The 121,896-nt window shown below is 39.8% G+C and overlaps 1 protein-coding gene across 1 annotated transcript; it reads right to left on the bottom strand.

Moving 5' to 3' along the window:
- Positions 1 to 10,962: 10,962 nt before the first annotated feature.
- Keap1 (kelch like ECH associated protein 1) lies at positions 10,963 to 77,680 on the bottom strand. Its single transcript, XM_067136633.2, has 10 exons — positions 77,076 to 77,680; positions 59,369 to 59,482; positions 52,622 to 52,786; positions 48,679 to 48,828; positions 45,370 to 45,648; positions 42,027 to 42,218; positions 35,989 to 36,200; positions 24,174 to 24,379; positions 13,556 to 13,732; positions 10,963 to 11,448 (listed from the first exon to the last, which is right to left on the bottom strand). Exons 1-10 carry the CDS (start codon positions 77,247 to 77,249, stop codon positions 11,231 to 11,233), a joined length of 1,887 nt encoding a protein of 628 aa, XP_066992734.1. The 5' UTR covers positions 77,250 to 77,680; the 3' UTR covers positions 10,963 to 11,230.
- Positions 77,681 to 121,896: the final 44,216 nt, after the last annotated feature.

Here is a 121,896-nt window from a genome sequence, read left to right as displayed (position 1 = left end):
TAATAATAATAATAATAATAACAATAATAATAATAACAATAATAATAATAACAACATTATCATATTAATGATTACACATATAATGTATTATCTATATATTAAAAGGCTTTACTAAAAACAGCTTTGGCAAATCAGTCCATCCGTTCTACTGGATCGATTTGCATAATTTTTATTTTATTCTGTCCGGAATTACCCGTGGGTGAATCGTGAGACACTGGTAGGTTTCTAAGTTCAGCCAACTTTGAGTAATCATAAAATCAAATCATTAAATGACCACTTCAATAATTGCAGATGAAGGCTTACACTAACCCGCAATACATTCTGTACTTAGCAGGCTGCTAAGCGACAAACACTTTCATTAATATTCTGATATGTGTGATTTTCATCCTTAGTAATGTCGTCGCATGCAGCCATGTTTGATTACTGCCTGTCAAGCCAGAGAGTATACACTTCCTCTGATCACGGAAGAATACTACTCCCTACTAGATAATCTTTGATTCTCTAACCTTTCCCCTCTTCCAAATATATTCAATACATGGCAGAGCGTTCCTACATGATAACCTAGCTACATTAGAAAGAGTGAAGGCCATGTATTTTAAAAAAGTTCTCTGCCTATTAATAACGCTCTTTCGAGACTAACCTATGAGCTCACAAGACAACTGTTCTATATAGGAGAACTGCGACTAAAAATGCCATTGCCTTCTACGACACAATACCAAGCTTTACATCAAGAACTGTAGGATAAAAAAGCGAATATATGGATGGAATTTTACCAAACAGACGGCATGATATCAGAATGGATGAATTCTGACTACGAACTGTGGCATACCATAACGCGCTTCTTGTTAAATGTTCATAAAACCATTGAAAAGGACAGGTAAAACAATATGCCTACGACAGGCATATCAAAATGAGTTATGACTTATTTATAACGAATACTGCGGAGAACTATTCATGTACCAATTAAAGCACTGGAAAGAGGTGATGGAATAACGTGGAGAGAGGAAGACATTAGGGAAGAGATGAGAAGGTATTTTTCTTCCTTGTATAATAGAACAGATCCAGCAGAAATCAGTTAAGAAGATTTGGAATTGGATACTGGGAACAAGGATGGAAAAAGTAAATCCCCATTGACTTGGATTGAGATTGAAAATGCTCTGAACAGTATGAGCAAAGGCAGATCACCTGACCTTGATGAGGTGAGCTCAGCCATGAATAAAGCTGCTAGAACTCATGGACTTCAGTGACTATTTAGAGTGATGAATGCTGTGTGGAATGAAGAAAAAATCCCAGCTGACTGGACTAAGGGTTGTACAGTCTCCCTCTTCAAGAAAGGAAATAGATGGATATGTGGCAATTATAGAGGAATCACACTCCTGTCTCATGGACTTAAGTTGATGGAGAAAGTGATAAAAAGAAAGATAGAAAGTGATTACGAAAGGTCATTGAAACACAGCTTGAGAAAGAACAATACGGGTTTCGAAGTAACAGATCAACAACAGATCTCATTTTTGCTGTTAGGATGATAATGGAAAAACATTGGGAAAAAAGGACAAGATGTCATCTTTGTCTTTCTGGACCTGGAAAAAGCCAATGACAGCATACTAAGGTATAAACTTTGGGATTTCTTGAGAAGAAGAAACGTTCCAGAATCTCTCATCAGTAAAGTAAAAATGCTGTACAAACACTGCCAGAGCTGTGTAAGGATAGGAAATGGCTATTCCAACTTGTTTGTAATAAATAAAGGAGTGCAACAAGGCAGCAACCTTGTTAATGCAATTTGAACATGATGTAGGAACTCGTATGTTAATGAAGAGTTCAAACCAGAAAGATTTCCTTGAATTGTTAAACTGAAGACAGATTTTGGAATACTGTACTCTTACAAGTCACTTCATCCTGCATCTGTCATGCCGACAAGTGGACCGAGCTCGATAGCTGCAGGAGAGGAGGAGACTAATGCTAAAGAAGTATTAAAATTTACATATAACAATGACATTTACAATAAGATACAAAAGTTGAAAACTAGAAAAGCGGCTGGAATTGATAAAATTTCTGGCAATATACTAAAGACATTGGGTTTGGATATAGTACCATATCTGAAGTACTAATTTGATTATTGTTTGGTTGAAGGAGCTATATCAAATGAATGGAGAGTTGCTATAGTAGCCCCTGTGTATAAAGGAAAGGGTGATAGTCATAAAGCTGAAAATCACAGCCAGTAAGTTTGACATGCGTTGCATGTAAGCTTTGGGAAGGCATTCTTTCTGATTTTATTAGACATGTTTGCAAAATGAATAACTGGTTTGATAGAAGGCAGTTCGGTTTTAGGAAAGGTTATTCCACTGAAGTTCAACTTGTAGGATTCCAGCAAGATATAGCAGATATCTTGGATTCAGGAGGTCAAATGGACTGTATCACAATTGACCTGTCTAAAGCATTTGAAAGGGTGGATCATGAGAAACTCCTGGCAAAAATGAGTGCAAATGGACTAGACAAAAGAGTGACTGAATGGGTTGCTATATTTCTAGAAAATAGATCTCGGAGAATTAGAGTAAGTGAAGCTTTATCTGACCCTGTAGTAGTTAAGAGGGGAATTCCTCACGGCAGTATTATCGGACCTTTATGTTTTCTTATACATATAAATGATATGAGTAAAGGAGTGGAATCGGAGGTAAGGCTTTTTGCGGATGATGTTATTCTCTATAGAGTGATAAATAAGTTACAAGATTGTGAGCAACTGCAACGTGACCTCGATAAAGTTGTGAGATGGACAGCAAGCAATGGTATGTTCATAAACGGGGTTAAAAGTCAGGTTGTGAGTTTCACAAATAGGAAAAGTCCTCTCAGTTTTAATTACTGTGTTGATGGGGTGAAAGTTCCTTTTGGGGATCATTGTAAGTATCTAGGTGTTAATGTAAGGAAAGATCTTCATTGGGGTAATCACATAAATGGGATTGTAAATAAAGGGTACAGATCTCTCCACATGGTTATGAGGGTGTTTAGGGGTTGTAGTAAGGATGTAAAGGAGAGGGCATATAAGTCTCTGGTAAGACCCCAACTAGAGTGTGGTTCCAGTGTATGGGATTCTCACCAGGATTACCTGATTCAAGAACTGGAAAATATCCAAAGAAAAGCAGCTTGATTTGTTCTGGGTGATTTCCGACAAAAGAGTAGCGTTACAAAAATGTTGCAAAGTTTGGGCTGGAAAGAATTGGGAGAAAGAAAACAAGCAGCTCGACTAAGTAGTATGTTCCGAGCTGTCAGCGGAGAGATGGCGTGGAATGACATTAGTAGACAAATAAGTTTGAGTGGTGTCTTTAAAAGTAGGAAAGATCACAATATGAAGATAAAGTTGGAATTCAAGAGGACAAATTGTGGCAAATATTCATTTATAGGAAGGGGAGTTAGGGTTTGGAGTAACTTACCAAGGGAGATGTTCAATAAATTTCCATTCTTCAAAATCATTTTTAAAAAAGGCTAGAAAAACAACAGATAGGGAATCTGCCACCTGGCAGACTGCCCTAAATGCAGATCAGTATTGATTGATTGACTGATTGATTGACTGTCACTTAATTGCGGCCAGTATCCAGTATTCGGGAGATAGCGGGTTCAAACCCCACTGTCGGCAGCCCTGAAGGTGGTTTTCCGTGGTTTCCCATTTTCACACCAGGCAAATGCTGGGGCTGTATCTAATTAAGGGCACGGCTGCTTCCTTCCTACTCCTAGCTCCTTCCTGTCCCATCATCGCAATAAGACCTGTCTGCGTCGGTGCGACGTAAAGCAACTTGCAAAAAGTAAAAAAATTGCTGACAAGTGGACTTGATTGTTGCAGAAGACAATTTCCACAATTGTAAAGTTATCAAAAGGAAACTCAGAAATGAAAAATTTGAGAAGTGGTGTGCTCAACTCAAGAAGAGCAATACCCAAAAGGTGATAAGTGATTTACTAAAGAATCTGGCCTTTCAACATCAGAGTAGATTGAAAGCATAAAAAATGATGGTGGACATAGCTAATGCCAAGCAGACACAATGCATTAATTTTTTACTCAACAATACGACTAGAATTAAGCAAACAAAATTCACGAGAAGTCAACCTTGAAAAACAGTAGGCCAGTGCCAGCGTCCTCATACATTAAGGAAAAAAATTAGGTAAAATCTGTCACAATTTATGGTTTATTAGGGGATGTGAGAGGAACTCTACCAATATTGATGTTTGATATCAGAAGTATGCACAGTTAATACTTCAACTACACTGCGTCTCATAGCAAACGCATTGAGAGTCACTTAAAAGAATTATATACATGTTGTGCAAATGGATCATTCATACAACACATACTGTAATCAAAATAAATGGAGGGTGAATGAACAGGAAATCCCTAACAAAATACAAAAGACATGAACGAGAGCTGTATCTTACAAGGCCTATCATTTATAATTTCTACCATACATGATTATAAGTATAAGGAGAATGCAACCAGAGCTGCTGCTGACTCACGTGTTGCCATGTAAGCTTGCTTGGGGCTGAATGATTGCACTAGTCATATGCTTACATGTGAAATGGTATTTTATTACCACAACTATATAAATTTCATTCCAGTAGAGTTTTCTAATTGTAATGTTCTCAATCTATTATAAGCAATGTACTTTTTAGAATAGTGTTGTTTCTAAAATAGAGGCCTAGATGTGAACATCGTCATGTTCCTAAAATAATATCTAGGAATATTTATAGCAATGTATACTTCAGAACAGCATGGTTTCATGACAGAATGTTTTGGCAAGTATTCTCCTACTAGAAAATGACACTTATAGTTATATTTGTAAATTTTCCAATACCTGCACTCTAACTGGATATAAGATTACTGTATATATCAACATTTCACAGTACAATGTCTGTTCCAACAGGAAGAAAAACACACACAAACTTATTTAATGGTAGAAATGCAGAAAGATAAACAAATTAACATTCAGATGTTAACCCGATAATATTCATAGCTTCCTGCACACCATTACACTGGAATAAAAATATTCCATTTTAATCAAATTTTAAAAAATGTTTAAGATATATTTTTGGAATATTTGTATTCCACTGCATGGTATAGGCTACAAGAAGCAACTATATATTATGAATTTAAGTTATACACAGTAATATTAGGTTAGCAGGATAAAGAGAAAGGTATGTTTTATGATCAGTTAATTCCCGGCTAGAATGATGGATTTTGGGCTCAGGGACTGTGACCGTGCATTTGTGTTGTCCCCAAAATTCCTGCAACTCACAAACTACACACAACACTAACACACAGTTACTGACACATGGCAGATGCAGCCCATCCTCATTATTAATTATTATTATTATTATTATTATTATTAATCACAGGTAAATTAAATCTTTCCAGGCCTTAGAAGCAGCCTATATATCTTCTTAAAACAGACATGATTTTGTAGTGGATACTTTTATCCTGAATAAGTTTGTTTAAGAACGTATAGAACCAGGCGAGTTGGCTGTGTAGTTAGGGGCGCACGGCTGTAAGCTTGCATCCGGGAGATTATGGGTTTGAACCCCACTGTCGGCAGCCCTGAAGATGGTTTTCCATGGTTTCCCATTTTCACACTAGGCAAATGCTGGGGCTGTACCTTAATTAAGGCCATGGTCGCTTCCTTCCCAGTCCTAGCCCTTTCCTATCCCATCGTCGCAATAAGACCTATCTGTGTCGGTTTGACATAAAGCAGCCAAAAAAAAAAAAAAGTATAGAGGAGTTACAATACTTAATTTATTTATCAAAGAACCTCAGCTAAAGCTCCCTATGGTGCAGTATAGAGCCAATATTATAACAGGTTTCAACATATGAAGCCATTTAAATTGCATTTAACTGACAATATCTGAATCTGTTAGTCAGGCTTAAGAGAAATAAGCAAACAAACAAAATTGTAGTTTTATACGACTGTTTATAATATGATCCTAGACATGGGATCTCCAGTTTTATCTGAAATTCAAACTGCAGGGACATAACTACTAGTTTCAAAATTCCCACATGTATAGACCAGGATTAGAACCGTGACCTACCGAGCTCGATAGCTGCAATCGCTTAAGTGCGGCCAGTATCCAGTATTCGGGAGATAGTAGGTTCGAACCCCACTGTCGGCAGCCCTGAAAATGGTTTTCCGTGGTTTCCCATTTTCACACCAGGCAAACCTTAATTAAGGCCACGGCCGCTTCCTTCCCACTCCCAACCCTTCCCTGTCCCATTGTCGCCATAAGATCTATCTGTGTCGGTGCGACGTAAAGCAACTACAAAAAAAAAAAAAAAAAAAAAAAAAGTGACTGCTTTGGTGAGAAGCTAGTGATAATGTCACTGTCACCACACCTCTTTTGAGAGAAAATAAATAAAAAGAAATAATAACAAGGCCTCAGCTACCATGTGCAGGCCTTTTGATATGACACATGTAGACTAAGTGCATGTCAATTTCAATAATCCATTTCCAGGGGACAGAGAAACAGATCTCTTGTTGGGCAATATATATGGCAAAGTTTTAGTTAATTTTGTTGGGTATACTCCAAATGTGGAGTGCCGAATGGACTTTTTCCCGCCCTGCAAAAGTTCTACTGTTTCTTCTAGGTTTGAATCCAAAGGCCAACACTACCACTAAATGACAGAGGGAACTATTAATTCAAATATGACCTATCTGTGTCCATGCAACGTAAAGCAAAGTGTAGTATATATATGTATGCACATCCTTAATGAGTATTTTGTGCCAGATAGAGTTGAAGACTTGACAGCAAAATAATAATTTTCACAGAAAAAATATCAAGAAATAATGCTAAAGCATTCATATTTCTGTAGTATAAATTATTACAGAGAGACACTTAAGTTGATCACAAGTATGATAAAAGCCAACAATATACTGAAATGGCTAAGAACATTTGGAGCAATTGTGTAATTCTATACATACACACATCCACACATACAGCATTTTATAAAAATAGTTATCACTGTATTCTCTTCATTGAAGAGAAGAAACAGGGCCTTATATAATAAAGAGCACATATTGTCTTACAGGAAGTATCGTGATCGCTTTGGCTATGTTGACTGAAATGTTTGGGGAATGTAGCATCAGCAACAGTAAATTATCAGTCAAGCTGAACAATGGATACACATTCTCAAATTGTCTGTACACAAAGAGTTATTCACATTTTGCTGCTCTTAAAATAGAGTTCACAGGAACAATTCTTTTTCAATAATATTCTCACTTTGATTCATAACTCTCACTTAACTTGAAATCCAAACAGATCTGAATATTAAACAGGATCACATCATAATGAACTGTGGGCATCACTCTTCTTGGAAACTATTTTCATTTAAAATATAAATACAGTAATTTGAACATTCATAAAAGTCTGCTAGATAATATTACAAATAATGAGAACATTCATAAAAGTTTGCTAGATAATATTACAAACTCGTGTGAGTTCAAGAGATACCGAGATGACTATGAAAGAAAATATAAAACAAAAGTGTGTAGTCCAGGCTCAACCAACTCTGTAACTTCTGACATCAGAGCACCTTTACTGCTCGGGAGAAACAAAACAAACCAAGCAACTGAGCAGCTGGAGGTAAGGCTGGAAAGAGGCAGGGAGTGAAGTAATTATCTGCCGCTTGCACTGTCATGTTAATCGCGAACAGTGCTGTATTAAATACATGGAAAAATCATGTACCGGTACCTTACAGTGTGAGAGCCATCTATGGCTAATAACTTTATCTATATGTATGTATTTATTTTTTGAAAAACTGGTACAGGGAAAATACTTCCAAATCACAAAGAACTAACGCGAGCAACAATTGAAGTGCAAGAATAATGGTTTACTGGATTACTTTTTTTAAATATTAAATATCTTCCTTTATTTATTTATTTGTTTATTTTACGGCCTCCATTGGACCACTCCACTTTAGTCAACTATACAATGGATTTTTCGATGTTCTCTCAGTCCAGTGTACTTCTTCATTTCTGGGATCTTGATTTTCTCTCCTCGTCTGAAATCACTCTTCCCATGGTTTGTCTGTTGACCTTGGACTGTAATTTGGTGTCTATGTTTTTGAGTGTCTTGATTCTGTGGGTCTTGTTTTTTAAGTCTTCATTTATATTATATTTTGTGTGATTTACAATAGACAAATTATTAATTAATTTTCTTACAGAATGTAAAGTTTATTAAAAATTGACATTTACTGCACAACAAACAAGTTATATAAAGTCAGTGGTGGCTTCAATGGCATTGCTGTCATGCTTTAACTTAAGCTTTATGAAAATTGTCAAACTTCTCCTTCAAACAATCATCACATCATCATCATCATCATTTCCCTTTATCCAGCTGTAGCCGGGTAGGAGCAAATATGGTTCCTCTCCACTTTCTTCGGTCTTTGCACCACTCCTCCTCCAACATTATGTCCCAGTCCAGGTTTCTTTCTATATTACTGCGTTGGATTGTGTCCTTCCATCTCAATTGTGGTCATTCATGTCCTCTCCTTCCTTGCATTTGCATTTCCATCATCTTTTTTGGCATATTTTCATCACTCATTCGCTTTATGTGCCCAAACCATCTTAGTTGGCTCTTCTCTATTCCATCATTCATTTTTTCCACTCCAATTTCTTCCTGGATTTTCTCATTCCTTATTTTGTCTCTTCTTCTCTTCTGTATCATACTACTCAAGAACTTCATTTCGGCTGCCTGTATTTGACTCTCATCCTTCTTTGTCATTGTCCAAGTTTCTGCTCCGTAAGTTGTTATGGGTACGTAATACATCTTGTACATAGTTTCCTTTGCTTCCATTGGCACATCTTTGTCCCATAATATGTTTCTTAGATTATGATAGAAACAGCTTCCAGCTAATTTTTTTTTTTTTTTTTTTTTGCTAGGGGTTTTACGTCGCACCGACACAGATAGGTCTTATGGCGACGCCAGCTAATTTCAGCATCCAGTAGAGCATTCTCCATTAATTCACTCCTCAGGTATATGAACGTTTCCACTACTTCCAGGGGCTTGTCTGCAAGTCTAATCTGACCTTCCCCTGACAAGCATATAAAATTTAAAAAAACCTGCCAAACACATATATTCATTTAAGTAATCTCTATGGTTTCAGCCTTACTCCAACAGAAACTCTTCAGTTCTAGGAGTTCTATGAACTGTGCCAAGTCCTTTGTACGGTGGAGCCTGCCTTGGGCCAATAGAATATCAAGGGAAGAAAGCCTTATATGACAATAAGATGGTCATTCATGGCATTTTTCGGCTGGCATAGGCTGTCAAGCCAGGTATAGGCCACCCACTGGGCTTTCAACCCTTGCAGGGTTAAAGTTGTAGGAATTGCCTGTAGATGGTCGTGTTAGTCCTACTAGTACAAAATTAACTGTAAAAAGTTTCAGAGAATCTTTCCTCATAGCCCTATTCTTTGCTTTAGTTTGCTATTACCAGTTGATCGTGTATAACGAGTTCTTTGGGATGCAGTGAATAGTGTTAGTGGATTATTATGTAAACCTTTATCAATTCTGTCATAGGAAGATGTTATTGGTTGAGTGTATCATTTTTGTTTGATATTTAGAGGGTCTAGTATCAAAATCTGCCAAATATTATACTGGTTTTAGGTAACATTTGGTTCTGGAATTTTCATCATATGCTTGTCGAGTAAATGAGATAGTTGTTTTACTTTGTTTGAAACTGTGCTAATCATGTAAATGAGTTTATCTAAGGTTTTTCTGGTGCATGTTTATGGTGTTTCACTTTATATCATCCTGGTCCTACCCTATGAAATAGCTTAGATACACCACTGTATTTAGTTCAAATAAAAAATTATGTTGTGCATTTACTCATATGTTGTCATAACACAATAAAGCAGTTTGCACTACAAAAATGTTTCTAGATATGTACAAATGCACAACATATCACTGAATAATTTTCCTCCCCTCTGCTCACCTCTTAACTACTCCATGGCTTCAGCATCGAGTGCTAAGAGTATGGGCGACGTATTGTATTATATCGCACTGGTACTAGTCAGTTGAGCCTGGTGTAGTGTAATGATAATATGGGACAAGTCCAAATAAATTTTCCCTGTTTATTTCTAAGAGAAGAGGGGCACATACCGCAGATTAAGTCAGCCAGACTGCTTTAATAGAATTCCTTACTAAATTAATGGAGTCATCCAGAATGTTGCAAAATAAGATATTTCATGCTCTGTTTCTGGACACTTATAATAATTTCTGAAAATCTTTGACAACTACCAGACAGGCATTATCTACCCAAGAGATTTACTTCCAGTTACAAACTGTAGAAGTTTTAAGTGCATAAAAACAGAGCTGTATGGTGGATGAAGAACACATCCCCAATATCATCTGACCAGTATGACACACAGAAAGAAAAGCACCCAAGGATATCTACTTGATTGTAAAACTGATAGAAATGTCACCAAATATGTGATTTGCCAGCTGACTATGATGAAGTTAATTATCAGTTCACAGCAGGATACCTCTTATTGTTGCCAGAGTATTACGCAAGATTAACTTCAAGAAATTGGGTAACTAATTAGATCATTACAGTAATTATGCCCAAACAAAATAGTAAGCTATAAGCAGTCTTGTATGTCCCTAATCTCTTCTAATAAATTTCAAAGAAGTATAGCACAGTAATAGTACGAGTCATAAACAAATCAGGTCTATCATATTATCTAATGCTTCTTCTGATGTGGACTGTGCAGATTTATTTACACTGTCAGAAAGAATGTTTCATCCATGCTATCATGATGCAGTCTACATCAAAAGAAGCATTAGATAACAATGACAATGGCTGCGCAAGCCTACGAATGTAGATGCTCCATCATATTGCCATATCATTTTCTATTACTGTGAAAGACTTCCATAAATTTATTTTAACACTGTTCATCTGCAAGGAACTACACTCACAAATTTGGAATCCTTTTAAAAACTGATCATACAGTAATTGCCTTTGAAGTGACTATATGTGTTCATATTTTATCATTCTTGAGTATATGTTTTACTATATTCAGCCATTTGAATACAAAAATGGGAGCTCTTGGTTTCTGCTTCAACAGTTAAATATGGTAAGTTTTTGTTTTCCAAGGACACTTTTCAAACACACAAGACACAACTTACACATTCCTTAAACGGAGTGTGAGGACACATCAGCTTCTCGTTTGAACTTGTTCACATGTCGTAGGAGCAGCAGAGGAAGGTCATGAATGTGGAGACACGCTCTCTCCACTAGGGCCTGGTTCAGGGGTGTCCGAAAGTGTATGGTCATGGTGTTCACAATGAATTTTGCACTGGTGATAGGATACTGCCAGAGCATGACCGGATCGTCCACTGGTCAGAGGGGTTCCCTCTTCCCACACGTCACGACCTGGGTCGTATACTTCAACTGTAGCAACAAAGGTGCGACCATCATAACCACCTGAAAAATAATTAAAGAAGAATGAATAAGTCACTCTTCAAACATACGGTATTAGGAATGTTAAATTACATTAATTTATGACAAACAAATATTTTAATGATAACAGAGACAAATTAACATGACCAAATGAGACACTAATTGTTTGTCAAGGGTTATGAACTTCATGTTGTTAGAAAACTCTCCTGTTTATAATTTTATATACTAATTGTTTGTACAGGGTATTTTGATCATATTACTGAACAATGCCACAAAGATAATCGCTATTTCTTATGTCACTTATCCCAAACTCAGCTGGTTTTATGGCTGGATGCCCTTCCTGATCCCAACCCTATGTGGAAGGATGTATTCACTATTATGTGTTTCTGTGGTGGTTGGTAGTACGATGTACTGTGTTTGTGTACAGTATATAAAATGAGGGTATAATGGGGCAGACACAAATACCCAGTCTCTGAGTCAAAGGAATTAACCAGATGAGGTTAAAATCTCTGACTCAGTTCAGAATCAAACCTGGGATCATGGCCACGGTGCTGATCATTCAGTCAAGGAGCCAGACCTAGATAATTAGCATTTATGACTTTAATTCTGCTTCTTATTACCATATTATTCTTCCTCCCTTAAATACAATTACTCTTTCTCAAAGCTTCTCACAGAGTCAATGACCTTCATGTTAAGTACTTTAAAATCCCTCCATCCATAAACAAGAGTTTGGAATAATGCCTAAAAATAGATTCTGAGATTTTATATGACCCATTTACCATGACACCAATTCGCAGTACAAACGAATCTCACACACACAAAAAGACAATTTTAACAATAGACAGGCTTTGCACCTGTATCCTATTCCCTTTAACCTACCTCTCTTGCAGTGGCACAGAGATAGAAGTTTGTTAATCCACAGACCCATCTATCAACATAAGTAATGGAGACAAACATCAGATTCAGTATCTTCAAACTGGTGCTCCTACACAACCAGTGGTGGTGGTGGTGATGATTTTAAGAGGAAGTACAACAAGGCAACCATCGTCTGTATAATACTAATCAGAGAGAAAAAATAGAAGGGATCCAACACTTCGAAAAATGAAGGTACTGGCCAAAGAAACACAAGGGCCATGAAATGCATGAAAATGAAAGACTCCCTAGCCCTCGAATGCTCTAATAGTTTTGGGCTCGGAAAAGAACAAGAGCTGACCAAGGTATGTTGGAAAGGATAGATGAAAGTGAGGAGCATGGCACAAGTAAGTGAAAGGAACGCCAAGACTCAGCTAATGGCCTGGTGGTTGCCAATTCATGCTCAAAAGTTAAGAGAGGTTACTGTGGATGTTATTCTACTGCCACACCTCTTAGATCTGACTTGTGAATTACAGGAGTTCATATTTCAGATTAACTGTATATTGAAAACTGCATGCAGTTGGTCATCTACCAAGAAGGTATATCAGATGCTTTGCACTGCATCAAGAAAACCAAACTCATTAAAGGAAATGGACCCATGTTCATTGAAACATGAAGAGTGTGTGAAACTTGAAGAGTATGATGTTCAGCGATGAGATCAGGACTGGTCTGATGTCTAACACCAGATGTATAACATTACGGAGGACCTCCAGAAAAAGAAAAATCAAATATGTCCACATTCAGGATGCCCATCTATTTGCTCACAGAAGGTTCATATTCAGGGCTGGAATAATAATTGGACTGCAGAGTCCTTTCATCCCCATTTATGGTACTCTTTGGAGAAATTCTAACTGCCCTTGTAAGGCCCTACAGATTTTATGTTGGAGACTATTTCCTGTTACTATCTTGGCATCATACACTGTCATTTCGTATGAACACTGCAGAGAGGTTTGGAATTGAATCCAGGCTTTTGGCATGCAATCTAGTGATTAGAAATTGTATACCACCACCTCCCCCACCCTGCTGGCCAACATTCCGATGGTGAAATATTTTCAACCAATGGACACGAACCGGCTAACCATGGTGTTAGACCGTACAAACTTCAACGCCTTAATGATCATGGCCACCAGGTGGGCTATAAATGATTCCAGGGAAATAAGTTATAAAATGTTCAGGTTAACCCTTGGCATAAACACACAGTATTTTACAGAATACTTACCCATGGCATATAATTTTCCATCTAGAACTGTAACACTGAGAGCACTGCGGGCTACTTTAATACTGGCTACAGGCTGCCACACGTTCTTCTCTGTGTCATATCGCTCCACAGAGCTAAGCTGTCGCTGCCCATCATAACCTCCAACCACGTAAATATATTGATTAATAGCTGCAACACCTGAAGTACAAAGATAGGCACTTTCACTTTATATCAACATGGTCTGTGACACTGACAATGTCTTTGAATAAAGAATAAACTCCTCAGCAAGTTCCACTCTCTCTCGAAAGAGAACTAACAAACTGAAACTGTAGAGCATGTGAATGTACAAATGAAAACAAAACCAGCTTCAGAGTTTCATTTCTGCAGAACTGCCAACCAAAGAGAGCAAAACAAATAGGGAAAAGTAATAAACCATGCTCAGTCTAAAGAATATTTACTTTATATGTGGATGTTGACTGTAAAACTAAGAGAAAAAGAGGCAGATGTACAGACATTTGGTGATGCTGTACGTACACATATTTTTGCCTGTCTTGTAAACACTTTGTAGTCCTGACAAACATTTGAAATAATGTATGTATGTATGTATGTATGTATGTATGTATGTATGTATGTATGTATGGAATCATATTTATGTGTTATTTTATTTTTCACATCATATATAAAGTACCTAAAAATAACAAAATAACAAATGAATATATTAGACACAAGCAAGGCAAATTAATTATGACAAAACTTCTGCTATATGATGTCACACTGGATCCTGTATTTACAAAGACGAACAGTTTATACCAACATCTTCATCTCCGTGCCATTTAGATGACATCTGTGGTGTTCGTAGAATGTTCAACATTTCGAAGCATAAGTCAAAGCAGGCTTCACAACTGTCACATAAAGCTTTTCTTTAAGTTTTAGAGGTATACTCTTATCTACAAGATGCTGAAATCATTCTCTGAATTTACCTGTCTTTGCCACTCGAGACGATCTTTTAGATTATCAATTATCAGTAAAAATAACATCTTACAAGAACTCTTGAATTAATTTTTTTTAAATAATAAAGTTACCAGTATAATAGGCAGACCATTAAAAGCTCATTAAGACCATTTCATAGATAATAATAATAATAATAATAATAATAATAATAATAATAATAATAATAATAATAATAATAATAATAATAATAATAATAATAATAATAATAATAATAATAATAATAATAATAATAATAATAATAATAATAATAATAATAATAATAATAATAATAATAATAATAATAATAATAATAATAATAATAATAATAATAATAATAATAATAATAATAATAATAATAATAATAATAATAATAATAATAATAATACAAAGGGAACACTAGGAGTAAAGCACCTGCAGCATGTAACTGACTTGACCAGGGTGGGGAGCATGACATAATGGAGTTAGTGAACTGGCAGCCGGTTTGGATACTAGTCATTGAAAGAGTAACATTTTTTTAAATGCCTCGCATTGTATGTGGAGTGGAGACAAAGCAGGATTTCATTAAGATAAGTTCCAAATTTCAAATTGTTTAGACAGAAATGAACATAAATATTTCCAAGTATTGACTGTGATTTGATAGAATCTGATCATGTTTTTTAAGATCAAAGCATGTTGTTCTTTGTTTAATAGTTTGTTTACAGGTATGTGATAGTGTAATATTTATAATGAACTTGTGTGTTCTGACAGACTAAAAAGCTTTTAAGTGACATTTAACTGAGTCGACAGTGGAAAGTATGGCTTCCTTCTTTACATATAAAATAGCTAATATTTTCAAAACAAGGTCTAAAAGCAGTCTTTAAATTGAACAACAAACATACCTTTTCTCCAAATCAAAAGTTTATGAACTCAAATGTCAAGAACCGATCTGCAGTGCCACATATATAGGAAAAACAAAACTTAATTTCTATACGAGATACAAAGAACACAAAAATGGAATTCGATACAATCGGCATTCAGCCTTTGGAGAGCACATGTATGATAACTCACACCATTTCACACAACAATGCAGATCTAGAAAGTTTACAGAATGAAAAGAAAATCTTTGAAAATTAAAGAACCAATAGAAACTGACATTGAAAGAGGAAAAAACAGCCAACCAAACCAACCTCAATGATATATATCACACACACACACACACACACACACACACACACACACACACACACACACACACACACACACACACACACACACACACACACACACACACACACACACACACACACACACACACACACACACACACACACACACACACACACACACACACACACACACACACACACACACACACACACACACACACACACACACACACACACACACACACACACACACACACCCCCCCTACCTCTCCTCTTCGAGCTACTTAATTTTCAGAACAACAATTCACACTTTTTACATTAGCGCGTAACCGTTATTCCTAGTCTGTTGTGTAAGGCCTGACATGACATTTTATCGCACACCGCTCGTCTGCCATCTCTTAGCTGACAAAATACACGATGCTATACTGCACTGCCATCTTTTGGTTCAGCGTGGAACTTTGTAAAATCCAGCACGGCCGACTGGATCCCTCGCTGCGCTCCTTATACCGGCCTTGACAATCGCTTGTGAAGCCCAGCATAAAGCTGTAATTGGAAAGTTTCACCATAATGCGCTGGAGCGCTGGCCTCCTACTCACTGACAGGAAGCTGTATACCGCAAATTGTCACATTTCCAGTTTTATTTACATTGTTTTGCTGTCATAAATGTTGGCAATGTGTTTGCAATAAGGTGCCTGTTGGCTTGATAATTTGAGCTGATGGTTATGCACTAGTGAGTTTAATTTTTTATTGTGTAGTGTGGTGATTATATTTTTTATATTGTGTTTACAACTTTAGGAATTTGTGATATTATTGTGCGCCTTTTTTGCACTTCGAGCAGAAATTTTCTGCAAATAAGAACAAATGTAATGAGTGGCTTAAAGTGTTTTCTCGCTGTAACTTCGTCCTAAGCAAGAATTTTAATTTATGTGCTAATTCTTTTTTTAATGGTGCAGTGATTTGTTTTTCTTTAACTGTGTTCGGAAATATGTATTGCTGTGTGCCTTTTTGTATTTCGAACAGGAATAAAAGAGCAAAGGGACACTATCATTTCACGAATTCTCTGTAGACCAGGACAAAACTACGGAGTGGCTCAAAGCAGTTAGCACTTTCATCTTAGTTTTCCGTTTCTATTTCGGGTATTTATCTTCTTTCTTTCTTAATATGTTTACCCCTCCATGGTTGGCTTTTCCCTCGGACTCAGCGAGGGATCCCACCTCTACCACCTCAAGGGTAGTGTCCTGGAGCGTGAGACTTCCGGTCGTAGGATACAACTGGGAAGGATGACCAGTACCTCACCCAGGCGGCTGCAACTGCTATGCTGAACAGGGGCCTTGTGTTGGGGATGGGGAGATTGGAAGGGATAGACAAGGAGGGGGGAAGGAAGCGGCTGTGGCCTTAAGTTAGGTACCATCCCCACATTTGCCTGGAGGAGAAGTGGGAAACTATGGAAAACTACTTTGAGGATGGCTGAGGTGGGAATCGATCCCCTCTTCTACTCAGTTGACCTCCCAAGGCTGGGTGGATCCCGTTCCAGCCCTCATACCACTTTTGAAATTTCGTAGCAGTGCCAGGAATCGAACCCGGGCCTCCGGGGCCTCCTGCTAATCGGGTATTTTTTACCCCTAAAATTTTTTCATTGAATAATCCTTTAGGTGGAGTTGTTTTTGCCATATGACAGCAACACAACACATTTTTATCCAAGATAATCTGAACTTTAACATTTAAACACTGACAAGTAAGAACCATTACTGTTATGACGGTAAAGCCAACGTATTAAGTGTTGTTACCTGAGCAATGAACAGTTTACAATGTATTTACTCAAAATACTTTTCTCACTGAATTTTTATTTAAAAATCTTCTTCTTCTTCTTTCTCTTGCTATTTGTTTTACGTCGCACCGACGCAGATAGGTCTTCTGGCGACGGTGGGATAGGATATGGCTAGGAGTACGAAGGAATCGGCCATGGCCTTAATTAACGTACAGCCTGATGTGAAAATGGGAAACCACGGAAAATCATCTTCAGCACTGCAGACAGTGGGGTTCGAACCCACTATCTCCCGGATGAAAGCTCACAGCTGCATGCCCCTAACCACACGGCCAACTTGCCCGGTATTTAAAACTCTAGTGAAAGATATGAATGAAATGTAATCTGAAACTATATATTTATTGAAATTAAAATTTAAACATGTTTGAGTCAAAATACTTATATTATCCAAACAACGAATATAGAAAAAAGCAGGATTTTTATGTTTTGTCCAGCTCTTTTCCTGAGAGCAGCACTTGAAGAATTTTAAAACTCTAATTGAACAATGACTCTTAATCTCAAGGTATTGTGGGAAGTTCTGCTGCTATGTATCTAAATGCCATGATAATAAAAGTGAGTACTATTATTCCTCACAGCTAAGGAACGTCAGTTGGACTACTCCATCTCTCTGCAGTTTTCATTCACGACGTTATTTTGGCACACATCAATGAAAGTAGCCTTTAGGGTTAATCATTTTAACAGTATTAGTCAATGTAACGTACTCCTTTATTCCCTAAATTAGATAAATCGGCAATCAGAGTCAATATCAGAACGTCAGCTGGACTATTCCATCTCTCCGCAGTTTCATTTCACGACAGTATTTTCGCACATATCAACGAAAGTAACCTTTAAGATTAATCATTTTAACAGTATTAACCTATGTAACATTCTCCATAACTCTAAATTACGATAAATCGGCAATCAAAGTCAATATCTTTTCCAGAAAGAAGTATGCATTTCTACCGCAAATAGATAGGCTGCCAGCGCCACGTGTCGAGCTGTGTAACTACTTCGATTACAGTGCGCGGACCCGATTGTCAAGGCCGGTAAGGAGCTAGCTAGAGCGACGCATCAAGTCGGCCGTGAATCCAGATACTATTTGACAGTCAGTCAAAAATCTATTATTTAGATGGCGGTGTAGCTGTCAGCAGGGGCTGTCTGGCCGAGGCGGTAAAGGTGTGCTCGGCTCGCCCGGAAGGACGTGGGTTCGAATCCCCGTCAGGAAGTCGTAAAATTTAAGAAACGAGATTTCCACTTCCGGAGGTGCATATGGCCCTGAGGTTCACTCAGCCTACACCAAAAATGAGTACCAGGTTAATTCCTGGGGGCAAAGGCGGCCGGGCGTAGAGCTAACCACTCTACCTCATCACGTGCCGAGGTTAACAATAGTGGAAGCCTTTACCTTCCACTCCTCCAAGGGCCTTCATGGTCTGTACGGAGGTGACTTTGCTTTATGCCGGCCCCGCGGTGTAGGAGTAGCGTGCCTGCCTCTTACCCGGAGGCCCCGGGTTCGATTCCCGGCCAGGTCAGGGATTTTTACCTGGACCTGAGGGCTGGTTCGAGGTCCACTCAGCCTATGTGATTAGAATTGAGGAGCTATCTGACGGTGAGATAGCGGCCCCGGTCTAGAAAGCCAAGAATAACGGCCGAGAGGATTCGTCGTGCTGACCACACGACACCTCGTAACCTGCAGGCCTTCGGGCTGAGCAGCGGTCGCTTGGTAGGCCAAGGCCCTTCAAGGGCTGTAGTGCCATGGGGTTTGGTTTGGTTTGGTAGCTGTCAGCTGTTCACTCACGTACGCGAAAGCTCGAGCGATAGTAAACAAACATGGTCACATGTGCTCATCTAGTCATAATTATATAGTGTACTGTTCAATATTGTATCTGTCAAGTAACACACAAAACCACAGTATTTTCGCACCTCTACTCCTTCATTGTACCCTAATAAATATATCTAATAACATTTGATGATGCCTAAAAGTGAACTTGTGATGGTCGGCTTGTGTACCATGACAGATGCTACCTATGATAACAGATGCTGACAGCTGGCACAATTATAAACCAACAGATCCTGATTTACAGGGGTTTCAGCCTACAAACTACCGCTTTTTACCAATAATCTGTTCAGTGAAATTATTAATGGAACCAATCGGTATGCGATGACGATGATGATAATAATAATAATAATAATAATAATAATAATAATAATAATAATAACAACAACTTGCTCCAGTATAGCTTGCTGTAAACATTTAGACTTAATTACATCATTTAAAAGCAAGTGCTATCTCTAAAATCATGAAAGATGAATACAGGTCATATAAGATAGAAATTCACATTTAAAATATGAGTAGTGACAACACAGAGAACTTTAATTCGAGGAGTAAGTGTTAATGAATCCCACAGAAGGCTATTCTGACACTAAACATCTGGAATGTGAGTTAGGATATTCTTATTATCTGTATAATTAGGCAGCGCTCTCACCACTCGAGATGTTTTAGTAGATTATTATTGAAAATGAAAACCACAGCCTGTTTCCAGTCATTCGACCAGGTCAGGAATGGAATGAATGAAGCCCCCATCTAGCAGCAAGGATAGGAATTGTGCTGGCTGCTGAAGCCTGTCGCACTCCTCTGGGGCAATGATTAATGAATGACAGATGAAATGATATTGGAGAGTGTTGCTGGAATGAAATATGACGGGGAAAACTGGAGTACCCAGAGAAAAACCTGTCCCACCTCTGCTTTGTCCAGCACAAATCTCACATGGAGTGACTGGGATTTGAACCACGGAACCCAGCGGTGAGAGGCCGGCGTGCCACTGCCTGAGCCACAGAGGCTTCTTAGGTTATTATTAATAACTAAAAATAATGTATTACAAGATACTCCTTAATTCAATTCTGCACTTTTATTTCATCAAAATCAAAGCATCACTTCCCTGCCTCTCTCCACTGAACAGAGTTATTATTAGAGACCGGAAAGTTTTGAATTTTGTGATAGCCGCAAATTTTAATGGGACTTTCGACTAAAAATGTCAATATGCAAAATTTGCAAATACTTGTGATTATGTAGGTAATTAATTATAAATGCATTACTTTTTAGCAAAAACCATGTTTATCGACAGAGAAATGTCCAAAACTCTATTTTCAACCATTACTATTGATTAGTATTAATTGACTTGTAGGATGCTAATTAATTTCTTATTTAACCACCGATTCAATACATTAAAATTTTTATACAATTAGGAGTTTATCATTGTTACCTTAAGAATGTGAGACATGTTTCACCTTTCATAGAAGGCATCATCAGTCACTGTACCTCCTCAAGATTAAATCAGGCACCTGATTTAAAATTAAAGTATAATTACTAAGATCTAATATTAACATTTTTACAATAGGAGCAGTCTAAGGAAAATAATACAATATTCAGTATTAATGTGTATAACAACAATATCAGCTGTTGGCTGTTGATTACGAGTTGTGTAAGGAACATATACAGTGCTTAGTAGCAGTGGTCTGATTTGAAAATTTAAATATTACATTATTTGGAATGTTAAGAAAAATATACCACCAATTTGAGAGAATGTTAAATGAGACTTTACTCAGAAATAAAGTCGTAATATTGGAAAAAACTATATTGTTGAAGTCTTAGGTTCGAGAATTATGGCTTGCAATAAGTAATTGGTGATTTAACTTGGCGTAAAAGGAAAAAGAATACATATTGGGTATTAATGTGCTAACAACACTACAATGTTACTAGTTGCGACAAAGGTACATATACAGTGCTTGGTAGCAGTGGTCTGATTTGAAAACTTATATATTACATTATTTGGAATGTTAGGAATAATATTCCAGTAACTTGAGAGAATGTTAAATGAGACCTTATTTAGAGGTAAAGTCATAAAAATGAGAGAATAATAAATGAGACCCTGTTCAGAAGTAAAGTCGTGATGATTGGAAAAAGTATCTGGTTGAAGTCTTATGTTCGAGAATTTTGGTTTGCAATAGGTAATTGGTGATTTAACTTTGGTGTAACTTGATTAGAGTGTCTTAATTAATACTGAATATTGTCTTAAAAGAAGGACAGTATTGTAAAACATATTAACAGTGAAAAGCACATTAAAAAAATGAGAAAATTATATCACTTTCGCTGGTCCATCTCAATCCCAAACAAACGCACACATCTTTCACGGAGTGATTGGACAGCTGCAAATGCTGGAAAACTTCCAAAGATCACTTGTTAAAAAGAACAGTTGAAGTGTTTACAAAAGCAAATATCCCACTGGCAAAGCTCTAAAACCAAGAGTTACGAGAATAGATTACCAAGTTTTCAAATGAAGAGCTGGCATGTGTGAAAACTCTATATGAGAAATATTTACCAGGTAACTAAAATGTACTCAACTGGACCACCCAATTGCTATTACTTTGTATCCAGGACGCATTAATACAACATTGCGGCGAGCGGACACACTGAACAGAACTGTCGTAAGTAAATGATAGCGATCTGGAAGTTTGTGACCTGAAGAAACCAAACGGTAGTGGCAGGTTAGGTTTTGATCTGGTAAAACCAAATGGAAGTGACAGGTTAGATTAGGTGCATCAGTAAAAGTGGCCCATATGCCGCCACCTTTGCAATCTCCCTATGAGACATCAAGTTTTGGCCCAGGGACTATTCCTTCTTCCAATGTATCCTGGTTACCAAAGCAAAACCACTACTGAAAGAATGGGGTGTTGTGTTCTTGTTGTTATTGCTAGATTCTTTTGTTGTAATGTTATGTCTATGAAATTCTAAAAAAAATTCTTGATGCATGTTGTTTAAAGGGGCCTAACATCGAAGGTCATCGGACCTGAAACTTTTTCTAGAAGTGCTTCTGATCACTATAGACTGACAACAGAAGCTGTAGCTGGGAAGAAAATAAACATCCTGTGTGATGAAACTATTGACAGAATGGGGTGTTGTGCTTTTTGTAATTATTTTCCAAGTTCCAGCTGAATCCTAAAGGAAGCTGTTTGTTGCTGCAGTGAATTATCTCAAAGCAGGAAATGCTATGAACTGCTCCCCTGCTGTACTGGATGGACTGTGAACCCGGACCTTGCCATGAAAGTCTTTGTCGGTGATAGTGTTCCATGTACGAGCCTCTCTTTCGAAACATTATGAGTGGTTATAGGGGATCATCTAAATCATGTGCAGTATTGGGCACATAAGCTTAGTTGGTAATTGTTGGGTCACAGTGATGTTTGATTTGAATCATGTGGTAACAATGGTGAGGTCTGTATTTTTTAATAAAAGAAAGTTAAAATCTCAGTATGAGTATTCAAAGGAGGCAAAGCATTTTCCTTCACTTGTCCATACTCGGTGGAACAGCTGGTTTGATGCTGTCTTCTATTCAAATGGGTACTTTCAACACATTGTCACATTTTTCAAGTCGTCTGATATGAAAGATATCAACAACTGCAGCATTAACTACCTAACGGATCTGACTGACCAAGAAGTGAATAGACTTCATTCACATATGGTCTTTGTCAGCAATAAAGCAGGTGAGATGGTTGAGCTTCTTACTGAACTTGAGAGATCTCTGCATCCAAACTTTCATTTGCTGTACCTTGAGGTAACTTTCTGCAATTTGTGACTAGACTTTTCTTCAGCAACTAACAATGCCTTTGTCAAGCCCACTCCTTTAGAGAAAGCTGCTTGCAAATATATTTTCATTAAAGCAGCTTATTCTTAAAAGTGCAAGCTACTTTGAAAGTCAAAGAACCTAACTGCAATAATTTTTTTGCAATTTCTCAAGCTCTGTATCCTAAAAATATCATCCTGAATAATGGGAAAAGCAGCTAAGCTTGAGAAACTATTTGGTGCATCAATTCTTTCACAAAAGGAAATCTGGTTGTGTTACATTTCCCTCAGAGATGCAATTCAAAATCAACTGAAGGAATGTGCAAGATGTGATATCATGCAGTCAGAGTCTCTGCATTTGCTAAATTTTGTTTTGATTTATTGTGGACCCCAACAAACAGTGACAGTGAGCATGCTTCATCCCATTATAATGCGGTGGTTACAGACAAAGTGCAACTAGAAGGAAGGCAATGCTGAACTTATTACAATGCTTTCCTTTGAACAGTGATTTTTCTCATGTATTTGAGCATTTTGATTTGTTGTGTACCCTAAAAAACAATGTCCATTGTGGGCATGTTATATCTCATTTTTTTAAACCTAACTTTTAAGAAAATATATGCCGATTATTTTTTAAAAGATGCTAATTTTGGTACAAATAGATGCTAATTTTTCCAGTCCCTAGTTATTATATACAACAATCCCTTCACCCCACTACATAGCCAACCAAACCAACCTCAACTATTAAACACACTTATAAAATTCTCCCACTTCCCGCTTCAAACAACATTTCATACTTTTTGCACTAGCATTTAATGAATTCCACAGGAGGCTATTCTAAAGCTAGAATCTCTGGTTGGGAGAATGGTAAAGGTGAGACTGCTCGCCTACTGACTAGAAGAGGAGGAGGAGGAGAGTCAAGGAATTGGTTGCTGTATGGCAAGCAAATCCTGGCCCTTAGAGTGAACATATTCCTATATGGTGTAACACCTCTTTTCACTAGACTTCCTGCTCTAGTACTTATGGTAAAGAGCAGAAGTTTATATACTCGTATAATGTTACCACAAAATTTTCTTGATTTGAACATACCTGCCCCACTCCGTTGTGTAGACATGGGCTCAACCATAGTCCAAGCATTGTTTTCTGGATGATAGCACTCAATAGAATTAAGTCTGGTTGTTCCATCATATCCACCAACAGCATACAGCAGCCGATTGACTACTGCAACTCCTACACCAAGACGACGAGTATGCATGGGTTTTACTCCCTGCCACCTGTCTTCCTCTGGGTCATACCTATATAAATTAGAATACCAAACTGATATTAAGATTCTGGTTTAAAAAAAAAAAGAATTTTAAGAAACCATGACACATACAGCTCAATAAGGGCTTTGGTCAACCAAGATGAACTCAGCTCAAGTAGATGGTCGTCAGATACTGGAAAGTCATGCCCTCAGCCATACTGCCTGGCTTTCTCAACTGGGTCTGCTGTCTCTCATATCAGAAAACCTCCTCAGCTAAATTCATGAAGCTGAGTGAATCCTGTTCTAGTTTTACAGATCATGATTAAAATCTCTGGATTGGCCAGATAGTAAACCCAGGTTAAACAAGTGACAAATCAAGTCACAGAAAGATAGGAACAAGAACAGTAACACAACATAGGATAAGTACGACGGGACAATGTGGGAAAAGGAATCAGCAGAAAGAGGCAAGAAAGACAAACATGAAAACACAAAAGGATAAGGACAATCTCTGCATCTTGCCATCGTCAAACAGATGAGCTCTCTCCTCATCAATCCCAGTTCTTTTACATCCATAATATCGTCTGTGATGGAAATTTCCAGTACAGTATTAGATGTTCGTATTCCAGAAATTCATTGCAATTCCGTCCACATCTTTGATGAAGGAGTATGCATAGTCACAGAAGACATACTTTTCTCATGAAGCTTTCTTACCCTGTCACATAAGAACTCGTACCTTAACAATAAGTTTCTTAAATGTTAGCAAATTGGCCACAATGGATGGTCCGCACTAGCTCTTGTGAGCATACAGTAACAGCAATCCTTTATAGCTACCATTAAGTCTTCATTTCACCATGAAAAGAGTTTACAAACAAGGAGTTACAGTAAATGAAGGAACAGACTCATCGGCAGTAGGGAGAATTACTTCAGTGATATATATTTCATGTCACTGCCTATAATGGAGTTGTTAAAACCAGCTAAAGATGCTTATTTTGTCTAATTACCAAATCTCAGAATCCAACGAGGAGGAATCTCAATGAATGTCCAAGTCAAAAAAGGAAGAATACTGTACACAGTGGAATCCCATTAGTAAGTTCCTCAGTAACTCGTTTTCTCATAATATGTGATGTTCAATTGTAAAAGTCCTGGCCCCAAATGCACTAATATATATAATATATTGCCTTAGCATGTTACTATACTGCTTACTACGTTCAAATTTTGACATCCCTCATTCAATATTTTGGCTCATCGTTGCACATTTGTCCTAGAGAAGGCTTCATTACCCCTACATACAGCCGGCGTCCTGTGTTTTATTTCATAAACATTGAAGCGTGCCCAGGAGCAACGACATCAAATGTTCGGTTTTCTCCACTAGCATTTGGCAATTTGAGTTCAGAGAATGGCCACTGTCTGTTTACCTTCATATCGCTTTGTATTGTACGGTATTTGAGCAAATGGCATTCAGTTGCTGACAAATGCTGTTTAAAGCATTGTCCCATTAAATTCTCTTGGTAGTCTTCATTTCTAATATCATACAGACATCAGTGTTGCTCATAAAGTTCTACGAGTTTTAAAACTTAATTTCTATTCCTTATAAAATACGACGTAATCTTCTTCGAATATACAACAGCTAAGAAGAAGCCAGCATTCAACCTACTCTTCTTCTTTATTACATCATTTAGTGCACAGTGGTCTTTTATAATATACGGCGCACCGAACTTTACATAATTTCCGTTCAGTGCTTCGACAATTGGAAGAGTTATTATTTTTAATATATCTCTACTCAAATTCCCACATGGTATGTACCTTTAAAAAGACTGTACTTGTGTTTACATTGTTTATGTTTTTCTTCGATATTTACGCTTTAATTTACTTCAGGCTGATGATGACCTATTACTAGGTCGAAACTAGTCCCTATGTAATTTTCATTTTGTATTGAAAAGGTGGACCAATAATAATATATTATTTTACTCTATTGTAATAAAAATCTTCCTATAACTGCAAACAACCACCACAAGCGAGAAATGTGCTGTATACACATTGTGTCAACGAAGATTCCAGACGTAATAGGAGGAAAAATAAAAAGCTTGCCTTGAACGTCCACACAGCAAACACTGAACATTTCACAGACAAATGCTCAAGTTCTCAGAAACCAAAAACAGGAAATGTGAATACCGGTATGTAACTGAAAAGAGTTTGGATGTATGGTTAAAAATGAAATGTGTCAATAGCAACAACAAGAGAGATAAAAATTAAGGGGTTGTAAGGCTAACCGTGGATGGCTTACACAGGTTTTTGAACGAAATCAGTTGTCATAGGAAAACTAGCACTGTGCAATATTTCTCAGTCAATTACGAAGAAAGGATTGTGAATTTCCACAGATTTGTAATCGGTTTACACAAGAAAAATTTGTATTTACTCGCACAAACTGGTAATGCACACTAGATGTAATTATTGTACTGCAGTCTTTTCAGTTTCCAATATATATGTTTAACAAAGCTCTACGGTTACAAAATGCAGTAAATTTTTTTCCCTTCCTAAAATTACGGTGAAGGGATTATTCATGTATATACGATAACATGGAAATGGTTACTATCACCGAGGTCACTGTGTACATCAAATGAAAGATGGGAACCAGGACACGGCTGCACAGATTCATGTCTATGCTCAAGTAGGTTCCCCTTTATTCAGTAGACATCCACCTCTCGTATTGGCTTCTCTACTTGCCTCCGCTGGTACAAATACTGGGCGAGCCCAATAAGGTATGGCAGGCATTAAAATCATCCAGAAGTATGAAAGGCCTGGGGAGCTCATCTATTAAATACCGTATTTATTCGTGTATTAGACCCCTTTTTCCACTTTTACAGCCAAAAAAAAGTAAGGGTGGTGTGTGTGTGCGCGCGCGCTCATGTGCATGTGTCCCCAATATGCGATAATCTCAAACTTTGTGCAGCGAACACATGGTTTCTCATTAATTCCTTTGATTAGGTTAACGTCAGGAAAGGCATACGATCGTAAAAACTCTCTATGAAAATTCGTCTCGCTACATACTCAACCCCATAGAGAAAAGGGATAAGCGTATCGTATTATCATATTATGCAATATTGATAGAAAAGAACTTAATGGCCAGTCATTTGTCTCTGTCAGTTGAGCAGTAGGCCTACCGCACAGTAAACCTGAGTAAATCTAATCACTGCTTTAATTTGAATTATCGTCTTGTGTCGCCAACTTCCCTGCTACCAGCATGTAGTCATTCCAAATGACGTCATCTTCACTGCCACCTCGTCAGCCATGTATCGAGAGCATTCGAGGTCCTGTCTTTTTGCAACTTTTAAAAATAGTTTTGTTCCCGAATATAGAGTCCAAACAGTGCGAATCTAATCCCAAATGGTTTCTGGAGAGTTTGTGTATGTGTAGCAAAAGCCACTCCTTCCGAATAAAGATGTGCTGCAGAAAGCATGCCAAACCACCAGCTGATAACTAGCGTATGTTACGAGTTGTACTTCCGAATGTAATACCTAGTGACTGGAAGCATTCTTTGCATAACTGCGGCTATTAAAAGCCAAACCCTTATTTTAAAGTATATTTCATGCTTGTTCTCCACATTTATCACATCAGGATTTACCTAAATAGCTGTAAATGAGATAAGAGAGATCGCATTGTTTAGGTATGCTATCAAGTGCCCGCATAGTGCCAAAAGTTCCACGACGGGAAGATTAGAAATAAATAACAGGAAAGTTTACCACATTTATGGATACTGTATCTACAGATGTGGTGGTAATGCGTTTTATTTTTATAATGTTTAATTTCATATAATCATTGTCTCCATTTTTTTATTAACGCATAGTATGTTTTGTTTGGCGTCTCGAAAATCATTAAGTGGGGACGTAAAATTATTATTCTGCCAGTCCCCCAATGTAGGGGTAGTGTGCCTGCCTCTTACCCGAAGGCCCCAGGTTCGATTCAGGGATTTTTACCTGGATCTGAGGGCTGGCTCGATGTCCACTCAGCCTGCATGATTACGATTGAGGAGCTATCTGATGGTGAGATGGCAGCCCCACTCTAGAGAGCCAAGAATAACGGCCGTGAGGGTTCGTCATGCTGACCACACAACACCTCATAATCTGCAGGCCCTAGGGCTGAGCAGCGGTCACTTGGTAGGCTAAGGCCCTTTGGGGTTGTTGTGCCATAGGGGGATTATTATTATTTGTGAGGTACCGAGTAAAAAAATAGTTATGATTGGACTGTTATTATCACATTTTAAACCTACTTCTCTCAACAAAAAAAACCTATATTGGCCCGAGTTACGAGATATTAAACGATCACTTTGTTAATGATCTCGCCTGCTATATTAATAGCAACAACCGTGAATATTTCTTAACTAAAGTAAACTCTTTTCCTCATCCAGAGATGGTGCAACTCTCTTCAGACAGGCTTCCAGTAGAAGAGAATTACATGTACCATTTTTACTGCATATGAGTCTTCCTGCCATTCGTAAATCTCTGGCAATACAGTACTGGAAATCGAACTCAGGCTCCCAAGAACGGCAGCTAATTGTGCTAACCATTATGCTGGTGGACATTCTTAACTACAAAACACAGACACATATACATGAATGATGCGTGCTTGCAATGCGTGGGTCGAACACAAAACTATTCACCTATTTGTGCGATGCCAGCAAAGCTGCAGTAGGCCTATGCTACATAGGCAGACATTTCTTAAATACGAAACACAGATGTACCACATGATTTCAAAGAGTATTTTCATTGTGTGGGTTGAACGGACAAAACCATTCACAAATTTGTGCGATGTCATCAGAGCTGCGGTAAGGCTTGTACCCGCTTCAAAACAGAATCATCGTTCTTCTCTGATGAATTACATTGAAGAGTCTTGTATGCACAATTTATTTTCTTAATTTTCTTTGTCTCGAAAAGCCAGGAGTGGTCTAATACACGAGGGGATCTAATACACGAGTAAATATGGTAAATAATGATGTTTTGTTGATGTTGGTTGCTGGTTTAGTGGTAGATGAACAATACAAACTGTGGTCATAACATTACATGAATGGTGACTGTATCCAACTCCGATCTTTGAGTGACGTTTTTGCTATAAAGATCAGAGCTAATTCAAGTATAAATGCCACTGGATGCTCAATTTATGTTTATACACTCTACTGAGTAAAATTTAAAACTTCCTGAGACCATTTGGTGATCTGGTCTGAGAACTGTCTCTAGAAGAAGAGCTATACTCAGTGCAAACTGACAGATAAGCAGGTGCAACTGAAGGATATGCCTGTCCTAACCATTATAGTTCCACTGCAACAGTGTCATATGAAGTAGTCTTGTATGTACAAATTAGGGCTTCAGCAGTAGTCTGCTTACTTCCCTAACCATTATTTCATCCCCCATCTGATGACAGAGGTGACACATTGATATTGTTGGAAGACAGGTTTGGAGGCTGAATTCATTACATTAGTTTTACATAGCATAATTCTAGAGCAGAGCATCATTTGTGAGGAGTTGGTGCAGGCTTGAGTGGTTAGACCCCAGCATGCACAGACTCAAATTCGCTGAATGGTGTGGGTGCGTACCGCAGTGCAGGCAACGCAAGAGGTCATTAGGACCACATTTTTCCCTGTAAATTTTTTTTTTGAAGGGGGGTGTCCTCCCAACCTCAGTCGATGATGCTGCCTCTGCCAGCTCCTGTGCAGCCTTCACTGATCATTAGGGGAGATGGTCTTGACATTCCTCCCCTGCTGTGGCTGAAGTCATCTTCACAGCCATAGACATTTAGGCGGCCAAAGAATGGACCTTGGGCTTTGACAATTTGAGGCGTTGCTTGTAGGATACTCTTGAACATTGTTAAGTATGGGTTCTGATTTCCTAGTCTGGTTCATAAAGAACTTCAAGGTAATCTGTCTCAGTACTATACTGCCATAGTCTATTTGCTATGCAGGAATGTTCGTCTGAATAAATGCGTCTTGGTAGGTGTGCTAGTTACCAACCGATGAACCCAAATTGGCACACTGGGGCGTAACGCTGGCAACTGGAAATGAGTTGGCTGGAAAATTTATCATTTCCAATAACAGACCATTTATATTGGAACTAGCTGCAGTACCCGTCCTTGAAGGGATAATCTCTTAGCGTGTGAAAATGAAATTCCACAGCCTGTTTCCAGTCATTCGACCGGGTCAGGAATGGAACAAATGAAGCCCCTATCTAGCGGCGAGAACAGGAATTGTGCCGTCTGCCGAAGCCTGTCGCAATGATTAATGAATGACAGATGAAATAAAATTATATTGGATATTGCTGCTGGAATTAAATATGACAGGGAAAACTGGAGTACCTGGAGAAAATCCTGTTCCGCCTCCGCTTTGTCCAGCACAAATCTCACATGGAGTGACCGGGATTTGAACCACGGAACCCAGCGGTGAGAGGCTGTTGCACTGCCGCCTGAGCCACGGAGGCTCGCTTAACATGTGCACGATTATAATTTTTGTCCACCCCTCATGATGTTCCCCAGATTCTGAGGCGCATAAGTGAACATGCCTCTCCCTGTCAGTTGCTTGTTGTGACATACTTGCTTCCTTGCTCTCTATGGCCCTTTGCAGTTTAATATTGTTTTGTATTATTGCTAATGCTCTGTGGTGTAGTGGTTAGTGTGACTAGCTGCCATCCCCGGAGGCCCGGGTTCAATTCCCGGCTCTGCCACGAAATTTGAAAAGTGGTACGAGGGCTGGAACGGGGTCCACTCAGCCTCGGGAGGTCAACTAAGTAGAGGTGGGTTTGATTCCCACCTCAGCAATCCTCGAAGTTGTTTTCCGTGGTTTCCCACTTCTCCTCCAGGCAAATGCCGGGATGTTACCTCACTTAAGGCCACGGACGCTTCCTTCCCTCTTCCCTGTCTATCCCTTTCAATCTTCCCATCCCCCACCAAGGCCCCTGTTCAGCATAGAAGGTGAGGCCGCCTGGGCGAGGTACTGGTCATCCTTCCCCAGTTGTATCCCCCGAACCAATGTCTCACACTTCAGGACACTGCCCTTGAGGCGGTAGAGGTGGGATTCCTCGCTGTGTCTGAGGGAAAACCAACTCTGGAGGGTAAGCAGATTAAGAAAGAAAGAGATTATTGCTATGTTGATTTGATCTCTTCCCTCCACTATAATAAAAAGCCAAGATTGGGTTCTGGTATTGTAGGCCTTCATATCTAGTTTTGTTTTGACTGTTATATTAGGGCATCCAATGTAAATTGAGTCCTTCCTCTTTTCATTATGTTCCTTCCAGGTTTTTTTCATTTTGATAGTCATCTTTACAATTTTCCTTGCGGTAGCTAGTTGTAGTACCCATCGTTGATGGGACAATCGTATAGCATGTGCAAAGTTATCTAAATCCTCAGCTACTTTCCACCAATATTCAGGCATGTTGTTTTACTCAGGACATTGCAGTAATCCCGTCTATTGGATATGAGTGGCAGCAGAAGAGATAAAGTACATTACGAACAGTCAATGTAATGTTATTGTTGATCAGTTTTACGAACTTTCCATATTGTAGGCCTTTACATTTAGTTCTCTTCCGATTCTGTGACATTAAGGCATCTAACGTAAAGGGAGTAATTCCTTCTTTCATGCTCCCACTTGTCTTATTCTTCATGTGATTGTTCCCTTACAAATTTTTAAAATAAAATTATTTATAGATTGTAGAGCTTTATTCTCCAACTTTACATACCGATTTTAATGAAATTCTCTCCAGCCATTTTCTCATAATGTGCATACATACGTACATAAAGAGATGACAAAATTTAAAAAAATAATTTCCTTGTTACTGTGGACATGATTGATACAAAAATACCATTCTTTTCAAATTCTGAGCAATGTACAGACAAAACTCTTATCTTATATACCCGTGTACAGATTGTACAGAATGTACCCATTCAGAACAAATATCTCAGGTTCCCTATGGGAATTAATATCTACGGTATATCTTGATGGCCTAGCAGGCATCAATTTTTATAAAAGAGACTGAGTCTCATAGTGCATTGGCACTGCCTGTGGCTCCAAATAGTCTATGCAATGGCCTTCACTATATGCACTAGCTATGGATCTTGGTAGGTGTGCTAGTTACCAACTGATGAGCCAAAATTGGCACACTGGGCTGAAATGCTCGCAACCAGGAACGGGTTGGATGGAAAATTTATAATTTCCAGTAACAGATCATTTATATTGGAATTGTAAATGTTTTTGCATGCTTTCTGGTGCGATACACCGTCCAAGGTTTTTATTTCCTAGATATATATATATCTCTCTCAAAAGGTATACAGGACAGTTCCAGTCTCAAAGAGGTTAAATTCCAGGACAATAAGTGCGCTGGCCTTGTTTAAGTGTCTGGATATCATATGCGCAAACCATTGGCAATCATAACACTGCATAGGAGGTAGGATGTACAGCCTTACATCATAAGGTCGCTTGCAACTTTTACCTACTCTGGCAGCACTGGAAGATCAAAGAAGACAATGGAGGCACAAGTGGCAATGTCCTTGTTGTTCACTTTGTACATAATGCATTGGACTTTTATCATTCCAAGGTTCTTCATATCTTCCTTGAGCTCTTCATTCCAGGAAAATGTACCTTACTCTTTTTTATGTATTCTTTTTATTGGATTTTGTATATTAATTGATACACTTAAGTTAAAGTGGCAGTTAGTTACAGCCAAAGGGACCTCTGGTCCTACTTGTAATTAACGTTAAATAAATATATTTCTATTTCAGAGTTCAACACCAGATTCTGGTGGAAAATCTCACCACTTATCTGGATCAAAGATTGTGCTTTTCTATTCTGACAGGAATGTCGCTGAAGTGGTCACACTTCATCAGCATTGCAGGTCTTAAGCAGCAAGCTAAAATTATGCCTTTTCTGGACTCCCTCAAGCTATCCATAGACTCCTCCGATATGCTTGGAAAACGTACTGTTCTTCATAAGCTAGAAATTGTACCCTCAGTTCCAGTAGCAACCAGGAACTTGGGGAAATCAGTACCCATTTTACTTCTCTCTGTGTTCCCAAAGGGTTGCACCCCACAGGGCATACAAATTTGTAGACTTTGGCAGCAGACCATCCTGGACAGGCATAATACATTCGGCCATGTTCAAAGGTATACTCCCCTAATGCAACCAATTCTTATCAAGGGCTGACTCTGCAGCCACTATGCAGCATGGCAATACCAACCTGGCTTGGAAAGTATTGCTCTGTGGTTAATGTTGAAGTTGTATAGGCCCTTCCTCGTGCAGTATGCACACTGATTTTGACTCAGTCAAACCTTGAAGGGTCGACTGAAGGCTGACAAGACCTTTTTAGTCGCCTTTTTATTATAAGCAGCAATTATCTGTTGATATATTCTCACCCTTCCACTCACAAGGGGTCCAATTCACAAATACCACGTCACTAACTAAAGTCTTGCCGAGGTTGCTCCTGTATGTCGCCCCTTACAACTGACAGGGTATCTTGTGGGTGCATTCTATAACCCCGTCCATGGGGTGAGATTGAGAGAGTAACTGATTTAAGTACTCTTGTACTATCTATTCCACTGACAAGTGCACAGTGGTTAGATTAACAATAATACTTTTAGTGGAGCAGGATAGTATTTCCGACAAGTTCTTACAGTATTCTTACATTTAAGCTCTGGTCCAGCTATGGGGTGCGGTTGATTAGGCCTTCACTTTCAGTCTCCAAGTTGTGGAATGGAATACAAGGATATTCAGTTATTCAGTAGATTTACCAGCATATTAAAGAAGTCCTTTCAGGGCAAAACTCAATTATTACAGCCTTCTTTTAAGATTATTTGCCTTTGATGGTATGTAAAGCACGTAGCATTGTTCTTGTTTTATTAGCTCTACCCAACTGTCTTGCAGTAGTTCCATGTGCTTCCTCTCTTTAGTACTCAACATCTAATGTGCCTGTGATTAGTTATAAAAAGCATTGGTTCATCTTCGGACAATTCTTCTGACATAATGTTTAACTGCTACTTTAATGGAAGTGTTTGAACTAAATCTGAGGACCCTAAGCACACAGGCATTGTGTGTGTTCCTCATGGCTACTCAAAACGGTGTTAATTATATTAGAGATACCAATCTGACATTCTGACTTAATGTGTTCAGACGTGTAAATAGTTTTAAAATACTTTTATTGTTATGTGATTGTAAACCATATCATAAATAATAAATATATTGGTATTTATAACATTTCTAGTGCAGAGAACTAGAAGAAACTTAGCATTAATGACACTAAACTGTACTTTTGGAAGGAAAGAAAAAAAAAGAAGGTAGTACCGTATTTCTCCGAATCCAAGACAACATTTTTTCTCAGAATCTCATGTGAAAAATCTAGGATCGTCTTGCATTCTCGACCTAACAGAAATGAACACCACTGCCAGCTACCATGGTAACCACGCTGCTTCCCTTCACCCTCCACGCACGCATAAAACTCAACCTTCATGTTTGTGTCTTTATTAGGCCTATAGGCTACATCGCTAGCCATGGCAACCGGTTGTATAGTGCCTCTGCGTAATGTCACTGGTTCTTGGGAAATAGTGAAGAGAGAATGACATTCTACTTGGCAGGAGACAGGCTCACAGTGCGGACAACTGGGCGAGCGACAATCCCCTGAATAGATTTTTAAAAAAGTTTCTGTATTAGCCTCTATGAAAATGTTTCTCAAATCCGCAGAATGGCATCAAAACATGCAAGCATTTGAATTCTTAGAAAGGCCATGGCAGCATTATAACGCATCTGCTGTACCTGATACTTAGTAAAATTAACAGTTTTACAGACAGCAGGAATATTTTCATGATGGATTATCGTATTGTAAAGACACATGGAATAGGTATTGTCGGCAAATTTTCAATGGGCTATCATCAATATTACGATGCCAATTTTAAGTCAATGGTTATTAAACACACAGAAATTAAGAATAATTGCGCAGCCGTAAGGAAACACAGCATAACTAAAGCCATTGTTCCGAATTAGTGTGACGACGAATATAGCTTTAAAATGCGTATTGTACAAAAAAATGCATTCAGTGGCCCACTTTTAAAAAGCTGAAGATTAAACTGTGAGGTATGTGCGTGAAAAACGCAAGAGCGAAACGGCCATATCAAAGCGCAATAAACTCGACTTTTAATGTCCGCGTCTTCATTATATATCGCTAGCCGCCAAATCCAGCAAGCAAGATGTACTCTAGTGGCAGCTGGTTGTACCTGGCGCTTGGTAAAAGTAACAGTTTTATAGACAGCAGGAATATTTTCCTGATGCATTGACATATTGTAGAGGTGTGGAACAAGTACTGCCGGCAAATTTTCAACGGATTCTCTTCGATATTATGATGGCAATTTTAATTTAATGGTTATGAAACTCGTGGAAATAAAGAATAATTGTGCAGCTGCAAGAAAATATGGCATAACTAAAGCCAATATTCGGCGCTGGCGTGAAACAAAGATAGTCTAAAACATGCGCAATGTACAAGAAAGGCATTCGTATGATTACACAAAGCATCTTGCATTTAGTGTCAAATTGGATTTGGAGAAATATGGTAATTCAACCATATCTTAACAGAATTGAATTGTGAATGCACATCTAACAAGCGCTGAAAGAAACAAAGAACACTGAGAACATTAAGTGACCTTTCAACACTGCTGTGATATTCGCTGCCTGCTGCACCACCCACAGCATACAGGAGGCCATCCATGACAGCCACACCCACTCTGTTGCGAGGAACAGACATAGGACTGCAAGGACGCCACACATCTTTAGCTGGGTTGTATCGGTCCACCCAGTCAGAGTCATAACTGCTTCCAGGAGAATTATTACGTCCACCAACAGCATAAAACATTCCCTAAGAAAACATACAAACACTGAAGTAGGACGTAATGAAGCCCAAACATAAAACACTTAAAAGTCTCTTTACACTTATAAAATTAATCATTTAGCAATAACTATAATATTTGTTTTCTATTAATTTCTGTATAAGAATTCTCTTTCTTCCTCATGATTTACTAATATACTTCACATTTAAAATGAAATGAAATAGAATATACAAAAAGACATGTAAACAGCAAAATTCAATTGAATTTATCCTCTGATGGAATATTTACACAGGGTTCTTCTCACAAAAGGATGACGATGCGAGAGAAATTGCAAAATGACATTACTGAGAATTTGATTTTACAGAGTAGATAAATATTTATCATCATGTTCAAAAGTGTTTGCTCCATCAACTGGAAGAGTCCACAATGCAACTCTGCTGTCTCCATATCAGTCGGTCATAGGCCATGTCAGGTGTACATTTGTTTTTTTCATGTTGTTGCGCCGTCTAATACCCCGTTGTTGCTAACGTTGTATGTGGGTCTCTTTCCAATGACTTCTAGCATGTAGGCCATATTTACAATCTTTGCATCTACCATACTCAACTTTGGAAATTTTCTTCAGCACTGGCATTGCACAGAAGTGTTCTTCTCTTATATCTATGCTAGAAATATGATCAAATCTACAGTAGGCAAGCTGGCTTGACCACCTGAGTATTTTAAGTCTCCAATCTATCACTAAGCTCGACAGCTGCAGTCGCTTCAGTGCAGTATTTGGGAGAAAGTGTGTTCGAACCCCACTGCAGGCAGCCCTGAAGATGGTTTTCTGTGGTTTCCCGTTTTCACACCAGACAAAAAACATAATCTACCACTTCCATGGTCAGCTCAATAGTACACAGTGTGGTAGAATGGATGAGGGTGTGACAGATCTTTGATTTCAGACAGTCTTTCGTCCAGCAAATACAGGCGACACCTGCTGTTGTTCACCACTTCATCCAGGCTGTATTAATTGTTGTATTCACACTTCCATAAGCTGGCCATTATCAGTAATAGTAGACACAAGATAAACTCAAGTCACTTGGAGCAGGTCTTTGTCATTAGCATGGATTTTGGATCTGATGTAAACGTTTGCTTTCTTTTTGCATCAAATTTTGGAGAAAAAAATTAATAATAATGATTATAATAATACAGTAAAACTTGCTCAAAGCGGAATCGCATGGGTCCGAGTTTCTTTTCCGAATTAGACAAGTTTCTGGATTGAAAAAAATTATACAAAAAGATTCACAAATTACTTACGGTACCCCTGATCCATTAGTCTAGTTTTGGTGGTGCAAATCTCAATAACACAATATCTTTATGTACAGTAGGTTTTTATTACTCTTGCATAGGCCTGCACTACAACACACTCAACATATTATGTACAGTATGTACTGTATGTACCATACTCAATGAAAACTGGACAATTTCTGCCTTATTCCACATGTTTAATAGACGAACTACAGTATACACATACTATAACACACACTGTATAACACAATTTCTGCCTTATTCCACATGTTTAATAAACAAACTACAGTATACATATAACACATTACACACAATACTTTATTTGTCAAATTATTCCTTCTTCCACATGTCTAACAAAGAAACCTGTTTCACTTCCTTGATGTCATGTCTTTCTCAATGCAGTCTTTAGCGCTGTACAGTAGCTCAAGAAGTTGCGGTGAATTTGACTTGAGAGCAAATTTCATAATGTCCCTGACACACTCAATAGCTTGTTCATGAGTGCGTACTTTTTCCTGACTTTCTCTTTCCACCTCATCCTCCTCTTCCTGGTCTTCGTCCCTCGGATTATCATCTTCTTCATTCTCTGTACGGCGGATCTTCAGAAGCTGTACAGCAGACTGGAAACTGTAGTGACTAGCAAGCTGGTCATCGCTGCGAATGTATTAGTCTACATTACATGCAAAATTCTGTTGGCTCAGCGTAGATATCAAAGCAGCATTTTCAGTCACTTTCTCAGGTGTGCCGACGTCATAATTTTCTGCAAATCCCACTTTTGCAAAGCACTTTACGACTGTTTGAGGTTTGATCTGCTTCAAAGCCAAACTGATCCAGTTGACAGCATCCAGTATGGAAACTGTGTGTGCAAGGGAGTAGGTGTTGTCAGCTGTATCAACACCTGCTCAAGTCAGGCACTACGCCTGTAGTGAGATTTGAAGGTGTAAATCACTCCTTAGTCCATAGGTTGAATAACGCTGGTTGTGTTAGGTGGAAACCAGGCTAGCTTGACATTGGAAAGCAACACATGTGGGTGACAAGTGGCATTGTCGAGAAAAAGAATAACTTTGGGATTTTCCTATTTCATTCTACAGTTAAATTTGTTCAGCCATTCTTCCATTAGAGCACTGGTCATCCAGGCTTTCCCATTGCTTCTCCAAGTTACCGGAAGCTTGTGCAAGTCCAAGTTTTTAAAACACCTTGGTTTTGCTGATTTCCCGATTACTGGGGACTTTTCCATTTCCACCTCCATATTACCGCACAACAGTACTGTAAGTCTTTCTTTCGACATTTTACCCCCACCACACTTTTATCCACGAAATGCAAGTGAATTTGAAGGCAAGGCTTGAAAAAACAATCTTGTTTGATCGGCGTTGAAAATGTCTTTAGGTTCATAGCCAGAAATTAAATTTTGCAGCTTCAATTTCCACTCAGCTACTACATTTCCATCCACATCTTTGGACACGCCACGGACTTCGTTCCATACGATACTGTGTCTTGTTTTGAAACTTTCCAGCCACCCTATTCATGCTTTAAAGGCGGTGTTGCCAAGTGATTTAGCAACGGCAAGAGCCTCATTCTGTAGCACAGGTCCGCTAACCGGAAGATTTCTCGAACGGGCACTGACGAACCATTCCCACACTAAATCATTGATTTCTTCATTGCCTGTTACCTTAGATTTCCTCTTCATTTGTCCATTCCCCTCCATCCACTGCGTAGTAATGTCATCCTTATGTTTTAAAGTCTCATAAACATGAGTTTTTCCACATCTTAAACGCGACATAATTTCATGCACAGACAACTTTTCCTTTTCACTCGCTTCAATAACTTTCACTTTCTCGTTCAGTATCAGTGATGTATATTTCTTAGCCATTGTGCTGTCTTCAAAACTGACACAAATTTACTGTCGGGATACAAAGTAAGGGAACTGTTTACCTTAGAATTGAGCTCAAGTTGTACATCAAAATAAAGACCTCTACGAACCATGGCAAAAGTCAGGTAATTAGTGGAGTTTTAAATCCCATTCTATCAGGAATTTGGGAAACCCAGATCTCATTCGAGCAGAATGTTATGGTCTGTAAACACCTAACTCTTCCCCTGGTGAAATAGTTATGTACCTGCAGTACATTTCAAAGGTAAAACATAGTTTCACCAACAGTTTTGACTTCAGCGATGTTGATTTGCTCAATGGGTTCTTTGTTGACCCTGAAGTTTAGTAATGGTGGATAGGGGAATTCCTCGGTCAGGTTCTTTTCACATTAGCTTCTTCCTCTTGCTTCCTTCCAATCTACCAGCAAATTGCTTGTTTCGATGTTGATGCAGAAATATTAGATATCTTCCATTTTCTGATGTCTTCTTTTGACAAGTCAGTAGGTGCTGCATTCTCCTTTATGCAGGTTCAATTTCTCAAAGTTCTTTGTACCAAGAAGCTTTTGTCACTGTCACAATCTTCTTCGCCTTCCTACAGACTGTTCTGTATACGTTCCATTGAGACAGGGCTTGTCGAAGAGAAACTCATGATGTAACTTTTCTTCTAGTGCACCTCATTAGACATCATTGTTCCAAAATCAAATATAGTTATCAATTCATCATTGTTCTAATTTTTGTTCTTTCCAGAATGGCATATGCAGCTTCATAAGCTGCCTTCTTCCTTCAGCTTAGCTTGCTTGGTGTAATGGGTGGGTTTTAAACATGCTATGCTTTTAACAACAAAGAATTTCCACAACGAAATTTTGTTTTTTGTTGATTTGATTTTTGTTTTTTGATTCTTTGTTCTTAACATTGTGATTCAACACAGAACAGAAATGAAATTAATTTGTTGTCATGCTATGATGTCAACCTCCTTTACTTTGAAGTGCCACTTTTGATTGTCTCTGCTTTTGTCTCTGCTGTGTGTTAGTTTTTTCAGTGACTTGATATGTAATTTGTAAGCGAATGTTGGTGATGTGTCATATAACTGTTTTATATGGTATGACTTCTGCATCCAGTATATATGCAAGATTTTGACGTCCAACGATGATCTAGTCCATTTGGATTGCTTTGTGCCATTGCAGTGTGCAATTGAATGTGAATCAAGCTTTTTGAACTATACGCTGGTGATGATCCAACTGTGTGTTTTTGTGTAATCGAGAATCTTCCAACCATCATTATTCTCTTCTCCATATCCTTGTCTGCCATGAACTGCATGACTTTCCTTTCTAAATCTGACATTTCCGTTGAAATCACCAGGAACAATGAGCTAGTCTGCTGGAGGCACTTTACCAGTTTCATTGTCAAATGCTGCCTAGAAAGCACCTTTAATGACTGTGGCCTAAGTGCTAATTTAGTGGATTTTTCTTCCATCTGTGACCTAGACGAAGGAGAAAAACATTCTCCAAGTTATTACTTAAATGCAACATCAAAAGCAAAATATTTTTATTACTTGGGTCTCTATAAATAATTCTTCAGAAACTTGCTGGTACATCATGGGGAGCCAATACTCATGTTCTAAGATCAACAGCATTAGCCTTATCATATTCTGTTGTTGAATACTGCTGTCCCTCTTGGATCAATAGTGTTCACACAAAGAAAATCGATGTACAACTCAATCAGGCAATGCGCGTAATCACAGGTTGCATTCGGAGCACGAACACACTATGGCTTCCTGTTCTCAGCAATATTTCACCTCCAGCCCTAAGACGATCAGAAGCTCTCCTAAAGGTTTGGAAGAACATTCAGCAGAACCCCCAACTACCCATCCATCAAGATATTACGCACACTGAACATCAACGACTGAAATCGAGGAAGCCACCCTGGCGTACAGCAATGGATCTTGAACGAAGCTCTTTTCATGTTAACAGTTCATGGAAAGCCCAGTGGGATCAGTCTTCAGTAGTGAACAAACATCTAGTTGAGAATCCTTTGAAACGAGTACAAGGATTTGATCTTCCAAGACGACAGTGGAGAATCATCAATCGAATAAGAACTGGACAAGGCAGATGTGGTTATCTGTTGTGCAAATGGGGTTGGACTAGCTCTGCAGATTGTGATTGTGGTGTCTCTTCTCAGTCAATCCACCACATTGTTGCTGACTGCCCAATTCGTGCTTTCAAAGGAACACTAATGGACATTCACCGCACATCGGATGAAGCAGTTGATTGGGTCAAAATGCTAGACCTAGAGTTATAGTATTGTACGGACTTGTGACTACGCACATTTATCCTAAACTATATGCATGTGTGTACATAGATTCATCATACAATAAATAAATAAAAAACAGCTATGTAGTACTACAGAAGCTGTTCAGTCTTGCCAACTAAACTATTCGTCAATTCTTTTAAATATAAATAGAAATGAATACATGCACTGTCTGTCAACACTGGAAGAGAGAATTATTAAATTTATGCACAGTCCATGTGAAATATAATTATTTTACTATTTTGAATGGGAGGTTTCTGGATAACATTTTGGTTCAGAGACATGTAAAGGTCAGCACAACAACATATTAACACTGAAGTTAGTAAGTGTATTGCCACAGAAGATGGAGTTGTTATAACTACACTTCCCCCCCTTTACAAATGTCACTTACTGTTCCTCACCTTCAGGAAAGCTCCTCCCAAACCAGATCGAGGCACAGTAAGCCGAGCTAGAGTAGTCCACGTCTGATCATCAGCATTGAATGCTTCAAGTACATCCAGGGAGTGATTGAGATATCCACCAGCAATATAGATGACTCTGGGAGTGTTAGGTGTCCTTTCCTTGACATGAGGTCTCTTGTGTAGAGTCAGATCCTTTATTGAAAAATAAATGTTAAAAATTTAAAAAAAAGTTAATTCAGCTATAGTTCATTCCATGTTAAGAAAACAGTATTGCTCTTATGACAACAGGGTTGCCATATCAAACGGCTCTGCTCAACACCATTACAGGTAAATGGTGGCACATAAATTTGTGAAATTCAGTATTTAAGTTCAAGATAAAAAGCGGATGAAACTGAGATGCAAATTATTTTATGAACTAAAGGGGACGGGATTTAACAGGGGCTATTTTTGGTTTGCACAGAATCAGAGGTAAACTACGGAACATTAAAAACCGCAGCATTGAAGTGTAAGGCAAATTGGGGGAGTAAAGAGAAATACAACATTTTTTATGGGCTCAAGGGGTGAGGGATGCATTTAATTGCATTTAATAAATTTCCCCAGGCAACGCGGGCTACTACTGTGCTACTATCACTCGCAAAAACAATAGCAATAATTAAATGCGGTCGTAAAAAAAAAAGTGGTAAAATTAAAATGCTGTTAAAAAAACAGCTAAAAAACAAAACCAAGCTCATAGAAAAACACACGGAAAATTGTTTTATCAGTACAAGTTATGCCATGACGTATCGCTGCACACCACTACACCAGTATCTTCAGTAACAACTTCTGTTCAGTACAAAAATAATAGAACACATATAAATACTAGGCAATATACAACCAACTCTCACTCAACACAAGACAAGTAAGCACTGGATTTAAATCTAAGAACACACACACAACAAATAAATACTGTAGATGACTTCACTACAGAAGCGAGCTGCCGGCGGTTCACAGAGCGAGGAACTATACGAGACTTGTACCAGAGGAACACAGAAGAAGGAAAATGAAGGAAGGCAACGAAGCAATGGCTGTTCCTGTCATTATGCTTCCTCCCTACGAATATATTTATGAAAAAGAAAATGTTATGTAGTTATTTTAATAACTCACGGCAAAAATGCCTCATCCTTTTTATCTGTCTTTCACAATACATTACAAAGTACAGTATAATATCCCTTAATCATGAGGAATTATGTGTGTCTCAGAGGGGGTGTGTTCACTCCTTGTAGGTTCATAAGAGCAATACTGTTTTCTTAATGCAGAATGAGCTATAGTTAACCTCCTCCTGAATTCATACTACATATATTCAACAATTTCATATATACTGTACAGTTTCATTAGAAACTATTAGGCCTTGCAACATTCAGTATTCAAGCCTCTATTAATAACCCAAGTGCTTCCAAAGCCCTCTTTCTACAACTAGAAATGGGAATCCTTTACTTCTATGCCTGTTAATTTAAACTACTAAATAGCGAGTCTAGCTATTTCTATTTTCATAATGAAGGAGGTTACATTTAACCACTTTCATTATACAGCAGGTAATGGAAAGGAACAAACAAGTGTTAAATCAAGTCAGAGGGATGAGGGAGACATGAAAGGGAACACATAATAAGATTTGGTGATGGCCTTTACGGACACAGAAAAGGCATATGATAGTGTCCATAGAAACAAGATTTGGAAGGCTATGAGAGTAAAAGTGGTAAATGAGCAGATAGTGACAAGGGTGAAATATATGTATGATGGAAGTGAAAGCTGTGTTAAGCTGAAACCGAAAGAACTGGATGGTTTAAGTTAACAAATGGTGTAAAGCAAAGACATGCCCTGTCAACTCTACTATTTATAGTGGTTATGGATGATATAATACAGAAGGTAGCACAGACTATTGGGAAAAGAAAAATGAAAGCCGCATTGTTTGCAGATGATCTACTAAAATGAAGAAATAGTGAGAGTGAAGTGCAGGAACAGCTAAATGTACGGGAGGAAATTGTGTCATCTTATGGAATGAAGTTCTCAGCACAAACGAGTGAAGTGCTGGTAATGACACGAAACAAGAACCGAGCGTATAATGGCATTGTATTAGAAGAGGAGCAGTTGTAAAGAGCTGAAAGCTTTAAATATCAGGGAAGTGTAATTGATGAAAATGGAGGAAGCAGGATGGAAATCAATTAAAGAGGAAGGTGTGCAAATGGATTCTTTAACAATATGGGAGGACTGATGTGGAACAGGGATGTACCACAGAGATGTAAGGAATTATCTACAAGACTTATTTTGTGCCAATTCTGATATATGGATCAGAAACACGGGTGATGAAGGAGAGGGTAAAAATAGAATACAAACAGTGGAAATGAAGTTTCAGGGGTGTCGAGTAGGTTTAACAAGAATAGACAGAATAAGAAATGAGAGAGTTCGGGAAATGGTAAATGAGGTACCTCTACATGGAAAGAAAAATCAAGGCTGCAGTAGTATGGACATGTCAAAAGAATGGGAGAAGAGAGGATACCAAGAAAGATGTTAGAAATGTAGTAGAAGGAAAGCAAACCTAGAGGAAGACCGAGGGACAGATGGCTGAAAGGTGTAACGAAGAGCATCGAGGCAAGAGGGAACTGGACGACAGTGAGAGAAGAGTGGTGAATGGACATAAAACGGTGGAGAGGCTTATGTTCCAAGCAGACCCAGCCTGTGGCTGGAAACTGCTCCAGATGATGATAATGATGATTAATAAGATAAGCACAATGACAGGTCAAGCGTGAAAAGAGGGAGCAACAGTAAGAGCGGAAAAGGACAAAGATAAAATTAGAAAAGGATAATCTCCACCTCTTCATACACTGCCATCTTCAAACAGATGGACTCTCACTTTATGAATTCTAGTTCTTCAGCACCCTTTCCTTCTCTGCCCCCAACAAGCTTGTTTCTGCTTCCCAGCTTCGTCAGGAGGGCAGGCATCAACACTCACTAAAAGGCCTTCTTACCAGATCTTTGGTCTTGATGTCTGAATTGTAGGATAAGAAGGAAGCTAGATAAAGACAAGAAAAGGGAAGAGACTTAAAACAGAAGTGAAAACAGGGGTAAAAATCTTTGAACAGAGGACATACTTAAAAGGAGAAAAGTATCCCAATAGGTCAATACTAGTAACAGAAAGGAACAAGACAAGGAACAGATCAAGACACATAAGGAGAGATAGGAAACTGAAAAGAGCTTCCTAGTTTTATCACCTCTATTTATCTCTATCGTGCATCTTAAATAACAAGATTATCACAATGGTATAATTATTTTTAGTAACAAATATCAACAAAGTGCTAAGAGAAATTACCTTGAATATCTGAGCAAGATACTCTCGGCACTGAGGTAACTTCTTCAGGACATCACAGTTCTTCATTTGATCATGCAGAAAGCTAGGAGTTAGGTACTGGCATCGTACTGCATATAAAATATGTTGCATCTTGGGATAGCGATTCTCTTCGTCATACCGAACCCATTTGAGAACTGCATTGTATACCTCACGCTCCTCCTGAACGTTTAACTCATCCCGCTTAATGAGAGCTACCAACTGGATTGCTGATAGCTCCAGAAATTCTTGCTCCTGACAGATCTGTTGACATACAACATCAGATGTCAGTTTTCTAGAACCCGACACATTCTACAAACATTTGAATGAAATATTTGAGGGCAGGAGAGAGAGAGAGAGAGAGAGAGTGTGTGCACTCTCTCTCTCTCTTTGTTTGTTTGTTTATTTATTTGTTTGTTTGAGGGACTGATTTATTAGGTGCAATATATGCTTGAAAACTAGACCAAGCAGAGTGGTCGTGGAGCTAAGAGACAAATGGGTTTGAACCTCTCCAACAGCTGTCCTGAGAATGAACTTCTGTGGTTTCCCATTTTCACTTCCTGGCAAATGGCAGGACAGTTCCTATTCATAAGCCATAGGCATTTCCTTCCATCTCCTCATCAAATTTCATTCAGCATCATTAATTTCATTTTCGTTAGCTCCTCAACTGAAGTTGGCAACACAAAGTGCATCTGGCCGTAAAAATATGCCATATATTTGCATTTCACCTCATCCTTGATTCTGTATCAGAAAACGGGACTAATGGGTAGACATTCATATTTGCTTCACAGTGAAATTTAATAGCAGATGATTTGTTATTTGATAGATTGAGATATTGGACCCAAAACAGGTGAGATGCAATTGGAAATTGTTGTTTTGAGGGACAAAAATCTGGTGAAATGTATGGCAACCATGAGACACCAGTTTTACAGGTTCCTCCCAAACACTGATTCAAAATCCTTCAATAAATTAATTCTCTATTGATCTCAATATTATCAGAGTATCTGGAGATTAAGATGTTCGTTTTTTTTATTTTTTTTATGCCTGTTATCCATGGCCCATCATATATTAGGCTATACTCTCTCAATCTTCAAGGAGTTGTAACTTTTTCCTTTCTGATTTTGGGAATAATGATGAAATAATCAAATTAGTATAAATCATGTATCAGGTACAAAGTATCACGTATTTTGTTAAGTACTTTGTTATGTGGAATCATCATCATCATCATCATCATCTCCTCCTCCAAATTGTGAATATTTTTGGGTGAGAGGAGCTTTCATCATCATGGTCACAGAACATGTGGTGGGTTTGTATATTACCATCTTCAGTGTGAATTTATCAAACTTCTCCATGTAAAAAATGACAATGGCCGGACTTAAGAAGACCAAACTTAGCAGTTGATATGGATCACGAAAGCGACTGAATATTTTTGGGTTGACACATGGCGCTACAGTCCTGACTGCAATGCTTGAAATGTAACCTTACAACAGTATAAAAACTGTTGTATGTCCGGCGCTTCCTTCTCGTTCCGCAAGCCAGCTGCACGCGCGCCTGTGTATCATTCTGCTAGCTTCGACGCGCAGCCCTCAGTGCACGTGCCTGAACATCGAGTGTACTATAAATAGGAGCTCCCTGTCTGCTCAATTGCCCACTTGCCCCCGGTGTCCAGCTCCAGAATACACCCTACGTCGAGCACGGAGGCTACTCCTCTTGAAAATGTGCTTCGACCAGGTGGACTGAATTTCTGGCAGTACGAGGTTTCACCTCTGGTCACCGCTCCCTTACCTGTTTCCGCTGCCTATGTTCCGTAATTCTTTTACAAGCCATTTTCATTCCCTAATTTACGCAAGCTCCCTTAGTTTCGCTAGGTGGAATTTCTTCAATCAATTGAACTTGCTTTTTAGGAATTCAGGCACTTCAACAAACAAGGACTCTCAAATACATTTATGTTAGTGTGCCAGATAGTTTTCGACTATCAACGTGTCAATTCACAAAGACTATCTTTTCAAGATAGAAGTGTATATAAAGACTGTAAACTTGTACATATTGTATAAAGACAGACTTTTCTCAAGATTCAATATTCCTTTTTGCTTCAAAATAAATTTCAGTTATTTGTGTAAATATCATAAAGTGAAGCAATAAAAGTTGTGTTTTGTAAACTTCAACCTTGGTTACAACAAAAACACTGATATCTTCTCAGATGGTCTAAGATGAGTACAAGAAATCTATTTTCTGTTCTTGTAGCACAGTCAGATTCTTTAAATTAAGAGATCAGGAAAAGAAACAAGAATTTCAATGACTGAGTAGGAGATTACCATGAAAGTGAGAGTTTACTACTGTTGAGGTGTTTGTGATTGTTGTTTTGAAGAGAGCAACATTATCAGTCCCCTGTAAAATGAAATGGCAGAGGAAGAGATTCAAACCTTTAAGAGGAAGTACAACCTGGCAACAATCCCCTCTTAAGAAATTAACTGTAAATAAAAATAAGATTTAAAAAAAATTATATACTCAACAAATGAATCAGGAAAATGAAATAAAAACAGACAATTGAAATTTTATGTACTTGATTAATCCACTCATGCATAAATCAAATAATGAGATCAGCAGCATTCTCACCATCAGACAGTAAGAGTTCAAGTGCTGCCTACAGGCCAAGGGACGGACTTACAGCAAAGAGATTGACACACTTAGAGATGAAGTGGGCCATAGTAAAATTGTCACCATATGAACACACTGGGGGAGGGGGGGGTCATCCCCATTTAGAAGGCAACAGTGCTTAGATCTTCCATGTCCCATTTTCAACTTGCACAAAACTACAGCCTCTCCGAAAAGGCTGGAAAGAGGACACCTCCACACCAGAGTTGTCTTCTTAATTGATTTCAACTTGTTGGGAGTTCCAACAGTTAGCCACTTCTATTCTCAGGATAACAAAATGGTTCAGAGTAACTGAAAACAAATATCCCTGGCAGGTACGTTCATAGATACAGGTATCAGGAGAATGCTTCTTTCATGTATCAGCTAATGAAAGGTAAAAGCAACACAAAGTACAAAACTGAAAGACTTCCAAGAACTTGCGAACGTAATACCTCAAAATTAAAGGAGAACCAAAGTTGATTTAGGATAATCAGGTAGAGAAGAGGGGAAGGAAAAAAAAAAATCTGCCACAAATAAGCGTAAGCAATGTCAGACTCTAATAGGATCCCATAATCACAATATGCATCTCACAAAATGTAAAATTCTGGGGATATGGGACTTTATGGCAAACATGAGGATGTACTGTTTGATATACCTGACCTGAGTGAAATGCTGCATGATGAACTGGTTTGCTTTGTGATTGAGATCCTTGCACCCATGTTGTTCTGCGAAGTTAGCAATCCCTATGGCATTACTAGGATCCAGCTGTCGTTCCAGAAATACACAACATGCATCAATGACATTTGTTACCTGGAATGAGAAGCAATACTACATTCATTATAATACCCCGAGTATTGACATTAAGGAAAAGTGGGCTGAGGACCTAGATGTTAGGTCCCTTTAAACAACAAGAATCATCATCATCATCATGATAAGATAAAATTAAACAAAGAAATCCAGGACACAAACATCTACTTCTCACTCACAAGAAAGAAACTCACAACAGAAATATTTTCAACACCAGAAAGGGCACGAAGTTTGGAACATATGCAGAAGTACTGGGAGGACCGCACGACCTGAACAGTCCCTTCAAAGAGACTTGGATAATGGACCAACTAAAGTGATCCTATGCGGTCATAAAAGTGACAGAAAGAAAGAAACCTGAAATAAAAGTCATGCAATGCTGTAGAATGAAGTCATGTGATACACAATGTACCAGATTAGAAAACAAAGTCGAACGGAAAGTAGATTAATATTGTCACTTACATATTAGAATAATAAGTGATGGCAGATGTAAGGAGTAACATAAAAGTTTTTCAGTCTGTCAAATACATAAGTTCAATATAAATATTACACTACAACATACTTGTAAAAAAACACAATATTAAACAAGGAATAAAAATATGTTCTATGAAACAAAGAGTGACATTTCGTTCTTAATAGAACATCAGATTCTGTGAAGTCACACTCACTATTTGGAAATACGAGGGTTGGGAGCAAAAATCATTGCAACTACTTTTTTTTTTCCCCTTACAGATATGTCAGCAGTATCCCCCATACTATTCATCATAGTCATGGATGAAATTCATAAGACCATTAAACAGAGATTGGGAAGACAGGCAACAAAAGCCATGTTCTTTGCAGATGATATAGTGATATGGTGTGATGATGAAACGGAAATGCAAACACAAGTAGATGGATGGAATCAAGAGATAGAAAAATTTGGGATGAAAGTAAGCACAGAGAAAAGTAACACAACAGTGATCACAAGAAGGAAGGAAGGAAGGAAGGAAGGAAGGAAGGAAGGAAGGAAGGAAGGAAGGAAGGAAGGAAGAGGAAAGATAAAACTAAATGGTAAAATTCTGGAAGTGGTTAAATGTTTCATGTACTTGGGAAGTGTGATCACAGAAGTTGGAAAGATTACCGAGGAAATTGGAAAAAGAATACAACAAGCAAATAGCTTCTACCAGAGTGTAAGGGGTATTTTGTGGAACCAAAATGTCCTGAAGAAATGTAAGAAAGTATTATATTCAACCTATTATGAACCCCTACTAACCTATGCAGCTGGATCGTGGACTACAACAAAACAAGAGGAGATTAGAATACAGGCAGCGGAGATGAAATTCCTAAGAGGTATCGAGGGCAAGACCAGAAAGGATAGAATTAGAAATGAAGAGAGAAGGAAAAGGGCAGGAATCTTTAAACTTTAAGACAGGATAGAAACAACAAAGCTAAAGTGGTATGGGCATATGATGACAATGGGAGAAGAGAGAATGCCAAAAAAAGCTTTTTCAGAGAAGTTAACAGGCAAGAGACCACGAGGAAGACCCCAAAATAGGTGGACAGATTCAGTGTGTGGGAGTGCATAGAGAAGAGGGGAGGAAAACCAGAAGATTTACTTAAAAAAGAAGAGTGATGGAGAGACAGGCAGCGATGGAGGTCCTTGATTCACAACCCAACCCGGGAAGCTGGAAACGGGAAATGATGACGATGATGATGTGAGCGGATCACAAACTGCTATTTGTCATGTGGAAGCTATGCAGGCATATTAAGTATTCACAATAACAGATGGCTCTGTGATTGCTGGTAGTAACACAGAGAGCGCTGTGAAATCAGTTGTATAGCAAGCGTCATGCGAGATGGAAGCAACCCGTGTTAAGCAGTGCGCATACATCAAAATAATCGTTCTCCGGGGCAGAAATGCGGAAAACTGCCACACTGAATTGGTGGAAGCCCTTGGGAATAAATCCCTCCAATACCGTACAATAACATGGTGGGTAGGAAAGTTTCAGTAAGGACATGTGACAACCGATGATCAGAAGCGCTCAGGACAACCTGTCTGTGTGCGGACCGACGTGGCAGGTGCCGTCATCGAACAGCTCCTGGAGGAATCAGGCGATGGATGCTACTGGAGTTAGCAAGGGCAACTGGCATCGAGAAACACACCATCCACAGGATATTACGGGCAGAGCTGCAACTGCATAAAATGGCATCGTGGTGGGTACTGCATGCACTGACGGAAGTTCAAATGGTGGATGCACTATTCAATATGCTCTGACCACCTAGCAGGCTGGCAACTACTTCCTGCAGTTCCACCTCTGTTTGCAACATCCTGTGGATGGTGCGTTTCTCGATGCCACCGTAAAAGTAGTTAGTGGGGCGTAAAATAAAATACACGATTATTATTACTATTTTTTAATTAGAGAGTTCTTGTAAGACGTTATTTTTAGTGATAAATGATCATCTAAAGGATCGTCGTGAGTGGCAAAAGATGAGGCATAAATTCAGAGAATCTACTACAGATAAGAATATTCTGAACCCACATTCCAGACCTTTAAGTCACAGATTACCTCCTGTGAGATTCATTAAGTGCTAATGCAAAAAAGTGTAAAGGTAGGTAGGTAGGTAGGTAGATAGGTAGGTAGGTTGGTTTTGTTATCTTCTTTTGTGATTTAATTTTTGATTGCTTCTTTAATATTCAAAAATTTACTTTTATTCTTGATGTGCAAGATTTTTAGATCTGTGTTGATGTCTGTGAAAATGGTATGAACTGTCATATATGTGCTCTTGGTAGGCTGAATGTCGATTGTATCTGATCACATTCTTGTGTAGAAATTACATCTTGTGTGGTCAATATACGTATGTAGCATTGCAGTTATGTTGTTGGAACTTGAGTTCATAGACTCCTGACTTGGAGAATGGGTCTGTTTTGTTTAGGTTGCATTTGCTGATGTGTCTTTGTAGTGTGATGTTTGTTCTAAAGGCTGCACTTAGACCTTATTTTTGAAAAATGGTAGCTATTTTGAAGGCGTTCTTGTTAATGTAGTTGAGAACAATGTATGTTTCACTTTCCTGTGTGTTGTTTGGATGTTTTTCTTTTTTTCTTTTTTTATTTAACGTTAAATTATTGTGCCTGGAGGGTAGTAATTTTCTTTCACGATTTGTTTAATTATTTGTATCTCTTCCTTCAAATCTGTTGTGCTCGTTGGTATACAAATAGTTCTGTGTATCAGGGTATTCAGTCCTTCTACTTTGTGTGTGTAAGGGTGGTTTGATTCGTTGTCAATAGTGTGTGATGTCTGAGTGGGTTTTCTGTATATTTGTATGACAGGCTGTCATTATTCCTACTCATTGTGATATCTAAACATTTTTTGTTAGTTTCTGGTTCCATCGTGAACCTGATTGACTTGTGTAAATAATGACAACCTAAATGAGAATAAAATAACATCTTACAATAACTTTCTAATAAAAGAAGTAATAATAAAATTATGAAATGCTCATTAAGAACCCTTGCACAGTTTCTTAAAATAATTGTAATATGAGAAATAATAATAATAATAATAATAATAATAATAATAATAATAATAATAATAATAATAATAATAATAATAATAATAATAATTCTAAGGGAACACTATGGATAAAGCACCCAAAAGGGAAGTGCAGAGAGTCATTGATCTGACCAGGGTGGTGGGGGTGTGACATAATGCAGGGTCAAGAGACTGGCAGCTGGCAGATTCAGCCAATGAAAGAGCAACGGTTTTTCAAACGCCTTTCATTGTGTACAGGAGTGGAGATAAGGCCTGTTATAAAATAAATTTACCTGGAACATAGTAGCAGCAGGTAGCAGTTGACACACCGTCACTTGTGTCACTCTGATCTGCCCAGTATACATAAAATACAAGATGCGAGCCATTGCCGTAGGGCACACACCTTGCAACTTAACTCGTGACATCTCACACTCCTTCAGGCCTCCCGTAAACATAGCCTTTAAATTAAAAAACATGATATATTAGTTACAAATTTAAATTACAATCAACACATAGCAACTGTTAAATCTACAGGTATTCCAATTTCAGAATCAACCAACAACTAGATAGTTAATTAGATATGCAGTATAAGAGGGCATACTGTGATAGAAAATTACAAATAACTAAAATGTGAATGTTGGGAATAATAATAATAATAATAATAATAATAATAATAATAATAATAATAATAATAATAATAATAATCACTTCCTTCCCACTCCTAGCCATTTCCTAATGTCATCATAAGACCAATCTGTGTCGGTGCGACATAAAGCAAATTGTATTTTAAAAAATATTTAAAAAATACTAATGATTCTGTGGCCTCAGCCAGCACGTGCAAGCATAACGATTTGATGCCACTTAGACTGCCTATGTGACAATTTTAACTATCAGTTTTACTCTACCAAATGGCAGAGAAATTGATTTCTGTTAGGAGATCTATGGCAGAACACTAAATGCATTGCACAGACTTTTTTCATGCTGATACTGTACAACATGGAGGAATTTTTGCCGCCCTTCAGAAATCTGATTAACTCTAACAGGTTTGAACTTGTGATCTTGCGATCAAGAGGCCAACGCTCTACCACTGATACAGATCTAGATTAATAAGAAGATTAAGATTTTTACGGATATGTTCTGCCAACGATCTCCGTCAGATGTCAGATATTAGCATACATCAGTATAGTATAACCATACGGCAACTAATGTGCAATGTACAACACATTTATTTATACTCTGACTTTTATTTAAACATACATACATACATACATACATACATACATACATACATACATACATACATACATACATCATCATTATAGACTGTTATGCCTTTCAGCGTTCAGTCTGCAAGCCTCTGAGAATTTACTAAACGTCGCCACAATCCTCGATTTGCAACTAGTGTTGTGGCCTCATTTAGTTCTATACCTCTTATCTTTAAATCGTTAGAAACCGAGTCTAACCATCGTCGTCCTGGTCTCCCTCTACTTCTCTTACCCTCCATAACAGAGTCTATTATTCTCCTAGGTAACCTATCCTCCTCCATTCGTCTCACATGGCCCCACCACCGAAGCCGGTTTATGCGTACATCTTCATCCATTGAGTTCATTCCTAAATTAGCCTTTATCTACTCATTTCGAGTACCCTCCTGCCATTGTTCCCACCTGTTTGTACCAGCAATCATTCTTGCTACTTTCATGTCTGTTACTTCTAACTTATGAATAAGATATCCTGAGTCCACCCACTTTCGCTCCCGTAAAGCAAAGTTGGTCTGAAAACAGACCGATGTAAAGATAGTTTCGTCTGGGAGCTGACTTCCTTCTTACAGAATACTGCTGATCGCAACTGCGAGCTCACTGCATTAGCTTTACTACACCTTGATTCAATCTCACTTACTATATTACCATCCTGGGAGAACACACAACCTAAATACTTGAAATTATCGACCTGTTCTAGCTTTGTATCACCAATCTGACATTCAATTCTGTTGAATTTCTTACCTACTGACATCAATTTAGTCTTCGAGAGGCTAATTTTCATACCATACTCATTGCACCTATTTTCAAGTTCCAAGATATTAGACTGCAGGCTTTCGGCACAGTCTGCCATTAAGACCAAGTCGTCAGCACAGGCCAAACTGCTTACTACATTTCCACCTAATTGAATCCCTCCCTGCCATTTTATACCTTTCAGCAGATGATCCATGTAAACTATGAACAGCAAAGGTGAAAGATTACAGCCTTGTCTAACCCCTGTAAGTACCCTGAACCAAGAACTCATTCTACCATCAATTTTCACTGAAGACCAATTGTCAACAAAAATGCCTTTGATTGATTTTAATAATCTACCTTTAATTTCATAGTCCCCCAGTATAGTGAACATCTTTTCCCTCGGTACCTTGTCATATGCTTTCTCTAGATCTACGAAACATAAACACAACTGCCTATTCCTATCGTAGCATTTTTCAATTACCTGGTGCATACTGAAAATCTGATCCTGACAGCCTCTCTGTGGTCTGAAACCACACTGGTTTTCATCCAACTTCCTCTCAACGACTGATCACACCCTCCCTTCCAAGGTGCCAGTGAATACTTTGCCTGGTATACTAATCAATGAGATACCTCAATAGTTGTTGCAATCCTTCCTGTTCCCTTGCTTATAGATATGTGCAATTACTGCTTTTGTCCAATCTGAAGGTACCATACCAACACTCCACGCTAATTTTACTTCTCTATGAAGCCATTTCATCCCTGCCTTCCCACTATACTTCACCATTTCAGCTCTAATTTCATCTATTCCTGCTGCCTTATGACAATGGAGTTTATTTACCATCCTTTCCACTTCCTCAAGCATAATTTCACCAACATCATTTTCCTCCTCCCTATGAGCTTGGCTGTTTGCAACACCACCAGGATGATTTCCTTTTACATTGAGAAGATATTCAAAATATTCCCTCCACCTCTCCAGTGATTCCCTGGGATCTATTATGAGTTCACCTGTATTACTCAAGACACTGGTCATTTCCTTTTTCCCTAACTCCACGGCTAGCTCAGCCGGTACAATTAAATAGAAGTACGGCATGATCATGCAATTAAAAGTTATTTAGTATTTTAATACACACTAAGGAACTAACAGACAGTGAAGAGGCTGCCAGGCTGACGAATGCGTGCGTCATACGGGTGAGTTATAACTCAGTGTCCACGACCTTGGCAAAAACATTATACCCCTACTACCCTTCCCCACAGCACATGCAAAGTCTCCACTACTTGCCGTAGTGCTATACGAATCGGTTAGCCGCGATGAACGGCATTTGGTGCTTATTTCCGCCAAACATTATGTTGATAAAATTAAAGAAAATAAAGGAGAGAATTAGCAGATAAGACACAAAGGCTTGTACAGATAACATTTCTTTTAAAAGTAATTGGCTGTGAGCTTGCATCCGGGAGATCGTGGGTTCGAATCCCACTGTGGGCAGCCCTGAAGATGCTTTTCCGTGGTTTCCCATTTTCACACCACGCAAATGCCGGTGCTGTACCTTAAGGCCACGGCCGCTTTCTTCCAACTCCTAGGCCTTTCCTATCCCATCGTCGCCATAAGTCCTATCTGTGTCGGTGCGACGTAAAGCAATTAGCAAAAGAAAAATTTCCTAGTTCCAGGTGGCTAAAGTGAATATGTAATGTTTACTCCACAAAGTGGCGAGGGGCGGGGACGACGTTACCTTCTCGCCCCACCCCGTAATCGCCGCAACTGTTTGGTAACACGCCAAAGATGCAGAAAAGGAAATTTAATAACGTGTTAATTTATACACGTGTAGACATTCCACGCGATAAAAGAGTTGCTTGTATGAAACAAACACGGTCCTGTTCGGTGAAATACTTGTGTAGACGGCATATGTCTGTCTGGAGCTTCGGTTGCATTCCGACCTGGCAGTCCAGTTTAAAGTAATGTATATGTATTCATCGCTGCTGAACACACTAGCCATTGTCGATACGCAGACAGTAAATATAGTGCGGCTGTACCATACACCAGCCTAGAAGTATGCGGTCGAAAACGATGTTTACTAACGCAAGGGGTGCATTCGACCAGGAACGCTGAGTAACATGCTGCGAGTGTGACTCTGTTTCTTATCTCTTCATATTCTGACGTAACCTGCCCGCTGGCAGTCGTTCCCCTGTTAAAAGTAGGTGGTAGACACCCCACACATCACTTATGCATGCGGGACATTTATAAGTAGAAAGTACGGCGTCCGGGAGCCACCTGGTATAAAACAAGAGTTTTGTCTGTACATTGCTCAGAATCATGTCCACAGTAACAAGAAAATGCAGTTTTTTACTTTTCCGTAATTTCTGTCTGTCTCTCTGTCTGATAAATCATTTTATTCACGCTGAGTGAAATGGTAGTTTAGGGGAATGCCTAAAATTCAATTCTCAAATATTTATATTATTAGTGGTCATATCGATAAATACTACATAACTAAAGTTATATAGAATTAAATTTCTGATCATTTACGTCTTATGCATTTTTACCGTACCGGCTATGATAACAGATATTCATGAATTTGGATTTTTATTGCCAAGTCCATATCAACGCCGAGCCCTGACAAAGTGGGTAAACAGAACTTAATGAAAATCGGTACATAGAGTCAGGGAATAAGAAACTACAGTTTAAGCTATAAACAATGTTATTCATCCTGGGTGAAATGGTAGTTTAGGGGAAGGCACCTAAAATTTAATTTTTAAATACCTATGTTCTTGGTCCTATGGAAAAGTACTACATAACAAAAGTTATAGAGAATACAATTTCGGATCATTTATGTTTTATTCAGTTTTACTGTACTGACTGCGATAAGAGTGGTATTTCAGAACCGGAAGACAATTAATAATGTGAAGGCCTACAATATCGAAAGTGCGTAACATTGATTAACAATAACATTACACTGACCGTTGTTTGTTGTAATGTTCTTTGTCTCTTATGCTGACATTCAACTCTGATAGGTGGGATTACTGCTGCGTACCGAGTACCTAACTGAATATTGGCGGGAAATAGCTGAGGAGTTAGATAACTTTCTTCTTTAGCATGCCATTCCTCTGGTTCATGCATTTTCTGATACTGCTGGTACGTAACACACTGGTTCATCATAGTATGCCAGCTATTCGATACCTAGTCTGACGCGCTGTTTTGAATGAGCAGTGTGCGCACTTAAGTCAGAGGCTCAGTTAGTAGTAGTAGGAGTAGTAGGGTCTAGAATTACAATTTAGGCCTATTCCAAATTATAGTACCACAATTCACTAAATAACTCAAAATTCAACCCTGAAAAGAGCCGTTTCTTAAGAAATACTTCTTCCTCTTCACTTTTATTAAATCTACATTAATTTTATTCCAAATTAGCAGCGAAGGATGTGGTTTCTTCTCTGGCTTGGAGGAAAAATTGCCTCCACGTCAGATAGTTCTTTCCCCCGCCAGTGTAGTGAATTGAGATTTTCCGACTCATTGGGTACTCCCAGGAAACAGATAAGAAAACGGGCATAGTTTTTGCCCTGGGACTATTCACTATTCGAACCCCCCGCCGAAAAAAGGATGAAGATTGTTCACGGATCACGGATGTCTGCGTCTTGGTCATTCCAGCTCTGTAGCTTTCGACTGTTAGTTCGGCAGCATTGTACTGTTCGTTAAAAATGAGAAAATGTGTGGTTTCTCATTAGATCGAGTATTTCATATGAAAGCATTGCTTTTAATCGCGCCATTCCTACTGACGTCATTGTAATGACCCATGTCCATTTCAGTTGGGAAAACCACTAAGAGAGTCTTTCTGAGAATCTATAAAGGCAGGCGGAGAGTGAGTGTCTGCCATTATAATGAAAACTCCCCAATCTGATTGTGACTGACGGTAGGCAAGCTGGCCTACCATTACAATGAAAATTCCCTAACCCAGTCTTCACATGAGAAAAGACGTTGGTGACTTCCCCGTCGTGTTTCTAGGGCAACGTTAAGAGCTATGCAACTTAATACAATCTTGTTCACAACGTTTACACTACCTAACCTAGAATTCTGTATATAATTTAGAATTCCGTAGCGAAGCACGGGTACATCAGCTAGTTGTAAATATGTCTTTATCTCAACCCTCCCAATAAGACAGTCTATTGATAAGAATTTCATCGATAATGATACTTTATCAACGTATTTTTACGAGTTCTGTACATTCTCCATACAAATGAATTTAAACCGTTTTACAAGTCACTAAAAGACGAAACAGAATGAAAAACATATATTACGGGATGGAATGCATTTGTGGTGAAGAACAGACTTTCAACCATTTATCTTATGTATCAGTGCTCTTTGTGCCCATTTTCATGTTCAGAACAGGATTTATTGCTTACCAGTGATGATCCCATAGATGTAGCACAATGCTGGACAGAATATATGCGATGTGCAAATTTGGTCAGCGTGGTGCATTTCTTTATTTCCCAACATTTAATTGTACATATATGTACGGTATATTTCTAAGTATATAATGTAGTACGTTCTTAAGAAGAATGGATATATTTAATATTTTAATTTCTCTAATACCAATACACTAAGATGTTCTAAAAGTGTGATCTTAAACAGGATTAATTTACAGGAGTGTAGCGTGCAGTTTGAGCATTCAAAATCTGCAAGTTAAAGGTTGAAAAACATCAAAAATAAAAGAAACTTCTGAGCATTTGCCATGTCAGATACAAGGCCCAATAAACGTATTTGTGGATTGGCACAACCAAGTATTCAATTGAATGAAATAATCGTGTTTTTTGTTTTGGAAGAAATGTTTATGAATTTTTATTACACAATTACCTAAAATAAAAGCTAATTAATAAAGACAACTACGTTCTTAGGATGATACTTTAACGCCATGAATAGTATTATTTATATACTTAAGCGGGCAATTAAAGCTTTTTTTCAATCGGGAATTCCCAACGTACTGGATAACCTTTTCAGTATAAATTTTAAGGGTGAGATGAATATTAGTAGGTATTTGAAGTTCAGTCCATTTTCCACTAACTTACCTTGAAGTATGGACTAGCTGCGGCAAGCACCACCCTGTGAGCGTGGAAGAGTTCGGAGCCCACTTCAAGAATCACGTCAGTTAGCATGTGGTGACTGCGCATTAGAAACATCATCTGCAAATATATGAAATCTTCACTTTAAGCATAAACTACAACACCGGGAACAACTTATAATGGAGGAGTCTAGAAGACTTCAACACGAATCCTCCCAACATCTAGAACGGTGAGGTAACTGTTTTCTTAGGGTGACTATCACGCGAAACTCCACACTTAATGATAAAGCCAGCTGAATAGGTAGAACTTACTGGATACATCCGAAATTCTAGGACTGTTATCATAAATACTTCGCTACTGACATGTAATTGAAATGTTGACATCGTTACTACGCTACAAACTGTACTGTAAAAGAAGTTGGAGTGAATGTCAAAATTATGCTTTTTTTTTTCTTTACGTCGCACAGACACATATGTCTTATGGCGACGATGTCAAAATTATAGGTTAATGTGTACCATACTAAGAATGTCATAGCCTATATGTACTGTTTATTACCATGTATTATTATCATTTTTATTATTTGTGTATTTATGCAGTTATTATTAAAAGCTGGAAGGTCTCCATATCGGATCCTGGTAATTTATTTTGTCAGTAGTTTTAAAATATAGGGCTATTTACAGAGCTGATAATAACTAGGGAAACTTTATGAATCACGCATGTGTCAACAACGCAGCGAGGACGACAACAACAACAACAACAACAACAACAACAACAACATGGTAGCTACGGATCCGAAAATTATAGTTTAAGGTGTACCCGCGGAACGGCAACGTTGGAGATTAAGCACGGCAAATCTATATCTCCTAATTGGACGACCACTGCAAACGGGGTACGCCATGACTACTTTGTTACAGGGATAGGAGTGAGGTAATGACACTAATGACAGCCCACTCCAAGACACGGATGACATCTCCTCTGAATGACACAACTCTATGTAAAATAAATATTATATTGTACTATTATTCCTTTCTTTAAGTGGTCATGATCGTTAAGGCGTTTAAGTCTAAACGATCTGACACCGTGGTTAACCGGTTCGAGGCCCGTTGGTCGAAAAAAACAGCATCAGAATGTTGGCCGGGAGGGTACGGGAGGTGGTGGTATACAATTTCTAATCACTAGATTGCGTGCCAAAACTCCAGTTGGTGAGTAAAAACGACTCGTAATAAATATGATACTATCCGTGTCCGTTAACGTCCACATCTCCCCTACGTTGTAGGATAAAAATTTAGTACAACTAAGTACCTAGTATTGTAGTGTAGTAGTAACCTATATTAATTACCTTCTTGTAGTGTGATCTTTGTATACTATCCCAGACAATATTTATTTCCTTTCATTTTTATTTTCCACAGAATAGGTCATTTTCTTTTACATTTTCATTCTATACAGAATGGCTAAGGAGTGCAAGCGTAGGAACTATGGGTGCGGCCAGACATAAAGGAGTACGAGGGAGGAGTTGGAGAGTTTGAGGGAGATAATTAGAATTCTCTCGGAGGACAGGAAGGAAAGTAGGTCTTCCTCAAACAATGTACAGGATACAGTAGGTGTAAAAGAGGGATGGGAAGGAAAGGGGGGAATTGTAGAAGACAGATGGCCTAATGTTTTAAGGGGAAGGAAATTGCAAGCTACGGGCTCTATTAAGGATCAGAATTAAGGCAGGTGTCTATGAGAAATCGATATGAGTCACTGCAGGTAGAACAACAGAGGGAAGTGAGGAACGGGGAACTGTTGCTGAGAAGTGTGGAAGTAGGAGGAAAGGAAAAGCGAGGAAAAAAATGTAGAACAGAGGATAGGAAAAGACAGGTGGAACAGGGTCATGGGAAGGATAAAAGGGAGGAGGAAGTAGCTTCTGCAGCAGTAAGGAAAGATAGGGATGACAAGGAGGGGAGGGGATGGGATCAAATGAGGTGGGTAGGGTTGAGGCACTGGTAATGGGGGATTCCATTGTTAGACATGTAGGGAAAGTTTGTGGAGGAGAGGGAACCACAGTAGAATGCTATCCAGGAATTAGGTTAAGACAGATGTTGAGAAAACTAGAAGAGAAGGAGGGGGGGGGGGGGAGAGAAGGTGGCAGTGTTTCACGTTGGTACCAACAACGTAAGGCAAGCAGGTATAAGTACCAACATAGTTGGGGATGTGTAGGATCTGGTAAATGCAGCACGGGTGAAGTTTAAGGAAGAAGAGATTGTTATCAGTGGAAAAATGTGTAGGAGGGATACTGACTGGTATGTGATTGAGGATTTCATTAAGACCATGGAGTGGGTATGTGGGAAAATGGGAGTGAGATTTGTAGATCCTAAGGGGTGGGTAGGAGATAGGGATCTGAGCTCAGATGGCATTCGCTTAAACTGCAGTAGTACATACAAGTTAGGGAATTTGCTTAGAAGGGTTATAGGGAGGTACATTCAGGGATACGGGTCGGTCTTGGGAATGGTGATAAGGGTACAGGGATCTGTAAGTCAAGTACGGATGACATAAAAATGTTAGCGCTGAACTGTAGAAGTATTGTAAAGAAAGGAATGGAATTAAGTAATTGAATAGATATATACTTACCAGATATTGTAATAGGAGATGAATCATGACTGAGAAATGATATAATGGGTGCAGAAATATTCTCACGGAACTGGAGTGTGTATCGTAGAGATAGGATAGGAATGGTAGGAGGGGAAGTATTCATTCTAGTAAAAGAAGAACTTGTAAGCTACGAAGAAGTTAAAGATGACAAACATGAAATTCTAGGTGGAAGGCTCATCTCTAAAGATAATAGGCAACTTGATGTCTTTGGAGTGTACAGACCGGGAAAGGGTAGCGCTGACACCGATTCAGAATTATTTGATAAGATAATCAGCTATGGGAAACGATATGGGAATGAACGTGATTGTAGCGGGTGATCTCAATTTACCAAATGTCAATTGGGATGGTAATGTGAACGACAGGAAGCACGACCAACAAATGGGAAATAAGTTAATATGGGAAGGCTTTCCTGGCTTTCGAAGTGCACACCACGCAAATGCTGGGGTTGTACCTTAATTAAGGCCACGGTTGTTTCCTTCCCAGTCCCAGCCCTGTCGTATCCCATCGTCTCCATAACATCTGTCTCAGTCGGAGCGAGTAAAATTAGATATAAAGAAGACTCATAAACACACACCTTTTGCACACGTCAGATATCTCCGGGTTCTCCACAAGGATATATCTTAGCACCCTTTCTACCTAACATAACATCTAACCTCCAATCTAATATGTTTTCCAACAGGTAAATAATATTCGTGCATACAGTAGCTAATTCCCGCAACAAGGGCCAAGAACAGGTATCAGAGGAAATGCAACATTCGTATTGTAGAAATATGGCCAATAACATGAGGGTTAAAATAATAACGAAAATTATATACAAAGCTGTATAGAATGGGTCAATTTCCAAAATTAAGAAAACAGCAGCACCTCGGGAAAATATCCCTTGTAACAAAATTAATTCTGAGGAGTAACTCGTGTTCGGAATAAATATTCTAAAATACAGAAAGTGCCAGGTGAAGTCTGCAATAACTTTTTAAGATTTATTTAACCATGAGTACCTGACGTAAAGTAAATCTTAGTTACAATAAAAGAAATATTGCAAAAATTAATATCATATGACAATGAAGAATAGAATTGCAGGAAGACTCTGTAACTACGAAGTATAATCGATTTCAGGGTTCAATGCACACCATCACTGATCTGATAAAATGCTAATCAATCACAGAGAGCAAATTCAAAGATAATATTGCGAAGTCCGTAACTTGAAGATGACTCGTACGCACATTTCAAGTACTATAGAAAAAAAGCGGTTCAGCCTCTGACATATTCTGGATACATATAGGCGAAAACTAGCGAAGTTAGGGACACTCGTCGTACATTTAATCAGCGAATACTCAAGTAACATGAAAAACTGAAACAAACCAGTATATTGTGCTCTCTTTCTGTACATAATATATTCAATAGGTATACTATATCATTTTGTGTCCAACCCATGCCCCGTTTATATACGGGGTCAAGTATGATGTGAGAGTTTCGTGGCCAGTTTTACGACCAGATGCCCTCCCAGACGTCAAACTCATCAGATGAGTTAATGAGACGAAATGAATGACATGATATACACTGAGTGGCCAAAAGTCATGGGAAGACACTGAATGTGATGTTAGTAACGAGTTGCTCCTCCGCGAGCCCTCAAAACGGCAGCAATATGGGGAAGCATCGACTCTACAAGGTGTTGGAATCGTTCAGGAGGGATCTGGATCCACGCATCTTACACTACTGTACTACTCACAATTGGTCTTGTGTAGTTGATGCGAAGTTCATGGAGTGTACACCAACATCGACAGCATCCCATAGATGCTCGATTGTATTAATATCGGGGGATCTGGAGGGCCAATCCATGGTCGTAAGTTCACTGGAGTGCTCCTCCAACCACCCGCGTGCCACCATAGAGCGGTGACATGGCGCACTGTCCTGTTGAAACATGACATCTCCATCAGGGTACTCTAGGGCCACAAAGGGATGCAGATGGTCTGAAAGAATGTCCATATAAAGTGCACCTGTCAGCGCTCCCTGCACCCGGCCAATGGGCCTAATTGCGACCATAAGAACGTCGCCCAGACCAGAACTGAGCCACCTCCCGTCTGGACACAACCTTGTTCATAATAATAATAATTTCGTGTGGCTATTTCTAGCCGGGTGCAGCCCTTGTAAGGCAGACCCTTCGATGAGGGTGGGCGGCATCTGTCATGTATAGGTAACTGCGTGTTATTGTGGTGGAGGATAGTGTTATGTGTGGTGTGAGTTGCAGGAATGTTGGGGACAGCACAAACACCCAGCCCCCGAGCCATTGGATTTAACCAATGAAGGTTAAAATCCCCGACCCGGCCGGGAATCGAACCCGGGACCCTCTGAACCGAAGGCCAGTACGCTGACCGTTCAGCCAACGAGTCGGACACAACCTTGTTAACACGCAGGATCCATAACTTCATGGGGCATTCGCCACACTCTCACGGGCCCATCAGCTCAATACAACTAGAACCGGGATTCATCGAACCATACCACACGCCGCCTCTGTTCCATGGTCCATTGCCGGTGTTCGCGGGCCCATGCACGTCGCTGAGCTCCGTGTCTAGGTGTCAGCAAAGCGACACGAGTTGGTCGTCGGCTGGTGAAACCTATGCGGTGCAGTTGCCTCCTTACAGTTCTCGTAGAAATGGGTTCCCGACTTCCAAGATTCAACTGGGTAGTGATCTGACTCACAGTAGCCCGTCGAGCGTCCAGTATGGTTCTGCGGAGGCGACGTGATGCCCGTTCGCTAAACACCTGCGGTGTTCCTGTGCGGCAGTTTATGCGGGTGGTAACAATCTCTCTGCGATATTGAAGATCCACTCTCGACAATGTTGACCTCGGAAACCCGAATACGCGTGTAATCTCCGCAATGCTATGACCCATGCGCCGTGCGCCGATGAACATTCCATGTTCAAAGTCGGTTAACTCGCGACGTGTTGCCATCTTCATGGCACTGGTGTCTGTGACAGACTGTTCAGCTACGCCGCAGCTAGTCGCAACACTCAGGGGTCATGATGATGATGATGATTGTTTAAAGGGACCTAACATCGAAGGTCATCGGCCTCTAACTCAGGGGTCATCCACGGCACATTTTCTAATGGAAGACCCCTTCCCGTGACTTTTGGACACTCAGTGTATAATAGTGCCGGCACATAGCACACGCCTGTCGAATAGCATCAAGGGGTCTGATAAACACTTAACATCTCAATCCGATGGACGAATCCCCATCAACAGCGGCATATGCCCTCACTTCATATGAACAATGAGGAGAGTTTTGGAATTGAGCTTAGGATGTTGACATGCAATCTAGTGATTAGAAATTCTTTTTAACATGTGTTGTTCATAGTCGCCTGCACATACTATGTATATCCGTCCCTGCCGGCCAACATTCTGATGTTTTTTTTTTTTCCGACCATCGGGACTGAAACCGGTTAACCACGGTCTCAGGCCATATAAGCTTGACGCTTTATGGATCATAGGCACCAAGGCAGGATATTTATTTATTTATTTATTTATTTATTTATTTATTTATTTATTTATTTATTTATTTATTTATTTATTTATTGACTTTCGCCAACTGGAGATTGCCCTTGAGGACAAAGTATACAGAAAACAAGATACATTTTTAAAGCAATTATGAGAAGTTGATTACATAATAGTGGTTGGTCAGTGCATCTGACATACCGATATGTTGTTATCATTCAAAAGTTTGGGAGACATTGTTTTTACAGATTTGGATTAAATATTTCAGGGCAGTCACTGTAACTTCTCTTATTAATGCAATATACAAAATGGACATTTTGCTTCCTAAATAGGGAGTGAACAAGACCGAGATTCTGGAAGGAGGTTGGAGTAAGAAGTAACTGTCAACCTCATCCATCGACAAATATTACGTATTTTAAGAGACTGTATAATCATGCATGCCATTTAATTCTGGACACGGTCGCTCCCTCCCCACTCTTAGTCCTCTCCTGTCCCATCGTCGCCATAAGACCTATCTGTGTCGGTGCGACGTAAAGCAGAATGTATGTTTGATCGTTTCGAGTGGACTAAAAAACTACTGGACCGATTTCGCTGAAAATTTCACAATTTGTTCTTATTACTCCTGAGAGGGTTTAGGAAGTTCTTTGAACGAAATCTGACGGGTAGCTTTTTTATGATGAGGAATTTTATGTAATTAATGCAATTGCAAAGCCGCACCAAGATTGGATCGACTTGATGGACAGATTGTCGCTAGGCGATTGATAGCCCGTTAAGAAATCCTGTATATAGGAGGAGGGGAACAAGCCGCCATGTTTTTGAAGTACCTTTCCACATCTCCTCCTAAACCACTGGAGCAATTTCAACCAAACTGGGTATACTTATGACTTACTATCTTACTGTGGGGGTAAGCCACATCTCTAGCATCCTTAGGGGTGGGAGTGGGAGGGGATTATAACAATAATCGAGAATGGTATAGATTCCGTAGTTTTCGGAGTCGCTGAGATGAACAGTGACACTCAGGATTCCGTTTAAGTCGAAAGAAAATATCCACAATTATCGAGATTACGGATTAATGTGTGTATGTTCCAGCATAGATCTCAACTAAACTTAGTAAATATAATATAATATAATATAATATAATATAATATAATATAATATAATATAATATAATATAATATAATATAATGACTTACTATCTTGAAAAATTACTGTGGGGTAAGACACTCCTAGCACCCAAAGGGAAGGGGGTAAAAAATATAAAAATAATCAGAAAAGACACACCAGTGTCGAATCCATTGTTTTCGGGGCCGCTGAGATGAACTGTGACACCCTGGATGCCTTTTAAGTCATAGTTCAGGCCCAGTCGAAATGGAGGTTGAGAAGTGTAGAAAGAGAATGTCAAAAATGACCGAGATTATGGATGTATGTTTGTGTGCATGTTCCAGTATACCTCTTAACCGAACTTTGTACACCTATGACTTACTACTTACTGTCTGAAAAAAATACTGTGGGGTAACACACCCCCTAGCATCCCTTGGAGTGGGGGAGAGGAGGGGTGACATGTATAAATAATCGACAACGACCAATGTCATTGTCCAATTCATAGTTTTCCGAGTTGATGAGATGAATAATGACACTCCAAATGCATTTTAAGTCTAAGTTTAATCCCTATCGGCATTAGGGTCGAGAAAAGGTGAAAAAGTATGTCCAAAATGGCCAAGATTATGGATGTATGTGTGTAAGTTCCAACATAGCTCTCAACGAAAATTAGTACACAGACGACTCACTATCTAAAGAAAAATACTTCAGCGTTAAGACACTAGCAGCCGTAGGGCGTGGCTCAGAAGTGAAATATAAAAGTAATAGAAAACTACCCATATTAATGCATAGTCCATAGTTTTCGGGGTCGCTGAGATGAATAGTGACACACTGGATGTCGTTTAAGTCCAAGTTCATCCACCGTCGGCATGGGGATGAGAAGGGGTGAAAGAGAATATGTTCAAAATGACTGATATGTGTGTTGAGTCCACAGTTTTTGGGGTCTCTAGCCTCATTTGTGACCGTCCCAGTGACGGTTAGAATCGTGTAAAACATATCTATTGCGCGAGGCGTAAATACATACAATAACAACTTACTTCTACTATTTCTTTGAAAGGATCGGCTACTTCCCTGACTATCTGGGCTGCCACAATGGAATAATTTAACGCAAAATTATAATCTCAACTAAAATTGAAAATTAAACATATAACAATAAGTCTACATTTGCAAAAGAGTTCATAAACTATCAGTCAACGTCACAATACAGAAATATACACAAAAAACACGTCAAACAATTAATACAAATCATAAACATTTGAAGGAAGTGTCCGAACAGACCCGGGTATTACAGCTAGTAAAAAATAATATAAAGATATTTTTGGGTGATTTTAATGCTCAACTGGCAACGGGAGCACAATATAGATCAACAGTAGGAAGATATCCTGCTCACAGAATGACCAACAAAAATGGAATGACTCTTGTCGAATTGTGCCGGACTTTTGATCTTCAAGAAGTGTCAACATTCTATAACTCAAACTAATCAAACAAAAGACTTGGCCGTTAAAGGGTAACTTGAGCTGTGAAAAACAGATTGTTCACGTTGCAATCTCCAGAAGAGCAATGAAGGAGATTATGCCTGTCAAAACAGGTGTCATGTTCGAACTTGATCACGACTTTTTCCCGGGTTAAGATGAACTTCACTCCTCTGAAGAAGACTTGAAAAACTGGAAATAAAATCCACAGGTATGATGAGAAGAAACTTAAGATCAGTCAAGAAATTAAAAGAGCAGTATCACCCGAACTTGACCTTTGAATCTAAGAACTGGACTGACTACGCATCCAAGGTTCAACAAGCAGCTCATGCCACAATCCTGGCAGCTCCTAAACAAAAACATCTATGGTGGAACTAAACCTGCGAAAATGCACTAACTCGAAGAATATATGCCTAGACGAAATGGAATTCGAGCAAGGAACAAGAAGATTTTGATGCATTCCGTGATGTAAGGAAAGCCGCTACCCAAGTGTTTCAATGTACAAAGCGATCATATGGGAAACAACAGAGGAACAACGTCGATCACGACTTCCGAAAGAACAACGTCGATCACGACTTCCGAAAGAACTTCAGGGACTTTAATCAAACCTTCAAATCTAATCCGAACGGGCATCAAGCCCCCAGTCTGTGCTATAGAGATGAAATTGGAAAGCTAGGCCTCAACAGCATGGGAAATCGCTACATTTTGGCTAAGTATTTCAGTTAAGTTGCTTAACTGCGACGAGAAAACAGACAGCCTACCAATCTTCCCTCCTGTTTAAGTTCTACGTAACAGCCACCGTCTAATATCGAAATTAAACAGATAATAGACAGTTATGAAGTACAATAAGGCAGCCAGGAAGATTCTACTACGGCAAAACTACTGAAGCTGGCGAATGAGGATACTCTGGATACAATGGTCCAGGGATGGCGAACCTCTGACACGCCACTAGGTGACACGCGAACACTTCTGTGACACGCCGCACAACATACCAACATTTTTAAATGTTTTTAACACGTAATAAATAGGTCCAAAAATCTACCAACATAGCAATGAAGGAGATTATGAATGTCAACGTACAGATGCAATGAAGGAGATTATGAATGTCAACGTACAGATGGGTGTCATGTTTGACTCTGATCACTGCTTTTTCCAAGGTTACGTCGAACTTCATTCCTCTGAGTAAGACTCGAAAAACTGGAAATAAAAACCACACGTATTATGAGACGAAACTTAAGATCAGTCATAAAGACGTATGTCACAATTAATTCTATGGCCATATTTTTTTACAAACGTAATTAGGTTAAAGCCGGCCCCGAGGTGTAGGGGTAGCGTGCTTGCCTCTTACCCGGAGGCCCCGGGTTCGATTCCCGGCCAGGTCAGGGATTTTTACCTGGTCCTGAGGGCTGGTTCGAGGTCCACTCAGCCTACGTGATTAGAATTGAGGAGCAATCTGACGATGAGATAGCGGCCCCGGTCTAGAAAACCAAGAATAACGGCCGAGGGGATTCGTCGTGCTGACCACACGACACCCCGTAATCTGCAGGCCTTCGGGCTGAGCAGCGGTCACTTGATAGGCCAAGGTCCTTCAAGGGCTGCAGTGCCATGGGGTTTGTTTGTTTATTAGGTTAAAGCGAAAATTTATGTTATTAATCAAATTTACCTGTTTTTAAATTGTAATTTTCAGTGATGTTTGCAAAATCATGAAACATTTAGTGACATGGATTTACAATATATGTAATGCTATTTTTTTTTTTTTTTTGCTAGTTGCTTTACGTCGCACCGACACAGATAGGTCTTATGGCGACGATGGGACAGGAAAGGGTAGGAGTGGGAAGGAAGCGGCCGTGGCCTTAATTAAGGTACAGCCCCAGCATTTGCCTGGCGTGAAAATGGGAAACCACGGAAAACCATTTTCAGGGCTGCCGACAGTGGGGTTCGAACCTACTATCTCCCGAATACTGGATACTGGCCGCACTTACGCGACTGCAGCTATCGAGCTCGGTATATATGTAATGCAATCTAATACTTAAATGAAGTCATATGAGGGGGTTTTACGATTATTTTAAAGAAAAATAACCGGTGGCACACTAGAGAGTAAGAATAAACAAGACTTTAACTGACACGGTAGTCTGAAAAAGGTTTGCCATCCATGCACTAGTCTGTCTCTTTCAGGAGATTTGGAGAAGGGGCACAATACAATAGGCCTACTAGTTGAATGATAGTCAGCATTGATCCATCCTCTCCATAAAAGAGGAGACAAGAAGAACGTTGACAATTACACGGCTATATCGATAGTGCCTGCGTCTTACAAGATTCTTTCTAAATTACTCCAAATAGGATCGAAACTCATCTTGATAAACAGATCAGCGAGTAGCAAGCTGGTTTCAGAAAGGTCCGTTCCTGCTCGGAAAAGTCTTCAGTCTGAAGATCATCAGATACAAGGCAACTGGGAGGTTTGACTACGTAGTCGTCTTTGTTGATTTCAGAAAAGCATACGATTCGATTGACCGAGAGTCCTTATTGAATGTCCTCGAAGAGTTTGGAGTACATTACACGCCCAGGAACTTGATTACGCAGATTCTCACCACCAACAGTATCAAAAGAAAAATTCATGGATAAGATTTCAGAGCCCTTCGAGATAAAGACGGGTCAAACAAGGGGATTGACTTTCTCCCCTTCGGTCAGGCCCCAAACTCAAAGGAGTATAATTATGTAGACTGCCTGGTCTTCGCGGATGACTTAACGATTTTTGCCAACATCAGTTCGGCAATCAGGAAGATGAACAATATCTAAGTACCAGCAGAGAAAGTAGGAATGCATATCTCCTTTAAGAAGACAAAGTACATGAAGAACTTCAGTGACGGGCCGGAGTATATGAAAACTTACCACGGAAAGATTGGAAGAGTGAAGAAATTTTAAGTATCTGGGTGAAGTAATCTATGAGAATGACCTAGAACGCGACCAGTATACGGATCTGAACATTAGAGCGGGCGTACCAACTGACTAAAAACATATACAATAAGAAGATGCTGAGCATAGGAGCCAAACTAAAACATTACAGCACGGATGTTAGGCCACAATGTATGCTTGAATCGAAAACGACAAGTCGACCAGGAAGAGAATGCAGGCCACTACGAAAGATCATGAGCAACAGATGGGTTGACGGGCAGGTAAGAATAAGATCCAACAAAGAAGTTTTATATTTTTTACCATTTGATTTACGTCGCACGGACACAAATAGGTCTTTCGGCGGCGGTGGAATAGGAAAGGGCTATGAGCGGGAAGGAAGCGACCGTAGACTTAAGGTACAGCCCCAGCTTTTGCCGCGTTTGTAAATGGGAAACCACGGAAAACCATCTTCATGCCTGTCCACAATGTGGTTCGAACCTACTATCTCTCGAATGCAAGCAGACAGCTACGTGCCCCAAACCACACAGCCACTCGCTCCGTCAATAAAGAGGTACACGGCAAGATAGAACCAATTACAGCAATTAAAAAGAGTGCCGTTTTGTGGGCACGTCTTCCGTAGCCTATGAATAATGAGCGGTTCACTAAGAAAATCTGGAATTATCTGAATCCGAAGTCATCCAAATTAAGATGTTTCCAAGAATGTGAGAAAGATCTGCAAAAGATAGGCATTGCGGGGATAAAATGCATGACCGGCATAGTTTCAGGAGGATTGTGAAAAGTCAACGTGGCTTTATTGTGAAGTCAGAATCAAGAAGACGGAGAGGGCCTTTCGGGAGGGGAATGAAAATCTTCCGTAGGTCCGAAATACATGCAGTAAATATGTTAGTAGCCTAAAGAGATACTGGCAAGACATCAAAGCCGGCAAACGAACATTAACGACATTAAAAATGAATTGGTTGTTAACACGCAGTCCAGAGAGGCTAATTTGGAATGTTTTTCTTTTTGGTCTTAGGTAGGTAGGTAAGATTTATTAAACAAAGCACCCGTTCTCCAGTGAGGGTGGCCATAAAGCACCGGAATACATGCAGTAAATATGTTAGTAGCCTAAATGATAATATTTATAATAATGATACAATAAAAAACTTTTGCCAATGATTACGATCTCGGATATAAATGAAATTCTAAGGTTTTGTAGGGTAATGGCTGTGTTCTTTGATAGGGTACCTCTGGATCCAAACAGGAGGCATTTGACAACTCAGTGAATGAGAGGAACATTATACTTGGCCGACAAATATGGGAGACATGGCGTATAAATAGTTTGCTTTTCGAGATCAACATTCTGAGCCTGTCGCTTGAATAGCTGTCGATGTTAAGAGACGCGAAGGTATCGGAATTTTGTGACACACTACTACTACTACTATTACTAAAAAACTGTTTTCATTCCTTCCCTGAAGGGCAAGGCGAGCCTCATAGACGCCGTCTCTCAGGCCGGGAGAGAATTATTTTGTTCCTGTTTTGTAGACCTGGAGTACACATAAGAGAGTTTACGGAAAAAGCCGTTGACAATGCTAGAATATTGCGGCATCAAGAAGATACTAAAAATACAGGCAGAGCACACCGAGATCCGATAGTTAATAATAATAATAATAATAATAATAATAATAATAATAATAATAATAATAAACGTATGGCCCCAGCTACCGTGTGCAAGCATTTTAAGTTGACGCCACCTGGCTGCTTGCTCGTCAATTTGGACGTTCCGTTTTACTCTTGACCTACTAGATGGCAGAGAAAACCGAACATCTCCTGGACGTCTATGGCTGAGTTTTAATTAATTTCGTCGGGTGAACACCAAATGTGTCACCAGAGATCTTTCACATGCCGACATCGTAAGACATGGAGTGTTGAATGGTGAATGGACTTTTTTCCGCCCCTCAAAGATCCGACTACCTCTGCCGGATTTGAACCCGCTATCTTGGGATCCGGGGGCCGAAACTACTGAAGTATGAGTAGTCCTATGTTCCGATTTATAAGACGACTCACACAAATCTGTAATACTTATCCATTAAAGTTTAAATTGATAAAATGCATATACAAACGACATGAATCAGCTGTGTGGTAAGGTGGAAACTCGTACGTAAATTATGAGTAATATCTTGGAAAGTGAATAGAAATATGCACGCAGTAGAGTATGAATATCGGCATTTCACGATGTAGTGATGCTGAAATGACAGATTTAAGACGAATGCATGTCATATCATGTGGGCGATCCGAACATTCTCCAAGGATGACAGTGAAGTGAACTGAAGTAAGAGCAAATGGAGCGAGTTGTCAGTTTCAGTATCCTAAATTGTACGAAGAAATTTAATTTTCAATTCAAATTAACCTAACTTCGCACAGTTAGTAGCAAAGGAATAAAAGGCCACGTACCATGCAGCGATGAAAAATGTCCTTCAGATATTTACCAAAGATCTAGCTGTGTATTTTAACCTATCGAAGAAAACGCTTTGGAGTTAATATGATTTAAAAATACAGTATAAAAATAAGTAGATTTTCCGATTCCTTAAGTTTGTGAAGAATCGGAAGTATAATAGAACCTTTACAAAATAGTTGCTAGATACTACAGTCTTCAATTAAGAGTTTTGGAACTTCTTGTCTTATCTCGTTATTAGACAATCAAATATCTATGATTCGAAGCTTAGAAGCTCATTTTGTTCAATTTGCGATAAATTCAACAGGAAGCTAGTATGCTTAACAAAACTGTACCTTTGGCTTGCATGGAACGGAAATTCAACAGGGTGCATGCTTAATGTTGAAATGATGATGATCGGCAAGATTACGGGCGAAGTCTAAGTCAATGAAATTATTTATGCTTTCCATCTTCCGTAAATTAATCAAGAACAAAGTAGTTGTTTTATGCGACTGTTGACATCGTAATCATAACCACTGGACACCCTGTTTTACGTAGAATCCAAACCAACTACTGGGATGTGACATTTAATTTAAAAATCTCACATTAATTGACAGGGATTCGAACCACGACCGCTATCACGCCCCCTTCTATAAATGAAATTGCAGAGGAAACACAGGTCCTACCATAAAATCAAACATTAAAGGTACCAGTATTTAATTTGTCACTAGAGGCGAATTAAGGAAATAAGCAAATATTTATTTTCAGTTCAAAAAGGGAGTTATTTAATTTTTAGCGTCAATTCGATTAAACTGTACTTATTGACGGAAAGCTGATCGACTATTCCACATAGAGTCACTCTCACAATTGAACGTACGTCCTGTCTATTAAAATAAATATAAACAAGAGATGTTTACTCAATCGCATTATCATTACAAACTAGTGCTTTGGACATTTGTACAACAGGACAGGATTCCTTTTAATGAATACAATATTGTGTGCAATGCAAAACAAATTAAGAATCTAAATTTGTGTGTTGTAAGTATCACGAAATTGAGCATACACTGCTATATTTGTAGCAATCCATAATGTTCAGTAGCCGGTATAACCTCATTTAGCTTTTATAACAGCAGCTAGCCTCCTAGGCCTGGATCGAACATACTTTCGAGGCACTAAAAGAAGAATCTTCTGCCACTAGTTTTACAGCATTTACTTCAGTGCACCTTTGTTGGTGACTTTTGTGCATTTGCTCCTGTTTCTCGAACCCCCCCATTGCAGATTATCGATAAGTATTTAAATACAGAGACTGTGGTGAGTTTTCAGTCTTTTTGATATGTTTCGTCGCACTTTCCTAAACATTATTGTATAGTACTGATAAATAGGCATATTTGTGCATGGTAATTTCAATGAATTCTAGTTTACCTACACCGGAACTTGACATACAGCCCCTGAGCATGATAGATCCATCTCCATGTTTGACAGTAGGTCGTGGATTCTTATCTTCTATCGCTTTATTGAGTTGCCGCCATCCATATCGCAGTTCAAAGGATCCGAAGACGTTCAATTTGCTTTCCTCTGTGAAAACGACCGTATACCAAAATTCAGGAGGGCACTTAATATGTATCTTCCGTTAGCTAACGGTACTTATCCATATTTTGTTTCTGTTAACTCGTTCAACAAATGCAACATTTCGTACTCCTAGGGCTAGTTTCACAGGAAACGGATTTTCCGATCAGGGATGCAATTGTTGCGGTAAGATTTTGTATACTTTGTCATGGATTCCTTTGATTCTTTGAGTCCGTTCATTAAGAAGAGTTTTTCTATCCCTTCCTGCTTCACTGCGCACTGTCCCTCATACACTCATCAACAGTTTTTTGTAGTTCGAATGAGGTCAACCAACAATGTCCGATTTTTCGCAAAAAAATTAACCTGCAGAGCCAATTCCAAAATTGCATTGTGTTCTGCAATTGCTGTCTCTCTTCTACTTGTACAAGTTATTTTGCGTCTGACACATCACAGCAGTCGCTGAATACAGCGAAGATTGCGCTGAACTCATGGACTAGACACGTACACAAACAGTGAGGTTTTTGCTCATTTCAGTGTTTCAGTTTTAAATGTTCTATATGACGTAAATCGGGTAAATATACATCGTCCAAAGCATTGGAAGTAATTATTTTGTCACTGACAGGATGCACGATAGTCACAGTCATATCATATATTTGTCTGTTTCTCATCTTTCCTTACCTATCAATTACAAAACCTTTTAACATAAATGTCTCGTGTGCGCTCAATTGTAAGAGTGACTATGCGTACATAAAAAAAAGCATCGAAAAAAGTGCAAGTGTCGTGGGTAGTAAGGTGTATGAACATTTCAGTAAGAGTGGCCATTTCGAAGCACGACAGAAATGATAAAATACGAGACAAACGAAAAACTACCTTTCCAGTAAAAGTGCGTTCAGTGTTCAACATAGCATTTTCCTGGACTGAATTATGATGAGCATGGCGAACAACAGTCCGCGTATCAGGGACGGCGAACACTTATTATCCGGCTCGGCACCCTTCCGGTGTCAATATATGTACTCTGAATATAGGAGTCTTACTAGTCAATCGGACAGCGTACATAATCATCTTCGAATAAAAACAACATAACGACTAAGCATCTCTTCAGAGATAACCCGCATCACAATCAGAATACTTTAAAAAATGTTTTAGGCGATCACACTCCTATAGTAAAGTTATGATTGTAATCCCTCGAATATGACTAGCTTCAAGTGTTGCGTCCATATTTTGAACAAAAGGCAAATTCTCTTTCGTAAAATAATGGGAACAAGAAATCGATATTTGTCTTTCTTACGTGGAAGTACAACACCGGCGTTTTGCACTTATTTGTCCTAGGCTTAATTATACTAAGACACTATAATAATTTGCAGGCAGAGCTGGTATAGACTGGAGGGAGATATTTAATCTTATCACTATTACGGAAAATCCATCGTCCTTGATAGACGATAGTTCACCACGACGTAATATGATAGTATGCGTCTTACCACTACCATTAAGCACAATGACACGTATTTTGTAGTGATAAACATAAAAAATGGGAAGTTGTAAATAATGTCTAGGCAATAAAGGATGGACTGTTCACCTCTTGATTCCTCCTGCTGATATAAATTATACTGAGACCAACAGGTAATAAACTGTGTATTCTTCAGTCTCCATTAATAGTATTATATGCTACAGTAACTATAAAAATCTGGTCCAGTATTGGAAAAGATTCCCCTGAATTTGAAATGTGTACTTATATTTACCAAGACTGAGCGTGGAACTTCCAGTACAGTCAGATAACACTGAAGAGTGCTTGAATGAGACAGAATCTGTCATGAGGATTTACTGGCATGTTAAATGAATGCCATTATTTCAGTGCAATATTACAGCACTCCAACATCTCTTAAATCAAACAATATTCGAATAGACAAACAATTATTACCATCATCATCATCAGAACTCAGTCATCTCCAAGTAAGTTAATTTAACTGTCAGTGGAACAGAAAAATATTTTCCTATCAAAATATATTTTATCTGTTATCTACAAACGAACCCCCAAATACTGTATTGAATACTAATGTCTCTGCCCTTAACCCGTGTATTAGTTCTATAAAGTATTATAATGCAGTAAATCCCAGAATAAAATAATATAGCATACCTTCATAGCATCCTTGACATAGTTCGCCATGCAAAATGTCATGTCACCAAGATCCGCTGCTTTGTCCATAGAGGAACTAGACGTCTGACCGGGAATAGAGGTGAAGCATCTTCCCGGCGGAAAATCCGCCTCGTCAACAACCGGCACCCCGAGATAATCCTCTTCAGCGTCCATTTTCGGCGCCAAGTCACTTCACAAATTCACGTCACAATAAATGTCAATTGTCTCCCACAAACACATTTAAACTTGAGACGACTCCATACTGACGAACAGTAACTTCACATGATCAAAAAAATAAAATAAAACTGAATCACAACAAAAACCCTGAGCGCACTGGCGTTATTAAGTATCACTTTAATGATGAAAATCAATCACGAACAATATATCCTCACACGTTTCCTGTTGATAAAGTTAATGAAGAGCAAATTCAAACTCCAGTACATTAACATGCCGTGACCTAGCACTACTAAATGAAGTAACTTGCTGCTGCTCCCAGGCCGGCGGTAAATGGGTGGGGATGTCGTAGTAGTGTAACTTCTCCTCTCATGCTTTCCCCTCCGTTGAATCGACGGACCAATAATTAACTCTTCTTCCTTTGTCGCTTTTTGCAGCACCAACGTGCTCCAGCAATGACAACTGATAACTGCTTGGTTGGCCGAGAAGTGCTGACTCACGCCGTCACCCAGGGCCCCCTGCAATTATGAAGTCAACATGTAATATAACCTTCACGATTAGCAAGGCGCAGAGATAATCACTATCACAGGTAAAACATGACCTCGGTCATTCTCTCGCAGCCCGTATGGTTACATGCAACGTACAGTATAAAGGTTCAGCCACTTGTAAACAAATGGAATAGACTTGAAGAGAGCGGGTGCAGAGAATGCCTCCTTCTTCTACCATGCTCCCTAAATAGTATATTTTTTAATTTATTTTCAAAATCTTCCTCTACTCGTAGGCTGCTTAAGACACAGAATACATAAAAACAATGTCATTCAAAAATAAACAAATAAGGTAAATTATGTCTCAATCTGGCGGATATAAGTGGTGTCTGAGTATCAAAAGAGAACCCCTGAGCGCTTTCAGCTTCCATTCGATGAACTCCTTCGTGTTGATGTTGACGGTCTTCATCAGCTCTATCGTCTTCTTAGGGACTGTCCCCATGACCATAAGACAACTCACTTCACGTTTATACTCGTTATAAATCTCCCGGTGCAGAGACAGATTACAAGGAAGTGTATCATGACAGCCCGCGTATGACAGAATGGGAAGAGCCCCATCTCTACTGTAAACTATATGCTACAAAATACTCCGAAAGGAAAATGAAATCCCTACTTGTCGTGAGAGAATAGGTGAACATAATTTTAAGCATAACCATGTTTTGATGTAGGCCTTGTCCGTGCCTATGAAACACTTCTTCATGAAATAATAAAACCACTGTTATCGGTCACTTGGAAGTATCGTTAATAAGAGTCTCCACAACACGTTCCAGACAGTGTTCCATCTTCAGGTAATAAAAAGGGTTTACAGTTCGCTCGTATGTCTATGCCACATGATTTTATATTTCTAAAAGGAGAAAAACATATTTTTCACTTGATTATGGTTTTGAAGTTATTTAACTGTCAGTACATAATATTTACACATATTCTTTTTTTTTTTTGCTACGGGCTTTACGTCGCACCGACACAGATAGGTCTTATGGCGACGATGGGATAGGAAAGGCCTAGGAGTTGGAAGGAAGCGGCCGTGGCCTTAATTAAGGTACGGCCCCAGCATTTGCCTGGTGTGAAAATGGGAAACCACGGAAAACCATCTTCAGGGCTGCCGATGGTGGGATTCGAACCTACTATCTCCCGTATGCAAGCTCACAGCCGCGCGCCTCTACGCGCACGGCCAACTCGCCCGGTACAGATATTCTAAACATAGGCAAGCGTACAAGCTCACCGGACAAAAAGTACTCATCCTAGTGCGCATGCACAGATGCATCGTTAAGCCTGTACAGCTGGCCCAGCGGACGAGTCCCATGCTCAACCGCACGCGCACTGCCTCTACGTGAGTATAAGGCAGTAGCGATTAGTGAGACATTGATTTTTCAAGCGGACAGTGTACGTCAACATGGATCGATGTAAGGATGTGACAGTGGCAAAATGGGGCAATCGTGTTTGGCCGTGCCCATGGCTATACGGTGCGTGAAATTGCTGGAATTGTTGGCGTTTTGCAGCGGACTGTTCAACGTGTCTACAAACAGTGATGTACTACACGTGGCCACGGAACACGTCAGAATATTGTGGTCGGTAAAATAGCCTGACTGAGAGGCGCCGGAGACGCGTTTCACGGTTTGTGAATCTAAATCGCTTCCAACCCAACAGAAACTGCTGCACTCGGCGAATGAAGGTCCATCCCAACTTGTTAGCGAGAGAACATTGCGACGGGAACTGCATGCGATGAACATTTGGAGTCGGTCACCTCGTAAGGGGACACTGCTCATACAGGCACATAAAGGTGCGCGTATTCAATGGGCTACAAATCATCGAATGTGGACAGTAGCTGACTGGTGCAATGTAATGTGTTCTGACGAATCGCGTTGTTTTCCTGTATTCCAATAGCGCACGTCATCGAGTGCACTGAAGGCCAAATGAAGCATTTCATCCTGGATGTGTGCAAGGTCAGGTTCAAGCCGGAGGTGGGTCTGTGAAGTTTTGGGGGTGTTTTTCGTATCATGGATTGGGCCCGCTAACTGAGGTGACCACTAACATGAACCAGCATGCTTATTTAAACATTCTGGATAATCAGGTGTTGCCTTTCACGTCAACATCTGCATGATAAGCATGCTATTGAAACACTGATGTTTCAAGATGACAACACCGAAGTTCATCGGGTTGGACGCATGTGTGACTGGTTTTATGAACACTCCCTCCACCCTATTACATCTCGATTGGCCTGAAAAATCACCTGACTTGACCCCACTGAAAATCGGTGGGACAAGCTGGAACAGCGGGTAAAACACCGACATCAGCATCCCCACAATTTGGTGGAATTGCGCGATCAAATCTTCAGCGAGTGGCTTAACCTGGACGCGACGTACCTTGTGGACTCGCTTCCTAACCGAATCCAAGCGGTTATCAACACCAGACGCGGAGTTACACGGTATTAAATGAGGCTTGTAATGATTTCTCCACGTGTGACTATTTTTTTGTCCGGTGAGCTTACATATATATACAGTGACTCGCATAATTATTCGGACAGACATGATTTATTATAGTTTCCTTTGTATTAGTGCTTTCAGTAATAATAAAGCACTCATATAAATTAGATACAAGTTTCTGTATGGAATAATAAAGCTAAACATCCATCATTCTTCTAATGAACACGTTCAATGAAAATATAATCATTAAAAACAAAATCAAAACCAATATTGCACAAAATTATTCGGACACTTGCCGTTTTACTTATGGTCCTAAGGGTTCAGTATCTGGTGGGCTTTCCTTTCATTATAATTACTTCCGTGAGTCGACTTGGCAAGCTCTCCACTAATTTCCAGATGTAATCGGGAGATATCTTCTGCCACTCTTCTTGAAGTCCATTTTTCAATTATTCTCTAGATGTGACTGTTGTTTTCCTTATTTCTTTATCCAGTTTGTCCCAAAGATTCTCAATCCCATTCAAGTCTGGTGACTGAGGGGGAGGATGAAGCACCTTTGCGCAATTAAACAATAACCACATCCTTACATTCCAGGCCATATGCTTTGGGTGGTTATCTTGATAAAATTTAAAATGTTCACCAATCCCCATCTTTTCGGCACTCTTTTTCATACTGTCCCTCAGTATTTTAAGGTATTGAAAGTGGTCCATTTTACCCTCAATAAAAACCAATTCACTAACTCCATTCGCCGACATGCACCCCCACACCATTATATGTCCACCACCATGCTCCACAGTTGCTTTCAGATTTTTGTCTTGAAGCTCAATATTAGGACACCCCCAAACTGTTAACCTCCCATCAGATTGAAATATGTTAAATTTACTCTCATCAGCCTCCTCTGCGAACCATGTGACCTTGCCGCGGTGGGGAGGCTTGCGTGTCCCAATGATGCAGATAGCCGAGCCGCAGGTGCAACCATATCGGATGGGTATCTCTTGAGAGACCAGACTAACGAATGGTTCATCGAAAGGGGGGTAGCAGCCTTTCGGTAGTTGCAAGGGCGGCAGTCTAGGTGATTGACTGATACGGCCTTGTAATAATACTCAACATGGTTTAGCTGTGTTGATACTGCTACACGGCTGAAAGCAACGGGAAACTACAGCCGTAACTAACTCCCGAGGACATGCAGCTCTCTCTGTATGAATGATGTACTGATGATGGCTTCCTCCCGGGTAAAATATTCCGGAGGTAAACTAGTCACCCATTCGGATCTCCGGGTGGGGACTACACGAAAGGGGGCGATCATCAGGAAGATGGATACTGACATTCTGCGAGTCGGAGCGTGGAATGTTAGAAGTTTGAATCGTTCTGGTAGGTTAGAGAATCTGAAAAGGGAGATTGATAGGCTAAAGTTAGATGTAGTTGGTATAAGTGAAGTACGTTGGCAGGAAGAACAAGATTTTTGGTCAGGCGACTACCGAATTATCAACACAAAATCAAACAGGGGAAATGCAGGAGTTGGTTTAATAATGAATAAGAAAATAGGGCAGCGGGTAAGCTACTACGACCAGCATAGTGAAAGAAGTATTGTCGTCAAGATAGACACCAAACCAATGCCCACCACAATAGTGCAGGTCTATATGCCTACTAGTTCAGCGGATGATGAAGAAATCGAAAGAATATATGAGGAGATAGAAGATTTAATACAATATGTAAAAGGTGACGAGAATCTAATTGTGATGGGAGACTGGAATGCAGTGGTAGGCCAAGGAAGAGAAGGTAGTATAGTAGGAGAATTTGGATTGGTACAAAGGAACGAAAGAGGAAGTCGGCTGGTTGAATTCTGCACTGATCATAATTTAGTCCCTGCCAATGCTTGGTTCAAACACCACAAACGACGGCTGTATACGTGGACGAGACCTGGAGACACTGGAAGGTATCAAATAGACTTCATTATGATTAGGCAGAGATTCAGAAACCAGGTGTTGAATTGCAAAACTTCCCCAGGAGCAGACGTGGACTCTGACCACAACTTGTTGGTCATGAAATGCCATCTGAAGAAACTGAAGAAAGGAAAGAATGCAAAAAGATGGGATGTAGACAAGTTGAAAGAAAAGAGTGTGAGGGATTGTTTCAAGGAACATGTTGCACAAGGACTAAATGAAAAGGCCGAAGGAAACACTATAGAGGAAGAGTGGAAAGTCATGAAAAATGAAGTCAGTAGGGCTGCTGAAGAAATGTAAGGAAGGAAGAAAAGAACAACTAAGAATCAGTGGATAACTCAGGAGATACTAGACCTGATTGATGAACGACGAAAATACAAGAATGCTAGAAATGAAGAAGGCAGAAAAGAATACAGGCGATTAAAGAATGAAGTGGATAGAAAGTGCAAGGTAGCTAAGGAAGAATGGCTGAAGGAGAAGTGCAAGGATGTCGAAGGCTGTATGGTCCTGGGAAAGGTAAATGCTGCATACAGGAAAATCAAGGAAACCTTTGGAGAAAGGAAATCTAGGTGTATGAATATTAAGAGCTCAGACGGAAAGCCACTTCTAGGGAAAGAAGACAAAGCAGAAAGATGGCAGGAGTATATCCAACAGTTGTATGAAGGTAAAGATGTAGATAATTTGGTTCTGGAACATGAAGAGGGTGTTGATGCTGATGAAATGGGAGACCCAATTTTGAGGTCAGAGTTTGACAGAGCTGTGAGTGACCTCAATAGGAACAAGGCACTTGGAATTGATGATATTCCCTCTGAATTACTGACTGCCTTAGGAGAAACCAGCATGGCAAGGTTATATCATTTAGTGCGTAAGATGTATGAGACAGGAGAAGTCCCATCCGATTTTCGGAAGAATGTTGCTATACCTATTCCCAAGAAAGCTGGTGCTGACAAGTGTAAAAACTACCGCACCATTAGTTTAGTATCTCATGCCTGCAAAATTTTAACACGTATTATTTACAGAAGAATGGAAAAACAAGTTGAAGCTGAGTTGGGAGAAGATCAATTTGGCTTCAGAAGAAATGTAGGAACACGTGAAGCAATCCTGACTTTACGCCTGATCTTAGAGGATCGAATCAAGAAGGACAAGCCCACGTACATGGCGTTCGTAGATCTAGAAAAGGCATTCGATAATGTTGATTGGACCAAGCTATTTATGATTCTGAAGATTATAGGGATCAGATACCGAGACGAAGAATTATCTACAATCTGTATAAAAATCAATCTGCAGTGATAAGAATAGAGGGCTTTGAAAAAGAAGCAGCAATCCAGAAAGGAGTGAGGCAAGGCTGCAGTTTTTCCCCTCTCCTTTTCAATGTTTACATAGAACAGGCAGTAAAGGAAATCAAAGATAAATTTTGAAAGGGAATCACAGTCCAAGGAGAGGAAATCAAAACCTTGAGATTTGCCGATGATATTGTTATTTTATCTGAGACTGCAGAAGATCTCGAGAAGTTGCTGAATGGTATGGATGAAGTCTTGGGTAAGGAGTACAAGATGAAAATAAATAAGTCCAAAACAAAAGTAATGGAGTGCAGTCGAACGAAGATAGGTGATGCAGGAAATATTAGATTAGGGAATGAAGTCTTAAGGGAAGTAGATGAATAGTGTTACTTGGGTAGTAAAATAACTAACGATGGCAGAAGTAAGGAGGACATAAAATGCAGACTAGCACAAGCAAGGAAGAGCTTTCTTAAGAAAAGAAATTTGCTTACTTCAAATATTGATATCGGAATTAGAAAGATGTTTTTGAAGACGTTCGTGTGGAGGGTGGCATTGTATGGAAGTGAAACATGGACGGTAACTAGCTCAGAAAGAAAGAGAATAGAAGCTTTTGAAATGTGGTGTTACAGAAGAATGCTGAAGGTGAGATGGATAGATCGAATCACGAATGAAGAGATACTGAATCGAATTGGTGAGAGGAGATCGATTTGGCTAAATTTGACGAGAAGAAGAGATAGAATGATAGGACACATCTTAAGACACCCAGGACTTGTTCAGTTGGTTTTTGAAGGAAGTGTAGGTGGTAAGAACGGTAGGGGTAGACCAAGGTATGAATATGACAAGCAGATTGGAGCAGATGTAGGATGCAATAGTTACGTAGAAATGAAAAGGTTAGCACAGGATAGGGTGGCTTGGAGAGCTGCATCAAACCAGTCTATGGACTGATGACTCAAACAACAACACTCTCGTCAGCAAATATAACTTCATTCCACCACTCATTGTCTTCTTTAACATGCTCTTTGGCAAACAGCATTCTCTTTCTTCGCTTTACTTAATTTATGAAGGGCTTCCTTCTTGCAATATGGCCGTGAAAGTTACCTCTTCTGAGCACTCTCCGTATTGTTTAGGGATGCACTTTCTTTCCTGTGTCTGCGGCAATCTCCGTAGCGAGTTTTGGAACACTTAACTTCGGTGCCTTTTTCATTTTTCTGATGATATAACACTCTTCCCTCACAGAAAAAAAGTTCTTGGACGTCTCGTGAGAGGTAGATGTCAATCCTATCTTTCTCCCGGAATCTTGTGACAATATCAGAGACTGTACTTTTCTTCATTTGTAACATTTCAGCAATTTTACGACAACTTTTACCTTTAGCATGGTGAAAAATTACTAGCTGCCGCTGTTCGATTGTGCTCTCTCTTCCTCTGCGGCCCATTTTCATCTACGTTGTACACAGCACTCTAACACACTGAATGTTTACGTTCGCACCGTCCGTGGCTCTTTTACATACGACCTCTGCACGGCAACTGACTTTTGTCCGAATAATTTTGTTGAAGCACGGGAACTGTGTTCTGAGGTTCGGTGGTCACTGGTTCTCTCCTGTTTTCTAAAAGTACACATTTGAACGTCGTGTTGAATCTGTCAAACTGGGTTCTGTCAGAAACTAGTTTGCGTGTACGATATTTTCTCTGAAATATAGGCCAGTGTGTAGCAAATACTATAATTACTAACGTGTCCGAATAATTATGCGTGTCACTGTATTTACTGTTATGCCTTTCGGCGTTCAGTCTGCAAGCCTCTGTACATTTACTATATGCCGGGCTAAGTGACTCAGACGGTTGAGACGCTGGCCTTCTGACCCCAACTTTGCAGGTTTGATTCTGGCTCAGTCCGGTGGTATTTGAAGGCTCTTAAATACGTCAGCCTTGTGTCGGTAGATTTACTGGCACGTAAAAGAACTCCTGCGGAATAACATTCCGGCACCTCGGAGTCTCCGAAAAACATTAAAGTAGTTTTTAAAAATGCTATTTGTTCGGGGTGTCGACCCATGTGGTTCTTTTGCCCCTACTGGCACCATATTGTATGGACCTGCGTGTAAATTGAATGGCGGTAGTTTGGAATGTTGTGTGTGAGGAAAGGAAGATTAAGTACGTCACAAACACCCAGTGCCCAGGGCAGGGATATTAATCATTATAGTTAAAAAGTCCCTGACCCGGCGGGAATCGAACCCGGGGCCGCCAGGTGACAGACGGACGCGTTGCCCCCTACACCGTGGGGCCGGACACTAAAGTAGTTAGTGGGACGTAAAGCAAATGGCTTTATTATTATTATTATTATTATTATTATTATTATTATTATTATAAATTTACTATACGCCGCCACAATCCTCCAATTGCAACTAGCTCTATGGCCTCGTTTAGTTCTATACCTATCCTCCTCCGTCCGCCTCACATGACCCCACAACCGAAGCCGGTTTATGTATATAGTTTCATCAATCGAGTTCATTCCTAACCTAACCTGTCCTCCTGCCATTGTTCCCACCTGTTTTAACCAGCGACCATTCTTGCTACTTTCAAGTCTGTTACTTTTAACTTATAAAGAAGACATTCTGAGTCCACCCAGCTTTCACTCCCGTAAAGCAAAGTAAGTTTGAAAAAAAAGACCGGTGTAAAGATAGTATAATAAAGAGAATAAACATCCTTGAAATGATCTACCTATTCCGGGTTTGTATTTCCAACCTGACATGCAATTCCCTTAGGTTTCTTACCCACTGACAGCACTTCAGTCTTGGAATTTTCATATAATACTCATTGCACCGTTTTTCAGGTCCCAATACATTAGACTGCAGGCCTTCTGCACAATCTGCCATTAAGACCAAGTAGTCGACATAGGATTGACTGCTTACCACATTTCCACGTAAGTAAATCCCTCCCTTCTACTTTATACTTTTCAGCAGATTCTCCATGTAAACTATGAACAACAAAGGTGAAAGATTACAGCCTTTTCTATCCCCGTAAGTACATTCTACTATCAATTTTCACCGTAATCCAACTGTAAACATAAGTACCTTTGATTGCTTTTAATGATCTACCCTTAACCCCGCAGTCCCCCAGTACGGCGAATATTTTTTCAATGAATTAATGAAATCTTTCCTGTTTTTCCTACTTCTTAAAATTTGCTTTACGTCGCCCCGACACAGACAGGCCTTATGGCGACGAGGGACAGCAAAGGGCTAGGAGCAGGAAGGAAGCAAACGTGGCCTTCATTAAGGTACAGCCACAGCATTTGCCTGGTGTAAAATAGGAGACCACGGAAAACCATCTTCAGGGCTGCCGATACTGGGGTTCGAACCCACTATCTCCCGAATGCAAGCTGACAGCTACGTGAACCAAACCACACAGTCACTCGCTCGGTGCAACTCTTCCTGTTCTCTTGCTTATAGGTAAGAGCAATTACTGCTGTCGCCCAATGAGAAGGTACCTTACTAACATACCATACTATTCTTATTACTCTATGAAGCCGTTTAATCCCTGCCTTCCCGCTATATTTCACCATTTCAGGTCTAATTCCCGCAAATTTATTCCAATGGAGTTTATTTACCATCCATTCCATTTCCTCAAGTTGAATTTCACCAACATCATTGTCCTCCTCCCCATGAGTTCGGTTGTGCGCATCGTCACCAGAATGATTTCCTTTTAAGTTGAGAAGATTTTAAAACATTCCTTCCATCTATCCAGTGATTCTATGGGATTTATTATGAGTTCACCTGATTTATCCAAAACATTACTAATTTCCTTTTCCCCTCCCTTTCTAAGATTCTTTATTACTGTCCAGAAAAGTTTCTCTGCTGCTTGACCTAGCCTTTCCACGATTTCTCACTTCTTCTTGGATTCAACAATAATTATTTGTTTCGCTGTTTCTTTCATCTATGTACAATTCCCTGTTTGCATCATTCCGTGTTTGGAGCCATTTCTAATACGCCGGCTCCATGGCTAAATGATTAGCATGCTGTCCTTTAGTCACAGGAGTCCGGGGTTCGATTCCCGGGAGGGTCGGGAATTTTAACCATCATTGGTTAATTCCGCTGGAACGGGGGGCTGAATGTAATGTGTCGTCTTCATCATCACAACGTGCATGTCACCTACGGGTGTCAATTCAACTTGCCCTCGGTCATTCTCGGCACTAAACAAAGCCATACTTTCACTTCGTCATTCCACCAAGATGTTAGTTTTTCCCCCCATCTTTACTACAGTTGTTTCTAGGCGTTCCCTTGCTGTTTCTACTACAACATCCATGCATTGTACCCAATCTCTCTCTATATCCTGAAGATTCTTACAGTCTACTGTTTGGAACTTTTCACTAATCATATCCATGTACTTCTGTGTAATCTCCTCGTCCTATCTTACTCCCACGGATATTTCTCTAGATAGTATTAAGCCATATGTGCCCCAAGTTTCGTTGAAATTGCAGGTTCGCTTACAGCCGCCGTCATTTTTAACCTTTTAGCTTCGCCGATATTTTTACGTTAAGATATTGCTCCTTAACTGTATGCAACCCGCTACGTAATATATGTATTGCGCGCTAGCATAAGACTTTGCCTGCAATTACTGGAGCGATCATTTAATGATTTGATTTTATGATTTCTCAATGTTGTCTGAACTTCCGAGACCTATCAATGCCTCATGATTTACCAGCAGATAATTCCAGAGAGAATAACACAAAAATGAAGCAAATCGGTCTATAAGAACGGACGGACGGACTGGACGAAGCTGTTTGTGGTAAATTTTGTTAAAACAGTAGATATGCAACGTTATCAAACTGAGACTGATTGAACAAAACAGTAATAATCTATAATGTGTTATGTTGGCAAAAGTAGTGGTTTTTTTTTTTTTTTTTTTTTTTTTTGCTAGTTGCTTTACGTCGAACCGACACAGATAGGTCTTATGGCGATGAAGGGCTAGGGAAGGCCTAGGAGTTAGAAGGAATCAGCCGTGGCCTTAATTAAGGTACAGCCCCAGCATTTGCCTGTTGTGAAAATGGGAAACCACGTAAAACCATCTTCAGGGCTGCCGACAGTGGGATTCGAACCGACTATCTCCCGGATGCAAGCTCACAGCCGCGTGTCAAAAGTTAATTTAAAATAATGCAATAAAAATGTAGCTTATTATTTCCAAAACATTGTTGCAAAATAAAACGATGCATACTCGTTACCTTTCCGCCGCAAACTTGCTTATTTTCTTCAAATTTTATGAATCAAAACTAGCAGTTTCCCGCTGGCTCCGCCCGCAATGTACAAAGTATGGTGTTGTTCGTTACTATCCTCACGGATGTATTTGCAAAGTTTCGAGTTAATTAAATAAGCACATGATCTGCTGGGTAATAGAATGCAATATTATGTCAACAAAACACTTGAAAATACATCACACACAGTAATTGAATTAAACGTTCCTTGGAACAACACTTACGCGCCAAAATGTCAAAAAGTCCTTCAAAGATCTTCGCCATGGAGACAAATGTACTCATAACTTTTGTCCACAATCTACCAATTTAAGTAGTTATTACCTCAAAAGAAAGCGCTTGATCCAGTGAGTGTTTTAGACCAAAACGAACTGCGAACCTCAATTAGAACCAAAGATATGATTGCTTCAAAGAGACAAAAAATTGAAAAATCAAATAATTTGAGGAAGGCGGAAGTTAAGTGATTTATAGTACCTGATGACAAATCTGTGCATGAATACTTTTCAGTTTAAAACATGAAGGAAATTGACCGGATAGAATGGCCGGGCTGACTGACTTTAGTTTTCATAATTTTTTAAAATATATACATTGAATTCAACTTTTATGAATAATGGAAACGATATACATTGTCGAAAAATAAAATGATGCATGCTTGTTACCTTTCCGCTACACCTTGTCCATTTTTCTTCAAATTTTATTAGCAGATTACATCTCAAAATTGAATTCAACCTTTATGAATAATGGAAATGGTATTATTTACTAACTGTATTATAATTAATAAAAACGTAGCGGCCTACTTTCTCACCACGTTTCAGTCATCTTCAATCTGTACTTCATACGGTGTCAGAACTGTAATCCAACAAACGTTTGCATGATAGTAATAGAAATAGTTTTCAATAATTTTACGAACAGAAATAATTAATAAATAATGCACAAAAGAGAGCAACACTAAATCTTCAAATAATTTTTGGGAGAAAATAAGGCAACAGTGTACTTTTTGCGTTATCTTACTTTGGGAGCCAACACATGAGAGAAAAACAGCAAGTAAGCGCGAGCAAGATAAACGAGCTTATCGTAATTCTGCAGTGTCACACGCGGATATTTCCTTGTGTGACGTAGATTTGCCGACGTACTCAAGGTATTTGTACTGATCATAATGGAATTCGCTGGTAATCAAGAAAATTAGGAGTATACACATTATTTCCGAGATAATAACGATGGTAATATACAAGTGAAATTGAGTCAAGGTGCACCGAAGCTTTTGCAATTGCAATCAACGGAATTCTGCAAGAAAGAAGCAAGTTTTCGGACAAACGTAATTTTTAAATTTAATTTTTTACCATTTTTTTACGTCGCACCGACAGATCTTATGGCGACGATGGGATAGGAACGAGCTAGGAGAAGGAAGGAAGGAAGGAAGGAAGGAAGGAAGGAAGGAAGGAAGGAAGGAAGGAAGGAAGGAAGGAAGGAAGCGGCCATGGCCATAAGCAAGGTACAGCCACAGCATTTTCCTGATGTGAAAATCGGAAACCACGGAAAACCATCTTCAGAGCTGCCGACAATGGGGTTCGAACCCACTATATCTGGAATTAAAGCTGACAGCTCCCTAATCGCACGGCCAACTCGCTCGGTACAAAACTATCTTTACGTAGGTCTGTTTTCAGACCGACTTTGCTGTACGGGAGTGAAAGCTGGATGGACTCAGATAGATAGATAGATAGATAGATATTGTTTTGCTATTTGCTTTACGTTGCACCGACACAGATAGGTCTTATGGCGACGATGAGACAGAAAGGCCTAGGAAGTGGAAGGAATTGGCCGTGGCCTTAATTAAGGTACAGCCCCGGCATTCGCCTGGTGTGAAAATGGGAAACCACAGAAAAACATCTTCAGGGCTGCTGACAGTGAGATTCGAACCCACTATCTCTCGGATGCAAGCTCATAGCTGCGTGTCCTTAACCACACGGCCAACTCGCCCGGTTTGAGATAAGACCAAGTTCATGGAAGTTCTGGATGCCTCTACTTTAATACTGGTAAGTTGTATGCAAAACAGGTTAGTAATTTTTGTATTTCTTCAATCCAATCAGAATGACTGACAGGTAGGGAGACAGACAGACAAAACTCTCAGATATCTTATTCGTAAGTTGAAGTAACGGGTATGAAAATAGCGAGAATGTTTGCTGGCACAAGTGGGAATAACAGCAGGAGAGTACTCGAAATTAGGAGATAACGGCTAAGTTAGGAATACATTCGGTAGATGAAGCCGTATGCATACATCAGTTCTGACAGTGGGATCAATAAAATAATAATGCTATTGTTTTTACGTCTCACTAACTACTTTTGATGGTTTTTGAGAGACATCGACGTGCCGGAATTTTGTCCCGCAGGAGTTCCTTTACGTGCCAATAAATCCACCAACACGAGGCTGACTTATTTCAGCACCTTCAAATACCACCGGACGACTGAGCCAGGATCGAACCTGCCAAGTTTGATTCTGAAGGCCAGTGCCTCAACTCTCTGAGCCACTCAGCCCAGCGCGTAGGGGCCATGTGCGGCGCGGGTGGAGGAGGATAGGTTACCCAGAAGAGGAAGAAAAAGAAGAAGAATAGGCTCGGTCACAGAGGGTAAGAGAAGTAGTAGGAGACCGAGATGACTGGTTAGACTTAGTTATTAATAACTGAATGACAAGAGGTGTGGAACTAAAACGAGGCCACTGAGCAGGTTGCAAATGGAGGATTGTGGAACCGCTTAGGGTTCATTCACAGACGCCTACAGACTGAACGCTGATAGGTATAACAGTCTATAATGATGATGAATGTAGTATAAACTGAGGTTGAAATAGTCAAGAACCATTCTTGGTTTAACAATTTGATCACTTATATTTACACACTTCAAAGAGCACTTCTTGCTGCTGCTGTTTTATGTAGGGGGTTTGGGGCATCGTGATCGAGAAGTCTTGTCGTAGAACCTCTACCTATGTGGTATTTCAAAAAAGGCTTTCACGGCCGCAGATCTTATAATCACGGGAATAGAACCAGCTTTTGGGTGGTTAGGCCGTGTGCATTTTGCAGAGTTTCGTCCAGATATTACATCTCTAATGGGGGAGTATTTTTTAAACGGAGAATTCATTTCTCCTTTAGCAGGTTAGAAAACTAGATTTGCTAACACGGCAGGGCCACACAGTTTGGTCTGCCACTGCTAAGCAGAGTCCTGGAGGGGCGTGCCATTCCAGCTGATGAGTCCAAATGGCACGTCTGGACGAAACTCTGCAAAATGCACACGGCCTAACCACCCAAAAGCTGGTTCTATTTATGTGGTATTTGTTAAGGTGGGTGCATTTGTAATTAAGTGAATGTTGTTCTGGAGCGGATGCTGCAGTTTGTTGCAAATCAGGTACCATCCCTGCATTCTCATGCACAACCATACTATAATAATAGCCGGGCTGAGTGGTTCAGGCGGTTGAGGCGCTGGCCTTCTGACCCCAACTTGGCAGGATCGATCCTGGCTCAGTCCGGTGATATTTGAAGGTGCTCAAATACGTCAGCCTCGTGTCGGTAGACTTACTGGCACGTAAAAGAAGAACTGGGGACTAAATTCCGGCACCCCGGCGTCTCCGAAAACCGTAAAAGAAGTAGTTAGTGGGACGTAAACAAATAACATTATTATTACAATAATAATAATAATAATAATAATAATAATAATAATAATAATAATAATAATAATAATAATAATTGTACCGGGCGGTACACCTCCACTCCGCTAATTTAAAATGTGCGCCAGTTGAAACTCCTCTGCTGGAGGAAGTCTGAACTTTATTGATGGTATTAATTTTCTACTTTCACAGAAGATGTCACTACCTGTAAATTTCGGAGTTTTAGAACTGTGTCATTTCGTTGCCTACGAGATACATAAGGCCGGGAAATAGGAAGCAATTTGCCGCTGAAAAAGCGGCCCGATCGTGTTCACGGCTTGGCCGCTAGATGTCAGGTTTCCGTTCTGTTCTTGGCGGACTTTTAACATTGTGATGTGCGGACTAATAGTGATGTTGTGTTGATTTTGTGCAATTTATTGTCAGTATTTTTTCTGTCGGTGTGTGTATGTGAGGTTGAGAAGATGGCGAACTGTTGTGTACCTCTGTGTACTTCCGATACTGCTAAAAAGCAAGAAAATGTGACGTTTCATAGCTTCCCTTCGGAGCGCGGTTTAAGAGAGAAGTGGAGGCAAGCCATTTCCAGGCAAGGTGATAAACTAGGATGTCTTTAGGTACCTAACAATTCTTATCGAGTGTGTAGCTCGCATTTTAATACGTCAGATTCACCGAGCTCGATAGGTGCAGTCGCTTAAGTGCGGCCAGTATCCAGTATTCGGGAGATAGTAGGTTCGAACCCCACTGTCGTCAGCCCTGAATATGGTTTTCCGTGGTTTCCCATTTTCACACCAGGAAAATGCTGGGGCTGTACCTTAATTAAGGCCACGGATGCTTCCTTCCCACTCCTAGCCCTTTCCAGTCCTCTCGTCGCCATAAGACATATCTGTGTCTGTGCGACGTAAAGCAACTAGCAAAAAAAAAAAAAATAGTCAGATTTTAGTGTAAGCACATCAATCAAGCGAATTCTTCCCAATAAATTTCCTTCTGTTTTTAGTGTGTACCCTGTTCATAAACAGAACAGTAACAAGCGCAGGAAGGATCCAGCTCCCAGAAATGACGTACCATCAAAATTTAGTAGAATTTCTGATTCAGATAATGATATATCTTCAACAAATAACGTTTCTACACCAGTCACAAACGAAAAAGAGTTACAAGTCTCGTTTCTATGTAAGGGAAAGTCTACGAGTAGCTCTTTTAAATCGAAATATTTATTGACGAGAAAGTCAAATACCACGTTAAGGGAAACAATATTTAAATTTAGAAGTAGGATACGGGCAATGAAATCAGAAAAAACGTTTTAAGATATCTGAACTTCATCGAAAATTTCCGATCAGGATGATGCGTTCAAGAATTTCCGAAGGAAATCCCTGAACCGCAAAGTGCTGAAATTTTGATAACTTCCTGCACCTCAGGTAAGCTAATCTTATGTATCGGTACGTCATACATTATAGATAATATTCTATGAGATTAAATGAATTGTTTCTTGTGATTATTTGATCATTAATGCTGCTGATAAGTATTTGTCTTAATTGATCACGAAGTTTTCGTGAATTACTTATTTCGTCTTAACACAGTGTGAGACAAAGGCCTACGTTCTAGAAAATAAGTCATACAATTGCTCTTAGTCTATTTTTTATCTTATATCTGTTTGGTGTCCTCTGAAATTACTAGTTTTAATTAAATTTTATAGTTTTTCGCAAACCAACGTGTTGCAATGAGCGCGCGAGACAGAATGGTAAAGAGAACTCTAGCGGCGCTTGTCGGAAGTATCTTGAGACAAGTTTAGAGTGCTGTATTTCCCGGCCTTGATGTATCTCGTAGGCAACGGTCATTTTTGATGTGTTTTTGTTTTGCTTGAAGTAAGAAGTGTGAACTTTCTCTTCTAGAGGACACCACTGAAAAACTACAATAGTACACCCTAGTGGGAAGAAAAATAACTGTTCTTTGGAGAAAATTTTATTTCAAAAGTTTGTTCTTTGTTAAATTTATTTCTGTTATTGTTTAAGTTGGCTGTATACCCCTCTCTTTCCCCTTGTTTTGCATTTGACCAATCTCGAATTTCTGTTATTAATTTCTGACCAATCATAGGTATCTTCCCCCAACTTGAATATGTTTCTGTACCCTAGCCAATAAAAAGTTTGTGGGAGGGTGTTTTCTTTCCCCTAACACCTAGAACCTTCCGCGAGAGGATATAAACTGCTGATTTTTGGGTCTGCGGGCCACTTCTGTTCCATCTTTCAGTGTATAAAGTACATAGCAGGAGGCGGGAAGCGCCTCTTTCCTCGGCAGCGGTCAGCAATAAGGTAATGGCCGATTAATAAATTCTTTCTTTGCTAGCTCAGCAGTTTAACTCTCGGGGCGGGTGCGAAGCGTTCCACCATGTAACCTTGTCCTAAAATGTAACGATCTTTTCTTCTATTCTCTTTTAAGCTGCATATTGGGATAGAGAGTGCTAACCCTCTCGAGCTCCCACTCATATTGTTTTGAGGTGAACTTATTTTTCTCAACCTATTCTTCGTTAACGTAAAACAAATTGTTCTTTTCTTACGTCACCTCTGTAGTATGGGATTAGCCCTTGCATCAGCGGCCTAAGAGCCAAAGTAGGTTTTAAAAACGAAGTGTATTAGGAGTGCATGTTCGCCTCCTCTCAAATTGTTACCTTAGAGGTCATTTAATTAACCTTCTTTTCATTTACTAGACCTCAGTAGATTGGGTATTTTACCCCTGAGTTTATGTCCGTTGAGGACAGCTTGAAGGTGGAGTTTGGTGTGGCCTGGGAGAGGCTTAAATTTGAGAGCGAGTGGCTCTTTTGAAAATCGAATGTTGTATGCCTCGTGGGGGCTTTTCAGTGTAATTTGGAGCTAGGGCTCCTAGGCATGAATGGGGTTTTCTGCCCCTCTGTTGAAACTTGTGTTTGGAGGTAAAACTGGGCTGATTATCCAAGCATTGTGTTTTCGGGGCTCGAAGCCCAAATCCTGTAAATATTGTAACTACCCTTTGACTTGCTACTTTGTACCTGCCATGCTTGTTATTTCTTTATTTTTGAAAAGAAAATATAACCTTGTTAAATTTAACATTAACTTTGATTCCGTAGTTTGAGACCCGTTCACGCCCGCACCTTCTTTCACCTCTACCTACCACCAAAACACGGTAACAATAATAATCGTATGGCCTCAGCTACCGTGTGCAGACATTGACATTTTAGTTTGACGCCATCTGAGTATCTGATCGTCAATTTCGACGTTCCATTTTACTCTAGACCTACTAGATAGCAAAGTAAACCGAATCTCTCTTGGGCGATCTTCGGCCGAGTTTTAATTTTGTCGGGGAAACGCCAAACGTGTCAACAGAGATTATGATATGCCGACATTGTATAATATTGATTATCGAATGGACTTTTAAATTAATTAATGTTATTGTTTTTATGTCTAACTAGTTTTTGGCGGTTTTCGGAGACGCCGAGGTGCCGGAATTTTGTCATGCAGGATTTCTTTCACGTGCCACATAATCTACTGACACGAGACTGACGTACAGTATCTGAGCACATTCAAATACCACCGGACTGAGCTAGGATGGAACCCGCCAACTTGAGCTCAGAAGGCCAGCGCTCTACTGCCTGAGCTACTCAGCCCGGCTGTTATTTAAATATATACTTGTGGTCATTTGCTGCATTGAGCCGACGCTTCTCATTAATATTATTAAGTGTTGGCATTGTTCTCGTCATACCGCAGTTTATACGCCTGTCATTTTAAATCGTTTAGCTTCGCCGATATCTTTACCGGTACATAAAGAGAATGTATAGCGGCTAGTGCAATCCTTCGCCAACAATTACTGGAGCGGTCATTTAGTGATTTAATTTAAGGATTACTCAAAGTTGACAAATTAGACCTATCAATGCTTGATGATTCACCATCGGGAAATAGCGGAGAGAATTCCGGTCCATTAAAACGGCCGGACGGACTGGACAAATCTGTTTTAGTGTACTTTTTAATACATGGATAATTAATAACATATTATTAAAATATTTCTATATATTTTCAAACCCCATGTGGAGGAACGTATTCACATGTGCGTGCTCCTGTCATTCGCGTTTCCGTGACAGTAAATTAGGACGACAATTTTGGTGACAGTGAAGCGTGAGGAAAAAGACCAGTAGGAAGGTTAAAATGTGAAATGAGATAATGTAGAGGAACAGAAACTCTGCTCTGACAGAAAGAAATGGCGAGCGCTTGTACACCACACCCGGGAAACTAGAGATGGAAAATGATAATTATGAATGTGTAGTCAACGTGAAATATGAGGGCCATTAAAAAAGAAACGGGCCGGAGACTATAAAATGAAAACCGCTGAAAGAATCGTAATGCAATTGCCTGCGGAAGAAGGTGCTATCCTTGTAAGAGTGCCGAGGTCCTAAACTCGCCGCCGGAGGGACGGTGGTCACGCATGGGTGCACACCACGTGACGACAGAGCGAGCACGAGCACCCGTTGATCGTCAACTGCACTCAGTAGTGCTGACAACAGGGAAATGGAGACTTCAAAAGAAGAGCAAATGGGTGTACAGCGTTTCCTGACAGCAGAAGGAGTGAGGGGAACGAAAATTCATCCAAGGCGTGGCGCAAGCGATTCAGGGAAGGACGGATGTCGTTGGCCGATGATGCACGGTCTGGAACGCCACACCGCATCACCGATGCCATTGTCCAGCAGGTGGATGCCCACATTATGCAAAAACGGCGAGTTACGGTAGCAGCCATTGCCGCAGAGGTCGGAGTGAGCGTCGGAAGTCTTCACGCCGTCAATAAGGACAGATTGAAATTTGGCTAACAGTGCACCCAATAGGTGCCTCACATTATTCAACCAGCACAGGAAGCCTGTCGAATGGACCTCTCTCTTGAACACCGCTGCGCTATGCCAAGGAAGGGGATGAGTTCCTGTCGCGAGTGGTCGCTGGAGATAGAGACATGGTGTCATCACTTCGAACCCGAGTCAAAACGACAAAGTCTCCAGTGGAAGCATGCAGGGTCGCAGTGAACCAAAAATAATCCCAAGGTGAGCTAAAGAAGGCTCTGACAGAGAAACGATTTACCTCGGACTACGACGTCAAGCAGTACGTTCGGAACTGGTTCACAGTGCAGTTCCAGAAATTTTACGAGACGGCCATTCACGTCTTGTGTCGCAGTGGGACAAGTAACTCAACAGTGTTGGGCAATACTTTTGAAATAACGGTACAAATTTTCATTGTATAGCCTCCGGCTCGTTTCGTTTTTGAATGGCCCTTATACTCTCGACAAACTACGAGTCCACGACTGAACGCTCAGTAATATAGACCACATCGAGGAGACGTCATACCAGGCGGCGCATGCGTGTCCGCCCTTTCGAATTCCCGTCACGCACATGGCCGGCAGTGGACTAGCAGGTGACCTTGAATTACTGGCGAGTGCTTTCGCCAATCAGAATGCTACATTTTATTTAACAATCTAAAAATATAAGGATGAAATGTTTATGCTATTAAAAACACTCTGCAAATCTACAGGTAAAGAGGTTTCGTCAGAATGCTTGATGATGTCAATCGGTTCAGCCGTTCTCTCAAACTCGCGCTAATAAAAATCAGCCTAGTGGTTTAAATATATAGATAATAATAATAATAATAATAATAATAATAATAATAATAATAATAATAAATATACGTCGGATTGAGTGACTCAGATGGTGCGATAATGGCTTTCTGAGCGTATGGTGGCTGGCTCGATCCCGCCTCAGTCTGGTGCTCAGATACACGAGTCTTGTGTCGGTAGATTTACTGGCGCGTCAAAATTTACGGCAACTTGGTGTCTCCGAAAACTGTACAACTAGTTAGCGGGACACAAAACCAATAATATTAAAGATAATGACTAATGAGGAACAAGACCAAATTTGGAACATTTTTACCATCCCAACAGAACCATGCACGTGCTTCATATTTTCCCTTCGAAATCCAGAGAGAAATCCTTACCGTCCTCAAGATTTAAAAGTAACTAATGCCCTTGTCCGCGGCTTTGCATGCGTGGAAATTAATTTTGTGGCTATATATGGAAATGATGAGCACTGAAAACTGTACCATAATGCATTAAGTATGTTTTAAGTAATGTTAGAACATGATGGTTACTTGATAGATATTGAATATTCTCAGAAAGAAGAGAGTAGGAGTGTAGAGAAACCATCAACCCGTAGACAATAGCTTAAAGTGGGCATGTAACACCACGATCGGGAAGAAATTCTAGTACTGGTGCCTCTAACACTAACACTAAGGTATCAAAATAACATGTGCTTGAATAAGGTATTCAAATGGTTTTGGATTACACACAGCGAGCAGAAGGCAGGAAAGTACACAAACGCTAATGGTAGCACGAAACTAACAGTCAACCTGGGTTTGAGATAAAACAACACAGTTTGTTTTACGTCACAGCGACACAGATAGGTCTGATGGTGACGATGAGATGGGGCAGGCCTAGGAGTGTGTGTGTGAAGGAAGCGGCCGTGGCCTTAATTAAGGTACAGCACCAGCATCTGCCTGGTGTGAAAATGGGAAACCGCGAAAATCCATCTTCAGGGCTGCTGACAGTGAGATTCGAACCCACTATCTCTCGGATGCAAGCTCACAGCTGCGCGCCCTTAACCACACGGCCAACTCGCCCGGTTTGAGATAAGACCAAGTTCATGGAAGTTCTGGATGTCTCTACTTTAATACTGGTAAGCTGTATGCAAAACAGGTTAGTAATTTTTGTATTTATTCAATCCAATCAGAATGACTGACAGGTAGGGAGACAGACAGACAGACAAAACTCTCACCAAAAATATGGATATCGTCTCCACATCGTGTATACTATCGACCCTCCCAAAATTACGTAAAAAGAAAGACTGTACTGACTCAATTGGCTTAACGTCGCACCGACCGTCTTATGACGACGATGGGACAGTAAAGGGCTAGGAGTGGGAAGAAATCGGCTGTGGCCTTAATTGTACGGACAGGGTATGTATATTCGATGATATTTCCACTACAGAAAATATTAGCCTACAATTGGAATTAGGTAATACCATTATTTTACAATTAAGGGGAACTTAAATAAAGTCTATGCAAGTACTGTAGTAAGACATTTCACGTGAACAAACTGTGTACCATGCATTAAGAGCTATGGAGTGATGACTGCGCTGCACGGCGGGAAAACAACCTGAACAGTCTTCACGTGGAGAGTCGTTCTCGTGCATCACAGAATTGCTTGGTCATGTTGCTGGCGTGGCTGGCCGCCAGCCACTTAGGCATCCATTCCTTCTGTCTGCCTGTCTGTCTGTCTATCCATCTGCTTGAACATAAATACGACCAGGCTTCTGCTTACCAGATAGGAACTTTCTCCCAAAATGATTTAAATAATGCGCATTTGTATTGATTCAGATGAATTTCGAACTTTACAATATGATAGTTGAAATAATAATAATAATAATAATAATAATAATAATAATAATAATAATAATAATAATATTTCCGGCCCCTTGGATGAATGGTTAGCATTCAGGTCTTCGGTTCATATAGACCCGGGTTCGATTAGCGGTCTGGGTGGGAATTTAACTACGTTTGGTTAATTTCTCTAGCTTGGAGCTGAGTGTTTATGATTATCTTAAAACACTTCTTCACCTACATGCAACATATCACACTAACCATCACAGAAACCATCACAGAAACACGCAGTAGTGAATACATCCTCTTTCCACGTTGGGTTGGCGTCAAGAAGGGCACTCGGCCGTGAAACTGGACTTAATCCACATACGTGCCGACCCCAAATAACTGGGAAAAGATCAGGAAAGATGAAAACCAAAATAACAGCTAAACTGTTAAGTCTTCAAAGCATAAGTTGGATACAAACAGGATTTAGGAATTAGATTTCCTATACAAATGCCTATACGCGTTTTCTTCGTAACGCTTTATTTGCGTTTTACAGGAGCAGTGTGAGCATATGGCCGAGGACGCTCGCACGTCCAGAGTGGTAAAGGAAAGGTAAAATGAGATCTACTACTTTCTTTAGCTTATCACAGTACTTTCCAGGGTCGCTGGAGCCACCCACGCCCTTCCTGACGCAAAGTGATTTTTGAGATAGAAATCTCAACTAAGAATCGACCGCGATTGGAACCTCAGCCACCCAGGTGGGAGGCTAGCAGCTAAGCCGCTGAGCTAATCTCGTCCCCCAGGTAAAATGTATAGACCGATGTTGTGAAAAAAAATATCCCTTCTTCTGATAATGAAGTACACGGTAAGGACTATATAAATAATGATCAGTAATATGTGCTAAAATATGCATCTTTGATTAGTAATATCCCTTTAGGAATCTTAAGGAATCACACGCGCCTGAATGTGGGTGTGGTGGCGAAACGAGAGGGGACGGAAGGACTATTCCTACTTGCACGGAGATGAAGTTAAAGAGTGGCGAAAGGTGACCCACTACCATCCTTACCTTCTCCGCAAAACGCATCACCAATACAGATTTCCTTGGCCTGAGAGACGGCGTTACCGTCTGTGAGTGACAACGAGGATCCTGAATTCTAAAGGAAATTCAAATTATTTGAAACATACTACTCTATAGAATAAAATGATCCACAACAATATTGTGAATAGCACATACCAGAATTTGTAAAATACTGCGATCTAGGTATAATAGCGATGATCCACAACAATATTGTGAATAGCACATACCAGAATTTGTAAAATACTGCGATCTAGGTATAATAGCGATGGTGTGAAAAGTTTAATCTCCCACTACCGCAAGGTCCGGACTTCCTCGAATTTCTTTGAATCTAGTCGACAGACCGTCATACTTGCCGCTTCTGCCAGCTACACTCATACCAACAAGTTTCCTTCACATACTGTTCGCACGGAGCTCTGAAGCACCGCCTTTGTTCTACGGGAGAGCAGGCACGAGCTATAAATGGTTGAAATTAATATCAAACTGGAAAGAATTCCACGCATGCCAAGTCGCGGGTAAACGATGATGATAATAATAATAATAATAATAATAATAATAATAATAATAATAATAATAATAATAATAATAATAATATGATGTTCATTTAACGGCTCATGTTCTTGAGAGACGCCAGGGTGCCGGGCTTTAGCGAAGAAAACCGTTTTTTAACAAGTCAGTAAATCAACTGATATAGGCCTACTATATGTATCTCAGACTGAAGCACTGTTTTATGCTGAACGTATATACCGAGAATGTAACTGTAATGGGAGATTGGAATGCAGTGGCAGGCCACGGAAGACAATGTAATAAAGTAGGAGAATTCGGATTGGGACACAGGAACGCAAGAGGAAGTCGGCTGGTTGAATTCGGCACCAATCATAATTTAGTCCTTGCTATTACTTGATTCAAACACCGCAAAAATGACGGTTGTATACGTGGACGACCTGGAGACACTGGAAGGCATCAAATAGACTTCATTATGATTAGACAGAGATTCAGACACCAGGTATTGGACTGCAAGACTTTCCTAGGAGCAGATGTGGACTATGACCACAACTTGGTCATGAAATGTCATTTGAAGTTGAAGACATTGAAGAAAGGAATACATGAAGGTGTGATCAAGATAAGTCGAAATAAAAGAGTGTGAGGGACTGTTTCAAGGAATATGTTGCACAAAGACTAGGCTGAAGGAATCACAATAGACGAAGAATGGACAGCCGTGAAGAATGAGGTCAGCTGGGCTGCTGAAGAACGGTTAGGAAGAAAGGTAAGATCAAGTCAGAAGCAGTGGATAATTCGAGAGGTATTAGACCTCACTGATGAACGGCGAAAATACAAGAATGCAAAAAATGAGGAAGCCAGGAAAGAAAACAGGCGATTACAGAATGAAGTAGATAGAAAGTGCAGGACAGCTAAGAAAGAATGGCTGAAAGAGAAGTGCAATGATGTTGAACGTGGTATGGTTGCAGGAAAGGTGCGGTAGATGCTACATACAGAAAAACCAAGGAAACCTTTGGAGAAAGGAAAACTAGGTGCATGAATATTAAGAGCTCAGATGGAAAACCACTTCTAGGCATAAAGACAAAGCAAAAAGATGGCAGGAACATATTCAACCATTGTATCAAGGGAAGCAGGTAGATGATAACGTTCTGGAACAAGAAGAAGCGTTGTTGCTGGTGACATGTGAGACCTAATTTTGAGGTTAGAGCTTTGCGAGACCAAACAGGAACAAGGCACCTGGAATTGATGGCATGCCCGCACAATTACTAACTACCTTAGGAGAAACCAGCATGGTTATTCCATTTAGTGTAAAGGATGTATGATACAGAAGAAGTGCCATCCGAGTTTAGACAGAATGTTATACCAATTTCCAAGAAAGCAGGTGCTGAGTAGTGTGATAATTACAGCACCATTATTTTAGTATCTCACGCTTGCATAATTTTAACACGTAATATTTATAGAAGAATGGAAAGACAAGTTGAAACTAAGTTGGAAGAAGATCAATTCGGCTTCAGAACAAATGTAGAAACACGTGATGCAATCCTGAATTTACGTCTGATCTTAGAGGATCGAAATTAAGGACAAGCCCACGTACATGGCGTTCGTAGATCTAGAAAAGGCATTCGATAATGTTAATTGGACCAAGGTATTCGAGTTTCTGAAGATGATTGGGATCAGATACCAGAAAGAAGTATCTACAATATGTACAAAAATCAGCCGAAGTGAAGAATCCAAGAATATGAAATAGAAGTAGCAATCCAGAAACAAGCGAGGCAAGATTGCAATTTGTCTCCCCTCCTTTTCAAAGTTTATATAGAACAGGTGGTAAAGGAAATCAAAGAGAAATTTGGAAAAAGGGCACAATCCAAGGAGAGGAGGGAAATCAAACCTCTGAGATTTGCCAATGATACTGGTACTTTATCTGAGACTGCACAGATGATCTGGAGGAATTATGAATGGCATGTACACTGTCTTGGAGAAGGAGTACAAGATGAAAATAAATAAATCTAAAGCAAAAGTAATGGAGTACAATCGAACGAAGTCAGGTGATGCAGGAAATATTAGATTAGGAAACGAAATTTTTACGGAAGTAGATGAATATTGTTACTTGGGTAGTAAAATAACCAACGATGGCAAAAGTAAAGAGGACATAAAATGCAGACTAGGAAAAGCAAGGAATGTCTCTCCTAGGAAAAGAAATTTGCTCACTTCGAAATTTGATATTGGAATAACTGGAAAGACGTTTCTGGAGACTTGTTCGCAGCGTGGCATGGTTTGGAAGTGAAACGTGGACGATTACTAGCTCAGAAAAGGAACAGAAGCTTTTGAAATGTGGTGATGCAGTAGAAATCGAAGGTGGGTAGATCGAATCACGAATGAAGTGATACTGAATCGAATTTGTGAGAGGAGATCAATTTGGTTAAATTTGACGAGAGAACAGATAGAATGATAGGACACATCTTAAAGACACCCATGACTTGTTTAGTTGGCTTTTTGAGGGTAGACCAAGGTATAAATATGATAAACAGATCAGTAGGGATGAGATTTTGTCTATTTGCCTATTTTATTCCTGTATATGGAAACGTAGGCTTTAAAAATAAAGCCATTTAGGCTGTTTTTAGCAAGAATTTGTTGGTTTTATGCCTATAAATGCATATTTCATGGCTTCGTGCCTATTTGGAGTAATTTTCTATATAATGCCTTTTGACAGTCTTTCAAAGAAGGACTACGATCGCATTTCGTTGTAGCATTCATAGACCTGTTCATTCAGGCCAGTAGCGTAGCCAGGATCGGCCAATGGGGGGGGGGGGGGGTTACAGTTACAAAATTAAGATATAACATAATGAAAGTGCTTTTGCTTGTGCGTGTCTGGTACACGCATGCACGACTGTCATAAGGATACTGATACAAGAGTGAATTACTGTATGTGATATTCAGATTGCATTACACTACAAAATTCTTACTTTAAAATACAGAACAAGAACAATATGATCGAGGTCAGCAGTTTTATCTCAAACGGTATGTTCAGTTTACAATCTAAAATCTAATTTTCGAGGCTTCCTAGAAAATAAATTTAACACATCTGTTGGTTTTACAACTATGTCTCTGTGAATGTTCAAGGGAGCCAACCCGTTGAGTCGACTTTCACTTGTGGTATTTCTGAGGTAGGTTTTAAGGCGTCTTAATGTTGAAAATGATCTCTCACTGGCTGCAGTGGTGACAGGTAGGGTGGCAAACACTCTCAACAAGCAGTAGATTGCAGGGAGTTTATCTTGATCACATAAAAGAAGTTTATTGTTTACTGTCAGTTTCTATTTATTTTCTTTTTGTGAAAGTTCAATTGGGGGGGGGGGGGTTCTAACCCCCAGTAACCCCCCCCTGGCTACGCCCCTGATTCAGGCATTGTATTGTGGGAAGTTGTTTTGTTGCAACGCTATACAATTTAGTACGGCGTGGACGATGAGGAACTGTCTATACAGAATGTCTCAAACCTTTTCAAATCGAAATAGGTCCACAACCAATTATAATGAGATAGGGAACCAATGGTCGGAAATGCATATATATTGTGTTATGGACATATCCAACGTACAGCGCATAACAACAACGTAGCTCATAGTAACTATTCAAAGTAACGACCACCAATCTCAATGCATGTATTGCAACGGCGCAAGCAGTTCTGTTGCACTCTCGCAAGGACGCGTAGTCAAAGATGGAACGTTACTCGTCACGAGAGTTGGCAGACATGCGTTTAATGTACGGTGCGGTAGGATGTAGTGCCCATAAACCAATACGAATGTACAGAGAACTCTTTCCCAACAGGCGTCATCTTAAATAGAAGAAGTTTATCACCGTGGATACCAACTTACGACAGACTGGATCATTCACGCCACAGAGAGCCGGACAACGTTCCCGCCAAAGACATGTCCGAACGCCAGACTTTGAAGAGATGGTGATGGATCGTGTGGCCGACCACCCAGCAATAAGTACCCGTCACCTTGCTCGTGAAACGCACACTTCGAAGCATATAGTGTGGAGAGCACTGGCGGGACAAGTATTACACCATAATCATAAAGAACGTGTGCAAGCACTGGGACCAAAGGATTTTGAACCCGCGTTCACTTCTATCTATGGATTATCAACCGCAGTGATGAAGTACCAAACTTAGTAAATTTTGTATTGTTCATGGATGAGGCCTCATTCACTCGTGATGGTGTTTTCAACAGTCGCATGTCTGGAGTGAGGACAATCCCGACGCCACCCACATCGGTGGCCACCAGCAATTATTTTCTATCAACGTATATGCGGGCATTTTCCATCACCTAATATGATATTGGCTGCCTCCTCGTTTGACTGCTCCGCGTTACCTGGTGTTCCTGCGAGATGTGCAGCCACAGTTCCTCGAGACTGTACCCCTTGCTGTTCGCGAAGCAATGTGGTTTTAACACCACTGTGCACCAGCTCACTTCGATGTTAATGTCCGTGAGTGTTGAACAATACGTACCCTCATCGTTGGATTGGAAGGGGAGGTCCTGTCCCATGGCCAGCGCGATCGCCGGATCTCACACCTGTGGACTTTTTCCTCTGGGGTTAGGTCAAGTCGTTGGCGTATAAAACCCCGTAGAAACGGATGGAGACCTGCTTGCTAGGGTTGTTGTTGTTGTTGTTGTTGTTGTTATGTGGCGTACGCTGTGTATGTCCAAAACACAATAAATATGCATTTCCGACCATTGGCTCTCTATCTCAATATAATCAGTTGTGGACCCACTATCACCTGTTTCATACTGACCCAAAAGGTTTGAGACACCCTGTATAAGAGAAGCCAAGAAGGCCAAGTCTTGCCCATCGGTTCGATCAGATTTGGCGTTCCTGAAGCCGACTTCAATAAGCTACCAGGAGCCATCACAGAGTTTGAGAGAAGTGGCATGTCCCTTATGGAGTCCATTAGGATTGTGAAAGAAGTTACGGGAAGTCTTGAGCGAACATCTGGGAAAAGTTTGATAGGGTCCTGCAACGAAATCCAGGGTGGAAAGAGACAGTAAAAGTACCATTTCATGTGACGTGATGTTGAGAGAACCTTCCCATTATACAGAAACATTCTTCATGACTAAAGAACACGACTTTTACCTGAAAATATTGAAAATTTGTTAGTTGTAAATTCCTACCATAATCATTAAGTGTGCTATTAAATTATAAGTTATTTTTCCATGCCCATTTGGTTGCCTATTTGACACAATGGTGCCTATTTACGTGCCTATTTTGGGTATTTTAGTGCCTATATGCCTGGCTATTTTAACTACTTTCCGTGCCTTTAAATCCTGGCCTTACGGATTGGAGCTGATGTAGTAGTTATGCAGAAATTAAAATGTTAGCACAGGATAGGGTGACACGGAGAGCTGCATCAAACCAGTCTATGGTCTGATGACCTAAACAACAACAACAACAAATCTGTTCATTAGTCTTTGGAAGAGTGTTGCAAAAAAACCTACATCCGCGTTCTGTCACATGTTGAACTTATTTCTACTTATCTCGAGAGGTCCACTGAGACACCTGTTACTACTGCATCTTTGACATTTCAAGTATGTAAAATGATAAAGTAGGATGAAGACAGAATGAAGTCATAGTAGCGATTGTTCTTTTAAGAGGAAAAACAAACACATCAGGATTCTCCTAGAATGAAGGTATAGGTTGAAGAAAGAGCCATGAAACGAGGGAAAATATATGTCTTGCAGGCCTCGCAAACATACGACAAACCGTTGAGGTCAGAAATGAACAAGGATTGAGCAATGAAGGTCGTATAGGAAAGGAGATGATTGGAAGCAGTGTCAAACTAAAGCTTTTTTCACAATGGAGGCACCCTTGGGCAAGTGAAGTGGAAGCATGCACGTGCCTGAAGAAGCATGCCTAGAAGTTATGGTCACACTGGGCGCAAGTAACTACATCTCTGTCCAGTCTGGTTGTTAACCTGGGCTTCTCGGATGAACACTTTGTGTTAGAAAATGGAGTGTTGATGTCCTTTAACGGTACATGAGGAACTAGTAAGAGAACGAATATTTTAAAGAGCATGATGGAGAATATATATGTTTTGTGACCTTCTTGAGCAACCAGAATTATTATTTTAGAATTATACCTGAAACATTTAATTACATACTTGAGAAAATTACACCAACAATATAAAAGAACTCAAATTTCCGAACGTGTGTATTTCCGGAAGAGAAGTTTATGGTTACTTTGAGGTAACGTTTGCAGTTTATGTGGTAATTTAATGTTAAGATAAATTAACTGAACTTACGTTTGTATAGCTGTGTAGTTTGAAAAAATGCTCAAAACCATTTTAATCAGACGGTATAACCTCTAGGTCATCAGTAGTTATCAATGACTCCAATCGCTCCTTAGCGGGTGTAATATATCCCTGTTATACTCTACTTGTTCAGACGTGTAAGGTACGGTCGCGATAAATAATCTTCTTGAAGGAACAAATCTACCTTTCGCCTGCTAAACATCACCCTCCTGGTCGGTGGAATAGCTCGTAGGGTAGGAGGCTCATTAGGAAATTGTAGTCTGCATCTTGTATCTATGGCGTGGTATTCATGCTTCATTACCTTAGTTAAGGTACAGACTGGTGTGAAAATGGGAAACCACGGAAACCATCTTCAGGGATGCCGACAGTGGGGTTCGAACCCACTATGTCCCGAATGCAAGCTGATAGCTACGTGACGCAAACCGTGCAGCTACTTGCTCGGTACCGACTTTGCTATACGGTTGCGAAATCAGGTTTGACTCCGGATACCTTATTCATAACTGAATATAAACAGGTATGGAAGTACAGTAGTATAAAGACCTAGGATGACTGTGACACAAACAGGTCGCACCAATAGCAAGCGGGCAGTTTCAATGAAGAGATATAGTCTAAGTTAGTAATGGCCTCACTGGATGAAGCTGTGATTATGAACCGGCCTCGGGGCGGTGTTGACAGCACGCATAATTATTCACCACAAACCAAACACATCGGCAAAACACGCCACCTCACTACCAGTACAGCACGCCGCGCCGTGGTGGACTATCGATCAGGAGCAACTTCGTATTACGATCTGCAGAGCTGCAAAACCACCAGAATGAAAAATATAATATACAGCGATAAGCGATCCCATCCTTCATCCGGTGTGTAGTTATCAAGCCAGAGATCGATACCCATTCAGCTACTGGTGATATGGCAACCTTGCTTGGATCTGTGAACGATAACACTTTAGGACGAGCGTATGGGAGGGAGCACGCTGTAATTAAAGAGTCGCCTGGCCGGCCGCAAAATGAAACGCAGGTCCGTGAGGTGACGCAGAGTGACTCACGTCGAATTCTTCACGGCAGAGTGAGTCACGGCGACAATTGCCGCAAGGTGGATCGCAGTTTCAGTACGCAGTTTACCACGGAACTTTAGCTCTGGCAGAGATGGCAAATACTGATGCTTTGTTAATAGACTCGAGTTCAGAATCGGATTCCGATACCGAGTTTGTGTTCGAAACGGTATGTTACAGATTCAGCCGGTGCTCCACTTTCCGTGTATTTATGCTGTCTTCTGAGAGCATCTCTCAGCGAATGTCTCAGTTTCTCACATATCGCCTTCGCTTCAGCACCTGCAACAATGGCTTAGTGGCTTGTATCATACAGAACTTCGCGAACACGCACGGTTTCAATTAGTTTTTCTTCGATTTCGAACTACAAGACACAATATGAACAACCAAAATCACCGTGAGTCTTGCAGGAAACTGCGGAAGAGAAACTGCGGTCCGCAGGGTCACCACGGACAGCAACTGCGTCACGTCACACTGCGCCGTAACATGCGCGGGTCCAGTTAGTTCTGTGGTTCGCAGAAACTCACCGTGAGTCACCCTGCGTCACCTCATGGACCTGCGTCTCATTTTGCGGCCGGCCTAAGGTTCTTTATGATCTGCACGCCCTGCAGCACGGCAGGCCTATTTGTGTGTATTGGAGGAGCTGTGTCGCTGAGAAGTCCCAATCTTGGAATTGTTGACACATTCTTCCCAGGCGCGGCTGTAAATCACACCCTCTCTTGGACTACCACCCTCTTTGGGACGACATTGTCTTGCGGGCCTTTAAACCTGGCTTGATGACTCGTTTTGAAGAATCACTGCTCCGGGTTGGCCTCTTGCTACTAGATCTAGCTGTGAAGAATTATTTCACAACAGTTTAAAGTGACATTGTTTCGTCAAAGGTGTTAATAGGTAGTTTTCCACTTCGTAATACTGCTGGAAAGATAAGACAAGCTGTAAAAAGTAATTAAGTCAATACCTTAATGAATATGAATCATGAATATGTTTCTTCGTAATGGTTCAGATGGTGAATTCTTCGGTCGGAGCCGGCTTTCTAAATGGAGGGGGAAATAGTCATCTAATGATATTAATGTTCCTGTTTTCATGACTACCTAACTTCTTCGTATGAGTGTGTCTGTCTATACTAGATCAAAGATATGTTCGCTAAGGGAAAGATATCCTTTATTTTTGTGCCGTTTTAACCGTTGTTTTTGTTGTTGTTGTTGTTGTTGTTGTTGTATATATCACTTGTTTATAGTTTCAAAGTCACTCGAAATAAGGAAGTCGATAATCTGAGATTTTACGGGTACACACGAGCTCGAGCTCAATTGGCACGTCCCGTATGCATTACAAATTTAGATTTATGTATTACATTTACTGCAATGGACTGGGCGCTGCAGTGCAAAACCACCGACATAATTCAGCATGAGCCACTGCTATCGATACAACTCGACGACATAAGAACAGGGACTGAAGCAACTCAGTCGTTCAAGCACAGAGTGCGTGGTTTATTAATGGCTCTCACATGCCGGCATGCCGCTAATAAAGAAGGTAGGAGAGGAGGAATTACTTTAATAGTCATATGGGGAGTTTTTGTACAGACGCATGCAGATATCCGGTAACTTACAAAGATAATACGCCGAAAACACCAAAAATGGAAAGTGAAAGAAAAGCCTTTTTAGGTCATATGTTTCTGCTGTCAATGTTCCCGAAGTCTTTTTTTTTTTTTAAGTCTTGTATAGGTGATGATGAATATCGCAGTGCCCCTTTCCCACCTTCAAAATGAGCAGACTCCCCGAAATAAATAATTGGGTTTATGACAAATCGTATCCAAGAATTCCATCGACATTACAACGATCAGTTTTACAATTCGCAACCTTCCGCCTCGAAGGATATTGAAGTAATGAAGGAAAAACAATGCGAAACACAAATCAAAGGGAATGAAGTGACCGCGGCCTTTATTAAGGTACCGCGCCAGACTTGTATGAAAATGGGAAACCACGAAAAACTATCTGCAGAGCTGCCGACAGTGGTGTTAGAACCCACTACCCTCTCCCCCCGAATGCAAGCTAACAGACGCCTCAAACCACGTACCCAACTAGTTCGGTAGAACCTTGGAAGATCTCTAATGGTGGGTAGCTGAATTGGCACCATTTCTAAGTCAGAAGAATTTTTACCTACATCTACAGTCAAACAGAATTCCTACAGAAATATGTTTCTGATATTTTTTTACACTTTGCTTTATGTCGCATCGACACAGATACTTCGTATGGCGACGATATGATAGGAAAGGCCTAGGAGTGGGAAGGATGAGGCCGTGGCCTTAATTAAGGTACAGCCCCAGCATTTGCGTGGTATGAAAATGGGAAACCACGGAAAACCATTTTCAGGGCTGTCGACAGTGGGGTTCGAGCCCACTATCTACCGGAAGCAAGCTCACAGCTGCGCGACCCTAACCGCACGGCCAACTCACCCGGTCGTTTCTGAAATGTTTTGAAATATACGTAACAACCAAATTTGTAACGGCATATCCAGAATCCACCGGTTGTCGCAAAATTACAGCATAAATTCGTCTGGTTGCAGCATAATTAAAGAGAGAATGAAGATTCGGTACCATTGGTTCAAGGCAAAATATATAGCCTATATAAAATGAGCAATGATTGACATAAGAATTTTAAAATGACTGAGAAGCGAAGCTATTATATTCCTCTATCGTTTTAATCTTAATATTATGTTGCTTTTCTCCTAGTTAACACTATGAGAAAGTAGCGATACCTGCGTTCTTCATGTAGTTACATCTTATCACGAAGAGGTCTTTGTTATGCTGCTATAATATCTGACTGATAATAACGACACGTAGGCCTATACAGAACATCTCAACAACACTTCTGGGAAGAGAACGTGTACAGCGTTTTCCCGCAATTATTCTGCGAAAAGAGATGGGTGTCCTTGTAAGTTACACAGCAGTCATTGAAAGTAACAAACAATCCCCGTAGTACCGTAACGCTGATGCTTGAATACAACTACAAGAAAATATCGGTCTGAGGTCTCAATTGAAAATTCGATCCAGGAAAGATCTGGGAACTACCATTTACTTAGGAGAAAAAGTAATTTTAAAACTCAATGTGAATGAAACAATTGTATCGCTTTGTCTTTGGTGATCATCCTATCAGTATACTTTGTGATCGGAATGAATTGAATAAACAAACTCAAGAGCCTGTATAGATATAGATTGGCTACCTCGTTTCACTGGAGCACTCGAGAAGATAACTGTGTTTAAACTATTTGGAGCACAAAATCCTCGACTGAACTAGGTTTGTGAAGCCAAGGAGATAATAATAATAATAATAATAATAATAATAATAATAATAATAATAATAATAATAATAATAATACGCAAGCGCTTCTTAAACTGTCTCACTACGACTGAAGTTTTCAGTTTTAATGTTAGTTAAACATTATTATCAATGACTAACAGCCCGCCTCAGCTTCGTACGGGAGTAATTTTGAATTTAGTGACAGGATTTGTAAAATTTCCTCGTAAGCTGTTTACCACTTGATGAAAGTACGTAGTAGGCTACAGTGCGACGTTTTCCCAAGGTCCTTCTGGTCCCCTGCCTATTAGCTCACTTCTTTCTTCCCATTCAATATTTAAACCATTACTGCGTTTTCACCGCGAATGCAAATGATATACTGTAAAGGATATTTTATCTCAATAAGATTATTGAGGTGACTAAACCAATTTATTTTGATAAGGAATGCGTGAATAATCTCCTAATACAGTTTCTAATTTTAAGGCTGTTGTTTTACTGCAACTTATAATACAAAAACGCTTATTGAGGGCTTCGTTTCACAGGTAAGTGTACGAGTATATCGTCTCGGACTTCTGAGTAGAATGCTTTAAGCTCAACCATTTTTCTACACATACCTGAGGTCTATAGCTGCTTCTCCGTTTAATATTAAGAATGGGAGTTACTCTATCACTCTATCATGTCCGACTACTTGGCTGAATGGTCGGTTTAACGAGTCCGGGATTTTAATTGCTTCTGATTAATTATTCTGGCTCGGGGACTGGATGTTCCAACACTTTCCTTTTCATATACAGACAACACACCATACTACCAGACCCCCTCCCCACAGAAATACGCACTAGTGATTACATTCCTCCATATAGAGATGGTGTCAGGAAGGGCATCCATCCGTAAAACAGGGCCAAATCAGCTATTGTTGTGGTGGAGGTGGTGCTGCTGCCAGCAGCAGCAGCAGAAGGAGCTATTCTATCATGCTGACGCCTTAATAAAACAAGATAGCCTGTACGGATATCCTGTATGGCTTTCATTTGTTTATAGAATAGCTGCATTCCTTCTTAATGCTAATAATGCATAGAGTTAGATGTTGAGAGTACAACCAATATTAATGGGCCTTGTTCTGTCAACCATGTTCTTCTTCTTCTTCTTCTTCTTCTTCTTCTTCTTCTTCTTCTTCTTCAGAATGATATGTCTCAGTCTGTGTGCTGAAGGTCAGTGACACAGCGCTGCCCCACAATCAAGACTGAAACCTGTAAAGTATTGAGCAGTTGTGACAATCGAATTCGATACATAAAATATATATCTGGCGGAGTAAAATTCGTACTATTTTAATTCCAGCTTGTACTAACACATTCCTTCTTGTTATCTGGAAGTCACGGTAAACCGCAATTGATTTTAAAATCTGCACTATTGTTGCTCTTACACGTGGACCATAGATAAATCAATCTGTTATATCTTTTCGAGTGGTTGACTGGAAGCGGCAGCACTCACGATATGAATGAAACAAGGCAGTTGTGGCACTGACCCTGTCCCTTGACATTCTATATTATATTTCTATTCAGCGAACCTTCTACTTAGGTAACACAAATGAGCACAGTTATAAATAGACTTGGCAGATATGCACACTCAGCTGTTCTTCAGTAATACACGGCGCGTCGATGTGTTCGGAAGATTGTACTTCCTTGTTATTAGCCCATCGCATGATAATGCATTATTTAAAATTAACATTAAATTTATGTAACTGTGTTTCGCAGGCAGCATGTTTCCCTCCTTGATTATTTGGCAGTCTGCTTCGTTAGTGCGGCGATGGGATCCCTTATAATTAGGGCGCGGATGTTTAATACCTAAAAATGTTAGAAACATGCAATCATTTATGACCATAAAAAATTATTAAAATATGACAATAAATATGACATTTTTTGGTCACATTTTCGAAATCTTCAAAATCTTGCAGATGTTTAAATTAACATTATACTGAAAATATACTTTTGAAATCTAGCTGTTTCAATAATAAATATGTATATTAGGTATATGTTTGATCCTCCACAGCTCCACCAACAGCTGTCATAGATAGCATAGGTATCACTAAAGAGCCATACTAGGGAAATGAGGAGTGAGGTAGTTTCCCGTTGATTTCCTCACCGGGCCAGAAGTTGCTATCAGATATCAGTCTGCCAAGCCCACCGAAATGCATGCTACATACATTTTATTTTCAAATAGGAATGATCATCTACTTTGTAACGAAAAAAAAAAAAGAAAAAAAAGAAAAAACCGCTCAAATTGCAGGATGTTATTGGCGCATATTTGAAATACGTCAAATCATTAGAGTTCAACTGAGGTTCATCTTTCTGTCGCTTTCTACGCATCTATCTCTTTCTATACAGCTTACCCTTCAATTCAAATACATATATAGGCTTTTCTAAGAAAAATAATTGTAAGAAATTATAGACAACAATTCGGAGAAGTGAAAAATCCGTCTTCGAGACGACTGAAAGCAGGAATGCGAAAATGAATTTTAAAAGAGAAAAATATGAAAAATACGAAAAATTCACGGGGAAATATTACCATAATTTGAAAAATTACCGGAAAATGACAAAAACCCGTTAAAAAGCCAAAATATGACTATGACACGTGAAAATTGCATAATTTTAGTCGCCGTAGATAAAATCATAACTTGTATTTTACATGGAAATAATATGAAGGAAAAAAATATGACACGTCAATCATCCGGGCCCTACTTTTAATGCTCAGGCATAAGATGGTGAATCTGAACTCCAACGTCAGCAGCCTAGAAGGTGGTTTTGCGTGGTTTCCCATTTTCATGCCACGCAAATACTGAGGCCATGGCCCAATACTTTCCCAGTTATAGCCTTTTCCCAGCGCAGCATCGCCAAAAACCTAAGCCTTAGTGTGACTGAAAAAATAACCACACACTACAGTATTTATAGCGGGTGTATGCCGTTTCAATAACGCGCTGTGCAATTATGAAGTCGCACAAGTTACATACAATGCGACTTCTAGCTATACGGATAGGTGGAGTTTAAACTAGGTATCTTCCATTAAAAACAGAATGAATATAGATTCTGACAGACTGTCAGTATTACAAGTAAACTTATCCCCATATTTATTCATGTAATGCCTCTCTTCTCCTTCACCCTTGTCTTTTTCGGTACCTAATGTGGATCTGGCCTAGTTTTACCTCCGGGTTCCCTTCTAATGCCAATCGTATGTGGAAGGATGTATTCACCATTGCGAGTTTCTGTGGTGGATGGTAGTAGGGCGTGTTTTACCGTATGTAAATTTAGGGAAGTACATTATGACGAACAAAATACCTAGTCCCCGAGCCAGAGGAATCAACCACAGGAAGTTAAAATCACCGACCCGGATGGGAATCGAGTCTGGAGTCTTCTGAACCCAAGGCCAGTAAGCTGACCTTCAGCCAAGAAACCGGACGTGATGCCTCTAACTTCATTTTTTTTATTGCAATAGTATCAAAATATGTTTTCTTTCCTAATGAAAATGTTCAGAAATGTTATTTTACTCACTGGTAATGATTGCGTTTACTACCAAGACCACTGTAGTCCGACTCTATGCTGAATAATCAGAGTACGGCTCTTCGTTTCAGACGGTCCCGCGTTCGATTCCTGGCCAGGTCATGGATTATAATTATGTATGGTTAATTTCTTTGGCGCGGAGATAGAGCATCGTCTTAATACACTTCATTCACACACCACACTAGACCTACTAACCACCACAGAAATACGCAATCTTGAATACATCTCTCCACATAAGGTTGGCGTCAGGAAGGCACCTGGCCGTAAAACGGGGCCAATCCAGATCAAGTGCCTGTCCCCAGAAAATGCGAAAAAGCCAGGAAGAAGAAGAAGAGCTGCATTATTCAAGTATCCTGTCATCACCTCTTCACATTCACGATATTTAGAAGCCTCATGATTATTATTTTCTCATTATTCTAACGTCTCATCAATTGCTGCACATTTTAATAGACGTTAAGGTGTCAGAAATTCGCCCCACAGGAGTTCTGTAACGCGTCTTAACCCAGCGACACTGATTTACAGTAAACCATTTAAACACCTTCGAATTCTACCAACTTCAGCCCGGATCGAACCCGGTATCTCAGAAACGAAACGACAATGCCTAACCGACCATGCCACTTTTAGATTAGGAGATGTCATTTCTTTGAGCGCATATGGTCTGATGAATGAATTCACATGACAGCGTATATATATTGCTAGTTGTTTTACGTCGAACGACACAGATAGGTCTTACGGCGACGATGGGACAGGAAAGGGCTAGGAGTGGGAAGGAAGCGGCCGTGGCCTTAATTAAGGTACAGCCCCAGCATTTGCCTGGTGTGAAAATAGGAAACCACGGAAAACCATTTTCAGGACTGCCGACAGTGGGGTTCGAACCTACTATCTCCCCAATACTGGGTACTGGCCGCACTTAGCGACTGCAGCTATCGAGCTCAGTGCGTATATTCTCTGTCCTCTGTTAATTGCTAAAACATTGGAAGATGAACTGTATTTGCATATGACTTAAATCTAGAAAACCGTCCAACATTAATATCGGGTGTGTATGTGCAAAGTCATTCGTTATAATAAAATATCGTCGATCCTAACTGTGACCTTACGCATCAGCAATTGAGTGATGAATTCGAGATATAGTTCTACCTACAGACACTCGAGTACAGCTAATTATATTTATAGGGCCAATACTTATTTAGTAATACTGTATTCTGGTTTCTGGAGATATGTAGGAATATTATTATTATTATCATTATCATTATTATTATCATTATCATTATTATTATCATTATCATTATCATTATTATTATTATTATTATTATTATTATTATTATTATTATTATTATTATTATTACAATCCTGTTTATGTGATTGCCCACATGAATACAAACGACTTGATAATAACAATATTTAGGTTTCATTCCATATAATTATTGATTCTGACGAGGGAAATTCCAGCCCTGGTTAGCGTTAACTAGTCATTCCCCATGATGATGACCCGAGTGGAAGCAGCTGTGTACCTTGAGCGAGGTGCTGTAGCAGGTGACCTTGCACACGAGGAACCTGCAACTGGCCGTGAGTCAGCGTATCAAGCGGCCTTGGAGAGCCGCCGGTATTTTGACATTGCTACGACATAAGATAAGATCAGATCGCATTCTCTAGTGAAAGAAATTGGATACTAAATTACCTTCATGGTTTTTGTTTTCTTTTTTTCTTTTTTACCGAAGTAGTGTTTGTGTTTTCTTTCTCCAACTTCATTATACTTAGTAAGCGTTTGTGTAAATCGAAGCTTGCCGAGGTCACTTCAGAACGGCAATTTTTGAAATTGTTCAACAGTGGCTAAGCCTCATAAAGTCCTCAGCCCTCTCTTTTACATCCTTACTACAATACTTAAGTAACCCCCATAACCATACGAAGAGATCTGTTACCTTTATTTACAACCCTCCGGGGCCGATGACCTTAGATGTTAGGCCCCTTTAAACATTATTATTATTATTATTATTATTATTATTATTATTATTATTATTATTACAATCCCGTTTATGTGATTACCCACAGGAATACAAACGACTTGATAATAACAATATTTAGGTTTCATTCCATATAATTATCTCAACGGTAACTATATTACACCCAAAGTACTGGTATGGATAGATGTGTAAACATAATGCAATAGGCTAGCAACGAACAAAATTGTTTAAAACCCCAAAACACCGGCCCTTTAATAACATGAAACATTGTTGCAGACCTTAAGAACAACATTCTGAAGTACCTTTTATTAACATGGACGCCTACAAAGAACCTCTCCAGGTATTTAAAAAAATATACATTTAAGTCAAGTGGAACTATACCTGGAAACAAACCTTTTTTACTGTCTATAATAACTTCCACTTATTGGGTTTATGGTTTGTTTCGCAGTTTATATTCAGTTTAGAACTGCACCCATCAGTCCAACACCATCACCGTAAAATAATACATTAGATAACGCAATTAGATGCCTTTGCTGGCGAGATGTAGTGTTTACAGTGCACTATGTCTTCTGGTATAGGCTATATCAAATTTGTTACTTTCATTGACCTGTCTCAGTCTCATCCTTGGCTTTGACAATATGAAAGTGACTGAGGTATGAGTGATGCTAGTAATACCATTCCTTATGCAGCCAGTCCCTGTTATGAATGGTGTGAAAATATCGCTCATAGGGTCAGTTGGTGCATGCATTTCAGTGGGCTTGGCAGACTGATATGTAGTAGTAACTCTGGCTCGGTGAGAAAAGCAACGGGAAACTACCTCACTCCTCATTTCCCTAGTACGCCTCTTCAGTGACGCCTAGGCTATTTATAACAGCTGTTGGCAGAACTGCAGAGGATCAAACCAGCCTTCGGGTTGAATACCCAACATACAACGCAATTAGCCTACCTGTACTGTATATAGTACGCTATTTTAAAAAAAGTGTTATTGAAGTAAAGGAGGAATTATGTAGTTGCCTGGCTAGCGTGGAAGATTACTGCCAGAATTATGACCGTCATCAACCGATTTCCGTTTGAGAGAAGTGCGCCGATCTTGAATTATTCGCCCTGCAATGGAGAAGCCCCTCGCCGAGGGAGCGCTAGATGCTGCAATGGAATGGATGAAGTAGGCCAGTTTGAAAAGATGAGAAAAATGGTTTTCATGTTCACGCCACCAAGGAATCAGACCATGTCGCTCTGTGGACTTGATTTTTTCGTTATTGCACCTCGAAATGGTATCCACTGTAGCACCAATATCTACTGCACGTTCATCTTCAGATGATTTTTCAAATTCACTGAAAAATCCCTTGCTTTTCTTTTTATTTGCTGGAGGCTCTGAGATGGACTTTTCTGCAGCTTGGAGCTGGTTACTTCTTGCGGCAATTGCAGCCGAACTTCGATATCTCGAACCTCTATTACTCAAATTTTCAGTATCTCGAAGTAACTTAAATTTCCTGACCGTTTGTCCTATTCTTCACTTGCATTTATTTCTCTGTTACACGAAATTCCGTTACTCGAATTTCTCGATTTTTCGAAGCAAACATTTCCTCCCTTGAAACAAAAAATACTCTAACTCGAATTTTGTGCAACATTAACTGTGCAATACGGTATTTGTGATTTATGAGGAACAGTTATTAACACCTGGAGAAAGGGTTACAATGATGCTGGGGGCTAATATGACGGGGACCGAAACACTAAAACTTCTAGAGATAGGAAAATCGGCGAAGCAGCGCTATTTCTCGGGTGTGAATTAATTACCGGTCATGTATGAAAACAATCCCCGAAGTCGCGGATGACATGCTCCATTTACGAATCTCGGCTGCGAAGTATTGACGAGAAGTTTCAAGTGAAGGGAGGAAAGGTTAACCGTAACAAACAGAAGAGACTAACGGATTTTTTCCAAAGGTATTAACGGAGGTATGTTTCTTGTTTCACTACTGTGTGTTCTGTATCCTGTCTTCTAAAAAGTTACTATAATACGGGTTATAATTAAAGTAGAGCTATAAAATAGAGTTTGATCGTAGGCCTATATTTTTGAGTGTTTTAAAAGATAATATATGCAGTATAAGCCCGTTGACACGTATGATTCAATTATGTGCTATACATGCTCAAAAAAGATATTCTCTATATCTCGAAATTTCGATAACTCGAAATAAAATTTAGCTCCCGAGGTGAATCGAGATATCGAGGGTTCCACTGTAATAACTAGCGTCAGATTTCACTTCTCTGTCCACTTCATTGTGGAATTTTAAGTATTATCCTTAGGGCGTAAGTAGGTAGCTAGCTTATGCACTGCTGTTATTTTCCACTTGCTAGTCAAAAGAGATTCTTCTCTGGCCTTTAAACTGCGAATTAACTCAGGATCACCCACCTTTTCTTCTAGGAAGGATTGGAGTTTTAGTTTCCACAATATATTCAAATAGAGGATGGGTTTTTGGTTAAGAATTCGAAGAATTCTAGTCCACTGCGAATTAATGGAGTCAAATATGCAAAGTTTGCTATTCCATTGTGTGTCTATGTTACCTTTCAAAGATTTCTCTAAACGATTGTGTTGCATCCGGGAGATAGTGGGTTCGAACCCCACTGTCGGCAGCCCTAAATATAGTTTTCCGCGGTTTCCCATTTTCACACCAGGCAAATGGTGGGGCTATACCTTAAGGCCACGGCCGCTTCCCCTAGCCCTTTCCGATCTTATCGTCGCCCTAAGACCTATCTGTGTCGGTGCGACGTAAAACCAATTTTGAAAAAAGATTTTGAGGACCAGTTCTTTTAAGGAAAGTTGTGAGCGCTCGGCAGGAGCTTACTAATCTTTCTTTGTACATCATTTGTTCACACTTTCCCTTCACCACCACCGCGTGTTGTGTACTCCAATACAGTGTTAAGTGCGTGTGCTGAGCATGAAATTCTCTTATAGCCTACTGACGAAAAGCTGCTATAATAATCGAGCCTCTGTCTGTCATATGTACAATACTATCCATGGCACTATATAAATTGAATGAAAGCAATATTTTTACGAGCTCAAGTTTGATATGTTTTCCAGTTTTATTTGTATCACTGTCTAACTCTCTGGTACACAATACATGAATTTGAAGTTTCCCATCAGTAATATAATGTATAGTCACGTCCAAGTAATTTATTTTATGATATGAATCGCTTCACAGATCCAACGTTTTTCCTCCTCTAATATCACTGAATATACTGTTTCCCTCTTTCGATATGCTTTCTCGAAGCATATCAGCGGTTCCTTCGGGTTCCTTTATAGAGTTATTCGGTGAGGTAATTACTCTTTAGCGCTTACTGCTCCGTACTACGCTCCCACAATAAGGAACTGTGCAATTTTGTGAAACAGTCTCCACATGTAATCTCCAAAGGCATACCATCTTTAGACACGAAACTTACCAGTTGTTTTGTCGCAAGTGACTTCAAATTCAATGACACTTCTGGTTTCTTCATATCTAATTTAGAAGTAAAGAAACTGATCATCCGTTACCTTCACATTATTGTATTATTCAGTTTGAAGTTTCAGACTTATGTATTTTGTAATGGGACGCTTTCTGTCAGGCTGTAATGCTTATTATTTCCTTCGTGAATTATCAACACACTTCCAGAACGGAGGAAAGGTTCATTGTTGTTGTTTTCGGTGCAAATCATTCCCTTCCCTTAAAAGATTGAGTAGTATCAAAATTAGTCTTTCTGAGCTAAAATTTTCCGCTCTGAAACCAGTCTGAACTCGTAACGGATGTTCCGTTCGGCAGTATCTTACGATACTCACGAATGTAAACAAATAAAACAAAAAGGGGGAGGGGGGAAGGGGAGGGGGGGGGGGCGCACAGAAAGTAAAAGTCATAGTGCTGACGCTGAGCTTGGCTCAGCTTGCTATAATACTGCCGAGTCACTGCTGTCTCAAGAGCACGAAAACAGTGTTCGTCCCGTGACAGGACTGGTGAATACTCATATTAGAAACAATAGTTTTAAAGGAAGTAAATTAATATCAAAACCTAGGAAAGCCCACTTTAAAACGGATCGTGGTATTATAAATATGATACGCTGGTACATAATTATAATTGAGGACTCTCGACTTCCTAACGCGGTCAATCCCAATTACACGCCTCCCCTCCCCCCCCCCCCCCCACACACACACTCTTCAACCAGAGAGGAGCTGCAAGATTTAAACACGCCGATTCCTTCTCATAAAATGTATTTTTTTCCCCTATTAGAATTCTACAGTTGACTGAATATAGAAATCCATGATAACTACACATAGTATTTGTGCCAAGAAATGTTTGGTCACATAGTATTTGGATAACTCAAAGAGGTATGCTAACAACAACTAAATTCTCTTACTACGACGGATGTCATGTGTATAAGGAAGGTAATGCTTAATAGCGCGAAGAGAGGA

Source organism: Anabrus simplex, chromosome 1, assembly GCF_040414725.1.
Source record: "Anabrus simplex isolate iqAnaSimp1 chromosome 1, ASM4041472v1, whole genome shotgun sequence".
Taxonomy (NCBI): domain Eukaryota; kingdom Metazoa; phylum Arthropoda; class Insecta; order Orthoptera; family Tettigoniidae; genus Anabrus; species Anabrus simplex.
Note: the sequence above shows the minus strand (reverse complement) of the source record. Positions and strands in the feature narration are given on the sequence as shown.

Coding starts and splice junctions, on each gene's coding strand:
- Keap1 (XM_067136633.2), bottom strand. CDS start 77,249: ATGGACGCTGAAGAGGATTATCTCGGGGTGCCGGTTGTTGACGAGGCG. Junction 45,649..48,678: donor TCATGCAGCATTTCACTCAG/GTCAGGTATATC, acceptor GTATGTCAACAG/ATCTGTCAGGAGCAAGAATT. Junction 13,733..24,173: donor TACACAACGGAGTGGGGCAG/GTATGTTCAAAT, acceptor TTTGTACTTCAG/GTGTTGCAGCTATTAATCAA.